The sequence below is a fragment of the Rhinolophus sinicus genome, chromosome 17, assembly GCF_057876585.1.
Source record: "Rhinolophus sinicus isolate RSI-liver-muscle chromosome 17, RSI-T2T, whole genome shotgun sequence".
Taxonomy (NCBI): Eukaryota; Metazoa; Chordata; class Mammalia; order Chiroptera; family Rhinolophidae; genus Rhinolophus; species Rhinolophus sinicus.
In genome coordinates, this window is record NC_142517.1 from 98,326,126 (window position 1) to 98,470,304 (window position 144,179).

General features: G+C 36.5%; 1 protein-coding gene across 4 annotated transcripts; it reads right to left on the reverse strand.

Moving 5' to 3' along the window:
* Positions 1 to 6,061: 6,061 nt before the first annotated feature.
* Positions 6,062 to 91,639, reverse strand: NRIP1 (nuclear receptor interacting protein 1). Of its 4 annotated transcripts, none has more exons than XM_019748908.3 (4): positions 91,430 to 91,639; positions 71,485 to 71,564; positions 51,783 to 51,906; positions 6,062 to 13,304 (listed from the first exon to the last, which is right to left on the reverse strand). In XM_019748908.3, exon 4 carries the CDS (start codon positions 12,950 to 12,952, stop codon positions 9,479 to 9,481), a length of 3,474 nt encoding a protein of 1,157 aa, XP_019604467.3. In that variant the 5' UTR covers positions 12,953 to 13,304; positions 51,783 to 51,906; positions 71,485 to 71,564; positions 91,430 to 91,639; the 3' UTR covers positions 6,062 to 9,478. The 4 variants fall into 4 exon arrangements, with proteins under 4 accessions (XP_019604467.3, XP_019604466.3, XP_074189627.2 ...); XM_019748907.3 differs by lacking the exon at positions 91,430 to 91,639 and adding an exon at positions 91,269 to 91,405; XM_074333526.2 differs by lacking the exon at positions 91,430 to 91,639 and adding an exon at positions 90,434 to 90,665.
* Positions 91,640 to 144,179: the final 52,540 nt, after the last annotated feature.

Below are 144,179 nucleotides of genomic sequence, written 5' to 3' on the forward strand. Positions count from 1 at the left end.
AATAGCAACGCTCCACAAACTGATGAACAAATTCAACACAATCCCAACTATCACTTTTGAAGAAACTAACAGTCTTATTCTAAAATTCATATATAAATTTACAAAACAATAGCAAAAATAACCTTGAAAAGAAAAAACAAACTTGGAGAGCTTACACTTCCTGATTTTAAAAACATGACTACAAAGGTGCAGTAATCAAGATTATATGGAACTGGCATGGAATAATCATATCAATCAATGGAATACAATTGAGAATCCAGAGGTAAATCCTCATATTTACAGTCCATTAACTTCACTCCCTAATTGTGCATGTGTGGCAATAACCAAACCAAATTTTGGTTGGTTGTCCATCCTGTTTTTGAAGAGCAACTACAACAAAATTCTTAGCACAGTTATTCATAATAGCTAAAAGTGAAAACAACCCAAATGTCCATCAACTGATAAATGAATAAGTAGAACATGGCATATACATACAATGGGAACCTGTTCAGCATTAAAAGGGAATGAAAATGCTACCACATGGATGAACCTTGAAAACATTCAGCTAAGTGAAAGAAGCTATTCACAAAAGATCACATATTATGCTTCCATTTATATGAAACATCCAGATATGTAAATCTACAGAGACAGAAACTAAATTAGTGGTTATCTAAGGCAATGGGGAAAAAATGGAGTTTCTTTTTGGGGTGAGGAAAATGTTCTTAATATTATTATAGTGACTTCATTAATATACTATAAATCATTTAATTTTGTACTTTAAACGGGTGAATTATACAGTCTGTCAATTATATCGCCATATATGAGAGAGAGAGAGAGAGACAGAGAGAGAGAGAGAGAGAGAGAGAAGAGGAGGAAGAGGAAGAGGAAGAGGAAGAAGGAGAAGAATGAGAAGGAGGAGAAGGAGAAGGAAGAGGAGGAGCAAGAGGAACAGGAGGAAGAGACGGAGGAGGAGGGAGGAAGTAATCTGATAAATGGGAGGCTCTAACCTGTTTCCTGCTTGAGTAAGATTTACTTGGTCATGATCAGAAGTGGCCTCTAAGTACCGTATGGCCCATTTATCTAGTAGCATAAGCATCACTATTATCTTAAAGTTGCACTCTGACTTCTCAAAGACCCTAGGCTTCCGGGACTGTTCCTCACTTACTATCAGTTACAATTTTGAGCCAAAGAGCCCTGGAGCGCAACTGCATTGTGATCACCTCACCCATAATACACCACACCCCAGTTCTACAAGTCGACAACCTTACCCAAGGAGGAAGCAATGATGGGGGAAATCTGATTTTAAGTGTCCAGACTCACGAGAAAGTCCTTCCCTTTGATGCAAGTATGAGTATGATTGTCCTGTATTAATATACTTAAGATTAGAAGTCTTCTTGATTTGCTCAAGCTAGAAAGGAGCTCATAGGAAGAGAAGAGCTTAGGGAGGGTCCCTTCTTCTATAGCAAAGCTGGAAACACTGTGCTTCAAACTTCCCCGTCCTCCCTCTAAGTTCATCTAACTGTCTCTAAATTTCCTCTGATTACATAAACACTCACATAAAACGCCCCCTTTGAGAAAGATACTCTTGAAGCCAGACGTTTCCATCTGTTTCTTCCCCACGGCCTTATATTGGGCAGAAATCACAATGAGTCATGTTTATGAGTCCTACTTGGCTAAGGAAAGGGAAGAATTCCATCCCCACTGCACATCAATCTCCTCATCCTGAGTATGCTTTGTATTTGGATTTTTCACTGCCACTTGGACATATAACAAGTGTGATTTCAACCAAGACCTTAATTCCTCTCTTGGGGATTGGGAACAGGAAATGTGATTTTTCTGGAAAAATAAAATGCAACAGTTAAAAAAATGTTTATTTCATTAATTTTGTATCAGAATAAAAAGAACTTGCACCTATCAGCCCAGTTCCATACATTTGAAAGAAATGAATGTCTGCTTTCACATCAATTTAACACACCTTTATTCAGGATCTACTGATGGTGTTCATTTAGTGGAACAAATGTGTTACTTTTCTAATACTCTTAGTTGCCACCATCAAAGCCCTCTAATGAATGTTCATGCTAGTGGACTAGTTTATATGTAGCACTGGTTTCTTGCATTTCCACTCCACAGGGACCCAGATGTCCTTGAGGATCTGCAATAGCTTAATGCTATAATAATTTCAGCCCTTACCCTGGTGAGGGTCTTATCTAGGAGTAAGTTGTATGTTCTGCCTGGGTAGTTCTCGGTAGTTCAGGAGAATGTAGCCCTCTGGAATATGAACATATGAGGTGTGATCAAACAATAGTGAATGTTTAAATAAAAAATTTTATTACAGTAAAAGACACATTAATCCCCCTCAAAATACTCCCCTTTGCTTTGAACACACTTATCCCATCATTCTTGCCACTTTCTGAAGCAGTTCTAGAAGTCCTCTTTTATGAGTATCTTTTAGCTGTGTCGTTGTGGCTGCCTCAATGTCCTGAATTGATTCAAAACGTTTACGTTCCATGGTCTTTTGACTTTGGGGAACAGACAGAAGTCACACGGTGCCAGGTCTGGTGCATAAGGTGGATGAGGACACACTGTAATGTTTTTATTTGACAGAAATTGTTATACCAGAAACAATGTGTGACAGGAGCCTTTCTGTTGTGATCAGAAAATATGGTGAATGCTGCTGCCACGTGCCACCCACAGGAAGAGGCAGGGATCTTCAATACGGGAAGCAGCCTGATGAATCTTAGTAACAGTGTGTTGACAAGTTTCAACTTGTTTGGGGCAGTCAGTTGGGTTTGAGCTTCGGTTGAGAGAAGGTGTGTTTTAAAGTGTGCCGTAAATCATCCTCCATCATTACAACACTCTGTGTCATACATCGCTTCTGGTACAGCAATTTCTGTCAAATAAAAATGTTATGGTGTGTCTTCATCCACCTTATTCACTGGATGTGGCATCATGTGACTTCTGGCTCTTCCTCAAAGTCAAAATGATTCTGGCCACCGAGACAGCCATGACAGTGCAATTAAAGACACTCACAAAAGAGGTCTTCCAGAACTGCTTCAGAAAGTGGCAACAATTATGGGATAAGTGTGTTTGAAGTGAGGGGGAGTGTTTTGAAGGGGATTAACGGCAATGTGTCTTTTACAGTAATACATTTTTTATTTAAACATTACCATATTGTTTGATCACACCTCGCATATTCATGACTCTCAGAGAGGCCACACTTTCCTGTCTCATGCCTATCTGAGCACAGTAATGTTTCGAAGAGTTGATAGCTAGCTTCCCTGCTAAAGGCAAAGCTTCTAAGATGCTCACTGCTATTTGTAGAAAGTTATGGTACAACAGATAACTAGTCCTTTATTGACAAAACCCTGAAGTTCCCCTTTTCTGTTGAAGAACGTGCTCCTCTTATCCAGCAGATAACATTTATGCAGATCAGAGAAGGCAGAGGAAGAATGTCTGGGTCGGCTCACAGAGATCGTGAACCTAGGACCAGAGGCGGCTGGGAGGCTAGGCATTGCTTCAGGGAAATAGATGTGTCCCTATCTTACACAGTACTTTGCTGGCTTGAGAGACCAGGGAGGGGGAGGCAGCCTTTCAATTTTGTGCATGTGAAGGGATCATTCTCTGATTGGGCATTTATTTATTACAGTGCTATGTATCAGGATTTGGACTTGGTACTGAACTATAAGGAAATTAAGACACACTACTTGCCTTTAGAAGAAAAACAAGGTATGTTGTAACTACTGTAATGAGAGCAATAAGGGAGGTCTACACAAAGCATTATGGGATTGCAGAGGGCTGAACACCATGCTTTCTTTGCCTAGAGGAATCACAGAGGGAGGGCTACTTTGAGGAGGTAATCTTTTAAAATAATTAAGGGAAAAGAGAAGTTTACAAGGAAGAGAGAACAAAGGAAGGAGGTATTTTAGGCAGAGAATGTTACACGACTGAAGGCACTGATACCAAGAAGGTTGGTATGTTCAGGAAACAGTGAAGGGGAGCTTTAAACACTGGAATGACTGTCAGTAAGGCGTTAGGTTGTGGGAGAACAACTCAAAATGTGAAAATGCAGGCAAGGCCAGAAGTCAAAGGGAACACTACAAAATGTAGCAAGACTAACTAGCACACCCAACAGGGTGCTAAAAGTCTTACAAGAATCTGCAGCTGGTTTATGAAAAGAGTAGCTACAATGGCTGTCAGATTCAACCCTCCCTTCCAATCTTTGGAGGAAACTATAGTTTTCTAATTATAAGAAAATCATCTCATTGCGGTATCCTTAAATTATCATTCCATATTCATTAGCAATCTCAGAAAAATGTACCTACAATGTAGTGCTGTTGGTGTGGCTTTCAAAAAATACAGGCTGACACCTATACAATGTTGGGTCATTTCCTCATCCAGATCTGATCTCGGAGGCGAATGTTTATCAGCAAAAATTAGCAAAACAGATAGTCCAAAAGGACTGTAAACTTTTCTCAAAATTTAGAGCACCTACTCATGAGGTCTGGTAACAGCAAAGACTGGAAAATAGAAGGCTGTCTAGGTCTGTGTGTAAACAAAAGGGCTGTAAAGAGACTGGAGTGGTTCAAAAATCCTCTTCCTCTCACTACAGAATTATACTACTTAAAACTTGGGTTATTGTTGGAAATGTTTACTTTTAGACACTTAAAAAAGGGTATAAGTGCTGTAGCACTTCCTTGGGACTAGTATTTATGGGATTTAAATTACATTTCCAATTGTTCTGCTACCAACTGAAGAGTATGTCAATTCTGGTTTTTCAGAGCAAGGGTCTTTAACTTACTTAAGAAGATGGCATCTTTAAAATGTAAATAGTACTGTACCAACCATTTAGAGAAACAAAATAGTAAATTAATGCTAAATGATGCCAATAGAATCCTCCATCAACCCTTACAAGGTGCTAGTGTTAGGTTTTATGGAATAAACAAAAAATGGTATGTTTAATAACAAATATTTAAAACCTATTTTCTGTTTAAACAGGTCATAGTTTAGTGGTATCAGTGGTTGAACAAAATTTTCAAAATTATTTCTTTGTTGAGATTTCCACATTAACAAGCATGAAGTAGAACTTCGCATAGCATGGGTGGTCATAATTTGATTTGATCATTAAAGACCGTCCTTATTACTAACTGGTGGTTCTCTTAAACTCCCTCTTACACAGTTTATTTACTTGACACATTTGGTATGCTTTTCTGCTACATAAATCAGTAAGTATAACACGGCTGTGCATCTGCTTCTGATGACAGACAGTGTCTACACACACAGCGAGGTGTAACTTTTCAGTATTTTAATAGTGTAGGAAAGCTGGACATATTTCTATTACTTGGGTATTTTTGAGACATTGTTTATAAATCCGTTAGGAGAGAAGGCACAAGATTTTCACTGTTGAATTACAATAGGCCTATTTTAGTGCCGTAAAATAGAAACTCATCTTTGGGAAAACGCCTTTCTTCTAAATTATCAATAATATATTTGTAAAAATAAAAATTCCCAGGCCATCAGTGCATGAACAGTTTTGCTTTTTAAAAATAAATTGGCCTCTATTACTTATTACATGTGTTCGCTTACCTTTCTCAGCTTATAATCAATGCACATATAGCATATACATACATACTCATATGTATGTGTACATGTGCATTCATTTTTGAAAAATGACTGAAGACCTTATTTCATTTAAAATAAACTAAACACCCACTGAAACTTGTATAAAAACCTTCTAATAAAATATTATCTTAGAACAAGTATGTATCAAATCACTTTATTTTTGAACACTGGACAGACTCTTTCCCACTTGAAAAATCTGAAGTGGTCATTCCAGTTACACACCGAGTACAGACTCCAGGACAGGTAGCACGGGCCACAGCCATCTTTGTGAGCTAGGCTTCAAGTGCCCCGTCTCTAGATACAGTGACTCACTGGCACCTTCTTCTTTTGTTCTTTTATGTTTCTGAGTAGGGCAAAGCATCCCGGAAAACTTACTATTTTCATGAGCAGAGACTTTTATGTCTATGAAAAACCTAAAAACCAGAGAAAAATCCACACAATAACAGTCATTTCAAACCAGAGATAATGCATTTTTTTCTCATTTATTCAAATTCACTGCAGGAAGTAAACACTAAAAGATTAAAAAACAAAAAAATTCACACTGCAATATGTACAGTTTCATGACATCACATGAAGAAATTAAGTTTCTAATAAAAATGACAAATGATATTACTGAGTAGATCACATCAAAATTGGTTGTGTAAACCCCAGAATTCATACCATGAATGGTAATGTGCCTGTATTCCAGTACACTGGAATACTCCTGGTATAATAGTACGTTTCCAATGGGATTAAAAAATTCATGAAAGTAGTTGTGTGGACTCTTTATGTTGAAAAGTGGTTGACTTGATTTAAAAAATTTTAAGACCCTTGGATTCAAAGCACATTCTTTCACAAAGCTTAAACCACAGAAGTCATGTCCAGAAATGGAATACTGTCATGTTGGGATGAACATCTGATTTGACTTAAGACATTTTGCCAAATGCACAGATGCACAGGGTCCCCCATGCACTTTTCATGCAGCAGGTAATCACAACTTAAATAAAAGGTTTATTCTATACATTTGTCCAGACTTGCAACTGTATACATACATGCACAATTTTTAAACCTGTCTGATTATATTTACACTTATACATGGAATATACAGAAACCAAAGAGATTAAAAGGCTTTTCTATTGCATTGGAACAATACAAAATATGTATTTTTCATTAAGGAAATCATTATTTACATCACCTTTAAAAACCGATTTTAACATCCTCATGTAACAAGTCTATATATATATATATATATATACACACATATTATATATATATATATAAAATATATACTCTCACCAGTTTACTCTTCCGTAAGATGCAGCAGAGAATAAACAAGTAATGCTACCTTACCGATGTCAATGAGAGCTGTAGTACCCTTTCACAAATGACTTCATTAGGAAGAACTTATCTAGATATCTAAAATAGTCCTTGAAAGTGTGTATATGTGTATCCTTTATCTACATATGCATAAACAAAGTGAATTTATGGATGTATGCCCTTTCTGTTCTTTAAAATCGTCCAAACTCAAATTGGGGACATTCTCTAGTAAATCAGAATAGCATTCTGTGCAGTTATGTTTATTTAGGTATTATATATCCTAATTCCTTTAACTCTTAACAACAACAAAAACCAACCACCCAACCAACCAAACAAAAAAATAGCAATGCTGGCCCTTGATATTCTTTTCCCTGACCTAAATTTCACTTCCCTGTAAAAGCCCATTTTTTTCTGGTATACCTCTAAGGCTCCAGATCTTTCACAACAGCAGAAAATAAATGACTTGTTTAAAAGTTTATTATATAGTGTAGACAATAAGATTGCCACACACTAAATATGGGATGGAGTAGGTTATATTCACTGGCCAGTGGACTTTTCATTTCCGAATAAACATACGCCTTCATGCCTCCATGATGTAGCACTCGGGACTATTATTTTATAATATATCCAGTAGCTATTTACAAATCATTTTGAGAAAAAAAAATAATCATTTAGGGTTTTAGATCATATTAGGAAATAACACTCATTAATATAAAAATCTTAGAAATAACTTCAAGTAGAACAACTTCAAATAGATTTCCTTCTAATTAATAGTTGACTATATAACATGTTTTTTTCTTTTTTGATAGGTCAGTTGCTAACCTGGTTCAAAATTAAGAACAAAAGTATCTGGTGAATGAACTGTGGATTGTAAAAACTGAACTTAAAAACACAGACTTGTTTCATGATTGAAACCCCACGTGGCTCAATTAAGTTCTTCCAAGACAACATCAATGTTTACTTTTAACCACTATTTTAAAATAATAGATCAATGGAGTGACTTTGTACAATTCTCTTCTGTCAAGTATATGTGCCCTTTGTACTTTTCTGTTTAGTCCATCTGAGTTTAGTGCCTTTCTTGGGTTTGAAATAAACGTTTTCATCTTTGTCAGCATTGTTCTTAGGACAATGATTTTAATAGAAGTTAAGGATGTATTCAGGAGAAGTTTTCAAACCATCCTGGAATCACCTGAGTTTGGTTAGTGGCCCTGTTTTCCATCCCTAAGGCTAATTAAGTAGATGTTACTCATTAGAACACATAAATAATCACAGATTTTCCTGAGATGTTGAGCCAGATACGAAAGTTGTCCCCTCCACCCAGTATTTTTGTCATAAAAAGTATTCTGAACCCGATATCCAAAGACATAACGGTAATATAGGAACTAGAATATTGCAAATATTTAGTTGACGTGTGACTGTACTGGGGAAAAAACAGGCATCAAATAGTTTTTTTTACAGTCCTGTGTTCTGAGAAAAGTTATAAGCAATGGTTCTTCAACTTCAGTGTGTAGAAGGAACACCTAGGGAGTTTCTTCTTAAATGCAGATGGAAGGTTCCCAGACCCACTTAGCAGAGATGCTTGTTCTGCAGATCTGAGATGCTGCCCGGCAATCTGCCATTTTAAAACAAGTGCCCCCGATGAGTCTCATGCAGGTGGTCTGAGTCCAGCTTTAAGAAACCCCAGCCCTAAGACTCACAGGTACCACAGTAATGGTGACAAGTAACTCTTACAAGAGATGGTGAAAACTATCCAAAGAAAAGCCATTTTGCTTCTGTTAAAAACAACTTCTTAAATATTCAACTATTCAGGAAACCATCTGAAGGTAAATGTTAACTTTCCTAATTCTGTAAAAGGAGGAATATTAATTTAATAAAGTAGTTAAAATACAAAAATGGAAATCTGCCTTTTTTTAAGCATCTATCAAACTTCCATCAATTGTAATCAATTTTTACTAAGTAGTACAAGGTTTAAAGAAATACATATTGAAAAGACTGGGGTGGGGGCAGACACATAGGGAGCCACAAAACCCCTTCCAGGAGTTAAAAATAAATATGTTTTTTAGCAAAAGTGAAAAATGTAAGCATATATTTTCTAATTTATTTTTGAATTGGATAATGAAAAGTGAATCGGCACTAATTATTTATTCAATAATTATCCTTTAAAGAATTATTAACAATTTGGACTTTAAAAAAATGTGTTATGTAAGCTGACTTCTGAAAAGCAAAATAAAGTATCCTACTAAAGGCAGCAAAATGCATTAATCCACTATGGATGGAAATTTATATTTTAATTTATGCCTATTATGTGTGATTATAAAGAATTTAATTCATAGGTTACTCACAGTTGTCTGATGCATACAGAAGTGTTAAACAACCAATTGCTAGTTCAGTAGTTTCCTCATGACAACTAACATAAAGCAAAAAGTAGTATGCATATTTAAACATCACCAGTAACCAATACTTTTCGAAATGAAAAAAGTTTCAATTATACCATGCTTTTCTCAAATCATGCTCTTATTTATACAGATCTCAAGTTCATACCAATTAGTTTTAAAAAGATCCAAAGCTGAATGGCAGGTACATTTTATTCTGATTCTTTTTTTATTGTTAGCACGTTTCCCAGAAGTCCATAAACTTCTCCATTTGTGCTATGTGGGCAAGAGGCATTATTTCCCATATGGCTATTACAAGGGCTTCTTAAATTAAAGAAAGAAGCTTTCGTTTCTGCAGCAGGAAGTAACTCTTCTTTGACTGTAACCTGTGAGACACTTTCAGCAGATGAAGGCTCCCTCCAAATGTTCTTGTCCTGTGTTTCTCGGCTGGTAACAGAACTGCCTCCTTTCTGGAGCATGTAATACAGTATCGGGTTAGTTTTGGTCAGTCTCGGAGAGTCTTTTTCATACTCATTCTTATCCCCATCTGTTATGACCCACTTAATGGGTCCCTTCTCACTGGGCATGGAACACCCATTCAAAAGCCCACATTCTGCTCTAGACCCCACAATGCCCAAGTGCTGCTCAGAAGGAAAAGGAGGACTGATGGGAGTTTTTACCACTGCTGGGTACGGAAATGTCCTGCTCTCCATGCAGCTGTTGGGCTGAGCGGAACTGTACATCACGCCACTCAAAGAAGAAATGCTGAATTCAGGTTTGCTATTGGTCACATTATTTTTGTGTCCTTTCTTTTTACTCTCAACGACAGAGTTACTCCTGGGCTGGGATAAATCTCTCACACAGCTTTCTGAGAGAAGCAGCTGTTTCAGAACATTGAAGCTTTTGCTCTCTCTGGCCCAGCTTCTATGCTCACCTTCACTGGCTGAACCATGACTGGCTGGATATTTAAATTCAAGATCATTTCTGCTCAGTTTCAGCTCTTGCTGGTTAACCAAGGACCCATACAGCACCTCTGGAGCACTGGGACTGCTTGCAGCATCGACTATGTTATTTTTCATCTTTTTAAGTGGATTTTCTAGTGGCTCAGCATAAAGCTTCCTTTTCTTGGGGACCATACAAAGATTCTTTGATTCTAAGAGTGTCAGTTCACTATTCCTGTGACTGTTGTCCAGATCCTCTGCCAGGTAACTCTCTTGATTTTGCCTTAGCAATCGACTTAACAGACCATTCTTTGAGAAAGAAAAATCCTGAGGTGAAACGGGCTCCGACTTAAAGTCCTCGGGAGCTGGTAAGGCAGCTGCGCTTCTCTGCACGGGAGGAGCCACACCTAAGAAAGGGGCGCCCCTCGCATCATGGCTCAAGTGCACGTCTGTATTATGGGTGTGTAAGTCATCACAAGGCTCAGATTTTATTTTTACCATCAATATTTGTTCACTTAAAGCTCTATCTGTATGTTCCTGAGTACTTTCATCTCTTAAAGGAATTTTCTCTTTCTTCTCACTCTTCCCTTTATTGGGATTTCCCAGAAGCAACTGGAGGACAGTGCGCCTTTCCAGCAGATTCTCTATTTCGGAACCAGAAAGTCTTGGTTCAGAAGCTGTCGCTTGACTACTGAATGCTTTATTTTCTTCAACTGCATTTGTTTTATTTGAGAGCAGGGGGCTACTTAATCTATCGATCATACCTATGGGTTTATCTGTATTTACACTCAGCAGCTGTTTACTGGGTCTCTGCTCTTCCCCTGAAGCGGAAGACTGCATTCCACACTGTGCTAAATTTTGTAACAGTTTACTGGCACTGAAGGTTGCAGAGTTTTGTGCACCTTCATTTTGGACCGGTTTCTCTCCTTGCAATTCTTTGCTTTTTGTAAGGTCCACCAAGTGGTTAGAGACGGTATTCGTTGGCTTGTCAGGCTGAGTGCCACAGGTGTATGGAGAGGAATTCCATTTGATGACCAGAGAGTGCTGGGAGAGGTTGATGGGAGAGTCCGCTTGGGTGGAGGCAAGCAGCGGTGGAGTGCTCACTGGGGTAGCCCTGTGTGTGCTGGGGCTCTCTATGACAGAAGTCCTCGCGTAAGCCTGGGTGCTGAACTTTGTCACATCACTCTGTACGTCCTGAGGGCTGCTGTTTCTTTCTACAGTTTCATCGTTCTTATGGCCAAGTAGCAGTTGAAGAAGTGTTACTTTCTGGTGTGAATTGAGCTTAGAATTCTTTGAAGTATCTTGATCGTCTTTGATATCCACGTCAGGGACTTTGGGATCCCAAGTGTTGAGCAAGGACTGAGTTAAGTTATCCAGAGAAACAGGTTGGCTGGGTTCTGGTTTTTCAGTTCTGTGTTTGCAAGACAAGTCTATGGGAACACAGTTGGAGTAAGAACTTTCATCACCACTGCTATCATCAGTAAAACTAGGATTGTTATCTGAGTATTCATCAATAGTTGTAGGTGTACTACTATCCTCAAAAATGCTTCCTCTTTCACTGTGACTGTGTCCATTCATTGGCTTAGGTATGGTCTGGCTTTTAAGAAGATGTAAAAGCAAACTATTATTAGCAGCTTGTTTTATATTGTTTCTTTCCTGTGAGTTCTTATAGCCTGTATTTTTGGGGGAAGGAGGAACGATACCCATTGGATTTTGAAATGTACTTTTGCTGGCCATTAATTTGCTTGATGGGGTTCTGGCTTGACCATTAAGATGGCTTGATATTCCTTTTGAGAGCTGGAAATTGCCGACATCCTTCTGGCCATTTTCTTGTAATCTGGCCATAGCAGCAAGTCTTTCACTTGCTGCTTGGTTTGCATTTTGTGTTTTTAAAGCATGTTCCCGAGAATACTGCTGTAAATGGGCTTCGCTGGAAAGGAGTAATGCTAGTTGACTACAAGCGACACTGGGTTTGGGTGAAGTGGCAGGACTAGCCCTTTTTTCCACCATGCTTGCAACAGCCTGTAATCTTGCAGCACACGACAAGGGTTCACTCATGACCTTTGTCCCACTCTGTCCAACATGATGAGGTGACTCTACAAACCTATCTCTGATGAGGTTCTTAGTCACGTCAGGGAGATTGGTATCAGGCTTTTGATCTTTAGCTTTACTTTTCTTCAACAAAGTTTTTAAGTGACTTGATGCAACACCGTAGCACCTTAAATCTTTCTCCACTTTTAAAGAATCGTGGCTGAGGGCGTATCCTTGCTCCTTGAGGCTCTGCCTAATTTGTTGTGACAGAGCAACAGTCTGCAGCCTCGAGCTGAACGACTGAAGCAGAGAGGCCAGCAATGTGCTGTCCTGCTTGCCTTTGGGCACACTGTCCACCATACCAGCAAGCAATGCTTCCTTCTTGACGTTTAGATTTACGATGGAGTCAGACAGCCTCTTCCGCTTCGCTGCGTTCCAGTCCTCAGAAGACTGCAACAGTCTGGCTTTTTTGAGATGCAGCATGCCAGATCCCTGATACGCATGAGTGTTGAGAACTGGACCATTACTTGGACAGGTGGGAAAGGCATTACCAGAAATGTTACAGTTCTGATCTTCTTCATTACGCCCAGCAGACTTCTTGTCGACGGCAGTACCTGACCCCTCTGCTGCCTGATGCATTAGTAATCCTTCTAGGTAAGTTAAAACAATAGAATCCTGGTGCACATCAGAGCCAAGCTCGTCTCCATGAGTCATGTTCAATAGAAGTGTTCACAGGGGCTTGGTTTCTATTCACTTTAAAGAATGGTTTTCTGTGGGTGAGTGAGATGGAACTTTAATAAGTGAGTGTCAGTTTACCGCCTTCCATAGTAATTAGACAGTGATGTACTGTTACATTCCGACCAGGATTTCTTCTGGCAACTACAAGATAAAAGGCAGGGTCCCTCCTATGCAGTCTGATCACAGAGCTGATCGACTCCTAAGCAAGAAGCAGCAGCAGAATTCCTTAACCTGTAGGTCTGCAGCAGCAAGCAGCTAGAATCCTTAGTGAATATCCTGCGTCTCCTTCTTCATTTTTTGTTCCTCATTATATGCAAATACCAGTGTTCTAAAAAAATAAGAATAAAAAATAGTTAAGGAAGTGCAGAACTAGAATTGTGCTATGATACATAAGAATATAGTACTTAAGTTTATATGTGTATATATAACATTACATATATACACACACACATATATATAATACACACACACACACACATATAAGCATTATAGTTACTTCTTGAGTAATTATTGCCATTCCTATTAGATTGGAACTCTCCTAGAAATCCTATGAATGAATCCCTATTGTAAAAATGATCAAATCAATTAGAGAAAATACTTTAATGTTATATAACTATCTTCCAAAGCTCATCAAGCTTTTGAATTTTCATGAGTACTTTTCTGCAAAGTAATGTGAAAGCTAAGTGTCCTTTATAACAATACAGCTCTATAAAGGAGCTGGAATTAGCTTCCTGACATTACCAGGAACTTAGGAAACACAAAAGCGGAAGTGCAGAAGAAGGAAAAGAGATGTACACGACATGGACCCATCCGATTGAGTCTGATGTGGGGCTCAGGCCTCCAGAACAAACATCCTCCAAATATCAGACATCCATAAGTGATTTTCAGAATTTCTGTTTTGACAGAAATTAAAGCACTAACAAGTATAAGATTCTTTTGTAGGCCTGTGGAAAATAGGACAGTCTTAGTCATATTCATAAACATTTAAATATATTCACAAACTTATTTACTCCTAATTTTTACCATGATGGTAAAAACAGCAGAGTGATCTATCAAAGGTTTAATGTGTCTGTTTTCCATTTTTACTTATGTGCTCTATATAGAAATCTTAATGTTGAGGTCCATCGCTACCAGATGCAGTAGACAGGTTACATGTAAACCTGTAACCCAAAGTTTCTAGGATGTTCCTAATATAAAATACTCTTCTCCCCTCCCATGCTATTTCTTTTTGTGTGACTCTGTATATCAATAAGTAAAAATAAATTAAAATATTATCTGTGATTTGAAAAATGTTCTAAAAAGATTTTAAAATGAAAATCATAATTAAAACAAATGTTAGGGTTCTCGCACCAATTTTTAGTTTAGACAACATAGTTACTATTAGGGTTTCCACGCAGGAATTCCCTCCCACCCGTTCTCAGGAATTTTTTTCGCTTTCCTGTCCCTGAATCCTGAGAAAAGTTGGTGTGCGGACAGAACCAGGAGTGCAGGTTCCAGGCTCTCGGCCTCATGTGGAAAGGTGTTGGTTCGGGGAGTAAACGGCCATCAACTGTGAAAGGATGGCCATCAGCTGTGGCTAGTTGGCCGTCAGCTGTAACCAGTGAGCCATTGGCCACTAATATAACTGCCGTGGCTACGCTAGCAGCGGACGGTGGCTGAGCTAGCTAGAGCAGATTGCAGTTAGCACAGTGGATTGCAGTTAGCAAGTGAGGTTGGTTGACAGAGACGTGGACGGCAGGTTGTGGATTGTGTGGCTCCTGCTTCCTGTGTCTCCAAGAACCAGACTATAGTGGTGTGACTCCCCTATCTATGGCTCCGTGGGTGTTCCTTTTTGGCCTCACTATATCCTGTGTTCTTATGTGGGGAGAGGGAGCTGAGACCCTGAATAACATCCTGCATGACAGTTGGTCAGGAAATTGGGAAAATTGTCTCCTTGAACCCAGTAATACCCACAATGGGAAATAAACGTACTACTCACAATGTATCTCTTAGACATTTTTCCTATTTATCACTAGGGTTTTCGGGAGAAAATCCCCCCCCCCCACCCCCCCATTCTCGGGCATTTTTTTCGTTTTTCCGTTCTGGAATCCCAAGAAAAGGTGGTTGGGAAATTGAGTAAATCGGCTCCTTGAACCCAGGTGGTTGGTAGTATCGACCGTCACTTTGTGGAAACGATTCATTGTGGAGAACAGAAAACAGTTTATATCTCGGGATTCAGGAATGGGAAAACAAAAACAATTCCTGAGAATGAGCGGGAATTCCCTCCTGGAAACCTTCGTTACTATAATACATATAAATACAACTATGAGCGTACACTAAGCTATTACATCGTCCTGTAGAAAAGTAGGCAAGAAACGTATTTAGAATAGATTTGAAGGAAGATGAATAACTGTTTCCAGAAATTTTTGTCTAAGTCAAGGTAGTTATTTCTCATTCATTTTTTTGAAAAGAAATTCTATAAGCAGCACCAATTACACGTAGCAGTGAGAGGAAAAAGGGCTTCACATAGAACCGTTTTTTAATAAGATGGATCAGTAAATAAAACATTGTGTTTACTTAGAGACTGCTGCAGGTGCCACTTGTGACAACAGCTACCACCATTGCAGCAGAAAATGAAATGCCTAAGACAGTAGGAATTCTGAGACTACTCAAGGCCTCAATTCACTCAGACCATACAATTAAAAATTCTTCAGGGAACTAAGTGAGCCAAATTTCTTAAGATAACTTCATTTTATATCCCTTAAACAACTAATGTGGGAGAAATCAATAGCAATCCTTCCTACACCTGTTCTAAGTCTTGCCTTTTCATTTCTATAGTACTGATTTTAACTGAGAAATTTAGGAAAAAAAGAAAAGGAGGCGTGAGACTTGGGTATAATACAGTTCATTGGGACCTACAGATATTAGGGGTAATATAAATGTAAAATATTACCACTATCTAATAAATATACTTCTTAAGGTTAAAATTGGTTAATTTTAAGTTAGTATTAGTGTGACTCATTTTCTTTTAGTAAAAAGACAACCATGTTATTTTTTTTTTCTGGTTTAGCTGATGTTTCTCTTGCATTCTTTACAGTTCATATTTTTTCAAAATTTATTTTTTAAATTTATTGGGGTGACAATTGTTAGTAAAATTACATAGACCTCAGGTGTACAATTCTGTATTACATCATCTATAAATCCCATTGTGTGTTCACCACCCAGAGTCAGTTCTCCTTCCATCACCATATATTTGATCCTCCTTACCGTCATCTCCCACCCCCCACACCCCTTACCCTCTGGTAACCACTAAACTATTGTCTGTGACTATGAGTTTTTGTTTCTTCATTTGTTTGTCTTGTTCTTTTGTTGGTTTTGGTTTATATACCACATATCAGTGAAATCACATGGTTCTCTGCTTTTTCTGTCTGACTTATTTCGCTCAGCATTACACTCTCAAGACCCATCCATGTTGTCACAAATGTTCATATATCATCTTTTCTTACCGCCGAATAGTATTTCCATTGTGTATATATATCACAACTTCTTTATCCATTCATCGACAAAATAAAGAGGCAACCAACTGAATGGGAGAGGGTTTTTGCAAACATTGTCTCCGATAAGGGGCTAATATGCAAAATATACAAGGAACTCATGCAACTCAACAACAAAAAAACAAACAACCCAATTGAAAAATGGGCAGAGGACTTGGAGAGACATTTCTCCAAAGAGGACATACAAATGGCAAATAGACATATGAAAAAATGCTCAACATCACTAATCATCAGAGAAATGCAAACAAAAACCACAATGAGATATCACCTCACCCCAGTCAGAATGGCTATCATCAACAAGACAAATAGTAACAAGTGTTGGAGAGGCTGTGGAGAAAAAGGAACCCTCACACACTGTTGGTGGGAATGCAGACTGGTGCAGCTGCTATGGATGGCAGTGTGGAGGGTCCTCAAAAAATTACGAATAGAATAACCATGTTATTTTTAATCACCAACATATATTTCGCTTGCTTCACTTTATATTTATATGCATATATATATATATATATATATATATATATATATATATATAACTTAAGAATATTGCCAGGTGTCTAATACTACTTGAGAATATTCAGTTAAAAACATCAATGTCAACACACATTTAAGAATTTGGCTTCTTCTATGTGCAATCTATATGCACACCCACGTTAATAGCAGTATTTCACTCTGAAGTAGTTAAACTACTTCTATTGCAATGTATTTGACACGTACTATTTAGAAATGATTTATTCAGCAAAGGAAAAGTTTGCTGAATTTTAAAACACTTTTTAAAATGGTAAAATCCAAGTAGTAAGATTTTACTTGAATAAATGAAGGATGCATCTAATAGGATTCTTATATTTAAGACTACTTTGGGTTGAGAATAGATAAATAATAAGAAAAGAAAGGTCTTTCTCCCGTTGTTTTAAAGGAAAAGATTCAGTATCTTATTTGCAATTAAATTCTCTATCGAAAACACATTTTGGTGATTAAACATCATGAAGTCACCCCATATGCTACTTAAATTATGTCTAATAACTACCTCATGTCTTCCAATTGTTTTCATAAACTCTCCTCCAATTTCTTCTGCATTATCAAGTAGTACCTGTTTGAATATTGAATTTAAAGGTATTTCTACAGTGTTGATTTAATGAGCATTTGAATTCTTGGCTCTGGTTCCTAAAAATGCAGAAATAATTGAAAGGCTACTTAATTGTGGCATTAAATAACTCCTATTGGAAAATATTATCTAAATTCCACTGTAGATTTTTGGGGACGCTTTTTATACAAAAAGATAAGAAAACATTAAGATGTTTTATTAAGGAGAAGAAACATATCATTATTATTGATTACTTTTAAACTTAATTATTGATCCTTTTATTTAAGCAATACAAATACCAGGTAAATAATTGAGACAACTCTGGGTATTCTCTAAGGTGAGACTTTTGAAAGAAAGTTTAAAAAGTTAAACAGAGGTCAGGCCCGGTGGCTCAGGCGGTTGGAGCTCTGTGCTCCCAAATCCAAAGGCTGCCGGTTCGAGTCCCACATGGGCCAGTGGGCTCTCAACCACAAGGTTGCTGGTTCAATTCCTCGAGTCCCGCAAGGGATGGTGGGCTCCGCCCCCTGCAACTAACATTGAGCACAGCAGCTTGAGCTGAGCTGCCTCCCGGATGGCTCAGTTGGCTGGAGTGCGGGCTCTCAACCACAAGGTTGCCAGTTCGACTCCTGCAAGGGATGGTGGGCAGCACCCCCTGCAACCAGCAACGGCAACTGGACCTGGAGCTGAGCTGCGCCCTCCACAACTAAGACTGAAAGGACAACAACTTGACTTGTAAAAAACAGTCCTGTAAGTACACACTGTTCCCCAATAAAGTCCTGTTCCCCTTCCCCAATAAAATCTTAAAAAAAAGCCTGGCGCTTCACTGAAAAGTGAAGACTACAGAGAATCCTCTTTATAAATTAAAAGTTAGTTTTTGAAAATAATTAAGAAAGAGGATAAAAGAAACATTCAATTATTACCGCTTCACAGCAGGGAATAATAAAGACATAGTAGGGAAGTAGGCCTGAAATTTCATTTATCAGATAATATTTCTAAATCTAAGGGAAAAAAAGTATCAAAATTAGTGTATGTCCTTTGATATAATTTGAATTCCAAGATAGTAACTTTCTTTGTAGTATTATCTTTATCAAAAGATGGATGTATAGTTGTACAATTTGATGGCTGAAACACTTTTTAGCAGTTAAGTCTCTGTATTTGGAAAGAAGTGGCCCAAAATATTGAGGAACATACAGTAAACTTCTCATTCAGCTGGTATAAAGGTTTGGAGGTGTGGGGGTGGCAAGAAAACAAATTTACCTAAAAATATTAAATTCAACTGAGGGCCTCTACGTTTGAAATTAGACCACAAGATCTTCTTGCCCTCTCCTAGAGGTTCTCATTTTAGATGTAAATAGTCTTCAGAGATTGGTAGCAGAAGCCACTGACACTGCAGTGAGTGACACAGATGCCCAGCCTGCTCTTCACAGCAACCTGAGGAATTACATATTTTTGCCCAAGGCCAAATTTGCTCCTAACTTCCAGGTCCATCAATTGTAACTTGCTGTCAGCTTCTTCCAAAGGAGTAAAATAGTGTCACTCACATTTCCTATTAAAAGAGATTCACTAGGACACACTACTTCTTGACTGACTCAAGTGTTCAACACATAAGGCTATGTATCCGAGGACCTTTTCAACTCTAAAATTTTACTGCTAATATTCCAATTAATTTGTCAAACTGCAGTGGATAAAAATGATACACATTTTAACCAGAAAGGTGATATGCTGTCAAAACGTGGAAATAGCTGAGATCAATACACTTTATAGACTTTTTAGTGAATTCCAGGGGAACAAAATGATTTTGAAATAGCCATACCCTTTACCCATTCAAATCATCAAAGATATTTATCTTCACTGCTTTCTCCAATAGGGCTACCGAATTTCAAACAGATGTTTATTTATAAGCTAAATATGAGCTCATGTTCACACTGGAGCTTCTGGTTCTCTCACAATGGCTACATACTGAATAAAGTAAAGATTTAGGATCGCTAATGACACAGATAAATTCATGAGAGAGGTAAAATAATTGTCCTGGCGACAGATACAAATATCCCCTATAACTGATATAGTGAATTGGTAAGATCGTCTTTGTTTTGAATTATCCTCAGAAGCCTTATGTATATGAATCAGATTCAATAAAATCCACCATTCATTTTACTCTGCCTCTATAATTTATTTAAAAAATCAAAATTAAGATGAAAAAGTTGGAGATTTTAAGTTAAAAAGGCTCACAGAATCAAATGAGCTAGAAGAAGAGCTTAAATGCCAAAAAATTTCTATTCTAAAAATGCAATACCTTGCTGGATATTGTGTTGCATTATCTTAAAAACACAGAAATCTAGAAATTGTTAAATAAAATTAATTCTAACTATAATTTTAGAAAATCCAGGAAAAGAATTGTATGATAAAGAATACATACAATATTTATTTAGCACTAATATTAATGTGTTCACTGTCTTCAAGAAGTTTTTCTGAAGAAACAAAATAATCAACAACTTTTGGCAGCGCATAAGTATGAAAAAAAGGTTTAAACATAAAATGAATAGAGCGTATAGCTTATCCTAACCTTTTCCAATAGCTCTTCAAAGTAACTAGTGCTATCAGTTTTCGAAAGCATATTATTTTCCAATCTCTTATCAAAATATGAAGTATAATGGAAAATGGTACGCACACACCCTTTGAGATTGGGGCATAAATCCTATTAAAGTCAACTATGGCCTCCCCATCCTTAAAACAGATCTGACATACAGACACAAGCACAAGGTCAAGGTCACAGATCAGTAAGAAAGATTACCAACAGAACTGACATAACAGCTGGCATTTGATCAAAGCTCCTGGGGTTTCTGGTACACTTACTGAACACTTGGCGTTTACTCACAAGATACATACACTCTGTTTTAAAAATGTTCCCCATCTTTGATGACAAGATCTTCATGTACTTTTTGTTACAAAGCATATTCTGCTCAAAATGTTGCATGGATTAGGAAATAAGAAACTCGTGTGTGTGTGTGTGTGTGTGTGTGTGTGTGTGTGTGTTTCAGAACAACAAGTTTTACATGTGTATGTATGCCTGTATAATTATTTATGTTTGATTGTTGTAACTGATCACTGCCATGTGACAATTTTGAAATTAACTTGCTGGTCCCTGAAACGACCAAGCTCCCCCACACCTTCAAACCTTTGTACCAGCTGAAATGAAAATTGCGTATTTCTTGATATCTTAGGCCACTTCTTCCCAAATACACAGATTTAACTGCTAAAAATTGGTTCAACCAGCAAGGTTTTATGATGTATTCATAGTCTTCCACAATACTTTTCAAAGTATACATATAGGAAGAAACTTTGGTTATCAACAACAGCAATAAAAGTGATTCTTAATGTAATATATTATTAACAGTACAATTATCTATCAAAACCATGCCTTTTGTTTCAGCTGTTCAAACAAGATATTAAATTTATCTTAAATTACATTTATGAAGCTAAGTTACATGATGAATGTTCTTACTGAAGCAGTCCGATCAAGAAATCATTTTTAAGGATGCATAATGCTGTTGAGGTAAGTTTATAATATAAAAGCTTTCCTTTTTAAATCAAGTATCATTGACTGTAACTTTATATAATTTGCAAATTATGATACATGTACATGTAAATGTTCTAAATTACCAGTTTTTCATTTTGCAAAATTATTTTTTGTGTGAATTACATAGGTTTGAATAAAAATACCAAAATTGTACTGCCCTAGAAACACTGCTGGTTTCTCAGTAACAAAGGAAAAAGAAGTATACCGGGCGGGAGCAGGGGTGCCAAAAAAATGTATACACATTTTAAGAGATGTTATCTATGCTCAAGCAGTAGTTCACTGTAATCAGAAGTGTCTGGACGCCGACCGTAACCACTTTGAGCAGCTCTTATAATTGCAGAAGTCAAACGTGACTTGTATTCATCTTTTGTTATCGGTGTATTGAGCATTATAATTTTAATACAGTTTTTCCCTTTCTTAAAATGTGTATACATTTTTTGGCATCCTCTCTATATACAAATATATGTATATTTTATATATAAATAAAACATTATCAAATTAAATACCACTAAAAATGGAATTGCCTTTACCAGGCAGAAATAGTGTGGGTGTATCAAAATTACTAGTAATGGACACTAACTCGTTTGTCAAGCTTTGACCACAAAAATCTACTGACATTTTCTTTTAAAATGAATAGAATTCTCTATAAAACACTATTAAGGTCTATTGAGAGGAATCACTTATGAATTAATAGTTTTCTTTATGTGGTACCTGGGTGAAAGTGCTGCCTTATTGTGAGTGAACCACGAACTCTGATTTGATTTTCCAGAAATGGTAAACATTATGACATCACTCTTGCTCACAATGGTCCAAAACACAAAGCTTTCTAGATTGAAGGTTTGAGCCAGTCTGTGGCAGAGAAGTATCACTACAGACACAATCTGTCACTAAGAAATCAATAAATCTGACGGGATTAATGAACAAAAAAGAAAAAAGCAAAGAAAAAAAAACAAAAAACAACAACAACAAAAACAAGAATATGCCCAATGTACTGAGGGAATTTCTGTTTTTAAATATTTACAGGTAACATTAAAATAAGTTCTTCAACTAGGAAGATGAAGCTACTGGCACACCATCAGTTGGCTATTTACTTTAAATGGTTTTGTTTTTATTGCAGAAATTGCCACCCATGCTTTTCCTTGACTTCTATTTTGCCCATGTCTCTACATCAGCAAATGTGTGCAGTGGTGATCGCAGTAGCTGTAGCCGGTAACTGCAGATCTTAGAGCCAGCTTTCCTGCTGCCCAGGTCTCAGGCCTGTTCAGGCCACACTGCTGCCCCTGGCCCTGAATAGCGCGTCTGCCAGACACAGACACAGACTGAAGGAGGGGAGGGGATCAGGGGGCTTAGGAGACGCTCCTGTGAGCTGGAGCAGAAACCAGAAGAACAGAAGTCCAGGTAACAAGGTCACGGCCTTTCTGACTTATTAGACAAAAGAATATTTCAGAAGAATTTTTACTTCAGCAATTAAGATCATTAAAGACAACTACTACTATCTGCTATTAGCATTATTTAACAAAGTTCAAACATTTTAACACCAAAGAATTACATACTTCAGTTTTATGAGCATCTCAATCTATTATGTACATCATTTTTCTGTTTTTTTGAGAGAGAATGATGATAATGTGGAATGGCACATGTATACTATACTTATCCCTTCTCTGTTCAGTAGTTTGTTCAACATTGGTATCAATTACTTAAATTTTTACATCAATATTTCCTATTGTTTATATATTGCTTTGTTGTTTGGGTCCTTATTGTGCTTTCAATTATAGCATTTCTGTAAAATAAATGATTTGTTCCATATTCCTGTCATTACATGTGAGGATGAAAGTAGGACATAACAGTGGGAGAAACAATGTGACACAGAACAAAAAGAACCTTCTGCTTGGTGTACCTCCCCCATTCACCCACACAATCCCCTACCATAAGCATCATTTGACGAAACGTAGCAGACTTAAAAATACATCATATAATAAACCCCCTTTGCCTTCAATTAAGCTAAAAGAGTAAGACATCTTGCTTATTCTGTAAGTCTCAGCTGAGCACTCAGCCCTACTTGGGCAGCCGTCCCTCACCTCCACAGGTTGACGATAGTTTTGCATCTCTGGGACCTCACAGCACTCAGTATATCTTTCTAGAGCCTCATTACAAAATTGTATTTTGGTTTATTTATGCCTGGCCCTCACCCAGAGGGTAAACTCCTTATGGGCAAGGATGACATCTCTGTGGTCCTTACATCCCAGCACCCGGCAGAGAGCATTTCCCATAGCACCTGCAACTAGTCAACCTCTGAAGGCTTAGTCCGTAAAGTGAGAGGTGGACTATCATAATTCCAAGGTACCGTAACATTTAAAATATGATAATGTTATTTATAATGTCTGGTTTCAAATTCAAGATTTCGTTTCCCCCCAAATATAAACTAACAAAAAAATCACAAAATTAAAGAGTAACAAAGTATTTTATCATACACAGGAAGGTCTGTGGGTTTGTAGATCACATGTGACTAGTATTCTGTTCAAACATGCAAGATTTAAATATTTGGGAAATATTTATATTTCTAGAAGATTTCAAAGTTTTTATACTAGGGTCTTTATTTTAACTTTTTATTAACAAAAACACACACACAAAAAAAACAAAAAAAACCTGATTATTCATTTAGTTTCCTTTAATCAGTGTCACCCCAGTCAAGGTCTGTAAGATCTACTATACCAAGGATGAGCAAATGTTTCAAAATACATTTTTCCCTCTCAAAATACTCACTCTATTGAAAGTTCAATAAAATCTGCGTAACATTAAAATATTACTTTGTTAAATTTTCTTATGATGGAGGTGCATTAAGAAATGATGTATTATCACATCGAAAGATTTATTCCCTAAAACCAAACAAATCAAACTCAACCTGAAAGATAGTTATACTACAATGGGGAAAGAAAGCCTTTATGAATTAACTGTGTCCTGTATCAACCACAACGGAGAAACTGTTTCTCTATGCCCATTTTAAAAATCAATCACTGAAGTAAATAATAATCCCATATTGAAGAACCCAAACCCTTTAAATTGTGTGATAGATTAAATCAAATTGGTGAAAGCTATTCTTAGGGTGATCTTTTTCATTTGAACCTCTATTTGTGGAAGAATTTCAGGTATGAAATTTCACTGTGTCTGGCCAAATAAAAACAATATCCTACCATGAATTTATTCAATTAGAATATGTAAAAGCAGTAAAATGACTTTGAACCTGAAAAACTGAAAAAAGAAAAAAATCAACAAAAACAAACATTACTCAAGCAATTCTTGAATATTCATGCAAGAAGAGTCGACACGTCATTGCCATGCCTTTTCTACTTCTTACCACATCTGCATATTGCTGTTAGTAGCAATACAAAATCAAGGAAATTCATTCCTTTGACCTATACTGAAGGGGTAAGCTTAGGCCCTCTTTTTGCTTCATGGCATGACATTAAATGTAAATAATATTCCTCAGGTCTGAGGAGGCTAAGAAGTCATGCAGGTACAGAAAATATATAACTTTGATATAGATGGGTAAGATTTTGAAAACCTAGTTTTCTAAAATGTACAGTAAGACACTCTAATATGTATTAAAAACAAAACAAAACAAATCTTACTATATATGAAAAGGGATTTATTTAGGCATTTGTTTAAAGATTTTGCACTATCAAATCAAATTTCCTTGTCTATCATAAAAAAAAACTTTATTTTTTTTGTGTGGCAGATACCTTATTCACTTGGACTACTGACTTCTTTTTAAAGCTGAACTGACAAACACTCTAGCCTCCATAATACTGGGAATACAAATTAATATGAAAATTGCAGAGCAGCTAATTTTTATGAAGAGAAACCTATTTTCCTATCATGATTCCACAGTACATCTTGCCAATTGATTCTACAGACACAACAGATCATAGAATTTAACCAACCTGCCTGAGCAACCATCCCATCCAGTACTCAAACACCTTTATAACCTATTTGCTAACTCTAGTGGTCTAGCTAACCTCTGGAAAGCTCCAGGGACCCTGGACTATTTTCCAAGGTTGTATCTTTTTCAATCAGACAGCTCTGGGTTCAATTTCTGGCTCTTCCACTTACCAATTGTTTAACCTTGGACAAGTTAACTACTCTCAAAAGTTTTATTTATAAATGTGCAAAAACCAATACCTATTTCACAGGCGACTGGGAGGAATAAATATGACAACGTTCAGTTCACACAGCACAATGCCTGTGCTCCAAGAGCGCTCAGTAAGGGTTGTCACTATTCAGAGAGCGCCTTCCATACTGCACGGCTCCAACAGTCTACAGAATGGGCTATAATCTGTCTCCCGTTGGTGTGATCACTGGTCCTTCTGGGGACACAGAAAACAAAGCTAATCCTCAGTCATCCTTCAAACACTAGAAAAGAGCTGCTATATTCCACTGACTTAGTCTATCACCTGGTTAAGGTCTAGATAAGATAGTTAAATTCTCCTGTTGACAAGAGAAAGACAAATGCTGCTGGGCACCAGTCTGCAGTGGGTGCTGCAAAGACACCATTCTTTACAAATTCTTAACTGGCTAAAGTAGTGCAGAAAAGCTCCTGGGAGCTGACACACACATTGACTCCTATGGAGTACACTGTACATTGAAACAGTCCTGCTTTTTCCCAAGTGTTTAAGCCATACTTCCTCCTCTAATGAAATACCAAGATGCGTGTTCTTTGTTTCTCTTCATGGGGTTGGTTAATATTATATTACCCTCATTTACATTTTAACAAACAAGAATACTAAAGCTGAGAGCAACTGAGTGATTGGTTAAATTGGCCAATAGTGGCTCATCCAAAACCACATCAGGGTCTTCTGAATCTTAGCCTTTCCTATGGTATTAAATGGCAGTTATATATTTTCTGTTACCTGCATGTAACAAAAGTGAATTTGGTAACACAGATGCTTTTGCAGCACTTTGAGAACTTTGGGGTAACTATTCTTACTCTGAGACCTTGTCTCTGTTGTTGTCTCTTGTTTTTATTAGAAAGACCACGAAGCACAGTGGTTAAGACAACAGTCTTAAGAACTCAATTAATGTTAACTGTTCTACTACTCACAGACATAGCACCAGCCCGCAGGGCTTTCTTAAGAAACATTGTCTTCACTTGCCAGTCACCCAACATAAAGCTCCCTGGGAGTTGGGAATGTCTTTTGTGTTTGTATCCCCATGCCTAACAGTTTAGAGGCACTCAAAATTATCTGTTGATATGCTTTAACATATTCCCTATAGTTCCTGAAAAAACTAAAACTATACTTTGGATTTGCAAACTAATTGAATAATTTAGCTAATTAATGTTTTTAATTTCAAAATTTTGTAACACATGTTTACTTACACCAAAGAGTAGTTTCATGTACAAAAGAAGCCTATAGTTTTCTTTCTTCCCTACACCTTTTTCTTAAAGAACCTGTTTCTGATCTACCAGTCACAGGGGAATGGACCAACTTTGGGAATCTGACTAAACTGGACCAATTCATTTCCTCTCTTGAGATCTGGAATTCAAAGAGACTGAAAACCTTCATTTTGGTGTTGCTTTAATGAGGCCCCATTTCATAGATTAGTATACAGAGGAGTTAATACTGAAAGACTGAAGTAGACGCAAATGGAGAAGCAGAGGTGAGGAAGGCAAAAGGGAGGGAGAGATAGCCAGGAGGTGCTGAGGGCTTTCCAGTTCCAAAGAGGTGCAATGCATTGTATCACTGGTTCCTAAAGAGCCTACTGCATGTCTCTAATAAATCCCCCTGTGCTTGAGCTCTGTTGAGCGGGCTTCTGTCCTATGCAATCACAAACAACCCTAAGATACTGTAGAAATACTATGTAGACAAAGTGCATCTTTTAATCCATGGTCCTAGAGACCTCTACAAACATCAACACTGTTTTTCCTGACTTTTCATACAGTATCTCCAGCTCACGTTGGTCTAAGAGCAACGCATATCTTTAATTATCAAATGGGGAAAGCTAATGACGCAAAGAGGTAAATAAGATGTCCAAGGTCATATTCAGAGTTTGTAGCGGCAGAGCTGGTAATAGAATTTCAGATTTTTTAATCCCAGGAGCCTGAACTAACCAATAAACCAGCTGCCTCCCTTGATGGAACTAAAGTATGCCAATTATCCAAACTGTGTAGAAAACATTGACCAAAACAGGGGTTAATTGGACATTGGTTGTTTTAATCCCATAATCAGCTCTTTCCCTGAGCTACCCTGGGAGTGAATAACGTATCTTTTGCAGGAATGGGAAGGGGGCCAGCACAGGCCATCTGGCTGAGCATGTCCTTTCGTCAAGTTATCCGCGCAGCTGTCTGAAACTTACCGATGGTGAAGAATTTCACAGTTTAATTTGTCTTATCATTTCCCTCTATTAAATTTAAAAGTAGATAAATCTTTATTTTCATATTAGCCAAGCAGTTTAACTGATTTCTGAATTTACTGCACAAACATGTATATTCTCTATGAGTGTGCGGGCAGAAGAAACTGAAATTTTCTGAGGTGAAAAACGATTTCTCATATTCAAAAAAAGAGCAATTCATTTAGACCATGGCCACTAGAAAAGAAATAAAGACTCTTTATTATTTTCAAAGAAAAGTAAAACAAAATATTAGTCGTCTTCTCAATGAAGGAAAGAAGGAACCATGGAAGAACACAGGCAGCCTATTTCCTTGTCCATTCCTGATTTCTTTCACATTGTAATTTTGCCAAGATGACAAGAAATCTGGAATATTAAATTCAAGATCCCAGTCTCATCCACATCCAATGAATGAGTGGGTTAATATCCCACAGTTAGTGCCACTAACGTAAGGCAATGCACTGCCAAGAGCTGCTCTAGTCTTTTAGCACAAGCACTCACTCTCTCCCCTTTCTTCTCTCTTCCTGCCTCTCTTCTGCCCTCCCCTCCTCTCATATGATTTGCTCTTTTCTTCTTTTTTCCACCTGTCGTGCGGGGTATCAGGCGGGGTCTCTGGACCCACTCCCCACACAAGAAGGCAGGATATGGTGAGGCCAAAAAGGAACACCCACGGAGCCATAGGTAGGGGAGTCATACCACTATATTCTCGCTGGCAGCACTATAGTCTCACTGGAGGCTGGATCCACACTGTCCGCAACCCGCCATCCTAACTGCAGTCCACGCTTGCCAGCCCAGCCACCATCTTCTTGCTAGCCCCCATTTTTTCTGCTAGCGTAGCCACAGCAGTTATATTAGTGGCCAATGGCTCACTGGTTACAGCTGACGGCCAACTAGCCACAGCTAATGGCCATCCAATCACAGTTGATGGCCATTTACTACCTGAGCCAGCAGCTTTCTATGTGAGGCCGAGAGCCTGGAAACTGCTTTCTGGGGCTCTGTCCCCACACCACCTTTTAATTCTCAAGTCTTAAATTCTATTTGTCTTACTCATGAATGCTGCTGGTATTCAGAATTACAAAGCCCCATGACACTGACATGAAGACCACATTTCCTATGTTGGGAATTGTCTACAGGGGTGGGTTATTAAGAGTTCATAATGCAAGTATTAACACCCCCGTGTGGGTTGAAGTAAGGTTGTTCAAGGCTCTGAGAGTGAATGAAGAAAGCCAAGCTTAGAAGGAATGCCTTTACCCGATACACAATCTTGGAACTATGCCTATTAATTTGAAGAGGCTAAGGGTCCATGAAAGGTGCTATAGCAGGAATCAGACAAGACGTGATGAAATCTTACAAGAGACACTGGTATTCAAGCTATCTGTGTGAGCAGATCTGGAAAATAAATTTCTAAAGTGGAACCTAGCACAAAGGGCGGGTGGCTGGGTTATGCTGAAGTTGGCAAGCAAGTAAAGACCAGATGGTTCTTGCTCAGAGGGCTAGATAGCAACATATTAGATACGGGCATCCTGATTCAGCTGACTTCCACCATCTCTAGCAAAATCTGCCCCCATTTCTAATGGGAAATGGGCACAGCATCCAACATGAGCAGCATCACACTGGGCCTGCAGTCGAAGCTCATAGTGAAGTTGGGTGGGAAACAGGGTTACCCTGGGTCAGGTAAGGCCAGACGCTACCGAAGGGCTCCAGGTGCTTCTCTTGTTTCGTTTGCTGCTGTAAACTATTGGGTTTCCACCTGTCTCCAATTCTGAAACAAACTTTGGTGGCTCCTGATCCTAGATTACAGCCTTGGCCCCAAATGTTTTGACAATAATTGCCCAAAGGAAAGAGTCAGAAATAACAATTATTCCATAGGGGAACAAACAAGAAAAAAAAAGCAACAGGTTGTTTGCACTGCTACCCTTCTCCTCTCACTCAGTTCCTTCCTACATATCATGTAAAGTGCACCTTCCAATTAACAGGACCTGGGTGGGATCAACACAGGTGAGACGATGCATCTAGCCAGATGGACCAACCCGTGGCACTCTGGGGCTAGCTATGAGAGATGCTGAAGAAAGAAAACAGTGACCATGTGTTGTATCTCTTTGTGCCTCACTTTACTTATTTAATAGCTAGAGGTTCAACAAGATCCTCCTTAAGATTACATTGCATCTCCCCAGGCTCTATAGTTATTTTAGCTCCTGATTTTAAAGTCCTTCTAGAGAATGTTTTTAGTACAGCTAAGCCTAATCACTCTTTCTTTCTCTTCTCCGTCTTTTAGGACTGATGGTCCTTTCAAGGAGTATGCCCGCTCTAGAAGGAATAAAATGCCTTCTTTCATCTTCCTTCTTACCTGCAAAATGGAGACTTTTATAAATGTCACTCCAATTTTTGGACTTAAGCTTCAGAGATAATTATCATGGATATCAAAAGGACATAAAAATACAGTTGACCCTTGAACATGGGTTTGAAATGCATGCACTTTCTGGAGGAGTTTTTCAATAAATATACAGTCCGCCCTCTGCATCAGTCTGTTCCGCATCTGTGGGTTCAACCAAAGGTGGATGCAAAACAGTGTTTTCAATCACTGGCTAGGAATCTACAGATGTGGAGAGCCCATTATGCATTGTTCTATTCCATGTTATGTAAGAGATTTGAGTATCCAGGGATTTTGGTATCTGCGGGGGTCCTGAAACGAATCACCCGCAGGCACCAAAGGACTATAGTTAAGTTTCGGGAGAGTCCAAAGTTATACTCAGATTTTCCATTGCATGAGGGTTCAAGGGTCAACTGTCTCTGCATGAACGATACCAAAATTTCAAAAAGTGAGTAGAATAAAGAAATTAATATACTCTTCAATGAGAAAGAAGAAATCTGAGGAAACATGGTGCTCACTGTTCCATTTATTTTCCTCCCACCATTTTTACAGCCCAGGCATGTGACAAATTTTGCCAAGCTACTCCCAGTATTAAAGTGGAAAATGACTAAAAATACTGTCCATTTATATCCGAGATGGTAAAAAAATCCTCACCCGGGATTAAAAAGAGGCTTTTCCTTTAAGATTTTTTTTTCTTTTCCCCCTTCTCTAACCAATGTTTTCTCATGTACTCGGAATATCTTACAATACTTAAAACAACTCAGCCTATTTTTGAAATAAATTACAGAGGCAAGAATATCACTTAAACAATTTAACCTATTGCTTGAGTGAGTTTTGTGGTTTATGATATATTTATTGGTAGAAATGGTTGATAAATTTCTGTATTCCATTTACATACGAAAATACCATTCAAACTTTCAAAAACAAAAATTTAGTATTTTCCCCCCAAATCGAACTGTAAACATCGGTTTGCTACAAAATAATTACCAAAGTTGATTTTACCAAGCAAGGTGTCTCCCTCATCCTCCAAAATGTTGTACACTACAGAATATTCTAAGAGTGACATAAAGAGGAAAGAAAAACAAAACAAAACAAAACAAAACTCCTTTAATATACTAAAAAAAAAAAAAAAAAAAAAATCTACTGTACTACGAAAAGTCCCCAAATCAGGTAATATTTTTGTTCAAAATATATTACTCATTATGAAGTAGATCTGGTTGGAACACACTGTCAGAATTAAACGGTTAGGTAAAATTCTGTATTACAAGCAAAATGAAAGAACAAAATTATACATTAAAACCTGCATATTGGAACAAAGATAAATAAGGATGTGCCTTGCATCTCTAGTTTTAACTATATTCTCAAGAAAAATGGTCATCAGATAGTTGATACTAGTCAAATCTTATTAGCAAAATTATGACTGAGAAGGGATACAAATGACTAAACCTTCTTAAAATCTGTCCAATAACCAGTTTTCGGTTATTTAAAAAAATGCCAATGGAAAAAGACTTGTACAATTGCACAGTAATCTTTGTATTACATAGTGTTAAGTATTTATACCCTTGTGTTATCAGTGATGAGCCTGTGTTATCAGTTATCAGCCAAAAGATGATTGATGGAGGTAACCAACTAAAATTGCGACCAGTAACAACAACAAAAAATCAGAACTGAGAAACCTGACTTCATACACAATTTTACTGTATTGGCTACTCACAGGACTAGACAGCACTCCAATCTACAAGCTATGAATCTCAACAATTTAAAAATGAAGAAAACATAAGAGTCGGGTTTTCCATAGTTCACTTCTGAAAGAGCTTCTTTAACACATTCCAACAAACAGTATAATCAAAAATTCACTCCAGTTTTCATTTCTAAAAGATACCATGAGCTTTAAAAACAGTAACACTGGGGCTCATCTACTAGCTTTGTAACTCTGGGTAAATCTGCCTAAACCTCAGTTTAATATCTATACCAACTTACGATGGGACAGTTGTGAAGATTAAAGAACACATATAGAATAACCAACACAGCAAGTCCTCAAGAAATGTTAATTTACTTTTACCCTCTTTGTGCTACTAGTATATCTAGTAGGAACTGATGATAATTTACATAAATGTTTTAATATAACTTTATATTAATTAGGCAAAATCTATCATTTCCAAAATCAAACAGTACAATGAAAACTAAAGTAAGTAGTACTATCATGTTTTGGATACTCAGGTATTTGAAAAAAAATATGTTATATAATAATACCACATACCAAGTATCTGGCATTTTTAATTCCTAACTAATAGAATCTGAAATCTAGAGTAGAACCACATATTACATATTTTACTATGGCTTGATATGTTAAGTTATATGACACTGTTTTAAGTTACATGACACCACTTGCTCAAAATATAGTCCTACTGATTCCACTATTACACTATCCCACCATTTATGGGATCCATTAAAAGCAAATTACCAGATTTTTATGTTGCATCGCAAAAGCTTCCTTGAGTACTATCTGATTTTTTCTTTAATTTCATTTAACTACAAGAAACAAAACTATTAGGTTATTGAAAATTATCAGCTTTGTCAGCGATAAGACAGGAATCAACTTTAATTTCACTAAAGAAATGTGATTTTTTTTTTTGAACTTGAAAATTCAAATTTTGAAAACATTGAATTTCAAAGCATCTTTGCTTTTTTACAGTGAAAAATATTGTGACAGTCTGAATGCGCTATAACAAGGATACCGTGAAGATAATTTCAAAGATACCTAAAATGTAGATAAGAAACTAAAGCTAAGAGTTTCAGCTTTGAATTTTAGTTCAGATATTAACTTTTCTGAGATTCTGAGGATAACATTAACTATTTAATAGGGCTGTAAAAGAGATTTAATGAAATGAAACACACAAAGTACATAGCATTATGGCTGGAATCCCCTGAAGTATTCATAAGCGGAAGCAGATTCTAAAGCAAATAAATTGTATTTTTCCCTAAAGCAAAAAAAGTAACAGTTTAAAAAAAATGAAACTAGAGTAAGTACTCACTTAACCCTGTCAATGGGTTGTTGGAAACTGCAACTTTAAGTGAAATGACATATAACAAAACCAATTTCACAACAGGCTAATTGATATAACAGAGTTAAGTTCCTATGGCATATTTCTGGTCACAAAAACACCACCAAATTCTAAATAAAGATCCAAAACATTTCTAATATTAAACACTGAAATAAACATTAGCTATGTATATATTTAACAAATATGAATAAAAACAAGCAAAGGAATTATTTTCTAACTTGCTCATTCCAGTTCAGGGTGGTGGGTGGTGGAAGTCTCTCCCAACAGCTCAGTGAGCCAGGTGGGAACCCACCCTTAATGCCTCAGGGCCACTTACACCCACACCACACTCACTCAGACTGGCCACTCACTCCCACACCGCACTCACTCAGACGGGGCCACTCACACCCACACCACACTCACTCAGACGGGGCCACTCACACCCACACCGCACTCACTCAGACGGGGACAATGAGGATACACCCATACATCTCATGTGCACATCTTTGGGAGGTGGGAGAAAATCAGACCACCCAGAGGAAACCCATGCAGACATGGGGAGAACGTGCGAGCTCCACACAGACAGTGGCCCCAGCTGTTAATCAATTTCTTCCCCTTCATCAACGTTATAATGAAACAACGTTGAATAAAATGACATTATTTGAGGACCTGCCATATACTGACATGTATTTTTCAGTACTATGAAAAATAATCCAAAACCTGTGCCATCACAGACTAATATAAGTAACGGTAAAAAGCCAAGGATTAAGAATTACCCCAATTTTATACAGATTAAACGGTGGTACTACAAATATAGCTTCTGAGCCAAATAAAACAAATGTCAAGTCTAATTCACATTCATGCAAACAAATACACACACATACCCCATAACAGGAACAATTAGGTAAGAAGGAATCTCTCTCTCTCTCTCACACACACACACCCCTGAATGATTTGAATTTTAACCAAGGTTCTGTCGCTTACTACCTATAACCTTAGCAGCTTGCTTAACTACTCTAAGCCTCAAGTTTCTTCACTTACAAGAGGGAAGAGAAGCTCTACCATAGAGAATAGCTGAGAGGTTTAAAGGCTGTACAGCATGAGGAGATTTCTTAAATTTGGGATCCAAGGCCCCCTGAATGGAGGTGGCATGATCCGTAATGTCAATAGTTTCCATAGAATCATTAAATAATTAGTTGAACCCCAAAATATTAAGGAATGTTGCAGGTTTGTCAAAACTCTTGGAAACATTCAAAGCTGTAAATGATTTTAAAGTATTACTAATTCCAAAAATTACAGTGTTCTGGGAGGCTGGTAGAGATTTAATTTTGCAAGAATTTTAATATTCCATGAACATGAAGGAAAGGGAATTCCTATACATGTAAACAGTGCCTGCAAATATGTTAAGAAATTCCACAAAATAAGACTTAGAAACTCATTGATGATTAGAGACACAATTTTTTATGTAACATTATCTGACAACTGTTGTGATAACTGGTTTAGCTGTGCGTGTGTTTGTGTGAGTGTGTATGTGTGCATGCGTACTGCACTAGTTTTTCCTAACTGGCCCCCCTCCATTACATTCTCCATACTGTAGCCAATGTTCTTCGCAAAAGGTAAATTCCCTTGGCTAAAAACCCTTAATAGTTTCCTATTTCACTTCAGATAAAGTCTGAATTTCTCTCTATGATCTACAAGGCCGTGCTTAATCTGGCTCCAGTGAATCTAACCAATCTTATCACAAGTCATTCAGTCCCATGCTCATTATATTCTACTCAGATGCTGTCCAACAGAAATGTAATGAGAACCACGAGTGTTCATTAAAATCCTTTTAGTGGCCATATTTTTAAAAAGCAAACAAAAAAGTAAAATTAATTTGAATATATTTTATTTAATTCAATATACCCAAAATATTATGGTATCAATATGAAATCAATATAAAATTCTTGATAGGTTACATTCTTTTTGCCATACTAAGTCTTATAAATTGGTGTGTATTTTATAGTTCGAGCATATCTCAATCTCGATAAACCACATGTGGCTTATGGCTGCTATATTAGACAGCTTAACTTTAGCTAAACACACTTCCTTCGATCCCAGAACAAACAGTTCTTTCCAGCCCTCCAGCCTCCACATGTATGGTTCCCTCTTCCTGGAAGGCTCTTCCTTTGGCTGCTCCTGTGTGTTTCTTTCCCCAACTCAGCTTAAATATTACCTACTAAAACAAGCCTTTTCCAAAGATGTTAGGTAAACGGGTCTCCCCATTTATTCCTTAGCAGAGTGCCTAGGAGATTGCAGTTGTTTTAGACCTGTTCTCATCTGCTTCTTTTATTTTTTTTTTTTTACTTGCTTTTCCTGGTTCCTTGCTTTTTAAATACTAGTTTATCGACTGTCTTCCACCACTACACTGTAATTATTGTACACTGCTACATGAGGACAAGAATTAGTTTTATCCTGTTTGCCACAGGTACGTTTGAGACCCAAGTTTTTGCTAAGTGGATGTCTATAGATATTCTTAGGTTCTCTCTGATCACTTAATTGTATCCACAACACTGAAAAGGAACTGAGAGCATAGAAAATATATATATATATATAGACACACAATTATTAAAATTTATCCTGTAAGCCAAGTAAAGATGCTTACATGGTATAACTAAGAAATCCTTCTGATTTTCAAGTAATACGTTTTTATAAAGTTCAAAAGAAATAATTACTTCACCTGAAATTATAAGTATTATCTAAATGAAAAAGTAAAACTTTATTTAAACTCAGATCAAATCATAGGGCATTTCTAATATTCCCTTTTTTCTGTGCCTTCCAGAGAAAAGTGTTAATTACTGTTTATTTGGCACTCACATTTGTAAACTCAGATCATCCTGGTTTACTAAAGATCTGCAAGAGTCTATAATTGCTAAGTAATTTCTACAGTTAAAGGGAGAAAAGAAAAGTCTGGAAACTCTGAGTGGTACTTAAAGAAAGCTACATTTTTTCAGTAAGATTTAAGCAAATTAAACTTTAACTTATCTGCTCTAATTTCTCATTTTCCAAATTACTTACTATAATTCTAAAGTGAGATCCATGATTCACTAGGCATTTTACAGTTAGGTGGAAAGCTTGTCAATGAAAATTATGCAAGGTTCTTGATACATATTTTAATGAAGTCATTACAAATAAAAATCACATACCCGATCAAGACAGAGTATGTATTTTTAAGAGGGAATCATATTATTAAAGTTACAAAGCATTTTTTTTTTCAGGTTGAAATTGGAGACTAAATTGGCAGGTATAATTAAGAGTTATACACAGCTTCACCATGCTGTATATAAAAGAGGGAAAGGCTGTATCATTCATTTTGAAATACCCAAACAGCTGTATTATATAACATATTATGGTTACCTAGTCAAGTCCTCTATTATCAACAGTGGTGTAAAGAATACACCCGCCCCAGGGAACGGCTGTCATATTCAGACACACACACCCTTGAACAAATAGTTATCAGATAATATTAATGATCCAAGCAATATACATATTGCTTTCTCATTTAATCTTCATAATGACCTAAAGAGCAAAATGTATAATAATCTCATTTTTGAAGCTAGGCAAACTGAGGATTAGACAGGTGAAATAGTTTGCCTGCAAACTTTGTTCTACCCAACTGTAGAACCAAAGAAGTAGGTGTGGAGATTTCTCCCCCACTATTTGGAGGGAAAGGCTGAGAAACAGTTTACTACCATTCCCTATGACCCATAAACTTCATATAAACTTAATTTTGAGCATGAGACATCAAGTTTCCAAACCACACTTCTATTGCCCACCTGTTTCTCTACTGCCTCCATCCATGTTTGGTCAGTTTGGTTTTCTAATGATGTCTCTAGTTCCTTGTTCCATTTCTCCACTGAAAATAAAACCTAGTCATGAATCTCAGGCCAGCTGGATGAAGGCAAGTCTATTCCTGTCAGGCAATGATTTTTGTATGGACTTTCTCAGTCTTCAACATGGATACTCATTGCCATATACTGCTGAGACATATCTGCAACCCCCAACTCCACCCCCTGGAGTCTAATCTTTCCATGAACAATCTGAATTAGACTATTACTTGAATTTGGCAATTCGGCCATGCCTGGCTAGTATCACCCATTGAAGGTCCCTACCCAGCAGGAGTCTTAGTTGGCTGTCCCCTTTCTCTGCTCAGCCATGACTATACTGTTAAAGAAAACATTGCCACAAAATATTAAATATCAATAGTCTATAGATTATTTGTGATTGTACTATTCACAAATTTATTCTAATATATACACTATAATTTTATATAGTTTTTTTCTTTGTTTTTATTATCTTTCTTAGTGATATCCAATATTCTGTCACTCTTCCTGGTATAAAAATACACTAGATCCACATTCATAGGGAGTAATCCGAGAGAGAGAAAGAGAGAGAGAGAGAGAGAGAGAGAGAGAGAGAGAGAGAGAGAGAGAGAGAGAGAGAAATGATGATGTAGCATCAGTTTGCTTTAATTTACATCCTATTTGGGTATGAATTAAATTTTACTATGGCTGTAGGTGTAAGATTTGGCTAGTATCAACATAACAACTATTATTTTAGAAGATTAAAATGGGGTAGAAGAGTTGATATCATGTGAAAAACTGATCACTTTTTATAAAGCTAGGCAGTTTGTGTTTTACCCCGGCTCAGCTACTGAAGAGTTTTACAATAGAGGACAAGCAGCAATCTGTCTAAAGCCCAATTTTCTCACGTTTTAAATGTACTCTTTATATTAACTGAGTTCTAATGCTCCTACTGCTCAAAAACTCTGGTCCAAGCCTAGCTAATGTTGGACACCAAATAATAAAAATATTTTCTTATTAATTGAGCTTACAGAAGTATCACCCACATATTTAAAGTTGTCCTCATGGATAACTTTCATTTAATGGCTTAGTAATAATGACATGCCAAACATTTGTTTTCTCCATAGATTTAATGTACCTAGATTTCTTTGACTAAAGTTAACATGCAGTTTTCTTGGATGTTCAAAATAATTTGTTGATACTGGTTAATACAATGTAGCTAGATTCACATAATGAATCTACTAAGAAGTAAATTTCACAGCTTTAAAAAATTCAACATCACAGTAGGTCAGCATACGAGGAAAAAAGATGGAAGCAATTTGAGGTGAAGAATTCTAAGCATGTTTGTCTACACTATATACTTGTTTGGAGAAAGAACAATTTAAGGTCGAGACACTTAAACTACTGTGAAGATAAAATAATTCTATAGACATGGTTCCTAGGCTGATTCTAAACCACTGAATTCCTATTCCTTCAACACATAGAAGACTTTCAGAAGAGAAGCTGATGCTAAAATCTCACCACCATGAGCACAGCACAAATTGAAATGGTAAAGAGACAAGAGGAAAGGTGTGTGTATATGTTTGGGGGGTGGGAGGGTTGGTTGAGTATTCTTTATTCATTTGACCAATAAAAATTTATTAAGCAGCTATTACATGCCAGATACAGTGTTAAGCATTGTAGATTGGTTAAAAAAACACAAAAAACACACACACACACACACAAAAAAAAAACACAACAACTTACCACTCCACCAAGAAAGAAGAAGGAAAAGAACAACAAGAAAACAGAAACATTAACTTCCTTTATTTGGTATTCCCTCCTTTATCTTCCCATTCTGAGTTGGCTAAATATTAAATATATGCATGCCATGCATTTCTTTTGAAAGGGTGAAAGGTGACAAATTTCCAAAATTTGTAAGGTAATAACAAAATTAAAAACTGAAAACCAGAAAAAGTTTAGAACATGTTTTAGTTTGCAAAATTAAATATTCTGATTCTTATTTCTATAGTTTTGCCTCTACATTTTCTCAATTTACATTTTTTAATAAGAAAAAACCTACGAAACTAAATGTATAAGAATACAGTACTAATCATTTTGATGCCTTATATTCAACTGAAAACATATTTAATAGTCTTAATTTTGCCACTGAGTTCAAAAGTCCTTTGAAAATATTCCCTTTCCTTTATAGATATCATGACCTTAAGTAGTTAATTTTAACGAATGTTTTAAGTCAAGATTTGGTATATTTGTATTTGTTATTTAACAAACGTTTAAACATGTGTCTCTATTCACCCATTTTCTATAACTGTATCTGGGAGCAAGTCTGGACCGATGTCCGTGGCCTTGATTATACTGATCTTCTGTATCAGGGTGTTTTTATTATCTATAATTAGTATGTACAGAAGAACATTCCCACAGTTTCAATGGAAATGAAATGTAATCTAAAAAATCTGAAGCTACATACTAATTTCAAGCATATAAAAGTAATTACAGAACAACCTGAATTTCATCAGTAAGCTGTTTTGCTTCCTTTTTCTCCTAAATCAAGTGCTCCGATTATAATCGAAGGATCAGGATGGGGACAGAGGAGGCAAAGGGCACTTGCAGTTCACATGTGGCAAGAGGCTTGGACAAGAGGCATTTCTCCCCTCCCCTCACAGCACAGATTTATATGTAACTGCAAAAGTGCAGCTACGACAGTATTTCATGAGTGCCTGAAAATGGCAACGGGTCAAATCCCAATCACAGATATTTCAATCATTTTGTGAATTATGAAAACATTTATTCAATTCATACTATGCAATCCTACATTTTATACTACAAGTCTCTATCTTTAAAAAAACATCCACTGAATTAAAAAGAAAAACAAAAACTAGAAGAAATGTTTCAATTTCCTTTCCCACAACAGAATCAAACAGTATAATGTTTACACAAATGAAACTAGTAAAACATACATTTTTTAATTTCATTAATACATTAAGGTGGTATAGTGGCACCTTTTTTTTTTTTTAATGAAAATCTCTTTCTTATTCTCTGCACCAAGTTATGTAGCACCTTTAAACAATATAATGTACTGAAAAATTATTATCAATCATTCCCTAAACTAATTAGGTCCATAACCAGCTCTATGACTTCTCCCATTCATCTTGTGCTTAAAATGTTACAATATAGCTTGAATTTCATCTCTGCCTGACACGTTTCAAGCAGTGAAGCAGATTAGTGCCTCAGAACACTTTATAGGGTTTCATTATCAATCAGGTTATGTTCCCAGTGATGCTTTCAGCAAAATTATCTCATTCGAATGAACTCTCATGGACTGAAGTAAACAAAGCTGTAGCCCACTGCTCTTGCATACTTTCCATTCATTTATATCCTTTTTCTTTACTTAGACTTACAGCACATGCCATAGAAAGAGCGCATGCTAAATATTCCTGGAGTGTCACAATATGTAATACAATAAAACAGATTACAACCCTACCTTTCTTTCACAGCAGTGGTGCCAAGCACAGGTACACCGGAGCAATCAATTTGTTCTGCAGACAGTAAGGCTTTCATAGAATACTAATGTAAAATCTCTTTCTTTCTGCCTTGCCTTGACTCCCCAATTCCCGGGTCCCGACCAATACGAGGAGGAGGGCAGTATGTCTTCTGCTGAGATAACCACAACTACTAATCAAGTCTACGTGGACAAGGGCACCGGATTAAACCTCCACCAAGCTTGAGTCAGGGTTTGAGAGCAGCTAACGTACACAGCAGCACGGTCAAAATTAAACACACACACACACACACACACACACACACACACACACGTGCGCGTGCACCATGCACGTGCCATGAAAATACAGATGTGCCTACTTCAGTGAACTAATGCATCACACTTTACCACTGATAGTTTGTTTGTTTGTTTGTTTGTTTTTTATCTCAGGAGCATAAAATTACCTCCTGTTGAAATGAGGGCTTAGATCCAACAGTACACAGCGACAATTAGGTTTTTCCAGAAAAAAAAATCATGATCAGTATACTGTGCATTAAACTCTTCACTGGTTAAAACATAGCATTTTCCTAAATTAAACTATCTAGTACAGTTTACAAGGAATTATACTTTCAAGTATTAATATAGGGTTAATAGACTCAGCAAGGATTCTTAAGATTGTGCACTTAAAAAGGTACTGTAATTGTAATAGCTCAAGTCCACTTCTTTAAGTAAAGCATGCACACTACCAATAAAAAAAAGGTCCTAAAGATTTTCATTTATCTTAAAGATTTTACATTAAGCATAACCCCAACCTATTTTAAAAAACATTTTCAGGTTTTAAAAATTATTTTAAAAACATCTATAACACTTTATAATTATGGTAGCATGGTGGTATATTTGATTTCATAAATCCAGTTTTGAGGTTCCTTCTTTTAATAAAGCATTTTCACTTGGCTTATTTTTCTTTTATTTGAAATATGAAAAGGTATGCCAATCATTGAGAAGGGTGATGACAGAAGTTGTTAAATATTTTATAACAGCATACATTACCTCATTTTAATTTGCCTGCCTTAATTTTCAAATAACTCTTGATAGTCAAGGGGCTGCAAACTAAGCAATAATTAGGAACAAAATACTCTAGATAACTGGAGAAACTTATGAGGAGGCTTCCTAACCCAGCTCGATTTTCATGTATGCAATTGCTTTAACACTGCTAAAATACATGGGTCTTATTTTGTACTTCCTTTAAAAAAAAAAACAACAAAAAAACTGAGCAGAAATAATTAAGAAATACTAGGGCCTTCAATGAAGTACTGCAATACTGTTTAATCGATACTGATCCTTTTGTCCTTGACACAGTGACCATGTCATCAGGCTACTGTCATGTGATATCATGTCATTTCCCCACCTGGCTCATGACCTTGTCCTCTAAATGACCTAAAGCTTCCCTGAAGTAGCAGGAGGCCCCTCCCCGCTGTCTCAGCAAGGTCGAATGGGTCAGCGTGTCCTCATCTATAATCCACCACCATTTGTCAGCAGGGAGGCTGGAGGAGGCAGGCTTGCTACAAGGGGAGAATGCCCAATTAGGCAGCTGTCACACAAAGCATAGGCTGCAAAATTATCCCCTGTCAAAAGAAAGAGCAGCTGCGGGTGCCAATTACAGCAACCTTTCAACCCTTTAGGTACTGGAAACTACACAGAAGTAAATGAAGAACAATTAGTGATAACAAATCGATGAATTAGGACAGTAAATTAGAAATTACTAGCAGGTGAGCTTGGGTCATACATGACATAAGGGCATACCAGACTCCAGGCAAGGGCAGGGATGCACAGAATCATACTAACCATTTCCTTGCATATAGATTTCCCCTTCAGCATTTTCTTTTTGCAAAGCTAAAATCCTTTAAAACACCCATAATCTAAAAGTGTATATACCTTTTCACTTTTCATGGAAGACCCAAATAAATTGTTTCTGGGCAAGAGGAAAATCCTTCAGACTAGTAAGTCTATTTAATTCTAAATTGTTGTTATGCAATCCATCATGCTATCCCACCAGATTTTAAGTGTGGCTACCAAAACCCAAATTTAAGTGCGGCTCCCAAAACCCAAATTTAAGTGTGGCTCCCAAAACCCAAATCAGTTCAAATACTCATACTCAAAATATTATCCATCTTCATAAAGTACTCGCCCTGATTCTACTTGACTCACGCTTACGGAAACATCTCTTTAAGAAAGCAACTGGGTATGAATTCTGAGAAAACTCTTACGCTAATTCTATAATGTTGAAGTTCATTTTTTTTCTACACGATGTAATTTTATGTATAAAGAATAACTGCAATGTGTGTTTCTATATTGAGATATATATAAAGAATATCAACTATAAAATTATTCTCTCAGATTATTCTGCTCTAAAGCTGGAGGTGATATGCATTAAGTCTCAAGCATAGGAAGCCAATTCACTTGGACTCCATCCAGCCAATGTCTTTGACAGTTAGCACCACAGGCAACAAAGGAAGAACAAAATGGGGAAACAAGCCCCACAAAGGAGAGAGAATCCAATATGGCCATTAAGTGTTTATGGACATAGTTTCCTTGTGCCTGAACAAAGTTACATGTGTTCAGAAACAACGTTCTGAAAGTCCATTTCAAACTAAATTTACAATGTTTCCCTTAGAAAAAAAGCATGTGTCCGCCTATATCGCTTCTTTAAAAGTTGAGAACTTGAATGGTATGTAGCATAATTTCTAAAGAAGCAGGGGTAAATTGCTCCTCTAGAATTCTACATCACAAATGGGTGAAAGTGAGGAAGAGAAGGTGAGACAATAAAGAAGCACTTTACTTATCCTCCTCTAACATATTATAAATAAACCAGTTACCAGTGGGAAAAGTTTATAATTCCTAGTTCCTAGTCCAGCCAATTGATAAAATTTCTGGGAGATAAAAATCACGGCGAGAAAACTCCATTAAAAGTTTATCTGAAAATAGATTTATGTTTCACTCTTTTATAAAAAAAATGAGCGTTCATAAATTTTCTTAAGTTTAGAATGCAACCTTCTAAACTCAGACATAAAGAATTCAAAGGAAGAAATGGCAAGTAGACAGAAGTGAAGGAGTTAATGCCTTGAGAACTCAGCTTCCATCATACGTGGGTGACTATCTCTTTAAATAATTTAAATCCTCTCCATCTACTACAAAGCTGTTTTGAAGCCATTTAGCTTTGTTCTTTACATGTGTTCTAATTAAGAAATGACCTTGTCATCACACACACCAGAAATCCGGGATTATTTCCTACAGCAAAAATTCAGAGAGCCCCCCCCCCCCCCAACGCCCCCCGAAAAAAAAAGAAAAAGAAAAAGGGGAAAAAGACTTCTTCCTCAGTTCCTCACTGAAGGAAGTTGTTGGTTGGCTGAATGCTGAAGCAGTCTCACCGCATAATTTTTTGTTGTTGTTGAATGTCACAGGGCGGGTTAGTGTGACCTTGAGCTACATCAGCAGCGCAGCAAGGGTCGAGATGCCTGCAGGCGCCCTTGTACTGGATTTGCAAGACAAAAACCTTCAAACTGGCTGAAGGACATCTTAAATCTCTTCAAAGGTTTTCTGAACTAATCTGGGCTGCTCTTAGCAGGATCTGTGCCAGTGTGAGAAGCAAAATTAAAAACAAGGTCTTTGACAGGATGTTGTCTCCTCTTAACCCTTCCCAAGCAGAAGAGAACAAATCACAAGCATTCTGGAGAGATGGTTTACCTAGAAGCACTCTTTCATAACAAATTATGTAAGCAAGCAATCAAAAAGGAGGGGGCCGCGATTAGTCCTCAAAACGCAGCTCTCCCATCGCGCTTATTAAAGAATTCAGGTGCAATTTTTTTTCTTGACCATATTTTAGTGTAGCGAATGTAAAACTTAAAGCTCTATTTGTTATCTTTCAGATTTGCAGCACAGTGATAGGTGAAGATAAGGAAATGTTTCCATCAACATTAAGCTCTAGAATTTTTTTTTAAATAAAGTTTTAGCTGGTTAAGTCACAAACTTCACACATATTACATATAGCTCACTAAAATTACAACAGGTAAAGAAAATTACATCATATGTTTACTAAATTCCTTATTCCTAATATGATGCACCGTTAAGGGGAAAAGAATCAGAATAGTGAAAGTAACCATAAGTAATACAAGCTAAAGCAATTTCAGTCTTGTTATGAGACAGCAGCATTTGTTATTATATGTAGTATTTCCAATGCAGGGGCCAAAAGAGAACGTATTCATGCCAGCAGAGGGTGTGAGTCTTCCCTGTTCAAAGTTTAATTTAGTAGCTATAGCTCTCAAGAACAGTCTAAGGGAACAAACAGCTTTAACAGCATAAAAGCATAAAAGGCAATATCATAAAATCAGTGAATCTCCATCTATGACATGTTAGTTTGTCATCATCATATATAAGGTATGTCATGATTAGTGCCATAAAGAGTATTTAGTGTAACGTATGGAATTTATTAAAGTCCAATGGGTAGCAAATGATGTCCCTTTTAAAAAACAAACTAAGTAAATTTAAGATTATGCTGAGTAACAACCACAATTCCATTCACTTGAACTTAGAGATACTTTCCCAAATGGGACAAGAAAAGTGTAAAGTAATACCTACTAAGTAGATGATAACACATGAGTGAACAGTACATGTGAATTTCTTCTTTAGTCACCATGGAAAAGGAGACAAGAGTACATCCTGTGCTAAATGCTACGGCTGAAGTTTGTAAAAAGTGTTCTAGGAACGCAGAGAGGGCAGTAACTAGGTTTTCGGTTCATAAGTGTATGTGCCCTAGTGGTCGTCAGTGATGGTTAAAAAAATGAGGACGAGCAGCAGAGAAAGGCAGCCATTCCAAGTGACAGAAATAGCACTCAGGCAGGGAAGGGCTGAGTGTGTGATACAGGAAGGGGGTGGCCAATGTTGACTAGAGATTAGGCTGGAAACTCACTTGGGAGCAAGGACTTCGATTCAAGGCCATGACGAAGAGCTGGCCTTTGTCTGGTGGACAGGGGAAGGTTTACAGGCAGTGATATGATTAAATGCATGTTACAAAAACAAAAAACAAAAACAGAAGCTGTAGAGTTGTTGATGGCTTGGAGGGGAGAAGAAACTGAGGCCAATTAGTGCAGAGAAGAAAACAGTCAAAATAAGCAAGGGAAGGAGAGTTGAAGAAAAAGATAACTCTGAAAAACAGTAAAGGCTGATTGGAATATTTACATAGCAATTTGTGTAACAAAAATAGTGTTAAAAATAGGATACATTTAATAGCAACTCATTAAATAAAAAATGATGAAAATAAATACTGTATCTTAAGCCTATGTTTGTAAAACAGTATGTTGACATGATGTACAAAGTTTCAAGAAAACTAAGAACTCCTGTAGAGGTAGGTATTTAACAAAGAGTTAGAATCGGATTCTGATGGATATTTGAATAGTTGACATTTCAAATAATAACCTTCCTTAAGTATCAGGTAAGGATTGTGCTTATTACGGTGGCAATGTGCACCTTTTCTGAATGATGTGGTGGCATATCTTCCTTGGCTACAAGAAAGGTCTGGCTTAAACCAAAATGTGATTGCTGGAGCTAAGAGTTTCATCAACAAACACTAATCAGAACAAGATAACTCAGCCATTTACTGAGTGCCTACTATGTTAGGACACACAAAAAATAAAAAGTCCCTAACATTTTATCAGCTTTGGGATTCTAGTTTATCACTCATAATGCTAAATCCCTAAATTACAACTCACACACCAGCTGTGTGACACAACTGTGACACCAGCACACAATAAAAAGACCATGAATAAAAATAATATTGAGCTGTCAGTGAAAGGGTCTGCACTAGGAGCCATCTTGGTATTCCCATGTAGCTGACAGGTACACAGCGCCTTCCCAGAACTCTCTGGGAAGACCCAGTACCCATGTAATTTGAAGAGAGTTTTCAAATACTCTAGGGACTGACTGTCCTGCTAAGACCTCAGAAAAAATTTAACAGAGTATCAGCCAAGGTAAGAGGGTGGGAGTGAAAAGAACAGGAGTCACTAGGGCCAAATAACTATCTGCCAGAGAGCAGACTGTACTCTAAGCAAAGGAGAGCCAGCATCAGGGATCAGGTTGAAGCAAGTGGAGGGGAAGGTCAAGCAAAGGAGAGAAGCAGCAAAGATTTCCAAGGGAAGACTTCTCACTGCCCTGAAAGAAGAAGTAAATTTTACTCTAAAATCATTAAGCAAATGACCAAACCTCCAAACCCCCTGGAGTAAAAAGAATCATCACAGGAGAAGTGTTTGGAGGTTCACAAGTCATTAAAAGGGCTAGCACTTGAAAGCCAGGGTACTGTCAGGGCACAACTAGGAATGACCTTACCAAGTATCCACAAATAAAATGACTTCTCCTTGAGTAAGCATCTCTGTCTTCTAGCAGCCAAGCCAACACTAGTAATAGCTTCCAGCACATTCTATGTCTAGACACTAATAGAAGGGTGGGTAATATGATAAGCCTCACAGATATTTTAAAAACCCAACAATTTACTAATATACAAACACAAAAGCTAGATTACAACATTACTGACATAAAAACACAGAATATTCTGCTGGCAAGTAACAGGTAAACTCTTGTACAGCAGCAATTCTCAAAGTGTGGTCCAGGGATTCCAAGGGTCCCCATGATCCATTCAGGAGGCACATGAGGTCAAGACTACTTTCGTAACACTAAACCGTTACCTGCTTTTTTGTCTCTTTCTCTCCTAACTGTACAGTCGAGTTGTCCAGAGACTACACGATATGTCATTGTGTTGATGGCTAATGGAATACATCCTTGTGTATTCTTGTATTGTAAAGTTTTTCTCAGTATAAATTTCTAATATGGTAAATACTGGTTGATATGATTATCATAAACAAAAGCTCTCTTGGGTCCTCAATAATTTAAGAGTAGAAAGGGGTCCCAAGACCCAAAAGTTTGAGAACTGCTGCTAATCTACTGAAGTAAAGCATTAAGAAGTGCAACCTTGGTTTTAATCTTCAAACAAAATCTCTAGTTTCTAATTCTCAAAAATCTCTGCTACAACTATGCCAGATAAACACTGTGCAGAAATCTCTCCAAGACCCAAGTGGGAAAAGGAAAGAATGATCTTTTTAAAAGACTAGTAGACTACAGGGGATCTGAAATAGCTCCCATCCTTACACAGTCACTACTATTTTGAATTTACCATACAAAAGGTAACAAACCCACAAATATTTATGAAGAAGCTGCCTTGTGTTAAAAGCTGAAGACAGAAGAATAACTAAGTGATAAACCAGTCCTTCGGGGGCTCACAATCCTGTCAGGAAAAATATAATCAGCACCACAGTGAGAAACTACTAAGAGGAAAGGCATGAACAAAGTGCAAAAGGCCTGGAAGGGCACATTCTGGGGCAGAAAATGGTTAAAAAGGAAGGTAACACTTTTCTTAGTGAAAGTACTCTGCAGAGGTAGCATGTAAATTGCCTCTAGCAACAATCAAGGTTTTGACAATTGGAAAAGAAGCTCAAAAGTATCCTTTCTGTAGGGAAGAGCATCGCCCAGCAGGACGCAGTACATTTTAGAAAGTTTTAGTAATTCACTCAAAAAACGAATTGTGAGTAATTAGAAACTTTTGCAGAAGTTGACAAAGTAATTAGACGCCTGTTGAATTTAATGAGGAAAGATTGGAAATTAAGCAAAAAGATACACAACTACAAGTCCCAATCTGTCGTAGGTAGAAGCAGCTTTTAAAAAACATACCATAAAAGTAATTTATTTAAAAAATAAAATAAAAACAAACAATCTTGAGAAGCTTAGAGAACAAGCAGCAAGATGGTGGGAGGAGTAGTTGCAACAGCGGGATTTAAAGGCTTCCAGCTAGAAGCTTGCACAGCGTGTATTATCAATAATCTACCTATACGTAGATGCAAAAAAGAAAATAAACGGAGTTTGAAAATTACTAGTACATCTCTAATCCAGAATGGGGAAATTCTAGTTATCTAAATAAAATGTGTAATAAGCTCTACTGTTGGAATCACACTAATCTCAGTTGTGCAAACCGCAGACTGCATGGTTGAAGGGCAAATATCAGGCTCACCACAGTTAATTTAAGACTAGGGTCTGTGCAAGAACAGAAAGTGAACTAACACTTTGGTCAACATGTTTTAAAATTATTTTAATTATTTCATTTGAAACCTTTTATGGGAAGACATGGAGGTTTGGTACAGTGGGGATATTCCACACACCCCTTCGCCCTACACACACAAATGCTGTTAGTTATATCAGTAGAGGTATTAAGTAAAAGACTTAAGGAAAATCAATTATTTGAAGACACCAAATTCAGAAAAATGTTAATTATAATAATGTTCCCCATTGTAATAGTAAATGAGGATTGATTAAAGAAGGCCTGTTACTTTTCTAGGTCATTATGCTATTGGGATTGCTGAATTATTGTGATTAGAGAAGTAACACAAGCAAACGAGTTTTAAGAAGATCTGCTGGCTCTGAGACTGGGGCAAGGACACAAGCGCTCCAGGTTAGAAATGAACCTGAACCAAGACGCTGGCCGTGGGAAAGACACAGAGTGGCTGGAAGCCGTGTTGGAAACTAACAATGAATTACTTGAGCCGGGCGTGCAAATTTTCTTGTCCAGGTTGTTCATGAAACCAGGGAAACATTAGTGAAATAGAAAAGTTAATTTATGGCAATTAATTCCAACTAAAATGACTGACCAAGATTCTGGATAGATCTAGACTGATTGTTTCACTAGTACCATGTTCTCACTAAAAACTTTGTGTAGGAGTCTCAACACTTTTTAAAAAGTGTTATTTCTTACACTAAAAACATTTCTTTGAGGAGTGTTTTATAAAGTTTGACAATTAGCCTCACTTTACCAACCTGTTAACTCAATCTGTTAGAACCAGCTGAATCACTGGCCATTTTTGTCTGCTTACACAGTTACTTCTATATCTGACATAAAAGTTTTGACACTTAAACCATCTGTTGAAATAGTCATCAACAATTTAATTGAACTAGGGAAAAAAACGTACAATAAAGAACTCTTCCCAGTGAAAAATCATGAGATAAAACAATAAAAACTCCACTTAGTAAGAAACTGAGTATATTCAAGTATTTAAACTAAATTGATTTAGTCAATTATCTAATTCAACCCAAATTATTCCATTTTTTGTATTATCAATATTTATAAAAATTAGCTAATAAATGTTACACTCAGAGTATAGAAAGTATATGGATTCCTATAAAATACAATAAAGGGTGGTTTTATTTTTCAGTTATATGGGATGACTATTTCTTCTAAAAGGGGGGAGCTAACAAGCGAGCAAGGGAAATCTGGCCTAAGAAACTTCATAAAAACTTCATGCGTTATATGTTTTGCAATACCCATTTTATCAAATTCTTGTCCTTTTTTCTTAGTCATCCTCTTTAGCCTCTCCTTCAGATGTACATTACTATACTTAAATATATAATGAGGCTGTTTTCAGAGTTTAGCTGTATGACAGATAAACTATAGTAAAACCTCATGAAAAATATTAGTTCAGAGTCTTCAACTGTATTCTACTGAATACTAGCATCCTGAGATAGATATAGATATATCTACACACACACACACACACACACACATACACACACACACACACGATCCTCCTTTTGGAGACTGCCAGTCCACTGGCTAATGGAAGGCCTACTGAAAGGATTATGATTCAACATCTCCAAACTTGTGTGACCATGGGCTCCTCATTCAAAGGGAAGAACTGTTTAACAAAACACATTTTAGAAAACACACACTTAACATATTCACTTTTAAAATCCTGAAATACTTTAAAATATATATAAGTGACATATCACTAATAATTCATTTCTATATGCTTTCAAAGTTGTTCACTGTACATTCTAAGTAAACTGTCCCCTTTTCTATCTGGCAGAAATATCTAAATTTGATCATTTTTCAAGGACCACTTATTGGCTATGTATATTTACCAGCTGGCTATCTACAATTTATTTATCCAACTGTCATATGTTGTCATTGGTTACTTGGTAAAAAAAGGGTATTGACAAATTAAGAACAACAACAAACTGTATCTTCAGAGTAACAAGAATGTGTATGGCTATAATTTTCATTTTAACGAAATCAGAAGTTGAGAACTGGGATTCAATATCACGTGTTTCATCAAATATAAAAGCACATTTTGGACTATCAGTCATAAACACATAATTATACCTGAAAGAATGCTTAATATTTACAAATAAAAGTCTGGTTGGTTTAAAATATCAATTTAGAGAAAGAATTGATATATGAATATCTGAAGAATGACTAGCAACCAAATAATTACTAATAATTTTATAGCCTATTTAACAAATATAATATTTTAAAGATTTTCTTGCTGAAATTACAAGAAAGGACAAGCAGAGTGATGAAAATGTAAAAGGAGAATGGTTACAATAACAACTTTATCACTGTTTTTTTAATAATCAGAATAGTGAAGAAAAGGGAATAGTACCACTGTGCCGACCACACGAGGCTACAACAAAGAAGAAATTTGGCTCAAAACTGCCATTCCCCTTTGGAACATCATGGCCCACTGAAACACTGTGAAGTGTAGGGTATTCTACTTGCTATCTCTCTTCTGACCAGTTTTCAGCTAGGTATCTGAAGTAAACTCTTCACAACTAATGATAAGCACAATAATCAATCACTGTGTCTTTTCCCCGGTTACTTGGAGCGCTTCTGCCCAGGCCTACAGTCCAAGAGCTTAAGACATGACAAATTCATTATAGGCTGTACCTATACTAGAAAACAAGAGTGTTAATCCAAGTAGAATTAACCACTCAGTCATCTCTTTCTGTTGCATTACCCACCTACTGTGTTAATCAGATTACTTTATCATTTCTCAGAAATGCTAGCATACTACTTGTAGTGTAAGAGGTAACTATTTTATATAATTCAAAAAGTAATCACTGACTTAGACTATAATAAACCCACAATAACCAAACATGCTTCTATTTTTCCTCAAAACAATAATTAACTTTTTATCTGAAATCAGATTATTTCAGGTTTGGCATTAACATTAACTATACATTTTTTTCTGTTTTTTGGTAAAAACTAAGCATCATCAACATGAGTACTATTTCTTTTTTCAAGATTCCCAACCACTCTCTACAAGTAATCTACACCTTTGAATTTTCAAGAATATTTTTTGTGATTTTTTTATGGCATTTAACTGCTTTCTATTATTTGATTAAATTTATTTATTTATATTTATCCCTGTATATTCCTTGACTACAGAATTGTTATCTTACTCACTTTTTTAAAAAACCACATTGCCTAATGAAATAATTTCACAGATAAAACACAATCTACAAACCTGGTGCTTACAAGTTAATTTATAACTAAGAAAGGATTGTCTGAAATATATTAAAATCACAACTGATTAAGCCTTAAAAACTCAGGAAAAATATTCTCACCGTCTGTCTCCAAGGTTTGGGTCTCTGCTTTCTGAGAAAGGAAACTGAGAAGGCCGCTGAAAAGTAGCTCTGATGTCATCTGGAGTCTTCAGATTCCCCACTCCTCCTTCAGTGTAGGGTGCATCTTAAGAAGAGAAAAAAGATAGTTTGGCATCTATTTCAAACCAGATTCTGGAATATGCTTTGTGAATTTCTGTCAGGTTTCTCCAGTATCTTTTTCTTATTCAAGTTCAATGTAGAAGTCTTTATTTGACAGAAATAGGAACTGTTTATGAAATATAAATTGTTCACTAAAGCAAAGCAACAGATCTTTGCTTTCTAAACATACATTAACTTGATAAACGCAGATGCTTCAAGAAAACAAACTAAAAAGGTTTAGGGTTGCTATGATGATACACTTATTAACCTTTGTTAATTTCAAATTTCCATCAAATTAATTTAATTAAATAACATCTGGAAAAAGAAGAAAAAAGCTATCGTCTCTTTCATATTAAACTGTTTGTTTCAAAATGCTATCTATGTAACCTTTTCAGCACAAAATTTATACTATCAAATGTGTTATGTCCATAGAAAGCCTTGTACACCAATGTCCAAAGCAGCTTTTTTTTAATAGCCAAAAATTGGAATCAACTCAAATGCCTATCAATAGGTGAATGAATTATGGTATGTCCATACAATGGAACGCTCACTACTCTGTGACAAAAGAGGAAACACTACTGATATAAACAACATGGATAAATTACAAAATGAATTATGCTGAGTGCAAAACGCCACACAAAAAGGAACACATAGTGTGTGATTCTATTTCCATAAAATTGTAGAAAATGCAAATTAATCAACAGGGAGAGAAAACAGATCAGTGGTTGCCTGGGGATGGAGAGATAAGAAGGTGCAGGAGGGAGGGATTACAAAAGAGCATTATCTTAATTGTAGGATGAGAAAGGGTATAAACATGTCACAACTTATCAAATTGTAACTTTAAATATGTGTTTATTATATGTCAATTACACCTCAATAAAGCTGTAAAAAATCAAATTTCTAAAATGCTATACGCTCCTTTATGTAGCAATTCCAAGTCTAGGATTTATCCTAATGAAAAAACATGAGAGTATGTACAAATATTTAGCCATAAGAATGTTATTAGATGCATTATTTCTAATAGTGAAAAAATTTCAAATAGCCATTATGTGTCAAAATAAAAGAGTTTGGAACTAATTAAATAAATTATGGGAGTCATTAAAATATGTAAGAAAACTATAGTATATCATTCCACATAACATTACATATTAAATGACAAAAATAGGAAACAACATTATGTTCCGTATAATTGAATTTTTGTTTCAAAAATATACAAGAATAAATGTAGCAATTATTTCTGCATTAGGAGGTAATTTTTATTTTTCCTTTTTGCTAGTTTGTATTTTCTAGTTTCTTTACAGTAAACATGTATTACTTTTGTAATAAAAAAGGAAAAATTACACAATGAAAATAGCAACAGTCTACAACTGTCCACTCCCTAGTACATGCATAAAACAAGCACGCCTAAAGAGGTAGCACACATTACAGAATTCTGGGCTATCACGTCACCCCCCCACAAACAAGCTATCAAACAGTGTGAGAAAAGGGCAGATCTGACAGGATGAACTGGAATAATAATTAGTAAGCTACATGCGTTACCAGTTACAAAGCACTTTCATGGATATGACCCAATTTCATCTCCATAACTCAGTGAAACGAGCAGAAAACACATTATCCCATTTTCTAGAGGGGAAACAGACAACATGCAGGGCTGGTTAAGTGTCATGCCCCAAAATTATATATTCTGTACTCAAATTGGGCCTTGACTATGTATTCTGACAGGAATTCGAAGAGAAGTAGGGAACAATCATTGATGATTTATAACTAGAAGGCAGTAATTTACACATGAATTTAAAAACAACTGTATTTGCAAATCATATTAGTGTTCCTATTAAAACGCACCAGGGACCTTGGGAATTTTCTAAATCCCCAGCAACCAACCTCAGAAGCTATACCCAAGGCAAACCCTAGCCCTTGTCTACCTTACCTACTAAACCACTGAAATTCAACTAGATTTAATTGTTTAGCTTTCAGTTAATTTTCCTTCTTGACAAATAAAAAATATTATATTTTAAAGTTGAAAAAAGAAAATAATCATAACTACATTTATGAATGTTGCAAAGAGTGACCTACAAGTTGATATCAAGAGATATAACTTACTGGTACTTTGAAATACTAACTTTTGGGTCCAATTTTTTTTTTTCTTCTTGTATGTGTGCAGATAAGAAAGAGTCTCCAAACAAGGCATATTCAGTGAAGAAAATGACTCTTGACGAGAGTAAAAGAAAACATCTTCAGAAGAATATTATTAACGAGTTGGTTATCTGCTGATAAGGCCTTGCAGCATTTGGAACCCTCACAGCTACCACTCACTCTTCACAGTCTCAGGACTATCTGTGAGACTGAATGATAGCTCTCATTAACTGGGCAGTTACTATGTGTCAGACGTTGTGCTAAGTCCTTTACACACATGATCTTTGAAACAACCCTATGCCATAACTATTATTAATATCACACCCTCATTTTATAGATGAGTAAAATGAGTTTAAGTTACTCCAAATCACAAAACTATTAAGAATTTAAAGTAGAATTCAAACTCTGGCATATTTTCCTTGAAACAAAGAAGAGCCTTGGCAGTTCTCAGGAATATAAATCCTGACTTTTCCCTAGACTATCCACCTACAATGGTCTCTCAATTCAGGTAGTGCAAAACACTTGGCAATGGTACACGAAGTTCAAGAGTCTACATTTTCCATGTAAAGAGTTAAAAATCTCCAGAGTCCACAATTTATGTCTGATATTTTGTCACATTCTAGAATTGTTTTAATGGTTGGTTTCTAATATTAAAGCACTGTTTTAACCCTTTTGAACTAAACATATGATCACATGAAATATAAATAAAACAACATTTAAATAAAATTAGCAAAATATAAAATATTCTCTCAGATTAATGTTTTAAAACTGCCTTATATTATTAAGTGGGTAAATTAGCCTTAAATCCAAGTCAATGAAACTGAATGTATTAGATGTGTTTTGAATCATGAAGGAAGCATGTCTGTGAATACGAAAACATTTAAATAACTTTGTTATAATTACATTGTAGAATATTATACAATCATTAAGATACATGTTTTCAAAAAATATTTAACTACAGACATGGTAAAATGACCAGACTAGGATGTGAAGAAAGCAAGACACAAAACTTCATTTGTTAAACAAATTGTAGGGACTAGGCACCTGTGCTAGGTGTTGGAATTACAAAGTGAACAAAACACAGGCAATCCCAAGTGCTGACTACTAGGCTCTCAGGTTGTTTAAGTACCAGCTTAAATGTCATTTCCTCAGAGAAGCTTTTTCTCATCACTTTATGTAAAGTAGCTTCCTCTCTACCTCTTACTTTGTTTAAACTCTTTATTTCATTTCTTTGATTTTTTTTATCTGCATCTATTGAGATACTCATGTTGTTCTTGTTTGTTAGTGTATGAATAAAGTATATAACATGAATTGATTGTTTTAATGTGACAAGAACACTTCCTTTCTGGGAGGAATGCCAAAACCAACACCAAACTTAATGGAGAAAGACTGAATGCTCCATCCTCCCATAGTGGGAAATACGCAAGGATGTCTGCTCTAGTCTAGTTACCACTACTGAGCACTGTGCCAGAGCCTACTCACTGCAACCAGGCAAGAAATATAAACACACATAGATTGAAAAAGAAGTGATAACTGTCTTTATTTGCAGGCAACATTATTTTGTATGTAGCTAGTCCTAAGGAATCTACAAAAAAGCTACTAACATTAATGAGAAAGTTTAGAAAAGTTGCAGGATACAAGTTCCATATACAAAAATTAACTGCGTTTCTATATACTAGAAATAATCCAAAATTAAAATTTTAAAAATTCTACTCACGATAGTGGCAAAAAGAATAAGAGACTTAAGAGTAAATTTAACAAAGGAAGTGTAAAACCTCTACACTGAAAACTACAAAATATTGTTAAAAGAAATTAAAGAAGATCTAAATAAAAATACATTCCATGTTTATGGACTGGAAAACTCAATATTGTAAAGATGACAATTCCCCCCCAATTGATATATCAAAATCTCATTGTGCTTTTTTCTTTTTTCTTTTTGTAGAAATTGGTCCTAAGATATACATAAAAGTATACAGGCCTTAGAATATCCTTAAAAAACAATTTTGAAAAAGATTAACATTACAGGACTTAAACTACCTAATTTAAAAATGTATTATAAAGCTGTAATACCCAACACAGCATGATACTGGCATACAGATTGACATAAACAGGACAACCCAAAATAAACTCTCACATTCATAGCCATTTGATTTTTGACAAATGTACCATGTCAATTCAATGGGGAAAGAACAGTGTTTTTAATAAATGGTTTTTAAATGGTTGGATATTCACATAATTAATTAATTAATTAACTAATTCATTAAATAATACCTTTCTCTCACAACATATAAAAATAGTAACTTAAATGGATCATAGTTTGAAGAAAGAACCAAAACTCCAAAACTTCCAGAAGGCATAGGAATAAAATCTTGTGACCTTAGGTTAGGAAAAGATTTCTTAAATATGAAAAACAAAACTGCAATCTCTTAAAAAAAAAAAAAATTGGATTTCAACTTCTTCAAAAGACACAATTTAGATAAAAGAGAAGCCCCAGAATAGGAGAAAATATTTGCAAATCATAAACATGATAAAGAAATGGTATCCAGCATATTAAGACCCTTGGACCTCCAGAATAAAAAGAACAATTTTAAAAAATGGCCTAAACATTCAAAGACATTTCACCAACGATGCATGAATGCTTAGCAAGCACACAAAAAGATGGTCATCATCACTATCTATTACAGACATGCACATAAAACCGAAATGGTATTCTACTACACACCCAGTAGGACAGCTGTAATTGTTTTTTAAAGGCTAAAAATATTCAAAGGTTGGGGAGGAGAGGGAGAAACAGAAACACTCATCCACTGTTGATGAGAATGTAGCCACTTTTGAAAAAAGTATGGCAGTTTCTTAAAATGTTAAACATATACACTTAACCACATGACCCAGCTATTTCACTCCTGGGTATCTAAACCAAGAGAAATGAAAACAAATGATCACAGCAGCATCAATCATAATAGCCCAAAATTGTAAACAACCCAAATATCCATCAACTGGTGAAAGGATAAGCATAAAATGGTCACAGCAACAAAAAGAAATGAACTAATAATGCATGCAACAGAGATGAACCTCAGAAACCATGCTTAGTGAAAGAAGCTAGATACAAAAGACTATTCGTATGATTCCATTTATATATGAAATGTCTAGAAAAGCCAAACTTATAGGGAAGGAAAGCAGATCATCTCCTGGGATAGGAGAAGGGAGGCGAAATTGACTGCAACGAGCATAAAGGAACTCTCTTCAGTGATGAAAATGTTCTAACACCAGACTGTGGTGATGGTTGCACGTCTGCATAAATTGACTTATCATCATGCTGATCACTTAAAATGGTTGAATTGTACGGTATGTAAATTATACCTCAATAAAGCTATAAAGAATTAAAATATGTTCAGTACAGAATCATAAGTTGCTTTAAAATGAATATGATGTAAAATAAGTTGTCATTTCTCTCATTATTTAAAATAATCATAACTTAAGATAAACCTAATGTATAACAATTACTCTGGAGAATGCAAAAAGTAGATGTAAGATCACTAGTCACCTCTCTGATACACTACTGGTGGAAATATAAAATGGTACAACCGCTCAGAAGAACAATTTGGCAGTTCCTTAAAATGTTAAAGATAGAATTATCATATAACACCAAAATTCTTACTCCTAGGTATAAACAGAAGGGGAATCAAAACTTGTATCTACACAACAATCTGTATACACATACTCATAACAGCATCATTCATAACAGCCCAAACTGGAAACAACCTAAGTGATGAATAAACAAAATGTGGTATATCCAACACAATGGAATACTATTCAACTATAAAAAGGAATGAAGTACTGATACATGCTACAACACAGATGAACCTTAATAATTATTAAGCTGAGAGAAGGAAGTCAAACACACACATACACATACACACACACACATACCACACACTGTATGATTCCATTTTTGTGAAACGTCCAGAACAGGCAAGTTCAGAGATAGAAAGTAGATTAGCAGTTGCCTAGAGCTGGGATTGGAGAAAGAGGGGAATGAGGGGTGAGTAACAATGGGTATGAGGGTCCTTTTCAGGGTCATGTTCAAAAATTAGATGGTGGTGTTCATTGCACACCTGTGTGACTATAAAGAACACTTTAAATGGGTAAATTTTATTGCATGTGAATTATATCTCAATAAAGTTGTCAAAAAGATGACTTTTCACATAGCATTTATTAAAACATCAAAAGTAATTTCAGGGTGAAAACTTGGGACTTCTAATCTTATTCATTTGCTTGTGAGCAAGTCTCACATTTATTTGAACAGGTTTGTTAGTGTTTAATTCATTGTGGCTAAATATAAAGAAAGCGCTATTTAAAAATCAACTGTGTTTTTACATACCAGTAACAAACAGAAAATAACATTTTAAAAATAACCAACAATAAAACACAGCCAAAGATTAAAAGTAACTTGCAAATATTGTCATACTATATGAAGAAAATATATTGGAAGACATTAAATACAACCTAAATAAGTGGGATGACATACTTTGTTCATGATAATCAGTATCATAAAATGACAATTCTATCCAATGTGAACCAGTACATGTAATGTGATGTTAACTGAAATCCAAAAGGTTTATAAGTTGACTCTAAACTTTATAATGGGGCAGCAAAAAAAGTCCGTAACAGAAAAGCCCTGCAACCAGAAAAAGAATACAGCAGGAACCTTGCCCTGCTATACGGAGACTTGTTATAAAGCTGTACCAATTAGTGAGCTCAGGGAAAAGAGACAAATTGACTGCTAGAGAAGAAACAGACCTTCAAACATATGAAAAATGATATTTGACAAAAATTGATTGCAGGTCACTGAAGAAAGGCACTCATTCAATAGTGCTGAAACAACTGGTTATTCATTTGGGGGGGAAAGAAATTGGATCCTTATAGTTTAACATATATAAAATATGTTTTAGAGAGATTAAAGTTTGAAGTAGAGAAGGCAATTCTTTAATATTTTCTAAATAAAATACACGAAAATATCTTTATGAACTCAGAATAGGGAAAATTTTCTTAAGACATAGAAAGGGCTAACTATAAAGCATACGATGAATAAATTCAACTACATTATAAAAACTTCCATTCATCAACAAATACAACAAAGAAAAACTGAAAAGATTAACTACAACACCACACAGCACATTGCCAGAAAAGATCTTGGTATACGGAATGTGTGTGTGTGTGTGTGTGTGTGTGTGTGTGTGTGTGTGTTCTGTAACATTTACATAAAAATGGGCAAAAGCAAAGAGGTTATCCCTAACAAGGGGTGTAAGAGCCCATGCAGAAAGAGGCAGTGTCTGTGGTGGCCTGGAGGGAACAGTGAGGTGGGGAGTCCGAGCCCAGGCTGTGGAAGGGAGGTTTGTTGAGCAGGACCTTGTACGGCAGTGGTCCCACCATGGGTGTCAATGCCCGAGCAGGGGGAGGGGGTACCCACAAAACGATGCACCAAGCTATACAATGTAGGACTCCAAGTAGGATGAGGAGGGCTTCCACATGAAAGGTCTTCAAAGCTCAAATAGAATTTGTTGGTGGGGAAGGGTGCAACAGATGTCGCAGTGTGATTACGTACAGTGAAACTGATCAAATAAGTAAATAAATTTAGGTCAATCGTAGGCAAGTCTCTCATGGTTAGGGGGACAATGTGATTTAACTTCATAGTGTAAGAATAAAATTGGAGGTAGTAGCATGATTGATGAATGACAGGTAAGAAGAACATAGAAGCCCGGGGTGATCACTTTGTAATATAAATGTCTAATCACTATGTTGTACACTTAAAACTACTAGAACGTCGTATGTCAACTGGAAGTGAAATTAAAACAAACAAACAAACCAGAAGCCAACTTGAAAGAGATCTCACTGGCTAAATCAGGGCAAGATGAGCAACAAAACAGGTAACAATAGTGATTGATTACAGCTCACTGAATAAAATACAGACTCATGAACTCATGAACTCATACTGATACAAATAATTAATGAAATGAAAGGGTGACCAGGTAGGGGATAATTACAGTTTCAGCGTTCCTCAGCACAACATAATTATCAAACAGGGAAAATGAGTAATTTCACAGCAGAGAAACATGGCAGACACCATCTTAATCAAGTAATCCAAGTGAACATCACCAGTAATGGGTCAAAATGAAAATTGCGTGCCACCTAATAGGCTACAAAGAGAAGACATAATGTAATGTCTGTGATATTCCTGCCAAATGAATATTCATAACTTGCATAGAATCATTAGGAAACAGCAGACAATCCTAACGAAAAAGACATTCTACAAAATAACTGGCTTATATCGTCTTAAAAAGTTCCAAGGTCTTCAAAGTCAAACAAAGGCTGAAGACCTGTTCCGTATTGAAGGCGAATGAAAAGATGTGATAAGAAAAAGGCAAGGTGTGATTCTACTGGATCCTTTTGCTGTAAAGGACATTATTGGGACGACTTGTGAAAATTGAATGAGATCTGAAGATTAGATGGTAGCAATGCATCAATGTTAATTTCCTGATTTTGATGGTTTTATTGTGGTTTATGGGATAATGTCCTTGTTTGTAGGAAATATACACTCATTTATTCAAGGATGATGGGGCATCAAATCAAACCTTCAAGGGAAAGAACTGCCTCTTTATTGTACTTGCAACATTTCTGTGTTACTATTTAAAAATTTTAAAATATAAAAAATAAATTCATTTAATGCACAGTTTTAGGTACCTACTGGGCGAAAGACATAGACAAGCAATTTGTTTATGAAAGAAAAATACCAATGGTAAGTAATGACATGAAAAGATGTTCAACCTCATTAACAATTACAGGAAAGCAAATTAAGACCACAATAAAATGCCATTTTTGCAGCTACTACGTTGGGAAACCTTAAAAAGCCTGACATTTCCAAGTTTTGGCCATGGTAATGGCTCAGTGGGAGTTTGGTATCTTACTAGTGGAAAGTAAACTGGTACAATGACTTTGGAAAATAATTTGGCATCATCTCATCTAACTGAACAGTCTCTACACTTAGGTATATACCCTCGAGTCTTGCACATGTGCACGGAACACAAACAGAAGAACACTGACAGTAGCAATGCTTGATATAGCTACATATAAAATAGCCGTACATACACACAGCTGTCTGTATCGATTTACATATATACATTGTAGCAGTCCTCTTGGCATGGGTAGCTATCAAATGATATACTTGAGCATTAATTATAGGCTGCACAATAGTGAGGAAGTCGGGGTGGGGGAAGATAACGAAGTTAAGTACAAAAGTCCTTTAGAAAGACCCTGCATCATGTCACGGAGGAAACAGACATAAACTAAGTTCATACCACCAATCCTTGTGGAGTATTTCTTTTTTTATGTATATTTTTAAAAAGGTTTGGGGCTTCAAAAATGAGGCACTAACTAAATGCTCAGTGTATAAATGCTTCTTTGAATACTCTATTTTAAAATTATTTCCAGTGTTTCTCTGTATTTGTTCAATGGAACATAAAATATCCTCCCCATATACCACTTTATTTCTCCATTTCCTATTTTCTCTTTATTATTGTTTCTTGAATTTATATTCTTTGAAAAGCCATTTCCTATTATTAATGGCAAATCTCATTTTAAAAAATATATATTGATCCGTCCTCAAGAAATATATATATATATATATATATATGTGTGTGTGTGTATATATATATATATATATACCCAATTGTTTATTCGACATCTCAGATTGAACACATCAGTAACTGACATGTTAAATTCAGTCCCTGTTCTTCCTAATCTCAGACAGTGTCAACTGCCTTCTTCTCATTGTTTCGACCAGAAACCTAGCTGCTGTCCGAGAAGCCCCCCTTCGCTCACAGCCCACATCCAATTCATCAGCAAAGGCTGTGGGCTTCGCCTTGGGCCCTCATCTCTCTTGGATTATTACAATAGTCTTGCTTCCGTTTTTAATGCCCTTTGGTCTATTTAACACAATTGCCAAAGTGATGCTGTGATAATGTTATATTGGGTCACCCCCCTGCTCAGAGCTGTCTAGTAGCTCCCTCTGACCTCACGTCCTGCAATCCTCCCTCATTCACCCCACTCCACCCACAGGGCCCTGACTAGAACTGTTCTCCCCAGATACACGTATCACTAATTCCTGCACCAACTGAGCCTCTCCTCAAGTCATCTTCCTAGTGAGACCTTCCCTGGACATAACTGAAAACTGCATGCAGCCCCACCTCCCTTCTCTGCTTCCAATTTTATTTAGCACTTGTCATAGTAAGATACCTAAGGTACCATAATAAGATAAAACTGAATTGCTTTATCTTGTTTGTGGCTCTCACTAACAAAATGTAAGCTCCAAGGGGGCAGCACTTCTTTCCCTTTTGTTCACGCTCTAACCTCAGTAAGAGCAGTGGTCCAGAAAACACTCAAAACACACACATTGAATGAATCATGGCATCACTGCCTCTATTTTGGGATCTTGTAAGAAAAGTGGCAGAAATGAACAGAACTGTGACCTCCCTTAGCTGTGAACCTGGTAGCCCTCTCAGACACACCTGCCTCTGCCTTACTTGCTGGCAGCAATGACCGCCCTCTTCCCCTCAGGAGGTGAATCCTGATTAGGTCCAGCCACTACCGCTAGCAACGTGTGCTCTGCCAATCAAGGCTTAGGCACAGGCATGTGACGCAATTATGGCAAACGGAGTTGACTAGGAAACGTTTTCCACACTTTAAAAAATTTGCATGGAAAAATGGACACGTTGCAACCATGAAGAATGACACGGCCAAAACAATCAAGATAGCAGAGCAGGAAAATGGAAAATACCCATGTGGGTTCTTGATAATATCACTATGACAATTAATGACCCGTACTCCCAACATCCTGTTGGGTAAGATGATATACCACTCATTTTTAAGGTATGTTAGCAAGGTTTTCTATAACTCATATTTTAATTAAAACAGAAAACAAATTTCAAATATGTGCACAGTGTCCTAGAATGTGTTAAGTCAAACTGAAATGAAAATGGATGTCAGGTGTCTTTCCCCTGCTTTCTACCTACTGCACGCCTAGAAAACATGCCATATGACAATAAAACAAGATCTCTCAATGTGAGTTATATGTTCTCATAGGAATAATTTTACAAATGGTGTGTTTGTTCTTATTAAGAATTGAAAATAAATATATGACCAAAGCAAAGACAGTTCAAATACAGAGCTTTAAAATAATTTAAATAATAAAATGATGTGCTAAACCACTATATGTCTGACCAGGTTCTGCAGAACGATTAGTGCTCATCCAAATGAAGGAAGAATGGGAAGGAGGGAGAGACAAAGTCAGGTGGTAAGGAGGGAGGAGGGAGGTTCCAAGACCAAACAAAATCAGGACATGATGAATTGAAGAGAAATAATTATGCCTCTTTTGTATGTGCGTCCACACACCAGGAGGCTGTTGGGGAATACCGTCACTGGCCTGAGATGTTCTCCTTGATCCCTGAGGTAACCCTAGATTGGAAGGGAAGGGGACTTCTGGGTCACTGATGGTTTGAGTCAAAAAGCTAATAACCATCAAGTTTTGATTTTTAACTCAAAGCCAAAGCATTAGTTAGTAACAAAGCCAAAACTAATAACCATCCAAAATTATACCTATTCAAGTTCTCAGTATAACAAGCTACCAAACCACACTGCCTCCTCATAAATCTTATAAACTTTGAAAATTCCTATAAGTGTAAAATTCTTATGCCATTAAATAATTTACTCTAGACATATGGGCCCAAAATAGAGAATAAAAACAATTAACTTTATATAGGATAAACTTAACTCTATACTTAATATAATGCCTTTAATATATAACGTTTGTTACCAATCATTTATTACCTGTCATTTTGAAAAGTTACTGGATAAACTATGGCTCTGAAAAAAAGTACTTAAAGCTGCTGAAAAAGTAGAGATTTCCTTTAAAATTTTCGCACCATATTCTACCATAGTGAACAAAAGCAATAACATTCATTCTGTTAGTAAAACTTCAAAAAGTAGTCATGAATAAACTTAACTAAGGATTTTAGTCCTGAGAGTGTGTCTACCTGATCATGGCAATGCTGACTGACTGTCTTCTGACTTCAGGTATGATCCTTACCTCCTCCTGCTCTACCCTGCTTTTTCTTTGGGTCACTCTACACACAGAAAAGGAAGCAAGAGGGAAAGCAGATGCATGAACAAAGAGATTAGATTAAAAGTACAGAGCCATGGAATGACCTAAATAAATAAATAAGTAAAGCTGTCTTAGTCCACGCAAGCTGTTATAACACAATACTAGGAACGGGGTGGCTTACAAACAACAGAAATTTATTTCTCACAGTTCTGGAGGCTGGGAAGTCCCAGATCAAGTGCAGGCAGATATGTCTGGTGAGTATCGGGCTATACCTCACATGGGAGAAGGGGAAGGGGCTCTCTCTCAGGCCTTTTAAATGAGGGCACTAATCCCATTCCTGAAGGGGAAGCCCACCTGCTCATACTACTATCGCCTCAGGAGTTAGAATTTTAACATGAAAATTTTGAGGGGACACCAACATTCAGTCCACAACAGATTTAACGCAAAAATCTGTTTTTACAAAACATAAATTAAGTACTGTTTTGATAACAGATTCCGAATATTTTAGTATTTTATCTTAATGTAAGTAAACTAGATAAGCATTATACAAATGAAAAAGTATTTAATCCCCAAATTCCAAATTAATCATTACATTGACAAAACCTGAATATTTCCCTCATGTACTGAGGGCCATAAAAAGAATAAAACTTACTGTGCAGTACGTACCAGGAACTGCGTTAAGTGCTTTCTATGATTTCATTCTTTTAATCTCAAAACAACCCTCCAAAGTTATCCCGACTTTACAGGTGAGGACCCTGAGCCTCAGAAGGTAAGATGATTAGCCCAAAGCGCAGTTACTAAGGAAGTGGCAGAGGTAGGTTCACAATTGTTCAAAACCGCAGTGTCTCACTCCTTGTCCAAATCCATCAAGTGACCTGTAAACACTGCCTTGACTTCTAAGGTGGTTTCCTAAAGATGTTTAATAAACTTCAAATATATTTCTATACTTTAATGACTCTCAACATGGAATGCAAGTGTTTAAAACTATTTGGAAGGTTCGATTCCAGCTATTATGATTAACTTGTATTAACTGGATGGCAAGCAAATGCCAGTTATTGACAATAGTGCTAAATCATGTATTATCTCACTTAATCATTATCTATGAAATAGATATTATACAACTTTACAGATGAAGAAACTGAAGCTCAGAGTGGTAGACTGACTTGCCCCAAGTCATACAACAGGTAAAGGGGTGGACCCCGGGATTCAAATTCGGGTCAGTGTGCTTCTATAACGCGTTTCACAAACCACTATCTAATAAAGCCTCCACAGGGTCAGATCAATTGACTTGGGCAACTGTCTCCTGAGCATTTTACGAAAGACTAACAGTCTGTTTTCAAATCACTGGTTAAATTTTCTGCACCTAGAACTATGCTGAAGACAGGAATATAATTACTAGTCCTTGAGGCCTCCACTAACTTCTTTAAATAAAAATACATCTCTAGGATAGTCCAGCTTCAGGTAATTTCTATTAACAAATTCACCAACTACATTGCTTTTGTTACTACCAACATAAGAATCCCGAATTCTCCTTACTGGAATAAAGCCCGTTAAACCTTTCTGGAGGAAAATCTCTAGGAAGTTGGTAAGTATCAAAAAGCTGAGGAAATGTTGATACATTAAAAATGAATCTTGACCCAGTAAGAACTGGCACAGGCCTTTTATTTTCTTGCAGTCAGCAAAACTACAAACCTATAAAAATTCAAACAGTAGTTAAGGGCATACATTTTGAAGTAATTGTGTATGTGGTGAGTCACTTCAAAAAGTTATTTTATACTGAAAACATTTTTAACCTGGATATATAGGCAGAACTCACTTTAAAAACTTGTAACCACTATACAATGAACGAAACAGCAAGTCCATCTGGAGTTTTATTGTTTTCTCTGAAAACTGTTTCCCCTGGGGGAAAAGAAGAATATTACTACTGGTCCCTATGCACCTCACTTTATATTTATAGTTCAAACGCATTCATAAGCTGCTATTTCGAACAGCGTATTACTCTAGATCTTCAGAAAAATCAAATGAAGGCCAGTTTAATCACCCAACAAAAACAAGCAAGTGTGTAAGGAGAGAGGAGAGTTGGAGGAAGTGGAGAGAACTAGGTCAGTAGGTGGCAGATGTTAACTGATTCAAACTTGAAAGAAGTTCAAAAGCATGGACAAGGGTTTGTGAAAATTCTTAAAGTGGAGTAGAATGCAAAGAAAGAAAACTGCAAAATGTGTGGAAGGAAAGGTCTTAGTTTAGACGGGTGTGCTATTGAGTAAAACAGTGGCCATCCAAAAATCTATTTGATTTCTTTTGAAAAATACCAAATTAACATTATTGTCAATAACACATTATCTTTCTAGAACATTATAATGGTGACAACCAGCTTTATTTCCTCATTTACTTTACATAATATTCCTGTGATGTACGCTGTATACTCATTTTACAAATCAGGAAACTGAGGCTCCAGTTAAATAATTTATTAATAGTCTGTGTGGCAAACTACAGCTCAAATATAAACCTCATAATTCTAAGACCAGCATTTTATACAACACTGTATTAAACTGTGGTCATGACGGTCGCTACTCTTAGTATCTAGACAAGAGGTAAAAGAGAAATATATCAAATGGGTCTTATACACACATATATATGTATGTATGTGTGAGTATATATATATGTATGTGTGTGTGTGTGTGTGTGTGTGTGTGTGTGTGTATAAATAGAGAGAGAGAGAGAGGGAGAGAGAGAGAGAGAGAGACTGTAATGTAAAATAAAAGCAAAGGATGGATTTTTAAACTACTATTACAAAAAGACTAAATCTTTTCTAAACTTTACGACCTAGGTAATAAAATAGGGGCTTTGGATACTGACTGCCTAAATAGATCTGGGTGGCCTATATAAAGGTAACTTCCCACACATATTTAGTTGTCAAAAGAATATCATCCAAATTGCACATCACATTTTGTTGTGAGTAGGGAAGACTTAAAAACCACCATCATTGCCTCCTCCTTACAGATTCAGTCTCCGTTACCACTTTGTGTCACCAATATCTGAGCACTGAAACCCAGACCTGACGGCCGGCCTGGACTTCATACTCTGTGTGACGACAGCATGCACGGCTTCAGATGCTGGTTCTGTGAAACTCGTTTCCTCTCTCAGTCTCAACCTATCCCTTTCTTTGAACTCATTTATAGCCACCACCCAGATACACATGATACCCAGATTTTGTTTTCGAGGGGGAAACAAATCTGAATGTCAGATACTTATTCCATTCTTAGATACTGATTTTAGTACTAGAACTATATTCCAATCAAATAAAATATTTTCTTCATCCCATAATTCAGTCCCATTTAGAACTTCCACTAACTAGCCAGGTAAGCTATTTAAGTTTTAAATACTCCTAGGAAATAGAATTGATGGGGATGGGGTCACCTTTAAGAAATTTATGGAAATCATGCCATTTAAAAAATGTATTTTACACTAATGTAATTCAATATAAATAATTAAGGATCAATTTTGGAAAATTAACAGAGCTTCTAAATTCATTGTTTTAAAATGTTGCATCCCAGATAGGTAATTTATTACTTTCACCAAAGGCATCTGTATTTTCTTTCTTGTTTCAGATGAATAATAGAGAAACTTATCGTAAACATTCAGCTAACATATTAAATCAATCTTGCCATTATTCAGGTAAGAAATATTAAAACATTCTATATGTTTCACATTAAGTTAAGCCAAATAAATTTACATATTCAACAAATACAGTTTGAGTACTACAACAAATACTTGTATCACACTTCGGAACCTGCAAATTTCTAACACACAGGCTATCATTTCATTTTCACACAAACCACATGCAAAAACTGCTGCACTGTAAGTTTAAATAACTTGGTTGTATAATACAGGATGAATTTTTATCCTTTTTGTTGTATTGCTTTTAAAGCTCCAGGATATACTCTGGAGTTGTTTCATCAACATTTTATCACCCTGTATACATCAGGCATCAAGCTGGTGCTTTGTAAACCACAAATTTATAAAAGGCATCGTCCTTTCCCTTTAGAGTTTACAATCTTGATGAAAGATGAATAAAATAAATGCAGTGTGAATGGTACTAATCAACTACTAATACTAAGGCAAGCAGAAGACGCACATGTTCCTTTCTTTGGGGTGATTATGCAAATCACAGGCTGGTTAGTATTCTGGGAGAAGAAAACTAGTGGAGCTCACAAGACATCTCAGCTCACAAGACACCTGAGATAAAGATGGCCGGAACAGAATGGCAGTGCAAGCAACGTGCAATTAACATGTGTAAGGATGAGGCACATGGAATATGATGCTGGGATAAGCAGGAGCCAGACAGAAACGGGACCAAGCCTTTATCTTGTGGACAATGGTCTTTGTTTAGAGTAATGATACTTCCTTCAGAAGGTTTTATTGTGCCATATAGCGTGCAGAATGTGTCAGCTAATAAAAACTAAAGGCAAAAGATCAGTTAGAAAGCTACCGCAGTAACTAACAATCATAAAGAGTTACATCATATGGTTTATCACATTCAAATTAAAAAAAGGAAAAAAAGAAACAGTAAAATTCTATTCAGCATATAACCAAGAGTAAGATGGAAGATGTGAATCTGTTAATACAGATTTGGTTTTATAGTTTAAAGATGTGGTTTTTCCCATGTAACAAGCCCTCTAAACACGAATTGCTTTATCTGGTATTCAACCAAAGAAAATGTTATTTATTCCAACACTGAAGGAAAACAGGCTGATTAAGACCTACTAAAATATGTTATATTACCATCTGACATGGTATCTTTCTATTGGATTTTTAAAGATAATTTTAACTTGATAATAAATTTGACTAAAGAATAAGATGTAACTCTATAGCTGTGCTGTCCAGTATGGTAACCACTAGACACATCTAATATAGAGTATTAAAAGTGATTAATTTGAATTGAAATGTACTTGTAAGTGAAAATATTGAATTTCAAAAATTTAATATGAAAAATGAATGTAAAATATCACATAATTTCTTATTAATTATGCAATTAAATGATATTTTGCAGATAATGGGTTAAATAAAATATTTGATTAATTTTACCAGTTTCTTTTTCCTTTTTTAATGGGCCTACTAGAAAATTTGAAATTATATTTGCAGCTCCATTTATACTTCTAATGAACAGCACTGCTCTACAGTAAAGACTGAGAAAAAGATTAATATAAAATTTCTCAACTACTTATGTTCTAGAATGAATAATTTCTCCTTAAATTACCAGCTTAACACAAACACAGAGAAAGGGAGGAAGAAACATTTATCAGAAATGCTGAAGTAGGTTTTTTTTTTTAACTCAAGAATATCTATTAATTTAGATATTCAAAGAGGTAACCAAAAATTCAACAATAAACTAAAAACATTATATTAATTGTCTAATTTGTTTTAAAATCCATTTACAGTATTTCCAGTTGTAAATATGTATAGGAGGTTCTGTGTCGTATTTTCCTCCACTAGGGTTAGGATTGACCTAAGTTTCGTAAATCAAGTATGTCCTAAGGGAACCAGAAAACAGGCAACTTATATTTACAAATACGAAAAATTCACTACTCCTAAAAACGTTTAAAGTTTACATAAATTTTGAGAAAAATAAGTCCATATGATCTATCATAGTAAAAGATACATTGACTGACGTTTCCTGAATATCCTTAAAAGCATTCCAAGTCTCTATTATACTAAACTATAGGCATAATCCACAATTCATCAGTTCCATTCCTGTGCATAAATACCTATCAGAAATGAATAATTATTTCTACTAAAAGATACAAATAAGTTCAGAGCAGCTTCATCTATAGTCCCAAATCTGAAAGATATTCAATGTCCATTCACAGTAGAAGGGATACATGGTAGTATAATCATACAATGGAATTAAGATGATTTGGGGGTTGGGAGGGAATGACACAAATAGTGTACACATGGATGACTCTCACAGATGTAATGTTGATCAAAAAATTAGGACACAAAAGAGTTCACATGATTATAATTGTATAAAATTTCAAAAACAGGCAAAACTCATCTATGGTAAAAATGTCAAAGACTGGTTTCAGTTGGGTGGAAGCAGTACTGACCAGGAAAGACAGCCTTCTGGGGTAGAGTGTTAATTATACAGGGTGTGCTTATGTACAAAATCATTGAACTAGCAAGTGAGAGTGTCCATTTAACTATATGAAGTTATACTTCAGTAAATTGTTTTTAAAAAAAGTAAAAAATAAAAGGTCCTAACATATCGTAAGTTATTTTCAAAGGAATTGCTTAAAACCAATTCCTACTCTGAAGTTACATGAGACTTTGTCTACTTAAACTTGCATCTAAACCTAATTTCTTTGCAGTTTCTTTTCAATAAAAAATAGTAACCAGTTCAATGTTATTCGAACCCATTCTTAATTTTGAGATTATGTTAAGTTTCCTAATTGGATAATTCCTAATGACTTTGAAAGTATAACTAATAGATATAAACTAATAGACATAAATGATTTGAATGTTTATATCTTCAAATACTTAATTGTAATAGTAAATTCTTATCTTCACTTTAAAAAGATAACTTTAAATTCCACAAGTTTCTGATCATATCATTTCTTTCACTGATAAAGTACACATAGTAAAAATTAAATTTAATATTTGGGGATTCATTTACAAGTTCTTTTACAACGTGCTTATTTAAATTTATTATTTGCTTTTACTCCCTCTCCCCCTGTAACTCAGAGGACGAGGGAGAAAATGCTCCTTAGCCAACAGTGAGTAATCATGAACGTAGCGAGTTTCTACTTTGCAAGTTCAATATAATACGCTATGGAAACATAAAAGACTATAGTCATCCAATTCTAGAAATTCATACTGCTTAGCAAGTGATTAAAAACTGTAAAGCTGATTTTTGAGTTCTTTCATGTGAATATAAATCATGAATATCTAGTTAATAAATATATGTTGAAAGAAGTTGACCTATTCACTACAAATTTAACTTTTGTAAAATGTAAATACTTCTGATGTTTATAATAGGCAAAACTGGTTCCATCGAAACCAAGTTTCTTTTACTCACACCAAATTCAGTATTTACCAACACTGAAATGTACCCCTCTCCTCTGTTACAAATGTCAAATAAATAGTTTATCAATATCTGAAACTTAAAGGAAAAATAAATAACAAAATAGGGCACAATATTCTTTCTTTCCTATAATTACAAAGGCTTAACTATATATATATATATTTTTTTAAATGGAGCAATGAGACAAAATACAATACCTTCTGGATGTAGTTCTCCCAAATGTTAAAATAATGGGTCCTGAGAACAGCTCTTAAATAGCTCACAATCCAAACACTCCCTGAAAATGAAGAGAAATAAGTGTTATTTCAAGTGCATCTTAACCTAAAAAATTTCAATAGCATGTTTTACAACAAAATCTTAACAGTAGTTAAAACAAACTAAACTAAATAAACTATCTCAAAAACTATCTCAAAAAAACAACAAAAAAGATATGCTGCAAAATAAAAAATAATCTTAATCATACATGCTTTCCTTGGGCACGGCTATTGACCACATCTGATGAAAAATATAAAATTATTTACCAAAATACACTACCTGTCTGTCGTTATACCACATAAACAGTATCATTTACTCTCAGGGATATGAGAGGAATGTCAAAGATGGAGAGGAATTTTTATCCAGAATTCTGGGAGAAAAAGTATTAAAATTATTTGGTAGTCAACAGAGAGTTTGAAACACCTCATTTTTTTTTTTTCTAAACCACTAGAAACAAAAGAAAATGTGTTCAAGTTAGAATTAGAACCAGCCTAAATAAGTAATAACAACTTGTGGGGAAAGTTTGTACTTTCAGGAACAAAAGCGTGGACAACAAAGGTTGGGGTCAGCAAGAGACATAGCCTACACCTGAGCACTGCGGTGGCTGAGGAATCTTCTCGCGGTGCCGTGAAGCCGTGATACGGGAGGCTTAATGCAGACTCCCTGATTCCCCTACAGCAGCATTCCGAGTGTATTAGTGACTGCACATGTCTGGTGTACATTTCTTGAATCCTCAATTCCTATCGTATAGCCTATAATCTGTTCTCATGGATGATAGCTTACCCCAAAATTAATTCATAAACCTGAACTTTAATTTCCCCAAATAAAGTAACTATTTTTCATTATTACTTCATTCGACCAGCGCCCTTCAGTCTCCGTAAAACCATACACAGGTGGTAAGTGTCTTTGAGTGATGCTCCCTTGACATCCCAGCAAAGCAGGCCCTTCAGCCAGCGCCCCTCCAGGCCATTGTCTCTGCATCTTGCTCAGTGTTAGTCTCTCTGTGACTGTAAGCCCTTCATTCATCTTTGACTCCCCAATACCTCGCATGGTGCAAGGTATAGAGATGATGCTCAGTAAATGTCTGTTCAATGAATCAATGCATCTTAGACACTTTATCAATTAACATATCATGCTGAAATAAAAATATCATAAAAGAGTTATGTGGTCCAACTATAATGTAGAACACTTGCCTTTCTTTTACTTACTTCATTCTCATTTTCTCTCTCCCCTGCCATACACGCAGGGCATCAGGAAGACTCTGCCAGTACACATGTCAGAGCTCCCCCAACCCCAACAGATAATGAGCCATGCCGAGTGGCAGGGCTCCTTTCAGGATTGCCTTGGGATTCCAGTCCTGCTGTCCCAGGTCCTGCACCAACTGGTATGACAACTGGACATTAACACAAATCCCCTAAACATACACATCAGCAGCTCCTAAGCTACCCTCCAGCAGAAGTAGGGAATGTCTCCTATATGTGTAAGTCAAAGATACCTAGAATCATAGCTAAGGGCAGAATGTTCCCAAAATTTTAGAAGTAGACAGAAGGCATCACCTTAAAATAGAATTATAATGTTTACACAGAAAAATACAAACAAAAACCCTGAAGAGCCCTTCTAACAATTTAAAAAAAAAAGGCATTATCATTTCCTATTAAGACACTAATTTTTCAGCAGCTAATAAAAAACATTACCAAATCATTTTATGTAATAAAATTTAACCTTATTCTGACCTTCCTCATAAAGCAAACAAACCTCTCTACCCAATAAGGTTCCATCTGAACGATGTAAGATGATAAGCAATACCTTAATTGCATTCATTTACATGACTTTGAAATTATTGTGGGCTGAAGTTACTGACTGCAAGGTCACAGAATACAAAAAAGTAAAAAGTATGCAATTTACCGGGGAGGAATGATCTACTTAAGACAGTATGGCAGCACCTTCTCCTTCCCTCATTAGGAGATATCAAATGCTTAATGCAATCAACAGGTCCAGACATCTCTATTTGAAATGTATCACGTATATATGCACTGATTTGATAAATATGAATACATATAAAATATACTAAGAATATGTACTTGAGTAAGCTTATCACATAGTAGTGGCTTCCTTCTTAAAATCAACCTGGCAGAGTAGGGCAAAGGACAATTCTGTGCCCTAACAGCATTTAAAATCAAAACATGAAATAGGGCTATTCTATTTTCCAGTGTCTCATAAAAATTTCTAACAACTAAAATTCAGGTTACAAAGCCATAAAAAGTTTTAGGGTAAGAACTGCAAACACAGGACCCTAAGTACAGATGATCCTCAACTTCCAACGGTTCAACTTACGACTTTCTGACTTTATAATGGTGCAAAAGCACTATGCATTCAGTAGACACCGTACTTTGAATTTTGATTCTTCCAGGTCTAGTAATATGCTGTATTCTCTCGTGACGCTGGGCAGGGCTGCGGATTACAGGTCCTACCCAGTCAGCCACGTGATCACTAGAATAAACAACCAATAAGCCAGAGTTTTTAGCATATTGTACTTTGTGTTTTCACATCCCATCATGCCTACAAAATACATATCTGTGTCTCCTTCTTCTGGTGAGAAGAAGAAGGCGATTAGATTACTTCTGAGATGAAACTCCAGGTAATTGCCCCAATGTAAGTGTTCTGAGCACACTTAAGGTAGGCTGGGATAAGCCATGATGTTCAGTAGGTTAGGTTTACTCAATGTACTTTCACTTACGACATTTTCAACTTACAACGGGCTTACCAGGATGTAACTCCATCATAAATTGAGGAATCGGTATATTAACAATTTCTGCTTTCATTTTTTTGCCCTAAACAAGCATATGTTCAACTAATTTCCTTAGAGGAGCAGACTTTACATGTCTCAAAGCCAATACTACCACATTAGTAAAAGTAAGGAAACACAACAGACTGACAAAAATTGACTACCATAGATTACAAGGGACAAAGCATATTCTTCAAAAACCTCAGAATATATCAAAACACAGAAACAAGTTAACTCTACAACATATTTCCCTTTAGTTTAGTAAAATTCTATCACAAAGTAGGTATTATTGGAAGTCGAGTTTACTGGAGAAATGAGAAGAAAAAGGATGGAATCTAGGGGACATTAAAAATGTTTACAAAATTAATACAAATGTAGAACATCAAATATTTGTTTTAGGTTTACTGTAACATCAGCAAGAAATTCATTTAAGAAGTATCTGTCCATTAAATTAGATAAATCTGCCACATTTAATTTACTACCCAAGTACTTTTAATACTACTCAAGCCAACCTTTGCAATTTAAAAATGATTTAATGAAAGAGAAGCAGTGATATTATAAAATTTATGCTCCTTCACCTTTTCTCCCTTCACAGAAGGCAAGGTTTTTTTTCATGTAAACTTGTATTAGATCCAAATTATTTCAATTGATGCTACTTCACGAAGAATACAAAGATGAATACATATTTAAGTACTAATTCCTAAATAAACTCCAATACCATGATGTCACTTTGTCCCTTCTAAATGAGAAATAAAATACCTCAATTTCTCTCTATGAGTTAAGCCAATTCACTGTGGAATAGCTTAACAGTATAATAAATGCACACACAGAGTTTTAAAAGTATTAGTTACTACTATGATCCATATGTAACATTCAGTGACTGTATCTTCTTTAGATGTTTTAATTTTCTTTCTATAAGAAGCAATTCAGGGCCTAACACAATATACGAGCTGACCTACGAACAACATGGGTTTGACCTGAGCAAGTCCACCGGTATGTGGATTTTTTCCCCAATAAATACCTGTGCTGTTTTTGACCCATGGTTGGAAATCCATGGATGCATAGGGCCAACTGGATGTGCTGCTCTACCTCATTTTAAATAAGGGACTTCAGCATCTATGGATTTTGGTATCTATCGGAGTCCTGGAACCAATCCCTCAAGGAAACTGGGGGACAACGTAAGTTTTGGGGGAGTCAAAAGTTATACACATTATTTTCAACTGTGCAGGAGTTGGTAACCCTAAGCCCCACGTTGTTCAAAGGTCAAAACTATGCAATAGGCAACCCATGGTTCACATACTTTGAAAAGGATAAAAGCATGGGGGCAAATCAGAAACTTCTGATGCTGTTTCCAGTCTTTTGGGTTGCATTTTTATTTGAATTCAAATCTCATGTTGATAATAATGTTATGATCAAGATGGTAAATTTTTTGTTATTTCTCAAGCACTTCCTTCCCTCTGTCCACCCAAAAGACTAAATACATTATGTTCCTAAAGCTCATTGATTATGATCACAATATCTAAAGTTCTATTTCATCCACATAAAATCAGAATTGTCCTTTCCATGAATATATTAAAGCCAATTTTCATAACCACAATCTAGCCTGTATGTCTTTAAATGGGCTACAACATGGAACTGAAAATTATATCAACGGCATCACTTTTTTTTTTTTTTTAATTTATTGGGGTGACAATTGTTAGTAAAGTTACATAGATTTCAGGTGTACAATTCTGTATCACATCATCTATAAATCCCATTGTGTGTTCACCACCCAGAGTCAGTTCTCCTTCCATCAACATATATTTGATCCCCTTACCCTCATCTCCAACCCCCACCCCCCTCTTACAGCTCTCAAAGTTAAAGCAAGAAGTCCAAGTCTAGGTTCAGACACACTTCATTTTTACACACTGCATCAATCTCAGGTGAGCATAGTTAATCCTACCCACAAAGCGAGTGTGAGAGTGAGAGAGAGTGAGAGAGAGAGAGAGAGACTTTCTATTTTCTCTTTTGTTTTCCCTTTCCTCTTCCCCAGGAGGTCAATGAACAATATATTACACTTTTAAAATATATATGACAATATGGAGTTAAACTACCCATCGGTCTGAAAAAGAGGTAACTAAACAAAGAAACCTACCAATTCTATATGTACAATTAAATCCTGGACTGGACAGGGTTGCTTAGACAACACTCAGAAAAGAACAACGTGACTCCAACTGTGAGGAACAAGACGAAAGCATTCTATAAAATCAAGTGCATCTAGAGCAGGTTATATCTCCATTTGAAACAACTGCTATAGAATATGTTGATTCACAACTCCATCTATGAAATATTTTTATTCCTCTCTCACCTGTTCCCCCACCCATCTTGCATTCGACTCCATAAACAGCAATTATCCCCCATTATAAAATAGCTGGCAGTTAAAACAATGAGCCAACGAAGAAAGTACAATATTCTATAACTGACATTTACTGCATTGGCCTTGGACTTCTAATCTTTACCAGACAGGCACACAAATCAATCCATCAGCTCATAAAGGTGTGCTTTTTTAACCTCTAAAACAGATGGGATTGGCCAAAAGTGCCTGGCATGTCAAACTGCTAATCACTGATGCCCTTTGCACAAAATAACCCACTTAAGTTGAGGCATGGTTGCACTGTAACCGACATTAGTCTGTGGGAAACCCATTTAACTGTCACACACTCCTGCCACTCCTGTTCTCCCTTAATTAAGCCTAATGCCTTATGCTTTGACCTTTTGTTCTAGCCTATTAACCCTATCTAGTACAAGTTCAATTATGCTAAACTAAAAACTTTACTATAAAATATTAAATGCCAACCTCAAAAAATCATAAGGGACATCCTCCTAGCCCTTAGCTCTATGCACCCTGTTACTCAATGCACGAGGCAGGAAAACCTCACTTTTGGAGTGAAACTGATTCTTATGGAGTCTGGAGTGGAGGACCAAGTTAGCATTCTCTTCCACCCCCCTTATTTTACAAACTGAGCCAGAAAACATTAAATGACTTGCTCATTTCATAGCGTCAGAGGAGTGACATTGAGACCTATCTAATTTCTAGCTCAAATCTTTTATTCTCTATGGTATACTTGATTAATAGTTAAACTACCCAGCAGTGTGTTAAAGATACTAATATCTTCACCACAAATTATTACCTTTCACCACCCTCTAGACTACTCGACACAAATAGATCTAAAGCAAAATAAATGGGCACCTCAACAAAGTTTAGAAGTAATTGTTTCCTTTCCTCCCCACACCAAAACTTTCTAGCCCCTTACTACTTAGTTTTTTTCTTTTTAAAAGTAACAGTGGTCATTGAGAACTGCTAGATTTTTGCAACACTCGCAGGGCAATATAAACAACTACATTTTTTTTCTTTGCTTCATTTAAGTATTCAATAGAGCAAATGACTTAAGTTCCAGAAAGCAATTACAACTTGCTACTTAACCCCAATGGAAAAATTCACAGCTGGATATCTTCAAAAATATCTCTTTTTTATACCTATATGGATTGGTATTCACACGTACCGGAATTTTAAAAAACACAAACAAAAAAAATTGAAATTCACTGTAAAATCAAATCAAATGTAGTCCAAACTAACAAGCTATCATCACAGGGGTGTTTTAGTTTCAGTGCATAGTGATGTGTGCTACTCCTCTCCTCCCCTTTACTTCACACAACTAGAAAGCATTTTACTACTCTCGCTTGATATATGAAAAACTTATAGATCTATAAGATAAAATTTGGATTTCTATGATTCATATAAGGGAATGCATAATTTTAGATTTTCAAAAGATTTGAAGTTTATCTTTTTTGTTGCCCTCCCCAAAGGACCATTTTCACCTATTTTCAATATTAACCAATATTGTCATTTTTGCCTTTAACAACCTGGAACCTTACAAGTTAAGGTAATATGTCATTAAATGGAACATAGAATAATTTTCAAATGAAAGATCATTCAGAGTTGTGCTAAAATGATAAATACTTCCAATAATTCCAATGACGGAATTTACCACTTTTTAAGACGTAAAAAGGGAAGGTGTTACAAGAGTTTAAACTGCAAAGTAAATGTTTTCATGTTATTAGAATGATACTTTCAAAGGAAATTACCTCCTGGCATTATTAGGAAGAATATACATACACAAGGATGTATAAAATGTAAAATACATGGATGAGTAATCACAGCTAAAACAGGGACAACTACCAGGAAACTACTCATTTAGATTCTCATTCTCCTTTTTTACTGCACTGGCTAATAATGTTAATTTCAATGAGCCACCGTGCTTTAATTACACAAGCAACAGTTCACGAAAATAGAAATTGAGTTTGGGTCTCTGCTGAGGAATCCAACAGTGGGAATTCATATTAACGTGCAGAACCGACTGACGTATTCTATAACATATTGACTGAAAAATAACAATGAAAGGAAAAAGCAGTTCAGCTACTCAGGATAAGCAATGATGAAAGCACAACGTAGAATATACCACATAAATTGTAAATGTATTAATTTTTCCATCCTTTTACTTTGGACAACAGTCCATTAGCTGCATATCTTCTTTTGCTATGATTTATAAGCATGTGAATACAGAGAAAAATATGTGAACCATGAGAAGAGATGATTTTTCTGTTAACAAAAGACATCAATTTCCACACATGCATAAAGTTTAGTAAAAAACTTGATCTTCACAAAGCAAGAAACTGGGTTAGTTACTTTAAGAGTATTTGTTAAATCTCAATGCTGTAGATTTATATCCCAGATAATCTATACCTTCTCTTCAGTATTTGAAAATTGCTAGTCTAGAAATTTCTGAGTTCCATTTTAAAATAATTCTTTTCTGCCTTAGCACTATTAATCTAGTTGAATATGATAACGTTCTAACAGCGAGAAAATTCACCTCTAGTAAAGATCAAATCCTTTGTTATAAAAAATAACAAAAGGGCTTCATATACTACTTAAGTCCTATAACTTACTAGTTTAAATCAAGTCATTCTTGATTCCTTTGAACTGTTAAGATTACTGAATGCCAAAATAACTCTAAACATGAGATTCTGAGAGGCCTCCATCTTCCCGACCAGTCAAATCCAATGCAATTAAATGTGTCAAGCTGGTGAATCCTATGACTCCTGGAAGTGACAAAGGAACCTGTCAATAAGGCTCTTGAAATATTTTGTTTCATTTCCTTAAAATTTTTTAAATGTTGGCCCCAAAGATTTTGCTGCACATGTTTTCGAATATGTTGTAATTTGTGCATTTTTTGAAAAAAAAAAAAAAAAAAAGAAACAAAAAACGAAAAAAACAGCATCACAAAATAATTTCAAGCACCAAGTAATTATAATGTCACCAACAGTTAATTTCACTTTTTCCTTCATAATTAATATGCCTGGGAAGAGGATGATAAATTTTAAGGAAGAAGTATCATTCCTTTTAGAACTCCTAATTTAAATAGACTGAAGAAGAAAATATAGAACAACAGCTATTATGGACATGTTATATACATAATAATTAGCAGCTCTTATATATAAACACATAAAGGCTCCATTCCTGACCCCACAAAAGCCCAATTTCCCCAACAGTTGGAATTGGTATAGTTTAATTCAACCCAAGTTTGTAACAGCCTCCTATGCGCCAGGCACCTCCAGCACTGATGTATACGCTCCCTGTTAGGGCGCTTGCTCTCTGCTGAGGAAGACAGACAGTAAGCAAGTGTGACTTCCTGCCAGTCAAGCGTGTGGACAAATCTGAGCTGGGTAGGGGTGTGGAGACTGCAGCGGGCACCTGCACTCTGGCCCACTGTCCCCTACGTGAGACTACTCCTTGCCAATTTGCTTCCCCCAGGGCAGGAACACCAGCAGGCTGTGGCCCACATGAACTGCTGCCCTGAGGTTTCTTCTCTCTTGCTCTTTCTACGGGGGTGGACCCAGGTGCCCTTGGTTCAGGGCACATTATCACCACTGGCCCACACAACGCCCTCTCATCCTGTTACCTGTTCACAGAAGAATAAGGAAATGGGGTCCATATGCTTGGCATTATGTTCCAGTTTAGGGTTTCCAGGCGGGAATTCCTGCCCATTCTCAGGAATTTTTTCCGCTTCGCCATTCCCAAATCCCGAGATATAAACTGTTTTCTGTTCTCCATGACGAATCATTTCCACAAAGTGATGGCCAATACTACCAACCACCTGGGTTCAAGGAGCCAATTTTCCTGATTTCCCGACCAACTTTTCTTGGGATTCGGGAACGGGAAAGCAAAAAAATTCCTGAGAACAGACGGGAATTCCCGCATGGAAACTCTATTCCAATATAACCAACAGATCCAACCACCTCCACTAATGGTTTTAGGAAATGACTCTTCAGTAATGAGTAGAGCTGGCCTGTAAGCATTCTCATCACACTAGACTATAAAGGTAGCTAATTCTGTTAATCTACAAATAAAAGTTCCCCTACTGATTTTTAAATATAACCAAATACATAACATGTAGAAACAAAGCTGCTGCCTGAACAAACGCACACCTGTACTGTAAAATTTCTTTTTAAATTCTCAGCCCAAAAAATACATTCTAAGTACTAGAATATCAAATGAATCATAAGACTGTTCTGAAGACCATATTTAGTAGGACGAGAGGAAAACAGGCTACATAAACAAGGGTAATACAGTTGGCCTTTTCCCACTCCACTTCTGGTTATCACAGATCCTTCCTTGGGGTTAGCTTGGATTTTCCTGCTGGATCCATTACCAAAGGTTATTAACTACTCCTTAACACCTGGTACACAATGACTGATATAGCAAACAAACAAACAAAAAGGTGTGAAATAAATCAAGACTTGGTTTCTCATCCTAGGTTTACCCAACTGCTAGTTATGTGAATTTTAAAATTTATTTAAATTCTTAGGGGCCCAATTTCTTCCTGTGTAAAATGCAGACAATGCTTTAGAAATTTTAAATTAACAACAACAAAAATGTTGCAAGATAAATAAGCATTTGCCCAATTGTATCACATGGATACCCCTGATAAATTAAAAAAAAAAAAAAAAAAAAAAAAAAAGAACAAATGTGAAATTGAGTAAAGAAAAACAGGGAAACAAAACCAAAATAAAGGAGGACCAGGAGGGGGTAAAAAAAGGTGTATACTCGTAAGTGCTAAACGGTAGTAGCATTTATCACCATGTGATTTACAGTCCACACCACCACCTATCCCTATGTGCTTTTCCATTAAGCAAGATGCCTCTATAAACTGATTTGTTTGAAAATGGGGCAGCAGGGCAAGGTACCTCTAGGACAAGTATGCTTAAACCCAGAGTATCCATAGCTGTATCAAATTCCCTTCCAACCTGAAAATCTAATGAGTCTATGAAATTACTTCAATTTGTGAAAGGCCAACCAAAAAAAGAAATCAAAGTAAGAAAAAAATAACAAAACACACAGAAGAAAACGTGCTAGTGACTCAGGTTAGTCATGGATGACCAAGATAGGTAAGAGTAGCAGTTTGCTAACAAAGTGAACAATGCATTTATTGCTTTGAGTTTTGCCTCAATAACACCAAACATCTGGATATGGGGAAAGAACCAGATGGTGAATAAAAAACTTCCATCTTTAATCCTTAGCCTCACACAAATTCAGTCTATTTTAATTCAGCTCTTATACAAGCCCCTCTGTTTATCCAACATTTACTTGGCAATTCTAAATCCAAAGCTCCCTAGAAAAATTATGTACCGAAGTCTAATTACTCACCCTTATGTCTCCAACATAGTTTCAATTTGGACTCTACCTGTAGAGGGAACCACTCAGCTTGATTCTTTGGGGTTCAAAATTCCCTAAATTTTAAATGAGGCAAGTAAAAAGAAGTGGAGAGAGAACTCCATTTCTCATGGCCTCAACAATAGAAGAACATGACTAACACGTACTTAAAAACATACTATTACACTATCTCAAAAAACATTTTTCTTGACCATGGTCTACTCCCAAAATGAAGCCAAATACTCCTCATCTTTCTGTTTCTGCTTCCCTCTGATAAAATTCACAATGCACTGTCAATTTCCTCTTTGTTTTACAGAACCTAGTTTATTAGCACAACATCATCTTTAAAATAAAATGATGGTGGGTGATGATAGGGCAATTAAAAAAGCATGTTAAGAGCTATAACAGTCAAAGAGGTTTAACTTTTCAACCAGGAAGAGCTATGGCTCTGAACTGCTCCTTGAAGTGGACAAACATAATTAGCCTTGGGAATACCTGGATTAAGACCATGACAAGCTATTTTAATGAATTATATCAAGAAACATAGTTGCTTTCTCTGCCTTGCAGAACACTACGGTAATTCTGTGGTATGCTTCACAAGGGTGAGCATTTGGGAGAGAAAAGAGCCTGCACCGTTAACCTTTGTGATTACATTTCTACCATCAGTGCTGGGAGGTGGACATCAGCTCTCTGAGAACTGACATCAACTGCTGCAGAATCGTCTATTGGAAGTAATGTGCCTTCCCAGTAAGAAAGGTCTTTGAGAATCCAGGCTGGGTGGACGACACGTGCTGCATGAGTTCTGTGGCTATCAGGTTGGGAACAGGGTTTCTGGACGACTTTCTAAAAATTGAATAGAGATTGTTTTTCTCTTCAAAAAGTGGCATATTCTCATGAAAAAGCAAATTATTATCAATGAGGTTATTAGCTGTGTTACCTCAGGCAAGTTACACAGGCATCGCTCAGACTAGGTTTCTTTATTTGTAAAACGGAGAAAATGATACCTATATGTCACCTGGGAACTGTCAAGTGGACAGCACAACGCAGAGCACAAAGCAGCTGCCCTCAATCCTCTTTCTTTCCCTCTCCTCCTCCCAACAGATAGGGCAAAGGCAATAGCTAAACAACAACTTTTTATATTTCAAGTTTTTACCCAATCATCTCTGCTCCTTTTACAACCATAAGCTTGAAAGCTTTACTGTCCACTGTCAAAAACAGCAGATACTGATGTACAGAGTCAGAGTTTCAGACTTTAGAGATCTCCCTGTTCAACAGATTCTACAGATGTTGCCCAGAGATATAAAAGGACCTCCCTCCCTTTTACTTGTATCATACACTGTTTTAGTAGCAGAAGCTAAATCAGAAATGTGCGCAATAACAAAACAAAAAATACTTTTTTAAAATGTTTTTCAAAAATCAAACTTGAGCCTACATGACCCATTGTGCAAATATTCCCTTGAGGGGGGAAACATTCAACTGTGATTAATTCATTTTGAGGACATTTCTTATACCCCATTTGGGAGTGTTTCACATGTTTCCAATACTTTGTCTTGATGTTCTCCATCTTCTTCTATCCTTCTTTCCCTTAATTTGTTCTTTTCCAATGTATAAATCTACCACTGTCTTGTAGAATATCATAAATCCTTAAGTTCAGGAATCAAAAAATAAATAAATAAATCTAGAAGACTGTGCTTTTCAAAAATCAGTTATAATCCCATAAACACTTATCTCTCTCGAGTTCCACATAGATTCTTTAAGAGAGAAGTCCCTTTTTTAATTTTAAACTTCTAATTCTCAAACTTTCATTGTGTCCTGTTACATGTCAGGCTCGCTCATTATGTCATTAAATCTACATTATGTCATTAAATCACCAAAACGATTATCATACTATTCTCATTTTAAGATTGCATATAAATGCAATTTCCTATTTTACTATTGCAATGCTAAATTATCATCTGACTTTTTAAATGCAGTAACATACTGAACATACTCACCTGGTATGTACAGTATAAGCAAATTCAACAATTGAAAGCACACAACTAAGAGAAGCTAGCTTATTCACTATGTGGCTTAACCTTTTCTCTCAGCTATCTAAAGATAATGACCTGACTTTTACCTACTACCCTCACAGAACTAGTAAAGAAGGTAAAAGTAAAATAATCAAAGCACTGCTAATAACAACAGAAGCTCCTAATTCCTTAGTTCCTCAATCCATTAGCAAATTATAGATTTGAAAACAAGGAGTAGCCCTGACTATCATTTAACAGGTGACTGAAAAATGACTTTCTTAATTAGAAGTCCAAGGGTGAAAGACTCCTTTCCACCGAAGCTCTGAATGAACCCGGACATCAGGTCGATGAGTTGTCCTAGTCCCAGGGATATCTTAAGCAGCTGACTCAAATTCCCAGTAGACTTCTAGTTTAAGATTTCTTAAGACACTAGGCTTAGTCACACAGTGACTTGGAATGTAAGGCAAATAAGGGTCTCTTCCTTCTATCCTTAAAGATGTTTGCTAAACAACACAAAGCTAAAGAGGCAAGATGGATTTTAAGTTAGAGCTTTATTCCCTGAGGTGTACCAAGTTAAATTTTTTTCTGTGGAGAGTGAAGCATGCTAGTTTTGAATTTCAAAAAAAAATATTAATGCTGCCAGAGAGGCAATTCTATTTCTAAGTTTCTTAACAATTAAAAAAAAAAAGAAAAGAAACCTTAGCCCTATTTATTCAAACAAAGAGGAAGGAAGGGAAGGAGGGAGGGAAGGAGGGGAGGGAGGATGGATGGATGGATGGATGGATGGATGGATGGATGGATGGATGGATGTCATAAGAACCTTCCTTACCAAAGTTTCAACATATTCGGGAGTTCTTCTTGAATTTATTTTGCACAAAAAACAAATCAGATGAATTACAATTTCTTTAACCAAGTGATTATCTATAACATTACCTTCAAAAATAATCTCTCTTAAAATCTGATACAGCCTTAAAAAATATCTTAATACTACGAAGTAAATATATTGGATTCCTTTTTTTTTGTAACTCCAAAGAGTGACATTTTCCTATATTTTTGAGTTGCCAATCTTCTAACTTCTTCAAATCTGCTTCTCATTATATTACTTCTACAGTTCTACGCTAAATGTTACCCCTAGTATGTTTCAAGGTATTAATTTCAACAAAATCCTAATACAATGGTAAAATATATCACATTTATTTTTTCCTCATTCTTCTTCTCAATGTTTTATGAACTTAAGAAAAATTATATTATGTTCCCAAAATACCACAAATTTTGTAATGCTTTATATGTAGTATTTACAAACTAGTGTAGGCAATTTGAATTTCAAAGTTCATAATGCAGAGTATGTACTACCACAGTGACAACAATTAGTATAACATCCCAGTTATCGCAATAACTATATTTATTATGAAAAATTAATACCACCCCTCATACCTTTAGCAAAATGAAAGTTTGGTTCTAAATGAACTCTGATTTTTAGAATCCTAAATACTCAATATCCATTAAATGTGAACATTAAATTTCAAGGGGTAAAAAAACAAACAATAGATGGGCATCTATACCCTGATAAGACTTCAGAGGTCTCTTCAGTCCCAATTTCCCTCCACTCTTTAATCAAATAATAATGTGCTTAAAGAAAACATTCTTTCTGTAGTTATTTACATCCACTTATTTTTTTAATTAGTCTCAGGTGCATAAAATAATGTAATAGCTAGACATTTACACCCCTCACAAAGTGATAATCCTGTCCTCCAATCTTCTACCCCCTGACATCGTATATACTAGCTATTACAGTTCCATTGACTTTTCCCTATGCTGTACTCCACATCCCATGACTACGTATATATTATACTTGACATTCAATATTATTCATCTTCAGCTTCAGGTGTACCATCCAGTTATTTTTATCAGATATCCTATGAAGGAGTTCTCCAGTTAACCACCCAAACCTCAGCATTCTATTTTCCACGTTCAATAAGATCCTTGGAAAACACCAGCTCTTAAAATAATTTTTTTTAAAGGTAATTTAATATTAATTCCTTTTCTTCCAAGCAAACTATAACTCCTGATTCTATTCTGGCAACCAACTTTGATCTTCTTATGCTAATATTTAGGAGACATTCAAATAGAAAGTGTGCACATACACAAATGGGGACTTTGTCATTTCTCCCCCTCAAACAACCAATTATACTACTGCTGTCCTCATAAAAGGGAATCCATTACTATCATCAATTTATGTCCCTGCTTCAGCATCAGATGCAAACAGGATACGGAAACAAGATATCTCTCCTCCATTTATTTTTTTTTCATTCCAACCTCTGGACATAATCCTCAGTCCCATTCCAATGGCCTGCTCCATCACCTGACACTCCTGATTCTTACCTTCTCAAGTCTTAGTGACTGCCCTGGACTTACCTATCTGATTGTCGTTGTTGTCTGAATACTACAGAATGAGTTTGCTCATTCCCCCCCTCCCCTAGACAGACCCCTCAAAAAACTTCTACTTAAGGAAATATATCTTGAACAATTTAATTCATAAATTCAAACTCATTATCCTGAAAGCTCCCTCCCCATTCTGTTGACAATGTTTGACTTTTCAATAGTAATCAAAAGTTGCTTTTCCTAAAAATATCTCTCCAGTTGGAAGACATATACAAAGGGCTTTGTTAGAACAGCAAGTGCTGTTTTCCCCAGTCTTCATCCACGTAATAGGAAGTCACTATTAAAACAAAACAAAAAACAAAACAAAACCCACCCTGATTGTGTATTAGCCACATGAAAAAGCACAAGAGTAAAGAACCTTCACCCACCACAGCCAAGAAGGGAAGTAACAAATGAAGACAATTTTCATGACAGAAAACATCCAAAGATGTAGAAGCTATTTTAGAAAAGGGGAGAAGAGAGCAAGAGAGAAGTAAAAAGAGAGCGAGGTTTAGGATAGACAGATTAGCAAGAACTCCTTCTTCTTTATTAACATACACTTTAAAAAAACTAATTGTAAAGTTTGAAAAGCAAAACTGAACCTATCAAAATTAAAAGGGAACAATTTTTCTTGATAAAAATGAGATGTTTTTAACTTATTTGGGGCAGAATTATCTTTTAACCTGATACACAAAACGATTATTGCTTTTAAATTTCTTACATTCTTAAAGTTTTAAAATTAAAAACCTAATCCCTTTAACGTTATATACCCTAAGCCACTCTGATTTAAAATTACTTTTGTGCCAGCATCTTCTAGTATTGGTTTGCAAAGAAATCTGTATAATTAATAATAACCTTCTTCCCTCTAATGTTTCTAGAGAGCCAAGGATGACATATCTCCTTATCTCCCTATTTGTTTCATCAGATTGACATATTTTGCCTCATCTGTCACCTTCCATAAAGCTCGGCTTTCAGATATGAGTTAATTCATTTTTAGTTGTCCTCAATGTTCTAAAATAGTGATGTTTGACAGAATTAATACGGTGCTCTAGTTCTCTCTGTTCAACTGGTATTTAATTAAAGATTGTGGAGGCCATCTTTTTCTTGAGTTATACCATTTAAGGAAGGAACATTACTTCCTCCATAGACAATATGAATAAGCCACCTGGTACAAAGCTGGCTTCCTAAAGTCTCCCATTTAACAGATTGCTTTACTATGTATAAACTACCAGCAGATTAGCACTTTATTTCACATTTTCTTTTCACATCTCTGAACCACAAGCTTACTATAGCCTACATTCTCTCTTCCCATTGAATTGCCAGAATTTTTGGAGTTTTTACACTCCCTTATATTTTTATTTTATCATTGCTTTTGTTTCACGTGGACCTCAAAAAGTCTTAATGTCATTTAATCTGTAAGATTTCTTGAATCTCTGGTAACAATGCAAAAAGTCTTTAAGCAGTCAGAGCTACCTTGGAGCACAAACTGAAAATTCCTGTTTTAAATTCTTCTGAATTTAATATCTTTTGGAGAAAAGCCCACTCAAATTGATATGTCATAACTTTCAATTGTAAAGGTAGCACAAATAATTTTAATTGGCACTTGCCATTTATTACACAAATAATTGTTTTCGTGGATGGCCTTTTGTAAGCTAGCACGTCTTAATCATTTTTAGCTATATCGGAACCACAAGAGACATGTCAATTCAAGCAAACTTCAGGAGCAATAAACTAACAAACAGACTCTAGGTGGTGGTATAGGTTATTTTTTATCATGATGTTTTGCTTTTAAAACTGCAAGAGCCTTCAGCTTCTTTTCAGACACTTATTTATTGGGAACTAACAACATTTTAGGGTGTTTAAATTAGTAAAATCCAAGTTCTGTAGAGTTTAGAGACACATGCAAGAAGTGGGTCTAAGTCAAGACTTCCCACAGGCGTTAAACTTGGTTTTCAAGTACCTCAAAAGCACTACAGAGAACTCATTTGAGTATAATCAACAATTACATATATATATATATATATATATATATATATATATATACACACACATATATACATATATATATATATACACACACATATATACATATATATATATACACATATATATATATATACACACACATACATACATAAAATTCTCACGAACCTAGGGCATTTTTAGAAGTATGGAAAAAGGTCTTTCCCACCCGAGGGTATGAAACTGACTATAGAGTAACAATCCTACAGCCTACAGTGGCTGTTCCATTGACTGACTCTTCTTTGTCTCCAGGAACTAATTGCAGGCAGAGAAAAGTTACCACTGGTCATGAATCCACTAGTCTCTGAACCAGTTAAACCCAATCCACATTACCAAGTGGCTGAGAAAAACCAGTACAACTTACTTCGAAGGAAAACTATTTCAACATACTCCAGGCAGCAACCCACACGTAGGTGCCAAGCAGTTGAAGCACCATTTGTTTAAAACGTCCACTTACTTCAGTGTCTCTTCAACAAAGGTAGCAAACTGGTGATTAAACATCGAATAATTACATCAGGAAGATGCCACCCACTTGCTAAACCTATGATTCACTAATAAGCAGGTTCAATGCAATTCATAACTTTAAAGAATGAATTACCAAAGCCCTTTACTTCAGAAATCCCTCCCCAAAAATGTAAAGAGAATTTATCACATATAAACTGACAATCATTTTTCCTTTGGACATCTATAGATAATCCTTCTTCCCTTAAAGACAATTTTTCCTGTACAATATCACATTTAATCATCTGCATTACTGGAAACAAACTCCAACTCAGTTCCACCAAGTGAGTGAAAAGTCCTTGGAGCTGGAAATGTCTTTTTTTTTTTTTTGCCTCCAAATAAAATGTCCTTTTAAAAAATATTTAAAAAACTCAAAAGTATGTATCATTCTGTTACTTTGCTATCCTCAAAACCCTATTAAGTCACTAATGGGACAGAAGGTAGAAACTCCCGTAATGCTTCAGAGATCAACATGTGTCACTGACTCCCAGCTTGTTCGCCTCTCAGGCACAGTTGATTCCTTTGTTCCTTCAGACTGAACACCAACCAACTCTTGATGAAAATTTGTCAACTATTTTGGAAAGAATGGGAGGGTTTGTGGAATATTTCCAGGGAAACCCTTCATAAAACAACAACAATCACTGGTAGTAAGGAGAACACAGATGAAGGGGGAGAGAAAAGAAGCCTCCCAAGATCTCCACGGCTCACCCTAAATGTGAGTCCGTTTTCTGGCTCAGGGGTAAAGATGATGGTTGAGGCCTCGGGTCCAGGGAGCTCGCCCTCGGGAGGGGGGAGGACAGTGCCGACGGGCCGCGCGTGGGGCTGGGGGTCTGGGAGCGCTGTCCCTTTTCCTACTCACTTTTCCTGGCCGGGAATCAGGCAAGCTCAGAGCAGGGAGGCACCGGGCGATAGGCGGGGAGCGGCGCCCGGCGCCGCCCAGGACGCCCCGGGCAGCAGGACCTACAGCTGCGCGGCGAGGAGCGCCCCAGACTCGGGGCCGAGGGGGCAGCCGAGCGGGGCGCGACCCCGGCCCGGTCACCCGCGTCTGGCCCGGCTCGCAGGGCACACGGCCGCCCTTCGACCCAGGACTGGCACAGCTCGGCCAGTGAGCCCCGGGCCAACTCCACAACTTGCTGGCCCCGCTGCCCGGGCCCCCCGAGGTCCCGGGGAGATTCGGAGCCGGCAGAAGAGGCGGGATTCCCCCGGAAACGATTCCTCCCCGCCGCCGAGCCCTCCCCGCTGTCTGCATTCGCTCTCGCCGCGGGTCGCGCTGGCCTCGCCGCCCCGACGCCCCCGCGGCCCTGCCCGCCACCGCCGCCGCCGCCGCGGGCCGCGCTCCCGGGCCGTTTCCGGCGGCGCCGCCGGCCGCTCCTCCGAGCCCCCCGGCTGCGGCCGCCACTCACCCGAGGCCGCCGCGGCTCCGAGCTTCGGGCTCCGTCAGGCTCACTCCACGAAGGCGCCCCGCCGCCCCGTCCTCCCTCGGCGCCCGGGCGAGCTCTTCCCTCCGATCCGCAGCGCTGCCAAGCGCAGCGGCGGACGCGAGGCCACGGGCGGGCGCGCGCGGGCGAGCGTGGGGCCGGGTCGTCCCTCCGCCTAGCCGCCGCCTCCTCCTCCGTCTCCGCTGCCGCCGCCGCCGCCGCCGCCGCCGCCTCCCGAGTTCGGGGCTCTGCTGCAATGTCTGCGAGGCTGACTTTGAGCGCCTCACTCGCCGCCCGCCCGCAGCCGCGCTCCTCCCTCCGCCGCCGAGTCCGCCGCGGCCCAGTCCCTCCCCTCGCCGCTCCACGCCATTCAGCTCCTCAGCCAAGTTTCTTAACCCTTTTTTCCCCCTCCCTCCCATTGTCACGGGGCCGGAGGAAGCCACGCGGGTCCCGGCAGCTCACGGGAGCTGAGGAGCCCCCTCTGTTGTGCTGTTTTCCTCCTTGCCCGCCCTCCGAACAGCCGGGCGGGGGCTGTAGGGCCCCGAGGCAGCGGGAGGACCGCGGTGACCGGGAGAGATGGGCGCTCCTCGCACCCGAGCCGTCACCCTGGGCTCCCGGCTCTGTGCAGCCGCCCCCGACTGCCGAAGGCGCCTGGACAGCTCCTCCCTGGGGCCCGGGGCGTCGTTCTCGTTACACAGGCCAAAGGCTCGCGTTTGGGGCACAGCCTGGGGGCCGGGACGCCTGGGGTCCCCGCCTGGGTGCTGGCGCCTCCTCCCATTTCACCCAACAGCACGCGTTCCCTTGGCTCCCTCTCACTCACCCCCAACTTCACCACCTTGTGATCTGTGTGTCCTGCTTTAATCTTAGGGGGACAGGGTGGACGGGCACTAACTCCAGGTCACTTTGACCCCACGCCAAGCACGTAGTAGGCACCCAGCAATAAATGCGGAGTGATTCCAAGAGGAAAACTGGGAAGGAGACCTGAGGAGTGTCCCGTTCAGCTCCTTGGACGGACGAAGGACCCAGGGGCAGGGTTTTATCTTCAGCTGCTTTGTCACTGCGAAGTCACCAGCGGAGTCTGTCAGCGAATATACTCATCCCCGGGAAGAGTCTGACCCTGCCAGACAAGGCAAAAGGAACGAGGCTGCCACTTCTTCGGCAGCTCTCCACGGTTCAGTCTCGGAATAAGAAATAACAATTACATCACGAGGCCCGGGCGGCAGCTCTGTGGAGCCTCTGGGTTTCCTGCAGCCTAATCTCGCTGAACCCGCCTCTAAATTGAGGGAATATGGATTGGTGAAGAAAGTGGAGGGAGGAGAGATCATAATTCCCCCCTTCTTGTATTTGCTGTTATAAAATCTTATCCTCAACGCTCCCCAAACATCTAACTATAACTATTAACACCCCCTCAACACCTCCCCAGATGTCAGGTTTCTTCTTGACTCTAGCATCTAGCATTTAGTAACTCGCCAGGAGGAAAAAAAAAAAAAAAAAAAAGACGAAGGGAAATGAGTGCTGTTACTGAAATTGTTTTTGCTTGATATAGAAACGCCAAAGTACGGCTTAAAGCCTCACCCTAAACTCCGAAATGGCATGCCTGTGTTATAACACTTATTACACAAAACAAATGAGGCACTCCATTTTTATATGTAGGTTTTCATATCCTTTAGAATCATACAGCTTTTGAAAATAGAGTTGCTAGTGTGCTTAAAAAGAACTATGCAAGTCATAAAACAGTATTCTATGCCTGTTATGTAATGGCTGTATTGTGCATTTAAAATTTCATTTATCCTTTAAAAATATGAATGAGAGTTTTGGAATATCTTCACAATCTTAAAAGTGAAAGCAATTTTTCAAATTAATGCTTAATAAATCCAGCACCTAGTAGTACAGTGTTAGGCACATAGTAGGAGTACTCCGCTTAATGGTGATGGTGAATTTTAGAACAATCTTTTACATCACCTAGTGATTCAACTGCAATCTGTTGTGATCCTATATAGTTTAAACCTCATGTGATATCTTATTATTTGCATATACCACAGTTTGAAAACTGCTCAAGGGAGCTTCGTGCTAACTCTGCTGTGTATAGTACATCCCTCATCCAGGAGTGATGCAAACTGTTCCAATTACGTGATGATCAGCATAATTAGAGCTTGGCCCTCTAAGGCGGCACTTTTTTTTTTTTTTTTAATTCTTTTTAACTTATACAAAGATTTTATAATGTGTATTATCAATGTTTCTCTTAAGCAATTTACTGGACTTCTTTTCTTTTTCTTGAAAATTCAGGGTTAATTTTATAAAAAGTATTTATTGTAGTAGGTTCTACTGCGTTCAACAAATACATCAAGTTCCCATTCAATGTGCGCTAAGGCTTCTTCCTAGGTGTTAGGGATGCTCCCAGGAGGTATGTGAGCTACCAATGGCTACAGGAAAGGACTCCAGGACACTGACCTAGTGATTACCTCTGCCTCTCTCTCCCCCTTCACTAACCAACAATCTGTTGTCCTTTCTGTGTTGCCAGCACACGTCTGTCTCTAATATTCTCTTCCTCTTCCGATTTGCAGAGCTTCTAGTCTGCTGCTAGACTGGGAAATCCAGATAGCCTCACTTGTCACAATTCAATCTAAAGTAAAACTAAATAGGTTCTGTGCAGCTCACCAAGGAGTAAGGCACGTGAACCTTAGTGCATAGACTTTGGGATAGATACTTGGACTGCTCAAATGTTGCTTTGAAAAACATTTTTTTTTTTCTTCCTAACTAGGTTTTGGATCATTGAGATTGGTAGATAAACAACCTCCTAATGAGTGAGGTTACACAATTAACCCAACAAGCCAAGCATTAGTCCTGCCCTTCAACACTCATGTAAAAAAGTCTACTGCCATTTGTCACATGACTTAACAGCACTATTCACCTCTTATTATCAATCTATCCTCTCAACTCCACAGAAATCCAATCACTGAAATCTTGATCTCTTTTTGATAGTGTATTAATGTTAAATAAATTGCACACCTTTTGTGGAATTCATTTTTACTTAATCATGCTAATTGGAGCCATTTTTGTTACTGTTCTTTGTTTTTTTAAAAAAATAATACCTGAATTTCCTGGCTAGGAGAGTCATTGCAAGGATACTGGGGCATATATGTAATATAAGAATGCCTGTTCAGTAATTTGTATTTTTATTTTTTATTTTTTTCAATTACAGTTGCCATTCAACATTCAATATCATGTTAGTTTCAGGTGTACAGCATAGTGGTTAGACATTTATATAGTTTACAAAGTGATCCCCCCCAATAAGTCTAGTACCCCCCTAACACCATACACAGTTATTATAATGTTATTGACCATATTCCCTATGCTGTACTTTACATCCCCATGACTATTTTATAACTGCCAATTTGTACTTCTTAATCCCTTCACTTGTTTGACCCAGGCTCCCAACCCCCTCCCAGTAATTTGTGTTTTAAAGACAATTCTCATTTTAACCAGTTGTGATGTGAAAAAGATGTCCTTCAGTTTATATACCTAAAAACATGAGTATTTTGTGAACCAAAGTTCCTAAGGGATCAAATACTTACAGTGCAGGCTCACTATGTTTATCCACAAAGAAGTAATCTGGGAGAGCTTTGTATATATGTGCTCCCTGATCTCTCCTGTAAGAGCATTTTCCACATCGTTTTGTGACCTGGTGTTTACATGTCTGTATCCCACTCTAAATGCAAACACTACAGGCGCAGGGTCCATATCGCTCTCATTCACATTTGGATACCTCGACCACCTATCACTGTGCTCAGCAAACAGTAGGCATTTCGTAGATATTGGGCAAGATACTGTCTTATCCCAGAGGACAGAGTATTTACTTCTACTTGGGGTACAGGTGTGGAACGAGGGAGTTCAGAGAAAATTTTACAGAGAAAATAATGCTTCAACTGACTATTAAAAGGTAAGAAGAATTTGCCAAATAGGCAAAGTGGGAAAGGGGTCCTCAGGAGAGGGCAAACACCGTTTAACAGTAGAACAGTGTGAAGAAAACAAAAATATATATTCAGAAGTACTGAACCCACATTATAAACTTTGAACTAGTGACTAATGAACTATGACAACTGACAAAAATATATACAAGTACAGGTCGAATTCCAGTGTAGTTACACTGATGTAGTCTCAGCCTCGAGAGAAGCACAGTTTAATAAAAATATAGACTGAGCCACAAATGTAAGCTACATATGTACTTTTAAATTTTCTAGTAGCTACATTTCAAAATACAAATAAAAAGGTAAAATTAATTTTAATAACATATTGTATTTAATCCAATATGTCAAAAGTATTATTTCAATGTGTACACAACATAAAAATTATTCATTAGCTATTTTGCATTCTTTTATTTACACTAAGTTTTCAAACTCCAGTGTGGCTTTTACACCTCTAGCACATCTCGATTTGGACTAGTCACATTGAAATGCTCAATGGCCACATGTAGCTAATTGCTGCTGTGTTGGACAGCACAGCTCTAGAGAATGAATGAAATCTTTAATAGTACCGTTAAAGGACATTTTTTAAAATGAAAATCTAAATCTTGTTAAACCTCAGGTTTTATTTGTTGGTTACTGGTGTTTAGCTACCCTATGTTATAAAGACTACTTTCTTGCATCTAGGCTTTTATGCCAATTAGAGAAGCAGCAATGTTTATATTTTATGTACTGTGTGCTCATTAACCATATTGTAGACACAACTACTGTTTCCAGTAACTCTGGTGGTGGACTGAAAATGTAAACTGGCTATATGATAGAAATAAAGCACTATACATTTGGGGTTGAATAAGCTTTTTAAAAAAATGGTCTTCCCTAGAACACAGAACTACCACTATGCTAATTCTTGTCAAGCATTTTCCTGGCTATAGAGGCCCAGGGTTTTGCTCTTCAAGTCTCCCTACCCAGTTACTTGAGGACTGTAAATTCCACCCCATCGTTTGTTTGAGGCAGTTACCTGCTGGAAGCTGCAGCAGTTAGGATGTGCTGCAGTGCCCTGAGTACTGAGAAAGGTCTAAGGAACTAAAATAAAGATGTTTAGACACCCTGTCTGCAGGTTACTATGCAGTTTTCCCTAATGAGATTGGAGCCTTTTACTTTCAGTGGGGCTTGAGTGCCAAGAACTGGCAAAACCAGGGCACTCAATTTCTACACTAAAATAAATCCTGAAAACTGGATCTTAAAACAAAGTCTGAAAATAGAGTGGTCTTTCTAACAGTATAGCTAAACACCACTAACCAACAGAAAGCAGCCGAAAGTGTGCGAGAAAAAGGCAGACACTGCAATGAAATACAAATGTGGACAATGTCTTGTTTTTCCCCAAATAAGAAAACATCTAGCATAGTTAGGGATCTAAAGGCAAGAAATCCTAGTGAGGGTAAGGAAAACCTGTCAGTTTTGATGATGAGTTAGTTTAACATGTCTGAATGATTGAAAGTAAACATTACGTGGAATCTTATCTTTTCATGTAGAAATGGGTTATGCAGGTTTCATTAAGCAATACTGTCATAAATGAATACAAAATTTCTTTCTGGGATTTTACAAACATACAGCTGTATATAAATCAGTTGGGTAAATCATGAACCTATTAATTTTTAGAGATTTTATTCAGATAACTTTCAACTAAAGCAAAGTACATATCTGTTTTCCCAAATAATTCAGGGTTCTGTAGGGAATAAAGCTATGAAAGAAAATGATGTATATTCGCAATTTGTGCAATTGCTTAACCCTCAAAAGAAATTGATATAGACTCTGACATATCTCTTTCAGATTTGTTTAGATTCAAAATTCTTATGTAGTTTACCTTTTCAAAAAACCAAACTAAAATCACCTTTACCCTCAAATACATGCACACTCCTAATAGTTCACACAATTCAATGGGGAAAAAATAGACTTTCAATTAATGGTGCTTGGAAAACTGGATATCCACCTGGAAGAGAATGATATTTGACCCTTCTTTTACACTATACACAAAAATTAACTCAAAAATAAATCATAGACCCAAATTTAAGAACTAAACTATAAAACTCTTAGAAGGAAATGTAGAAATAAATCTTCATGAACTTGGTTAGGCAAAGCCTTCTTATATATGACATCAAAAGCACAAGTGACAAAAAGAAAAATAGGTATATTGGGCTTAAATCTTTTGTACTTCAATGGACACTATCAAGAAAATGAAAAAAACTCACAAAATGGGAAAAAAATTGCCAATCATATATCTGTTAAGAGATTTGTATCTAGAATATATAAATAACTCTTAGAATTCAATAATAAAAAGACTAATACCCAATTTTTAAAATGAATAGAGGATCTGAATAAACATTTCTCCAAAAAAGATATACATTAAGCACAGGGGAAAATACGCCATATCACAAGCCACCAGGGAAATATACAACAAAGCCATAATGGGATACCATTTCACACTCACTAGGAATGGCTATAATAATAATAATAATAATAATAATAATAATAATAATAAAAGAAAGAAAGAAAGAAAGAAAGAAAGAAAGAAAGAAAGAAAGAAAGAAAGAAAGAAAGAAAGAAAAGAAAAAGATAAGAACAAGTGTTGACAAGGATGCAGAATAATTGGACCCCTGATACACTGCTGGTGAAAATTTTTAAATGTTGCAGCCACTTTGGGAGAAAGTGTCAGTTCCTCAAAAGGTTAAACATAGAGTTACCATATCACCCAGCAATTTCATTCTTAAGTATATATCCTGGAGAAACAAAACCTTTACCCCCACACAAAAACTTACACATTAATGTCTCATTAGTACTCTTCATAATATCAAAAAAATAAAATAAAATAAAAGGGTAACAACCCAAACCCAAATATCTGTCAACTGGTAAATGGATAAACAAAATGTGGTATAGCCTTACAATGAAATATTACTCAGCAATAAAAAGGGAATGAACTATTGGTACATAATACAATAGGACTGAACTTGAAAAGATTATGCTGAGTAAAAGAATCCAGTCAGAAGACCACATATTGTGTATGATTCCATTTATATGAAATGTCCATAACATGCACATCTATAGAGACAAAAAGTAGAGTAGTGATTATCTAGAGCTAAGGGGGAGTTTGGGAAGAGATGAGGAATGACTGGTCATGGGTAGAAGATTTCTTTTTGGAGTGATAAAACTGTTCTAAAATTGATAGTGGTGAAGTTTGTACAACCCTCTGGATATACTAAAAACCGCTGAATTGTACACTTTAAATGGGTGCGTTGTATGGCATGTGAATTATATGTAAATAAAGCTGTTACATGTTTTTTTAAAAAAATAGACACAAAATAACATTTCTATCTTCTCATTTCGGAAAAAAAAATACCCAAAACTTTGACGTATATCAGAAAATAAAGTCAGTAAATATTTTTAAAATGCTACAATTCAAAATTCTTTTTGCTTGAGATGCTTTGCCAAAAATTCAAAAAATGATATGTATCTATAAAACCAGAAAACCATATTGTAAATTAACTTGGGCTGCTTTGTGATTTTTAAATGACATAGTACAGTAGGGTAAAGGACAGTTTTATCAAGACAGCCCAAGTGTCAGTAATTTAGTGTGCACCATACAGAGAGTGTGTATGTGTGGTATTTCAGCAATGCCAATTATAATAGAAATTCCAAAGGTGACCTGGGAAAAGAATCCTGGATAAACAGCATATACCACTCATGTCTCACAAAGTTGGCTTATGTGAGAAACATAACTTAGTAATTTATAGGAGTAACTACTCCAACAAAGCTAAATGATTACTCCTATTCAGTGTTCCTAAAAGCCAGATATCCAAGAAATTGAATTCCAGATTCCATCAGCTAATAACTACATTTGGCTGCTAGTAACAGAGAGAAGAGTAAACAGTGACTTGAGCAAGATAGAAGGTTTTATTGTTTGTTTGTTTGTTTGTTTGTTTGTTTGTTTGTTTCAATGTAAAAAAAAAAGTCCACAAATGATTTTCTGGGGCTGGTTTGATGATGTCATCATCATTTCCAGATTGCTCTATTCTGTCATCGTTAGCACTTGGTTTTCCTCCTCAAGGTTACCTCATGATCTTATTTGGCTACTAGAGCTCCCGTCATCAGATCTGCATTCCAGGCAAGAAGAATGTAGGTGGTCTAACACCTTTTTGAGATTTCCTGAAAGGACCATCCAACAACTCCTGCTAACATCTCATTGGCTATATCCAGAGAGAATGTGGATATATCATATTTTAGCTAGGAACAATATGCAAATAAAATCAAGATTTTGTTTCTCAAGAAGAAGAGACATGCTATTGAGTAGGTGTATTCGTTATTTCACGCTGCATTCCAAATCATCACAAAATTAGTATCTTAAAATTAGAAACACTATTATTTCATAGTTTCTGGTAGGTAAAGAATTCAGAAACAGCTTAGCTGGATTGTTTTGACACAAGGTCTCTTATGTGGTTGCAATCGGGATATTGGCAGGGTCTTTAGTCATCTGAAGGCTTGCCTGGGGCTGGAGGATCCAATTTCAAGAAGGCTGTTTACAGGCGGCCTCACTTCTTCCCGCGGCCATTGGCAGGAGGCCTCGGGTCCTTGCCACAGGAGCCTCTCCATAGGCTGTTTGAGTGCCCTGACGATGTGGCCGCTAGCTCCCCCCAGAGTGCACTACCCTAGAAAAAGCAATGAGGAAGCAACAGTGTCCTGATGACCTAGTCTCCTAATTCACACACTTTTCCACTTTTCCTCTTAATTAGAAGTGACTCACTAAGTTAACTTCACTCTTAAAGGGAAAATGATCTTGAAGGGAAGTGTATCAAACAATCTGTGGACTTATTTTGACACCACTACAGTAGGCTATTAACATTTTCTGTCCTGCTCTGCCTCTGGTTTTCCAATCCTACATGCACATCTTTGTTTTCATACATAGAACATTCTCACTCCTTCTCCAAGGGGTCAAGACTTAAGTCTCTTTCTGTTACTGCATCAAATCCATTGCTTAAGATATCTGGGTGATAATGAAGCTCTCTCCAAAAAGCCCAAATTGGGCTCCTTGTAGGCTGGCAGCCAATAAACTCAAGACATGTTTTTAGCCATCAGCACATTTAAGTTTTCAGTGGTGGAGAAGGAAAAGATCATTGCAATAAACCTGTCCATTCGGAAATGGGAGAATGAGAAACACGCATTAGTCACCATCCCAGAATAATTATCAAAACTGACTAAGCAGGAACAGCCAGGACTTCCTGCCCTAGCACTGCAGGAAGTTCCCTGGTTGGCTAAACCGGCAGCTCCTGGTTCTTTCTCTCAGATGTTTTCCTCATGCCTTGTCCTTTGTTGCTCCTGGATCTGACCCTGGGAAGTTCACTGTTGTCAGTTTTCCTCAACTGGCAGAGAGGAGGATGCCCTTCTTAGAGACCTCATCAATTTTGGAATATTGGGGCACAGGGTTGTTTAAAGTTTTAACGATCACAGGCTATTGCAGACCAAGTTTGTGTTTTCTTTGGGAAGATTTCTTCACACATTTAGCAGACTTTATTTGTTTCCATTCTATTCCATGTACAAATGACCATAGCCAAAAGTCTTGCCCAGATATGGTTGTTGAGCCTGCAGATTCTAATCTTCTATCACTGGGCTGTGTGCTCTGTCCATCCCTCTGGCCATTAAATTAATGGTGGCTACCTTCAGAGCATGTGAAATAAACGGCGTAGGTGGGAAAGCAAAGCAATTCACCACCTCTTGCTAGCAATATCTATCACTGCTTCTTTATGACAAAGAAAGAGACTTATCTCCTGTCATGAGACTGTCATCTCATGGCCACAGCTTAAAGCGGGTTCAGGTACAGAAGTAGATGACTTTTTCAACACTACAAAGCCCAAATCATTGGCGCCTCCATCAGTGTCACTAGCAGGCACAGGCAGACGATGCCTCTTTTAGTAAATCTTTGCTTCTTTCCACCTCTGCTTCCACTAAGAGGTGAGTTCATTTAATTTATAAGATTTTGCTAAAAATACAAAAATGAACCACCACCTACCAACACTATAAATGTGTTTTACTATTTCTCTTAACAGAAAGAGCCCATATAGCCTCAGCAAATAGCCTGCATTTTAGGTAAGCAAGTGACAGTTTAACCAAATATTTGGCTACCACATTAAAACTAAACCTTCACCACTCACTACCCAACTGCTTCTACTAAATCAGTGTTACTTGTGCTTTGCAGCATCTCATTTCTGGTACCAATTACTACTTAGGCCATTGCTGTTTGTTTCAGAAAACAAAATTAACTCTTGCTAGTTTAAGCAGAAAAGGGTTTATTATACTGTGATAGATAATTTACAAAATTTTTGCTAGGACCCACAAACAAGCCTTAGATAATGCACAGGAGAAATATCCAGCTGCACAATTGGACAGACCAGTGGAAACTCCGTCCACCACCTGCCACTTAGAACTAAGGAAGATACCGACTAAGTACCAGAACCTCCCTTATGACTGTATAGAAGAACTAAATACATCCACGACCTTACTTGCCAAAACAGCCCTATCTAGCCACCTTCCCTATCTTATGTAGATGCATCTGGTTGGCAGAAACCAGGACACGTGTGAAACTCTAGCTTCACCTGAGGCTGAGAAATGCATGTAAAATTTAGCTTTCCGATCTCTAGTAACTAGAAATACATGCTAGAGAAAGATTGGAGTGGTGTTTAGTATGTCATCCAGCAGTGTGGCCACAGTGGTCAAGGGTTATTTCCTGTAGAGAGCAAGACCCAACACATGAAGCACATGAAGTATATTAGATTGTTAAATGAACAACACCGTGTTTTCCTGAAAATAAGACCTAGCCAGACCATCAGCTTTAATGTGACTTTTGGAGCAAAAATTAATATAAGACCCTGTCTTATTTTAATATAATATAAGACAGGGTATAACATAATATAGTATAATATAGTATAATACCGGGTCTTATATTAACTTTGCTCCAAAAGATGCATTATAGCTGATGGACTGGCTAGATCTTATTTTCAGAGAAACATGGTAATATATCCAAAGATCATTAAATTGGGGTAAATTTTGCATTAATCATATTTCATTGTAGCCTAACTCTTGGAAGTTTGTCAACCACTGGTAACCAGTACATTATATCTTGATCTTGTTGGGATACAAAAAAATACACTTATTCTTGGATAGGGCACCATTAATGTTAAGGAAGAGAAATCTATGCCAATTAATTTGAGAAAAAAGGAACTTCTAAGGTATAAAATGCATGAGATCTTAGAAAGTGCTGTCCCACTAGCTCTCAGGATACCACAGCCCTTTATCCTGGTGCTCCACCAATAATGTGCCTTCATTCTCCACTTGTTCAGCGTGTCTATAGTTCCAGTTCTCCAAAAAGAAAATTTGATTAATTGTTGACCAGACAATGGACTGTTTATTTTATGGGCAAGTATCTACCACTGGGCTAATCAGCCATAGTAGCCACAGGTTGAGGTGAGGGAAAGTTCAGTTAGTATAAAAATTGACTTTTCCAACCCTGTTAATAGGGCTGATAAAACTGGAAGGGTAAATGCATGTAGTAGATCAACAAACTAATGTTTCTAATACAGTCATTATCTTTTACACCACGTAAATTAAGACTTGTAATATTGTAACAGCATCGCTAATATTATTTACAAGCTGTCTGTCTACAAATTAATGCTTGTGATTCCTGTATACAAAATAGACTAAACATATTCATTCTTTCACTAATTATTTATTGATGATCTACTTAGTACCCTGCAGTACATTATATGAAGTTCTCTTGATACCAACTAAACAAACCATGATTACTTGCTTTGTGGTGCCCATAGGAGAAGACAACTAATATTTAGTTTGATACGTTCTTTAACAAAGATATGATTAAGATGGATGTTATAGAGGAAGAAAGTGTTGGTTCATATTTTGGAGGTTCAAGAAAAGGTGTCCTCCTGTGAAGAAGTGATTATTGAAGTAGATCATGAGTGATGAATTTACCAACATGTTTTATTCCTACTGATTAACTTTTATAAAGCTACTTATTATAACATCCTATCATCAAATCATATTTTGCAAGTGTTATTACCCTTCCAGGATGCTTCATTGATTATCAATGTGTCAGTGTTTAAGGCTAGAATGGTATTCAATTGGTAGAAGATTCAGATTCTTCCCATGGGGTAAAATTTAATTTTCTAATAGCCAGATTACTTGCAGGCACATCAGAACTTTTCAAGTCGATTTGTAGTATTGATTGTTATCATTTCAATGATCTCTTCTGCGGTATCAAGGCCAGCCTTAAACAAAGTTGTGAAATGTACTAACCTTACTTTTGGTACCAGTACATACCCTTTTTCTAACTCACTGTTAGTGAAACTTCATAATAACTTTGTAGATTTATGTGCCAATTTTCTTTCCAATACACCATTAATTGTCTCATAACTACTAAGACGAGTGCAATCAAATAATGACACGATACTTTCTTATCATATATAATTTTAACCTTGTATTTATTGGAAGAATCCGTTTACATTTACTTACATATAGATTTTTAAAATTGTTTTCCATTTTATGTATAAATAAAAGGACAATATAATTGAAATACATGCTTTAACATTCTTAAAATATTTTCACATTGAGTCTGTCTCCCAAGAATCACTTTTTGACTCAGTTATTGATGTCAATGTTTTGGTTTTTTTAAACACAATTTAATCTTTTTTGGCCATCAAGTAGTATTAGAAATGCAGCAGTTCTTAAAACTTTGTTCCACTACTATCTGGGATTATTTTTTCCAAGCTGCTGACTTCCACTGGGCATGGTTTGACATAAATGCACTGGCAAATGACACCCTCAGACAGTGATTGTAAGACACATTCTCATTCCAAAGATGGTAAAACATCAAATGATGAATCAATGATATATGACATAGAATCAAAGACTTGAAAACTTCCAAAATGTTATTACACACCTGTGTCTCTTGAGTGTCATCATAATAATATAAAATAAATCAGGTAAGCATTGATTCTCATTTTACAAGTAAAGTACTTGATGTCCCCCAAATTAAATAATTTGTCCCAATGACACAAAGCTAATAAGGAATAGAGATGGCCCTATGCTCAATAGAACTGTGGCATTTCATGCATAATCCAAGTCTCTTTCCAACAATTCGTTCTTCTTCTCATTATGCTTCTCGAATATTCATAGATCTACACTGTAATTCCCAATCTGCTACCTATCACTTATACTCAATCATCAAAAAATTTAATCCAACAGTTCACAAATTATGCTTTAGAAAAATACTAATGTTATAAGATTTTCTGTTTTTCAAAATCAAATAAAGATCTTCTCTTCCCAGTTTTCAGGGGAAAATATGAGGTATCAGGTAGCTTTTTAAACGAAAATTTTCTCATATTTTTACTTTAAACCTAGTTTCTGCGACCATTTGACCATACAAGAATCTTATTGCATATGGTATTGAATATATACAAAATGCACAGTCATTTTTAGTTTACTATAGTAACATTCCAGGATGTAATGAAAAGTTTTGCCTCAAGTGTTTCATTCTTTGAATGAATATGAAAAACTTTGATTTCATTCATTCTCCTAGAATCCTGATCTCTTGTGGACACAGATATAGGAATGTCTCAGATACACTAATCCCTATTAATAAGTTGGCTAGTTATTGTGTTAGACTCCTTAGAAGAGGTCTTAGAAAATTCACATGGAAGAATTGAAGAGTGGGAATTTGAGACACTCCACAGGCCAATAAAGGGGTTATTTATTTATTTATTTTCAAATTTCTTTAATCACTTAATGTGAACAACTCATTCTAATTTTAAGATAGCCCTACCTGTGATCAATATGTTTTTCTAGCCCATTTTGGGGGAGTCAGCTCAATCCTGCATCAGAGAACCAAATTTACAGGTTCTTTTACCCAGGAAGGAGCTGATACGCTTAATTAATCTTTCCAGGAAGCCAGGCTGACTCTCACTCCTTCAACACATTTTACGTTTAAAGCATGTATAATTTAATCCTGTTTGAATGATGTATGGAAGAGAATTGACATAAAATAGCAAAAAAGCTCTAAAGTGCACTGAGCTATATAATTTGAGTATAAGCATTCTTAATATCACCTTTAAAGGAACTTGAAATATATTTGATGGTGGGAGAAATTTTAGTATAGGTTTGAAAACTATCAAGCAGCATCTGTTGCCTTTTCCATTTTGATTAAAACAAGCTCACAGGGAAAATAGTGGTTTGTCTGTTAAGTCAAAGACTAATGAAATATTTGCTAAAATAATCTCTTTAATTTGGACAACATTTGGCAATAAAGTGCACTCATTGGATCATTTGCCTGTTTTTTGATCTTTCAGAGTTAACTGAGCAAGCCAGCTAAGTCTAACATGGTAATGGGCTCTTTGTTAAAACCTGGGCATATGCATTTCTCATGCTCTGTTGTGTTCTACTCTGGTGAAGAGAGATAAGAAATGTTATTGTGATGGCATTAAAGGTTTCTCATTGCCATATCTAAATACCAGGAGCCTGAACTGTCTCATTTAGTCATGTCCTGTCTCTATATGTTTTAGGGATCAAAGGCGCCATGACTATAAGGCTCAGGTAAGGAAATGAGGATTATTAATATTAATCAAGTCATCATGAAAAGAGTTGGTAATTAATGTACAAAACCTGTGTATATGCTTTTTGAATTAGCCTGTGGTCATTAAAATGAAAACACAGTACTTCTGGCACTGAAACAAAATAAATCCAGTAGCTAATAACGTACAAAATAGAAATAACTCATCACTATATATCGTTAGTTTAGAGAAATTAGACTAATTGTTTTAGAATTCAAAATGTTTCCTGTTTCTAAATTACTGTTTTAAATTTTATGTGTGTATAATATGTACACACACACACACACACACACACACACACACAGCATCCTTCCCCCAACCCCCACACATATTATAATGAACTTTGTGTCAGTAACTACCACCTGCAGTACATTAAGCAAGAAACTAGTGAACAAAAACGGGACAAAATAGCTATCCCTACAGCTTCTTCTGGTACCCTGCAAAACCAGAAGTGCCATTCACACTTACATACTGGGAAAACCTGACCTGAATATGCCCTTTCAGAAGATGTAAGTGGCTAGATCGTCATGTTGAAAACCTTCATTGGTTTGGGGTTTTTGTACTATTAAAAGAACAGTAAAATGATGACCTTTTTAGAAATTTATGACATTACTGTATCTTGAGATGGTCTTCCTTTTATTTTATTTTGTTTTTTTTGTCTATCAAAAGACAGAGTCAGCTCAAATACCGATCTCTACATAAAACTTTTCTTTATAATCTTTTTTATACTTTGTCAGTACTTACTTCATCCAGGGTTGATTGTGGTTGAATTTCCAAATGCCCTATCCTCTGTTAGACTGCGTTCTTGGAAGGCAAGGACTCTGTCAGACCTGGGATCAGACAGAGGCAGTGTCAGTGGAAGCAGGTCTGAGGTGATATACTAGAGATGACAAGACATATGGCAGGGGTGGCAGGGGCCACAGCAAAGGAGACATTGCCAGCAGGCATAACAGAGACAGGGGTTGAAGAAGCAGCAAAGATATAATAGATGTGAAGCCACAGGAGGAGTCAGTGAGATTGGCCTCAGGTCCATGGGTCTGGAGCATACATTATCATGCCTCCTCCTACATCATTCCTGCCACCCAGAATTCAGTTTTTAATTATAGCATATAATTTTAGAACACCTTTTTTTACTGTGAAAGTGTCACTTAACATTGTTCTCTGGATGAATCCTTTCTCATCTCTAACACTGGATGCCAGAAGGGGTTTCCCAAAGATCTCCTTAGTTAAGGGTCAGGAACTGGAGCATATGGGGATCAGACAACTAGAATGTGAGAGGTGATCCCTACAGACCAGTTAATTGTTAAGAGAGTGTTACTTTCTTCTAGGCCAAGTATTACTCGGGAGTTAGCACAGTGCCTGGCTCATATTTAGTCTTCAATAAATATTTAAGTGAGTGACTAATGATACATAAAATTTATTTGGGACTTATATATGTCAGACACGGTGCAAATTACTTTACAAACATTGTGTCATTTAATAGTAGTTACCGTTATTCCTATTTTATAGATGAGTAAACTAGAATCTGAGAGATTAAGTAATTTGTTAATTTACACAGACAATAAGTGGTAAAATTGGGATTGAACCAAACATCCAATATGTCACGCTACCTCCCTATACTGAAAGCTTATGAGAATGAATGATTGAACGTTCCACACGTGCATAAGAGAAAATCCTTCTCTAGGTTAATGGTGCTCCAAGAGTACAAAATTGCTTAATGAAAGTGTAAAGACTCAGGGCACCGCCCATTCTTATAAAGAGCTAGTTTATAAAACAGTAACTAATTTTTGCTTATTTTTTACTTGAAATTGGATGGCATGTTCTCTCACAATTTCCCAACTTTATTTTTAAACTTAACACATCTCAGTGATAAAGAGAAACTTAAGATGATAACTACTTCAGCAAAGAATGATAAGTGAAAGACCAGATGCTACATATTTCCAATTGCAAAAATATCACGGGAAGCCAGCTGTATCTTCTAAAATTTCATGATGTCATCATATGGCTTCAGGATCTATTTAGTTGGTTCATAATCTTATTAGCTTATCTCTGCTTCCAGTCATGCGCTGGGCTTTAATTGCATAGGTTTGTTTATAACACTGTTAGAATTAGAGTTCTGGTCTCATATTTCTTGCAGTAAGTGTCTTACTGGATAGTGCACAAAAGCTTGCCACCCTGACTAATACCTAGTGACCCACTGCAAACTGATGTCACTGTCCCATTTTTCTGAAGAGGTCATTGCTTCCTGGCATGGAGCTATCACAAAGTGACTCAGAGTTTTGGTCTTGTTCAACTTTTCCCAAAAGTTCAAATCTAGAATGATGATTTCAAACTGTGATGGAAGCAAAGTGTTTCAGTTCAGCAAGTTTCAATGTCACAGTGAAATTTACCATGTTTTCCAGGCATCAGTTACACTACCAAGTTCAGAGAGATTTCAATTATAGGAGGGATGGAAATAATTTTGCATTTCCCACACTTCTACTCTGAATTTCACTGTCCCATCTCTTTGCCCCCCAATTTTATTCACCTCTTTATTCAGTCTCAAATCCACATTATTTCACAGGTCAATATTTCCTATTACAAAATTTTAGATAAACTAGTGTCAGATATTTTCTAAGAGATCACACACTGGAGTCTGCCATTTTTTAAATTTTTGAAAGTGAAACCATGAGCATTCATTGCCCAGTAGAACAGCCTGCTTCTCATGGCCTCATCAGAGCTGGGTTAGGTCTTCCTAGGGAATGAATGGCTGGTTACTTTCCTTAGACAGGATGTCTACCTGTATCTACTGGTCAGTCAGACAAAAATGAGACCATCTCTCTTTCCCTCAGAGATTTGTATGAGTAAAACCTATTATTTAGGATTCTTTTCTGTACAATGAAAACTCAGTCTAAGCTATTGCAAGGTGGTGGTGGTGGTGGTGGGTGGTGGGGGGAGGGGGAGCTTACGTAACTGGGAAGTCCAGGAGAATGGATGGGTTCAGGTGGGGCTGGTTTAGGCAAGAATTCAAGCAATGTCTGGCAGGTCTTGATTTTTCTCAGTCCTGTTGTCAGGATGCGGCACTCCAGCCTCTGTGTGTTAGCTTCATGCTCTGCTTCATACACAGAAACAAGATGGTAGAAACATCTCTTGACCTTTAACTCCCCAAATTCTTAATCCTGTGGAAAAGAACAAATCTGATTCCTTAAAAGGGCAATGTAATTTCCCCAGATAAGTGTTAGTGGCTCTGATTGGCCTGATTTGGGCCATGACATCACTGGAAACCAATTACTGTTGCCTGGAAAATGTGATGTTTTGATTGGCCTCTCCTGGATCCTGTGCCACATCTGGAGCCAAGGTAGCATTTTTCTCATCAGGGACCATAAGAACTGAGACTGGAGGGAGAACAGATGCCCAAATAGCTCAACTGGAAACAGTGATCAGAATAAGATGAATGGATATTGGGCACCTACTAAACAATACGTGTCCACCATAGTGCCATTTCAGTTATCCATTTTTCCCTGCTCCTACTTCTTCCTATATCTGGATACTTTTCATTTTTCTTTCTTTTCCCAATTCTTTTAGCATGTATATTGAGCAGTCAGTCTCTGTTTTCTCTGGGATTGTTTGCTTCTGAGCTGTCATCTTACATCTGACCATTCTATATTCATTCTTGGGTCATGCCTACACCACTTTACTTTGTCCTTTTTATGTACTACTAAATTTTATTGTTGTTGTTGTTGTTTTGGTTACATCTCATTTCAACACCTACTATTGTATTTGTTTCTTTGGTTTAGATTTTTTTCGTTGCTTTATATCCCCCAGATTTGGGAATAAATTTTGGAATGTCGAATGGGCCAATAAGCATCTAAGTATCTTTTATGCTGATAACACACACACACACACACACACACACACACACACACACACACACACAGCAGAACAGAGAAAACAGTCTTTAGTAGTAAGAAGAGTGCATAAATGTGAATGAATTAAGAAAAGAAAAAATAAATTAAAATTATTGAAACATCTCATTTTAATCACTAAACTCAACCTTTTCTTCCTAAAGCCTTTTTATATGTTCAGTTAATAATGACAAACAAATTTATTTGGGTTTTGCCTCCCCTTTATGGCCATGCCCCCCTAGAGCTGTTAATAAGCAGGGAAAATCATCAAGAGGCAGGTGGCAGAGGAACTAAGGATGTGAATCAGAGTCTAGAAAATGTACAAGCTCAATAGTGAGTGCTAAATAATTGATATCTAGGTGTAGACAACACACAGAGGACACTGATATACGAGCAAAATACTATTGTTACTAACGATCTCAGTTTACCAGCTACCATACATGAAGCATGACTTCTTATATTCAATTCTTACAATGATGCAATCCACGTTTTTGAGACAGCATATTCTAAAATGAATTCTCCTGGAGATTTTTGGATGTATCTCTTTCATTTAGTAAAATAGCCATTAGATAGCAATCGAATGGGTACTAAAATCTGTCATATATTTACTTCAACAAAACCATCATATATACTTATTGACTTATTAGTAGAATGCAATTTTTAAAACTGATAATATCTGCATAAGGAACTAAATTCAAAAGATAGACAAAGTATAAAGGAAAAGTAAATCTCTCCCTATCCCAGTTTTCTAGTTCTCCTCTCCAGAAAAATCCACTATTACCAGAGTCTTGTGTATTTGACTACAGACAACCAAAACCGTTGCAAACATATATACAGCTGCAAACATAAACTTATTATTATGCATGCATTTATAAACACATTATTATGTACTTTACTCTTCCCTTATTAATATATGTTAAACATTTTTATTAGTTACATTACTAACAAAGATGTTAAAAACCAATTTCTAATATAATTCTACCATTTGGAAAAATAGCATTGTAACTGCTATGAAAGCAGGCATAAAACAATTAAACCAAAACACCCCCTTGAGCAATGAACACATGAAAAGAAATGCAAATTAAAAATCAAATGGGAAAATCATTTTTTACCTATTGAACAAGCAAATAATAATAACAACAATAAAACAGGAATAATAAAATCTATAATGCCTACAGTCAATTGCTAAAGCCAGAACCTTGGAAATATTTTCTGGTTTCTTTCCCTGTTTTATCCACATGTAATCTTTCAGTAAGGCCTACTTTGTCATCTTCTAAAATATACATGTTAAATCTCTCCAGAGGATATAGCTAAATTGAAATCAGATTCCTGACCCATAGAAACTATAAGATAATAAATGTTTATTGTTTGAAACCACTATGGTTTGGGGTATTTTGTTACACACCAATATATAACCTATACAACTCTAATAGCACCTTGGTTTTTATAGTCATGGTACTTTTTAAACTTTGTAATTGATCATTGTAATAATTGTACTGATCATTCTGATATTTATTTAATGTTTATTCTTTCCCCTTTAGACTGAACACCCAGCAGATCAAGGTCCTTGTGTGTTTGGCCATAATTTATCATAATTCATGAAATTCATTTGTTGAATTAAAAAATGAACAATGAATTGACATTCCAGATGTGCTGCTGATGGGAGACTGTAAACTGGCATAAGCTTGTCTTCTGTAGCCAAGTGATAAACTTTTGTTATATCAAAGGTCTTAACTATGTGAACTCTTTGATCCAGCAATTCCATTATTAGAAATTTATCCTAGAATATAAAAAGTTAACTAGAATAATGTTTATTATAGCTGTGTTTATAATAACAAAATAGTGTAAACAATTTGTATGTAACAATAGAGGACTAAATTATGGTGCATCCTTTGTATCTATTAAAAATCCCAGTGTAGAAAGTATTTGTCAAATGGAGCCTATTCACTATGTGCTGCTGAGTGATGTAAGCAGGTTACAAATCAGAAATAGAACAATAGCTCAGGTTTACTGAGTGTTTAGTGTTTACGAGTCACTGTGATGCACCCCTTTCATGTGTTATTTCATATGTGCATATATACGCAGAATCATCTGCGTGTGTGTGTGTGTGTGTGTGTGTGTGTGTGTGTGCGCATATTAATAGACCTAGAAAACATCTGGAAGGCTATACTACTAAAATGGTTACAATGATTACCCCTGAAAGGAAAGGTAGGATTCTTATTTTTGCTTTTTGTTTCTTTCCCTCATTTTTATATAGTGGGGAGGAAGCTAAAACCCCCAAATGCCAAAAGGACAGTTGCCAAATGATAAGGATCATGGATACCAAACTAGAAAATGGAGCCAGAGAGACAAAATGCAGAGCAAGAGATCAGGGGTTAGGTAAGGATCCAGGACATGCTTCCAATAAGGAGATATTGTTAATGGTTCTGCTGAGATATGCTGCCACTTTTCTGAAAAGGGAGCCTGTAAAGTCTAGGAAAGACTTTGGGTAGTACCTTGGTTAGACTTCGAAATGATCCAGCATTCATATGCTGTCCAAACTGAACTGTCTTGGTTACAGTGACAGTCTGGATGGGCAGAATGTCCCCAGATCATAAGAACTTTCAGTGAGGTGACTGTTCTACTAAGCCTTCCTATTTTGTGTGACCTGTCCTCTGCTTGGTGCCAACTGCCCAAGATTTAGACAGTGTGCAGGTAGAAGCATTTAAAGAACATAGCCATTTCACCTATCAACTCTGGTTGCCTCAGCTTTTCTAGACTTCCGTATTTAAATGCCTTGTTGTCCCTTGCCCGGAGCCCTCACTCAAACTTGGCATTGACTGCCGGTATTTTCTGTTCCATAAGCAGTGTTGATTGCAGGCAGGACCAAGTTTCTAGAGATGTAGGCATTGAGATTTCTCCTGCCAGGATGCTCCTTTAGCAACAGCTACAGTTGTGGTGGGAGATTAGGTAGTGTCAGGATAGGGTCAGAGCTTTCAACTGACTATGGAAAGCTCATCCATGGGCCAGATCACCCATTTCAGTTCCTGAAGAGGTCTTCATTGAGATAATCAGAGTGAAAAGGTAAGGCACAAACTACTCTTTGTATCTAGAAAAATCACAGGAATTGTTGGACACCCTTGATTGTTCTTCCCCTCTATGATTAGCGACACTGGTGTCATTCAAATAATTCCACTTCAAAACTTGTCCATACATTATTGGTGTTAGTGCAGAGATGGTATATTCACATTATGTTTAGAAAATTCCTAATTGGGAACTGGTGGAAAGAATCTCAAGGATATATATCAAGATGTCAACATTTATCATTTGGTTTGGTGTAGAATCTTTAGAATTAAACGTTGGGACATGTAATGAGAATTGCGGTGCATTCAGAAGCCTGGAGAACTGGCTTCCATTTGTCATCCTTTCAGATCAAGGGTTCAGCTTGCCAACTCAGGAGTGAGATGGAGTCAGATGACCCTAGATTTCGTAGAGCTGGTTCAAGTACGGGGAAGGATACTAAAAGGGCATCTCATTAAAGCTATGGTAGATGTGTGTGTGTGTGTGTGGGGGGGGGGTGAGGGGATGGGGATGGCGGAAGGGAAACCCCAGACTTTTCTGTTTTCTTCCAAATGGAGTGCCATGGGGTTGAATGAGCTTTAAATATATGTCTCTATCTATGTAACTTGGAATATTTACAAAGTGAATATACTTGCTGAGCAGAAATCTGTGTGATGGGCAGAAGCAGTTGCACAGAATAGTTTCCCAAACCTAGTTTGTGTTATCGGATTTCCCAACTTGGAACCCCCATGACACTACCTAGTCACATGGGAATAGAATTGTTTTAGGATAATTGTTGGGTCCACTGGATCAGTGTGTAGATAAAGCATCTATCTGATGCCTCTGAGTCTACCAAGGATAAGAATTGGATGTGGCTCCCTTTTAGCTTTAATTCCATAAGATGCAGAACATTTGTATTTCCTCTCCACCTGGGGTGTGATGAGAGTTTGAAAGAAGCCTGGCCTGCTTCCTTCTTCCATGGGCTGGTGGCTCTTAGATTGGGCACCTGTGTACAAACTAGCCCATTCTCACAGTTTTGCAACTTCTAGCCTAGACAGTGAGTGCAGTGTCTCTCTTTAATCCTGCACACACTCTTAAATCTTTAAGTTTTGTCCTCTAGTGCCACAATCCATAGGTACCAGACATGTAGTTTGGCTACAACTTCAAGTAAATTGTTTAGAGAATGGGAAGGAAAGGGAAAGGGTAGGTCAGCAAGCTTCCCTGGGCTGCTAATAGAGTGGGTAATGATACTCGCACAGGATTGGCAGAGATGTTTAACCAAATTGTCAATGTAAGTATTGTTTCCATCAACAAGGGGTTGCTACTTAAGCTATTCAATACAAGTCTTTCAGCCCATTAGGAGAAAATACTATTCAGTGTAAACTGTATGGACTAAAGAGCAGGCGAACAGACCCCCTGAATTATTTATTTTAATAATTGATCAAAAACTGGAAGCAAAGAACCATATATAAATAGAAGTCATTTTTTTTTTAGTAAACATGCATTTTTTTTCAGAAACACAGTTGGTAGCTAAAAACTAACAGTTTATTTGTGAAGCAATGAAAAATTAAATGCTTGTTCCATAGAAAATTAGGGTATCAGAATTAGACCTGAAGTTAAATCCCCAAATATATTATAGAGTCTTCTATCTGGCTAGATTATTGACCACCATATAGCTTAAATTTGTCTTATTGATCTAAGTGAGATGAAAAGAGATGAGATTTCCTGGAAAAAAAAAGGATGGCTATTTCTTTAGTATCAATATTTTTTTGACATCTGTCAGGTCAAACCCACACTTGTTTTTAGTCATTTCAAGTTACTGAAAACTATTGCTTTACGCTATCATTTTGGAATGCAAAACCATCGATCTTTCTGGAAAAATTACAATAAAGCATGTTTGATCATCCTTTCTCATGACCCAGCTCTATCCATCTCACGGGGAAAAATTCCTATAAAAAAGATTGAGGTCATTATCAAGAAAAATGGTTCTTCAAAGCTCTATTGATTGCCAAAAAAACTATTACTGTGAAAAGAGAAATCTTCAACTACTCCTAAAATAATTGACTGGACATATGTTATGTGTGACCCAATGGTACTAAAATTTTAATTTAATCAACAAAATAGATCTTTCACGTAAAAATTGGCCTCCTATAATGACAGACAATAATCACCAATTTTGTAGTGGACTCCAATCCTAAAGAAGCCTGTCTGAAAGCAATTGGTTTTTAAGTGGGGCGTTTTTTTCTTTCACGTCAGCAGATCCACCTGCTCTCCAAACTACATTGTCTTGGTTAGTTTTAGTATGGTCTGGATGGGCAGAAGGTCCCCAAGTCAAAGGAGCTTTCAGAAAGGCGTCTAATCCACTGAGTCCTGCTGGTTTACATGACATGGCATCTTCTTGGTGCTCCCCGCCCAGGATTAAGACAGTGTGCAACATGAACACAAAGGATGAACACAAAGGATGACCACATCCAGCTTTTTTTTTTTAAGGAGTAGGTTGAGATTTAGGAACTTCTGGCTACAATCTGAGCAGGCCGCTTTTTATTTGGCCTTGGTTTTCTTATCTAAAAAATGAGAAGGGATTTGAATTAAATAATGTTTAGTTTCCTTTTCACCCTTAAGATGCTCTGCTTTTATTAATGCACACCAATGTCTGTTAATATGTTAGTGGATGACAACGTGTTGAGACATTTTCATTTCAACCTAACATGAGACCTCTTGTATTATGACTTTCAACGTAAGTTTCATTTTAGGAATAATTCCACTCAGTTTTAGCTGGTCTAGTCTTTCACTTAAAGTTACCAGAAATTAAAATTTTGTGAGCAAAAATTATTTCAAGAACAATAAAAGCAAAAAATGTAGGACAATAGTTTCTCCCCTGTTCACAGAAAATTCTTTGAGAACATGGCATGCCTGACCCAGCTGAGATCTTTGGTGGTTTGGGTAATGAAGGAGGAAAGAAAAAAGGGATGCTGTGTGCTCTGATATGATTGGCAGTCTGCGATCACTCAAAAATGAAGAAATGAAATTAAAACCACAAAAGCTGTCAAAATGAGAACTATCAAAACATATGCCCCGAGCATTATAAATGAATAATCAGTTTAATATGGAGTCATTTCTGTATTGAAAATCTAGATTAATAAAAAAAAAGAAAAAAATCTAGATTATCCATTATTGTTCTCAAGCATATTTGAAGAAGTTTTATAAAACAAGTGTTTACCTTTATTTTCTCATTATCTTCACTCTAAAATTCATCTGTGTCTACACGTGGCTATTTAGATCAATTTTTTTAGGTGAATCGCCTTTTTTCTTTTCTATCTTGATAATTCAGTTACATTCAGTTGATAACACCAGTAACTTATTCAACCTGATGCAGTGAAAAAAAACATTGAAATCACAAAATGAACTTTATTTACAAATAGGTCTTCCTCCATATAAACTCAGGATAAAGTTCCACTTTGCATCCATTCAAGTTTATCAAAATTTTTTCTGGTTTTCGTGAATTGCTAACCATGGAGTACAGCTCTCAGGTAAGCTTGTTTCTTTACAGATTGACAAAGGAATGCAAAATTGCCTTTACTATTGAATTAAGTTCAACCTATCTCTAACTTAACTGCTTTCTTACACACATACACACACACACCACATTATATAAAGAAATAACTGTACAACTCCATAGAAAATTTGGGAAAATTACAGAAAAACAAAATTTACTTGTAATCCTATCACTCAACTGTTAATATTTTAGTTTGCTTTTTATCCAAGCCTTTTTCCTAAGACATGAACAATAAACACGCGCACACACACACAAATATAAACAAATGGCTCTTATCTATCTAATATCTGTCTATTTGCATAAATAGATATGTATGTACATATATATGGATCATATTATATGTGCAGTTTGTTTCTCCGTTTTAGTTATTTTTAGAAATTTCAACATTGTGTCATGGGCATGTCCCTGTATTTATTAAGTAGCCTTTAAAAATATGATTTTATAGCTGCCTGCCTTCATCAAAATAGTGACCATATTTTGTTCACATGCTTCTTTATTATTGAACATTTAAGGTTTCATTCAGAATTATTGCATTTTTGAAGACTGTTCCAGATTTGCATTTCTGACAAGTCTACTGCCCCGACCAACTATTGATGTCCTGATCTTCATACTTATTATGTTTAATGGCTCTATTGTCTTTTTGACCATAGCCATCTGGTCAGGACCAGAGTGAAGGGGCTTCATACTGTCATTTTATTTTGATGATGCCATACGTCAGTAAGGAAACAACTTTTTTCTTCTAAGTAAACAGCTCTTTTCTCTTTAATGCCCAAATCAGTGTCTTTTTTTTTTTTTTTTTTTTTTTTATTAAATTTATTGAGGTGACAGTTGTTAGTAAAATTACATAGATTTCAGGTGTACAATTCTGTATTACATCATCTATAAATCCCGTTGTGTGTTCATCACCCAGAGTCAGTTCTCCTTCCATCACCATATATTAGATCCCCCTTACCCACATCTCCCACCCCCCACCCCCCACCCCCCACCCCCCTTACCCTCTGGCAACCACCAAACCATTGTCTGTGTCTATGAGTTTCTGTTTCTCATTTGTTTGTCTTGTTCTTTTGTTGTTTTGGTTTATATACCACATATCAGTGAAATCACATGGTTCTCTGCTTTTTCTGTCTGACTTATTTCGCTCAGCATTACACTCTCAAGATCCATCCATGTTGTCACAAATGTTCCTATATCATCTTTTCTTACTGCCGAATAGTATTCCATTGTGTATATATACCACAACTTCTTCATCCATTCATCTATCGAAGGACATTTTGGTTGTTTCCATGTCTTGGCCACTGTAAACAAAGCTGCAATGAACATTGGAGCACACGTGTCTTTATCTCTAAATGTTTTCAGATTTTTTGGGTAGATACCCAGGAGAGGGATTGCTGGGTCATATGGCAATTCTATTCGTAATTTTTTGAGGAACCTCCACACCGCCTTCCATAACGGCTGCACCAGTCTGCATTCCCACCAACAGTGTATGAGGGTTCCTTTTTCTCCACAGCCTCTCCAACATTTGTTACTATTTGTCTTGTTGATGATGGCCATTCTGACTGGGGTGAGGTGATATCCAAATCAGTGTCTTCAAGTATATCAGTGAAAAGAAATCTGATTGACCCAGAAAAGGGAACAAGAATGATCCGTTTCCTTTCACAGTTACCTGATTTACAGAAGAATCTGCAATACCTAAGAATCGTGGTTATGTCTGAGGAGGCAGGAAGGGAAGGGCATAGAATGAAAAGTGCTTTAAAGGGGCTTCAGTAGTATTGCTAACATTCTATTTCTTGAAAAGAAAACAGTAAAGTAAGCGCATTTGTAAAATATTAGTATTTGTTATATCTTGGTGGTGGGTAAAAGAATATTTATTATATTAATCTCAGTACTTTTCTGCATGCTTGAAATGTTTTGTAATTTCAAAACTCCTTAAATATGTATTTAAAACTTCTGCTGTAAAAACATCATGGAGACTAAAGTGTTTGCTTTACTGTGGGGAGGTGGGGACAGAGAAGATTTGGTGGATGGTGGGGGATGGAGGGTAAGCCTGACTGATGGTCACAGGAAATGCCCCTGAAGAGAGGGGACAATGGCACAGGAGGACTGATGGGGTGGAGAGCTACAGGATGCTGGGAGGGCACTGAGAGTGTGTCAGGTCTGGCCGCACTAGTGCTCTCTTGAACTTCCTGCTCCCTGTCTTTGCCCATGTGACAAGTGCTCCTCTTCTTAGGATGGAGAGGACTTCTGTTCTGACACTTTACTTGACATACACCTTGCTTGGTCCCTGATGGACATCTCCCACGATGGCCCGATATGGCTGGAAATAGAACGGCTCTGCTCATTGCATTGCAATGCATTGGCATTGGAAACTACAGAAATTTCCTATTCTACATCCCCTCTCCTCCTCCCCCACAAAGTTAACAAAAAATCAAACACAAAATCGATTTGTTGGCAAAAAGAAGTTGCTTATCTTATGCACACTGTTGGCAATGGTGGTAAAACGGGCATTTTGTTCACTGCTAGTGGGATTGCAAATTCAACAAGTGTCATGAGCCTTAAAAGCACCACACTTTCTGACCTCCTTCCTTATCTTAAAGAATCAGATACGTGAACAAGTTGTCCACAGCAGTAGTGTTCGTAATAAAAACTATTAGAAACAGCTAAAATGTCTAACAATAGTGAAATAGACAAATTAGTGCCATTATATCCATATAATGAAACATTCTACAACCATTAAAAATAATGAAATACTTTTTAGTCATTAAAAATTGTAGTATGGAAGCACATTTATTTGCAAGATAAAAATGTTCGCAATATATTTTATTCAAGGAAGAGAGAAAGATACAAAATAGTATATACATATTAGCTCCAATTTTATAAAATATGCATGCATATTCATACAGAGTGTGCCAAAATCATATATACACATTTTAAGAAAGGAAAAAAACATAAAAATTTTAATACTCAATATATACCAATAACAAAAGATGAATACAAGTCCCATTTGACTTCTGCAATTACAAGAGGTGCTCAAAGTGGTTACTATCAGCATCCAGACACTTCTGATTACAGCAAACTACTGCTTGAGCAACATTGACTAAAGTGTCCACTTGTCTAATTTTTTTGGCAACCCCAGTGTATACAAATGACAGGAACTATTTCAAAATGTTATTATCTCATGGTTTTTATTTATTCTTCATTCATTTCTATTTTTCAAATGCCCTACAATAAACATGTTTTAAATTCTTGAATGAAAAATAAACTTTAGGAAAAAAAAAGGACACTAAAATGGTAAACATTTTCAGTCTTCCATTCACTTTAATAACAGACATGTCACGTAGAAAAGAGAAATTGTCTAGGAGTCGAAAGTCTTGAACTTACGTTTCTTCTAACATTTGATTCATGTGTCTCTCTGGCATCCAGATTTGTCATCTGTAAAACGGGGTAATAATACACAGCCTAGCTATTGAGTTAGTATGTTTAGTCAGTGCTCAGCATACTGAAGTCCTTCAAGATCTGTGCCCTCTTTCTGCTTTTAGCTTTCTCTCCTTACTCCCCCATTGTAGCCTATTGGTCCTTCTACTGTCAACCTCATTCAGCTGCTCTTCTCCCTGCAAACCCTCCTTTCAGCCCACATAGAAAACACTGCCCCCTCAGCCATGCACTCACCACACGCTGCTGCAGTTGTTCCCATGCCCCTCTCCCAGAATGTGAGCCTCTTGAGGCAAATCAGAAGGTTGTATTTACCTTTATCCCATTCGTGCCTAGCACAATTCATGACACACTGTCAATCAATATTTGTCAAGTGAATGAATCAAAGAAAATATATATTGTGAGAGCAATTTGCAAATTGCAAAGCTATCAAGTAAGTATATCTTACTTTAGATGGCAAAGATCTTAATACTATGTGTACATAAGCAAAACAATGCAATTTTAGGAATTGAATAACAAACTCAAGGTATAATAATGACCATTTGTAATGTTGACTAAATGTTCTGGAGGTTTTAAAATGAATGAGAAATGTTCTTAGCCTAAACCACAAGGAGAAGTTAAAACATTTTTTGAGATACAATTAAAAAGAAACCCATGAAAATCCACTAGGAATTGCATATAGTGTGAAGCACAGCTGATGCCACGATCATAAACTCATGGTTGTTAACTACCCCCACAATACAGGAGTACACATTATAGTAAGCCACAGAGTGGGATCATGAGTGCCAGTCTGTTGTTACCAAAGCTAATATAACATGGGGGTACACTTGCATGCACTACTAAGCATAAAATGCTGTGGTGGCCAGCAAACCATCTAGAAGCTCAAACTAAGCCAGGCCCACAGAAGGTTTTGTCCCATTTGGGGCTCTATATTTTTTAAGTGATTGGGAAAGTTGGACATGTACCAGAGAAAAGCAACAAAAATAATTAGTGTTGGCAAATGGACCTAGGGGGAACAAAAGGGAAAAAAACTTGGAATTATTTGAGCTAAGGAAAAAATTGCCGCAGGGTGACCTCATAATCATTTTCAACTGATGAAAGGGTATTATAAGGATAATAAGTGTTGGAGATGGAGGATGCCAATTAATTATTTTCCTCCTCATTTCCGCTTTCTGAATTTCCAGAACCTAATTGAGAACAGACACAAGCAACCAGGTGAGAATTAAAGGATAGAATCAGTTTTACTACTCTAAACAGTCGTGGTTTCTTGGTTGGAGTGTGAAACTTGGGTCTGAGATCTGAGTGAGGTGCTCTGTTACTTTGCTTACTTTTCTTCCTCCATTCACCACTCTATTTCCAATACTCAGCTCCACAAATCTTAACTCAAGACCCAATCAAGAAGAGAGTTATGTCAACAATGCAAGACACTTACCCATGGGCGCATGGATGCTTACAGTGCGTGCTTACATACAGTTAAAGGAAAAGAGAGAACCCAGCAACCAGGCAAGACAAGAACAGTGATTTTGCCCCAATCTTACCAAGAAGAAAAGCACTAACAAAGATAAAGACTAGAAGAGTTCTCCTGGAGTGCTTCTCCTCAGGAAGGACAGCACAAGTGATCTTTCCTCTGTAGAAATATCAGGGAGTTGAGTAACAAGCCTTGCCCTTTCCTCTCAATAATAGGAACCAGAGATCCCCATTTTCTTAATATATAGATCAATTTACCAAAAGGAAGTTTTCTCTTGAAATCAAGAATAACAATGAATATTTCTGAGAGAAAGACGTAACTCTTTGAAGAACAGTTCAAATTTTCTCTGGAGATCTTCTGGCAATTGTAATCATTTGATCAACGTTATTCAAAATGTGTTTCTGTGTAACAGTGGTTCCATGGTATATTAACAGGGATCATACAAAAAAAAGGGGGGGGGGGGCTCTGTGATCAAAGCCATTTGAGAAACACTGGGTAAAACCAAGTTACATCACTTTCTATACTGAAGGTCATAATAAAGCTTTAAATATTATAATATTTGTTGTGAATCTCCACATTTTCCTGAATCTCTCTCTCTCTCTCTCTCTCTCTCTCTCTCTCTCTCTCTCTCTCTCTTTTTCTCTCTCTCTTTGTCAGCAGAGTGTAAACCTTGGCTTCTGTTTCATAAAATATGCTTTGGAAAATATAGCCTTAGATGGTTTCATTAACTTAACATGGAAACAGACAAAAAAGTTGGATCTCATCTACAAGCCTCTTCTAGCTCTACTATTTTATGACTAAGTTTGGTACAATGACTCATCTTATTACAAACTGTAATCATAACCTTTCATTAAGCTTAAACCGACAAGCAATTGTTAGAATTTTTTTAACAGAGTTGAGACTGGACCTGGCTGACTACCTCTCATTAGTAGACAGCACAGCTTTGTATCAACATTGTACACAGATAAAAGAATGGAAAAGCACACAATCCAAACTCGTTTACCAATGTTTTCTGTGTTTATCTGTTTCTAGCAGCAACATGGTAGTGGCTTAATCAGTTAGAATAGGGTGCTACTGAGCTTAAGTTCAACATTCGACCACGTTACTTTACTTCATTGCCATTTACAACTGTATTTATTATTCCTCGACTTAGAAGAGACTCAACAAAAATGCGTCTAAGGCAGGGGAAATTCATGGTTGCTTCTGCATAACAAATCACCGTGTAGCTTTCCCTATGGGAACATCACACCACACTAGAGAAGAAGAAAAATTTTCCCCTCACAAGGAAGGATATTTTAATCCAAAAGGCCTGTGATATCTTTTGTTTTGTTTTACATAAAAACCTTATGACAATTTTCAGATTCTGAAAATGCTCCCTTTAAAGTTCTCTGTTCTTATGGATAATGAAGTGGCATCTGAAACAACATACTCCATTCAGTTCAGAGCTTTGGCAGGAAGTGGCTGATAGAAATTGCTTCCATAGGCAGGCAAACCTGCTGAGGCAGCACAACAGTCATGGAAGGAAGACTCTCTCACCTGCTTCCAGGGTTTTATAACTTGGTTGGTTAGTCCAGAGGATGGTAATTAAAAGATCCCTTCAAGGGAAAGAATTGCTTCAAGAAAAGCAAGATTTATGAGTAAATTAGGAGAGTTTCACAATTCAGGTGCCACATGCTGCATATAGCTGGAAGTGAAGACTTTCTGTGACTCAGAGGCATACCTGAGCGCCTCTGAGAAAATCCAGAGTCTAATTTTATTTCTCATGCAGAGCTCCAAGTTTCTTAAAAGTTGCCCCGCTGTCAGCATATGTGTGTACCACCTTTTACAAGAGAGCACCGAGAATGAGAGAGCGTATTATATTTCCAGCTCTGACGTACTTGTTCTGGCTATATTGTTTGGAATTTGCCATTTAGACTGAATATTTATCAGCCACTTTGTCGTTCTATCAGGAAGAAACTGGGTCAGAGGCTTGTCTTGGATGAACTGATGAGAATGAGGCATCTGACAGATAAAGAAAAAGTCAAATATGATCACAGGTGTAGGTAAAGTCTGGCCACACGTTGCTAGGTGCCAAGATAGCCAGATCTGCACTCTGAAGTTTGCCAGAACAAACAGAGCTAAATATATACATATCTCTGTTGCCCACTAACCCGCAATCTTTCACCTACTTTGCTAAGAAACTTAATGCTTTCAAACATGGCTACAGACCCGAAGCATAACCTATGTCTACACAAATACTAAATCTTCTCCGCAAGTTGAATTCAGCTGGTTACCAATGGCCTGGGATAAATGAAAGGAATTGAGTATTGCGCGTCCTCTTTACAGCGTATTCACAAATAACCACCAACCACCTCCAGCCCCTGCTGGGAATGTATCCAGGAAGTAGTCACAGCTTACTTTAGGACAGTAGGGAAAGAATTTTTTTTTTTTTAATGTTGTACTATAAATAGATGCCCGGATAAATAGAAATAATTTTTTCTTAAAGCCAATAATTCTTTTCTTCCCCCAAAGACTTACAATCTATCCATGACAGCTGGTATATAGCAATATCCTCCAAAGCCAAGGGGAACATAAACCATTTTCACCCAAACAAGCTGTCCCAGTAGGAGGGTTTCTCAGGACTCTCAGAGAAAGAGTAAACATGGTTAATGAGACAGCCGTTGGTCAACTGTGCCATCTGTAAGGAGAGATGAGAACAGAGGGTCACATCAGTAAAAACAAACTTAAGGGATCACAGTATCCCTCAGGCTCTTCAAATAACCATCATTGTGATTTTGAATGGCTATGTAAAAAAAAGACAGCCTAAAGAAAAATGGGGAAAGACAATGAGTAGGCATTTTACAGATTAGAACACCTAAATGGCCAATAAATATAGGGAAAAATATATTTTGTCAACCTAACTAGTTACTAGATAAATGGAAAACAAAGTAACAATGAGATATCACTACTCACTCATCAAATTGTAAAGCAAATGGTTGGTGTCCAGTTGCTCATTAGATTGTAGGGGAAATTACATTTTTGTACATTGCTGTAGACGTGGGAACAGTGTAGGCTATCTTGGGAAGGATTTTGGCAGTATCTATTAACATCAGATATATGTCTCTGTATACATACCCATGCGCTCTTCCGAATTAACTGTTCTACTTTGAGACACTATTCTATAAAAGTAAAAGCGCCAACAAATAAAGATGTCTACTGCATCATTATTTGTGATAAAAACAACACTGGAGACAATCTGGATACACATACATAGGGAAATCATTGAATAAATTGTGGTATGTTCATACTAGGGTTTATTACACAACCACTTAAAAAATATGTTAATTTTATCCCTGCTTCCATTGAAGGATTTTACCAATATGTGGCTAGGTGGGAAAAGCAAGATGCAGAGAAGTATATAAAACATGAGTCCATTTTGAGGTAAAATAGTAAACTATAATATATTTGTATATGATTCATCAGGAAAAAGATGTGAGTGGAAGGAGGAAAGAAAAATGACGAGAGGTAAATCATGTACAAAACATAAAATTGTTCATGGAATTTTTTAAAAAATCACATTACTATGATCATATTTAAATAATATCATATAGGTAGGCATATAAAAAGAGAGAAAAGTGATGCTATTGGGTTTCTGAGAGGTGGAAACTCAGGTAAATTTTACTCTTTTTCATATACATTTCTGTGTTTTCTTAATAATGAGCACATATTTTTTTTATCAGAACAGTAAATGTATATTTTTGATTAGCTAAAAACATGAACATAAACCTCACTATTGTTTCTATAAAATGTTTCATACAGATTAGTACGAATTGTACAAATGACCAGTGATAGTGGAGGGAGAGAGTCTAGAGAGAGGAGCATTTGAGTCAAAATGCGTTCTTTTTATTTCCTGCACTCTGGATCTGTTTAGATCTCCTCTCCTGCTGAGGGATTCAGTGCAGAACTAAAATATGATGACTTACTTGGCAACAGCAAAAAAAAGGAGCACTTACTCAAATGCAATAAAGATAAGCAATAAGTTTCAGTGATGCATAGAGTATGTTCTCTGCTCGCCTGCTTGTTCTTTCTTCTCTCAGCAGTTCAACTGAAAATAAGCTCAAACAGCAATTCACCAAATTAGCTAGTCACCTCACTTGTGACCAAATCACATCCTACACAGAGATGCTGAACCCCAAGATTTTGCTTCTTGCAATTTATGTAATTTGGAGACACTTCACTTAGCAAGTGAATGGGTAGCCTGGCCAGTTCGAGTTATCTGGAAATGAGATGCATGAATAATATTTATGCATGATATCCATACGTAAATCCAAAGTCAGCTCTCTGCAAAATACCCAACTTCCAAAAAAATGGTAATGCGAAAAATCTACACTTCCTCTTTAGCCTGTCCTTTCCCAACCACAAAAGAAGATAAAACAATAATTACTTAGTGAAATCCTAGGATGCAATTTGTAGGAGGAAATAAAAAAAGAGAAAAGAACTTTGATAAAGCAGTGGCTGAAAGATCAAAAATTTGATGTACATAAAATCAACCTTTATCCACAGAGGCTAGATGTATTTATTGTTTGTTTTTGTTTCCTATCTCTCCCTGATTGGTCCGCTGGTTGATGACGCTTTAGTACTGTAATGCAGGGACTCAGCTCCCGCTCCTGGCAGGTGAATGCAGACTATGGTGAGGCCCAAAGGGAACCCCAATAGAGCCACAGGTAGGTGGTTCATACCACTATACTCTCGATGGCACCTGGTTGAGACACAAGAAGCAAATATCCGTCTGCACCCCAACAAGGGGTCTTCCTGCACCACAATCTTGCTGGCGACCGAGGGGTGACACAGGAAGTAGGATTCACACCACCTGCAACCTGTGCTTGCTAACTGCAATCCACACTTGCTAGCATAGCCACAGCACTTACATACAAAACAATAGTGGCTAATGGCCAACTGGTTACAGCTGATGGACAACTGGTTACAGCTGATGGCCATCTAATAAACGAGCCAGCACCTTTCCACTTGAGGCCGAGAGCCTAGAAACTGCTCTCTGAGCCTCCCGTCCCTACAAGTACTATGAACAATTCTGAACCAATCATTATAAACAGAAGCTACTGTGTGTAGTTTGGGGTCTTCTGATTGGGTAACATGAAGTATGGGTCATCCCTCTGGAGGAAGAGACTCTGTCATGTGAACTCAGCTATGAAGAAGACTGGACAGTTTCCCAAACGAAAATGGAAAAACGCTAGGAAACCAGAACGTGTTCACTGTTCACTGTGTTGAGATGCTCTTGGGCAGTATTGTCCCAGGTGCTGCTATCCTGGGACACTTTTTTCTACCCTGCTTTTAACATATTTGTCTAGTACGAACAACAGATACATGCAAAAGCACTGATTTTTCCCATGGGAATCTAGAGTGAAGATTTTAAAAGCCCCATGTGCTTATTTTGAAGAATTATTTTTAGAGGTAACCCCTATTTGTTTTTCTTGTTGGCCATCTACCTTCAGAAAGGTTGACATTTAATTCTTCATAGTAAATCATTTTTGTATGCCATTAGGAAAATCAAAACATTACCCTTTAGTACTTCTAATTATTGGTGAAAATTCTCCCACAAGATTTCTCTCCAAGCAAACAGGAAAATGTCCTTATTTGGAAATTCACGCTAAAAATTAGAACAGGTATCCTTTCTCGATGTCAAGACACTCCTCAGATTGCCTATACTCATTTTCTGTTGCTGTGTGACAAATTACCACAATTTTAACAGCTTCAAACAACACACGCTTATTATCTCGCAATTGTGAAGGTCAGTAGACCACGTAGACACAGCTGGGGTCTCTGGTCAGAGTCTCCCAAGGCTGAAATGAAGACTTTGGCCTGGTTAAGCTATATTGTGGAGGCCCTGGGAAATAATCCATTTCCCAGCTGATTCAAGTTGTTGGTGAATCTAGTTTCTGTGGTTGTAGGACTGAGGTCGCCATTTCTTTGTCAGCGGTTGCCCTGTGTTCCTCCTCAGGTTGCCCCCCTCCATCTCAGAGCCAGCAAGGGGGCACTGAGCCCTTCTCATGCTTTGAATCTCTCTGGTCTCCTCTTCTGCTACAAATATGAGAAAGCTCTCTGTTTTTAGGGGCTCATGTGATTCGATCAGGCACCACCATCCCCTCCCCCCATGGATAATCTCCTTTTCTTAAGGTGGACTATGCCATATAATATAATCATGGGAGTGAGATCTCATCAAATTCATTGTTTCTGGAGATTAAGGATTAGGACAGAATATCTCCAGGGACCATTTTAGAAATCCTGCTTACCACCTTGCCACCACCGACTCCTCCTCCTTCTCCTCTTCGTCAGGATTTTACTTAGTGCTTGTTTTATGGTTTATCGTATTTAATATTTACAATATCTCTATGAGGTGGGTACTACTGTCAACTTCATTTTGGGATAAGAAAACAGACTCAAGTTTACAAGCCAGCAAGTGGTGGGGCCCAAATATGAACCCAAGCCTGATTCTTGGAATTTCGTGCTTAAGTGACCCCTTAGTTTGTCTATACCATTACTCTCTCAACAGTAACATTTTAAAATAACAAAGTATAAACTTACCTAAAAATACCAAAGTTTCCAAATTACATTTAGTTAACATTTAATATGCTACTTTTATTAGCTATATTATTTCATGTGGACAATATATAAAAGACTCTTAAGTATGTTGTAAAACTAAACAAAATATTTTAATTTTCAATAATAAGTAAGATTTACCATTTTCAATGCAAAAGAGGAGCTACTGTTATTTTCATGGCATGCCTTTTGTTATGTTTCCAGTAGAAATGGTTATTTGGCCCTAATCAAGGTCACAATAGGCACAATATCTGCATGTTCATTATTAAAGTCACCATTTCTGACGTGTGGGCAGACCATTCTGAGAAAGAGCGCCCTTCTGGGTGGATGCATTAGAAAAACGCACCCTGTCTTCTAAGCTGACACTTGGGTAATGCAATGAAGACTGGCTTTCACTATCTCCCATATCGTCGGGCTTCCCCACACACACGCAAGCCAGACAACCATAGGCTGAGGCCCGCTCTGAGCCAGGCACATTCTCCAAGCCCCACCTTGCAAACGGCAGGGCTCATTTACAAAACTGCATGTATTATGCAATCTCTTGCTGTGGGCCTAAGTTGCTGGCCTGTGCAGGATCAAATATCTGTCCAGCACCTTTCATTAAATCAAATACTGAGGAGACTGGCCCAAGATACCAATGGAAAAGTTTTGCAAATGACACTGTAGCTAATAAATTGAATTTTATGGGTATCAATTTAGAGGGACTGTTGCACTGTACTTTTGATTAGACTTTTCACATCAATCTTTTCCACTTTATGATTGAACTATGGAAACATGGGGAGGAGTGAGAAAAATAATCTTTGGCTATACCTAAATTGTCTACTTTCCTTTTTATAATCAAGCCTAAGAATTAAAACCCAAAAGACAAAAATAAAGGATTTACTGTATATGAGTCAACAATGATAAACACTGTCATTCAAAAGTTGGGTTGTTTTTTCACATTTAATGAAGAATTTATAAATTCCCATAAACCATTCATGTTTCACTTAGAACTCATTTGAGTCTTTTGAGTATTAAAACTTGTGTTTGAATGCAGCACATTAGTGTAAAGATTTCCAAAGTAAGAGGCTAAATTACTCATTGTCTTGAAAGGAAATAATATTTGTTTTTACTTTTATGGCATAAGAAGTAATGGCAAAACAAACAAACAAACAAAACAAACAAAAAAAACTTAAAGCTGTTGCTTCAGAAAGGACATCTCTTTTCTTCAACAGCCACAATTTGTGATGTTCACTTACAGTCTTTTGCTTCTAATCTCAAACTTTATTATAACAGTCAAACATTTGGAATATGAGTCCCGAGGGGCCTGGGTCAAAGTCCAGGCCAACAGATTAGTGTTGCTACTCACAGGGTAGCAATATAAACTCAGTGACTTGTAATAACACCCAGTACTTAAACATATTTAAAAGTCTGATATATTGGTTTGAGTTCAATCTTTTCCCAAATTAAATTCTTAGTGACAAAATATTTTCTAATATAATTTTTAAACTATATTTGTTTTGTAATTCCTCTTTAAATGCAAGTGGTTCATTATTTCTCTTTTGATTAAATAAAAAATATACCACAGTGCTCACCATAGATGACACTGTTCGCCAAAGCTATTTCACTACTTAATCATGAAACAGATCCAATATTGAAACAATACCAAAGAGTCATTCACCAAAACAGAAGACACAAAGCATATCATTCTAGAGTGATAAAGCGCAAAGTTGATTAGTCAGAAACCTTGGGAGGAATTTGTGTCCTACACTTGACAAATAAAACAAACTGTAATCATGGATTTCTTTTTTTAAACTTCTCCACAGAAGACGTATAAGTCATATACTGTGAGCCATCCATAGTTAAATTAATTTTCTGCACCTTCTTCATTTGCTGTGGTGTACGTTCAATAAATATTGATGCTCTGAATACTGGTGCAAAAGTGCTGCCAGCTAAGCACCATCAAAGGAAGGCTCAGGGATCCAAGAGTGCAGAGAGTAAGTGAGTTGAGTAGATCATTATGTTAGCATTCCACTTGGTTAAGGGGTCTAATTCATTGATTGTTTTGCTTTAGACTAGGTAAGTAAAGAGTGTGCAGATTCCCTGATGATAAACATCCTGATCCACAGCCACTGTACTCACCTAGATTATGTATCTGCACTGATTTATTTTATCAACTAAATGTCAAATATCCCTATTGTACTACGAGTGGTTTTAGGCTTTGTCTTAGGGTTTAATGTCATTCATGTCATTCTTTGGCCTCTAAGAGCTAGAAGGAAGTGGAAAGATGGCACTACACAATTTTCCATTTCCTCTCCTTTGTATGGCTTTTCCTTTCCTGTTTTTTTTTTTTTTTTTTTTATCATAGAAGGTGTTTTTGTAAACTTTCTCCAGTGTATACATTGCATTTTCTAAAGCTAAAGATAAAGGCTGTGTTCTATTTTTTGATAGTTGTTGGTTTTTGGACTACATTGGCAAAAAGAGAAATGGGAGATATGAGCGTACAATCCAAGTGGGAGACCCCTTTAGTATCTGGATAACTAAAGACTGAGGAATTATTCAATCTCTTACGTATTTTAGTTCTGTGTACTTGGGTTCACACTACGCAAGGTTATCATTGCTGTTATGAATATGTTTTTTGTTTATTGTTGCCTTTAGGTATTGTTTAAAAAATCTACAAGCTGATTTATTTCATGACCTAAAAAAATATATACTCTGAAAAGAAAATCAGTAAATTGGCATGAAACTCTCAAGGAAAGAGAAGTGTGATATGAGATTGAGTTGTAACTTGAAAAAGGGTCAGGAACATGCATTGAAGCTAATGAATGCACCAACAAATAAACCAAGTTCTAAAATGACTGATGAATGCTTTTTAAATAGCAAAAATGTTGAATAGAAAATTGTTTGGGCTTGAGTAGATAGCTATTATATTTATATATATATATATATATATATATATATATATATATATATATATATATATATATATATAAAAAGAGAGAGAGAGAGAGAGAGAGAGAGAGAGAGAGAGAGAGAGAGAGAGAAGATAGAACACCAAAATAAACTGAATTAAACCACCACTGAATTAAACCATACTATGGGCAGCAAGAGGGTTATGGACACTACCAGAAATTTCATTAAAAAGTTAACTTACTTAGTAGGTGGTGATTTAGATCACATAAAGGAATTAATTACAAAAAAAGAAATATAGTTTTCATGGTTTCTTGTTTTTGAAGCCAAATCATTTATTTTCAAGAGAGATCTCACTAAACTATTATTCTATTTTGTCACGTAGCAGGTAAAGTGATCAGAGAATAAAAATTTTTTTAAAAGGCATTAAAAGTATGTGGTGTAATATGCAGGTTTGAATTTTGTATTGCCGGTCTACAGTTCCAAAGCTAACCAGTTCTCTCAGTGTTAGCTGAGAATGGGCATATAACTGGTAAGGACAAAACTTCAAGTCATCATGCCACGCTATCAGCTTTGATAATACAAGTAGCGTCAATATTAAAAATACCTCTAAAAAGAAAATTTTCCAATGTCAATTATCAATCCTGGTGGCTAGGAATTATTAATTCTATTTCGTGTTTAGAAAAATGCTGAGAAATCTAAAAAGAGGATTAAATAAATTAAAATATGAGAAACACTTAGCAAAATGCCTGGCACACAGTAAGTGCTATATGTGTTACCTGTTATTGTTATTATTATTATTACTAATATTACTACAGAATTTGAGAAAGCCACTAGATTTCACTTTGAACTATTGATAATAGAATAATTTTTTATACCAGATCCGTATAATACAGTGAGAACAACATTAATTATGGGTGAATTCTAACAAAGCTAAAAACAGCAAACCAATGCAAATATAGGTTCTCCCTAATTTAGGAATTCCTTCTTCACGTGGTGGTGACATCAGTGATACCTCACTCATTTATTCACTCAACATATATTTGCTGACTACCTAATAATGTATGAGAGGCAATAGTCTAGACGTGGGAGATTTAATAATGAACAAATATTACCTGAAAGAATGGACCTTTCTGACAGGTGATAGGTACATTTTTACCATGGACCACATGCTTCATGGGGACAAATTTGTCTAGATTTTTATAATGTGGGTCATTGGGAAAAATAAATGTGCAAGTGCCTAGAAATCAAAAATTAAAGGAACCAAAAGGTTGGAAGGGATATCACAAGGCAGGTAGGAGGGGTACCAAGGTGAACTCTGTTTTTTCAAAAATGTACTCAGGCCTGTACCACAGAGGTGAATAAACTTTTACTCTTCCATTCTCTCTTCTTTCTCCTTCCTTATTCATCCCGGTACCCTTGTGTGACTCTAATTCCCAAGGTTCTGGACTAAGTAGATATTCACAGAATGCCTGAGGATCCTAGCTATGATGTAGAACATTATTTCTAGTATAAGTGTTAATGCTCTGAAGAACCTACTTGGAAATAAAATATTTTTGGAGCACAATCTATTTGCCTGTCAGAGTCTGTATTTTTGCTGTTATTGTGATCATTTTTTGGTTCTGATAATGAGTGTCATGAATGTAGGAGAATAAATGTTGATGTTTTTGTTATATTTTTGTGTCCTACAATCATTTTTTCCTGTATAGTTATCACATAGGTTAAGGGTATTAACTTTATTTTCAATAGTGAGTTGCAAGCTGACCTAAGGGAGAACAAAAGGGACAGATGGGTGGTTTATACTTGAAAAGAAATTAATTTACATGGTTTCAAATTGGAGTGAAGAAATTTGCACGTAAATGAAACCAGAGGATAAAAAAGAGGAATATGGTCTATTTTGTTCTCCATAATTTGTTACCACTATGGGTCAGTGCATGGCAATACTTTCAAGTGTAATCTTTGTCTCCTTCAAAAGAGAAATGCCAAATGAGAAAAGAAACGCAAAAGGCAATTTGTTATTCTGGGAGCAAAAGTTTTCTGAAAAATTCTAATGAGCAAATTTGTTTTAAAATTTTTCTTTTCTATAGTAACAGTGTTATTAATCCACAGTTAGCCTTTACTTAGTTCTCCCATCGACCATGCTTACTATTTCTACTATCAGTGTCTGAAATGATGATTCAGGTAATTGGTGATAAAAATATGGTGTGATTTCCATAAGTAAACCAATAAACATCAAAAATGCTCAATTTATGGTGTTAAAATAATGTCTGAGAAAGCAAGTAGTGCATAATCATCCTTGCCATCTCGCTCCTCTGAATTAAACCACCACTGAAATAAAACCAAATTTTCTTACATAAGGACTTATTTTAGAAATATTTCTTTGCCGTGCTTGACTTTCTATAGAATTTTCCTGGTGTTGTTTGACATTTGGCTTCTCCCACTAGCCTTATTCTCACTATGTATCACTCTCTGAACTAATTTTGTGAAAGAGATTGAGATGTCATATGTGGTTTTTTGTATATTTGCTTCAGGAACACACACATTAGCATTGCAAAATTTTGTACGTCCAGATGTCTCATATTTTTCGTTTGATTTGTAGCTTAAAGGTTGGCAAAGTTTCAGAAAGGAGCTTTCATGCTCCTATCCAGATCCCTGTTGTTCTGGCATTTGACGGGGGAATGGGTGACAATGAGCTGGATTAGATAACCACTGCCTCTGTCCAAACATATCTTCTCTCCCCTGTTTTATTAGAGATATATGCCATTCATTACTTTAATCAATGTAGTCAGAGTCTTTACTCCTATGGGCTGATCTGCACAATGAGGAATGGAGATTTGTGGGGGAGATGTGGGAAAAGGAAGGAGGGACAATTGTGTGTGTGTGTGTGTGTGTGTGTGCGCGCGCACGTGCACCATAATGGAAGATAGAAGGCAGCATGAAGAAACAAAATAATCTGAGTTGAGAGAAAGTAGGTTCCTGAAGATAGGAGATGGGTTGTGAAAAGGAGGTGTCAGAATGTCAATGATGCATTATTTCCTTGATGTTTTATCTAGGCCCTGGGGGCAGTAACAGCTTTGAAAGCCACTGAAAAGCAGGAATGTCCTCATTATCAGAATTTGTTCTAACGTGTTTTGTTGGGGAAAACCCCAGAGGACAGAAAATACAGATGGAGACTATATTTTACCAATGCCAAATAAAATAATCAAAATATTCTTGACAAGGTAGAAATAATCAAATAACCACATTTGATTGATGCCAAATGAACTGAGTGTTTTTCATGGTATGCATTAACGTTTATACTATTGATGGTACCAGATAGCTGTATAAAACATGGGGGACCACTTATCAGCTATGTACTGACTTTCCCCAGGATCTCATCTCATAGTCTGACTGAAATTCCCCAGCTGTGACTTACAGAAATGCTTGCTTATGTGCTGTGTCACTCTCATTCCTTATTTCAACAAATATTGACTAAGGACCTACAGCATTTTAAGGAATATATCAGGTACTAAAGACATAGGAGTGAACATGGTGCCTTTTAAAAATGTATAGCCTCAAGAAGGCAGGTATTAAATCCTGTTACACTAATGGAATTATTTAATGGCCATGTGCTAAGTCCAGAGAAGAAATATGAAGTGTCATGAGAACATATAACAGCAGGAAGCAAAGCTAATCTGGGGAACCAAGGAAGACTTTCCTGGCAGTGGTCAAGGAATCAAAGGGTCGAAGGCAAGGCACAGATGGCCCCAGCAGAGAGAAAACATGGGTGAAGACCCTGATGCACTTTTTTAAACTTTTAATTTTAAAATAATTATAAGTTTACAGGAAGTTGCAAAAAAGTATACATGGAGTATAGTGATTTTTTTTTTTTTTTTTTTTTTTTTTACCATTGGAGAGGGAGAGCCCAATGGTAGCATCTTATACGACTGGAGTATAATATCAAAACCAAAAAAAAAAAAAAAAAAAAAGAAATTGGTATAATACTAGAGTTCTTATTCTGTTTTCACCCGTTCTTACATGCGCGTGTGTGTGTGTGTGTGTGTGTGTGTGTGTGTGTGTGTGTGTTCTGTGCAATTTGACCTATGTAAAGATCTGTGCAACCATTACCATCAGGGTACAGAACTGCAAGCTCACCTCAAAGTCTCTTTCTGGTGCTTTCCTTTTAGAGCCTCACTCCTGTTTCTATTCCCTGGGAACCACTAATTCATCCTCTATCTCTATAGTTTCCTCATTTCGAGAATGTTCTATAAATGGGCTCATACAGTATGCAACCTCTGAGATTGGCTTTTTTCATTTTGGCTTTTTTCATTAATCGTGATGCCCTTGAGACCCATTCAAGTTGTTACATGTATCAAGAGTTTGTTCCTTTTTTATTGTTAAGTTGTATTCAATTGTGTAGATGTATCAGGGACATTTGTGTTACTTTCAGTTTGGGGCTATTCCAAAAAAAGCTTATACGAACTTTGTATGTATTGTAATGCATTTTGAAGAGTGAGAGAAGGTGATTGTGGCTCTAGCACAAAATGAGTCTTGTTGGGAGTGCAATCATGCAAAACCACAAATTCTTTCTGGACATAGACTATGAAAGTACAAAAATGAATGAATAAGTAAGAGGAAACTGAATGTAAACGGAATGTTTTAAGGACTCCGACTTTTGGTGTTATATCAGATATCCAGATGGTTGCCTTTTATTTTCCGTTTTTTAATCTGTTTGCACATGAGGTGGTCAGATTTGAATACTAGTTTACAGATGGATTGGGGGACTCTATACTTGAGACAGCTAATTAAGACATACTCTCTAAAAACAGGCTTATGAAAATTTTTCTCCCCTCTGTTCACTGACAAAAAAAACAAAAAACTTTTGTTTAGCAAAATAATTTTATTGGAAGCACCAAATTGAAAACTGTTAGCTCATATTCTGCAACCTAAGGAAGATTCTGCCTAGTGATGTGTTGATTAAGAATGCAGGGAAAAAAAATTAAGAAAGCATGAGTGTCCTGGGTTTTCTGCAAATCAGCAGGCATGGCATCACGGTGAGGAGAATTCTTTTGAAGACTAAGGTCTGTGGAGAGCAGGTGGTCTCCTACCAGAGGAAATGTGGTTTTGGAAATTTAAAATGTTACCTACTTTATTCACATTCACTTTCCTAGTAATATTAATTCAATAATTTTGAGAAAGGAGATGGAGAAGGCCACTCAAAGGTATGAGTTTTACTTTAAGTGAGATGAGAGGATAAAATCACCAAGGAGATTTTATACTCAAACTAGCTCTATTTGATTTAATTCAGTTTATCAAAACAATTGTTCCTAAAGGATGTTTTCTCATTAGAACCTCTGGGTCTCTGCCTGTGCTTTTCCAGTGCCTCCTCCTCTTTGGTAACTTGAATTCTCTCAATCCTTCAAGGGATAGTCTAGGGGCAGCCAGATGGCTCAGTTGGTTACAGCACGAGCTCTTAACAACAAGGTTGCTGGTTCAATTCCCGCATGGGATGGTGGGCTGTGCCCCCTGCAACTAAGATTGAAAACGGTCACTGGACTTGGAGATGAGCTGCGCCCTCCACATCTAGATTGAAAGACAATGACTTAGAGCTGATGGGCCCTGGAGAAACACAGTGTTCTCCAATATTCCACAATTAAAAAAAAAAAAAAGGATAATCTAAGCTCATCCTTCTATGAAGCCTCCCATGAAACTGATACCTTCCCTCACCAATTTCCTGTTATAGTTCCAGGATTGTGCAGCTTTATACGTAATGGCTGTCAATTTGTTTCATGTCATAGCCATACATAAACAACCAAACTTAATCCACTTAAATATAAATTAAAATAACAAAATATAAAGTTTGGAAAATGGGGGAGGAGGGCGGAGTGGGAAGATCCTTAATATCATTACCTGTAAGTTCCCTTTCACAAATCTTTCAACGGAATGATGATGCTCAACGTTTGGAGGACTGAAGTGAAATAAACATGCTAATACTCTCTGCATAGGGATTTTAATTGGGACAAGTCTTTCAGGAAAGCCATTTGTACTCTTGAAATTTTTCATATCCATGGATCCAATAAACCCACTCCTACAGGCTTTTTCTAGGATAATCATTAGTGATACAGACAAAAAGTTAAAAATAAGATTAATCTTTGCAGCATTATTCATGATATGAAAACATGGAAATACCCTAAAAGTTAATTTAATAAATTAATAAATTTCTTTGCAGGCATTAAAATTCAGGATTCAAAGACTATTTAATGACATGAGAAAATGCTCATATTGTAATAAAAAATGGAAATACAGAGGACACACAGCTGTGTGGACCCTATTCAAATCAGACTTAATCTTGGCTCTGTTCTGTTTCTCGTCTCCTCCTTTTCCAGTATTTTATAATAAACGCTTTGTATCTGGGTAAGTTGGGGGTTGCTTTGGAAATTCAATTCCTGGTTTCCAAATCTAACACACATCTATGATTAATTTCAAATAGTTGGAACAAAATACATTGAACACTAAACACACGTAAATCTAAAAACTAGAGAGAACAGAAGTGAATCTTTTTCAGTTATTCATTATAAATATCAATTCTTGCTATGCTAGTTAGAAGAGATTTCCACTGATAAAATGAGAAATCAACCAGTTGTATTGTACCATGGTTTACGTTATATTGTATGTGCAGCTACATTATACTTGTATGTAATGTTGGAAATAATATTGTACCTGCAGTCCAGTCTTATTATAGCTCGTGTTCTGTCTGGACATAGTTGTGTGGCATTGGAAAGTCCTTTTTTTCTGGATCTCAGTCTCCTAATCTGTGAAATGAGCAAAAGTGTTTTGTCAGTGTATACTTTGTCTCCTGTTATATTGCTTATCTTTTCGTAGCCCGTGGCGTGTTTTCTACTGAATTCCAACGCTTGTAGATAAAACGAAGTCCTATCATGTTGACAAAGGTTTAAAAATTTGAGAATACCCAGTGTTGTAAAGGATATGAGGAAACAGGCATTGTCCAATACTGTTGGTGGGAATGTAGATTGATTTTGGAGGGCAATTAGGCTGTAGTGTACCCAATTAAAATGCATATACCCTATACTTAGCCATCCCACTGCTAAGAATATTCTACAATTATACTTGTAAATGTGGAAAGATTTATTTGCAAAGATGCTCTTAGCAACATTCCTTATTATAGAGAAAAACACATGAAACTCAAAATGAGTACTGGATACATAAAGTATGGTGCAGCCATGCGATGGAAAACTATTGAGCCATTTGAAAGAATGAGGGGTCTGTATGCACTGAAATGGAAAGCTGTTTAAGATATTCAGTAAGTGAAAACAGCAAATTGAAGAACAATTTGTATGGTGTAAACTTGTATAAAAAGAAATATGTGTTCTCATACGTTTGAATAAAAAATTTTTTAGGAAGGCCACATAGGAGATTGTTAGGAGCAGTTGCCTCTAGGGAATGGAACTGGAAGGTGTGTTTTGTTCTTATGTACGGCTTGAATTGTTTACCATGAAGATGTATTGTTCTTATAATAATAAAAGAATAATTTTCACTTATAAGATTAGAAGTAATCAAGAAATTAACAAAGCTGCAGTGATTATTTTTGTGCTAGATATACTTCCGTCTTTCGCACTCTTTTATTTGGGAACATTCCCAGAAATGTAATGTTAAGTCATTGGATATAAAAAGTTATAATTCAGATTGTTTTCCAAAGAGTTGTGCTTGTTTAAGATACCACCAGCACTGTATGAGAATAACAGAATTAGAGTTTTACTAGTATTGTTTCTAAGATGATTGTATTTGTTAATTTAAAATGCAAATATAAATTTTAATTACTGTCTTTATTTATTAACATTTGTACTACTACTCTCTTTCCCTTTTGTTTCACTGTTGGCAATTTACACTAAGGAAATAATCCTAAGTGCAAGCAACAACAACAACAAACAAACAAAAAGCCTTTATGACAAAGAGTTTTATTCTAGGAATATCTACAGTAGTGAAAAATTAGTAACAACTTAAAATTCATGAGAAATAGTTAATTATTCACTCCACAGCAAGCGACATTATTCAGTTATTAATTGTATATGCCAATAATATAATAATGCAGAAGTAGCTTATACTTAAAATGTTGAGTAAATGAAAAAGTTACTATATATAATAACTAAATTATTGGAAATTATAAGAATCATGTATTCATTCATAGAATAAACAATGGAATAGAAACCTATAAAATGGTAAACTAGAAGAACTTTCATTAAAATGGTAACAGCGAAAGACATTTTCTCCTCTATATAATACTTGCTACCTTTTTTGTTTGATTATTTTATATTATACATTTTTAAAAACTCAGGAAATTACCTGACAGTTATTTTTGAAATTAAATTAAATAAAGACTATGTGTCTGTTGGCACAGAGTCAACTTCAGGGTACAAAGAATGTTAGTGTCCCTTTCACACCTACTACAAAGTAGAGAATTATGCATCCCACGTGCTGCTTCTTTTATACATTAGGAAAACCCAAATTTCCTGTCATAAATGTAAAGACACACTCCTTTATCTCCCTATTTTTTCTCAGCCATGCCTGATAAGACTGTGGATCCCCAGATAGTAATTCTATACACAACTATAACGAGAAACAAAACAAAACAAAGCAAAAAACAAAAGCTTCTCCAAAGAATTCAGAAAAATGTAGTGTCTGTGTTCCTCCAGAAAACTGTCAATGTGCGGAAAACTTCTGTTGAGAGTCCCACCATATTTGAGGAGGAAAGCAGTGATACGAATGCCTACTATTCTGATCGATGACCGGAAACACAATTTCTCTGTCCTGTATAAAAAGCCATGACTGGTGATGTTTGAGTGAATGTCTTATACTGACTCATAGAATTGAGAATTCTACTAAAAATTGTTAAGAACAAAATAGCTTCAATTTTTTTATTTATCAAATTGGCAATAAGAGACTTATAAATGTTGAATCTAGTTTTATGATTATTTTTACCTCAAAACTTTGCAGTTAGTTTTCCTAAAATAAGTGAGACTGTGAAAAGAAATAAAAAAAATTATATTTGGGGATAGGATTGTGGAATGGGAAGACTGGAGGTGGTGTTTCAATAGGGAAAGCCTTTCTAAAATATGCAGAGGGTGCCAAAAAAGTGTATACACATTTTAAGAAAGGAAAAAAACTGCATTAAAATTGTAATACTCAATGTATACCGATAACAAAAGATGAATACAAGTTATGTGTATACATATTTTTTGGGGGGCACCCTTGGTATACGATAGTCAAAGAAATAGCTGAACCATGAGACAAAGAATCAATCCTAAAGTTTGAAGTTGATCATCTACAACATGGTTAACTTGTGTTGAAAAAAATCAAGGCATATAGTTTATCTGAATACAGGCATATTCCATGTGTTAAAAAGTTGATATAAAAAAATCTAAAATGTCCTGTGATAGTTTAAGGGGTAATTGACCTCCAAAAAGACTCACCACAGCGTCAACTACACACTCCACATATTTTCTATAATTCATTCGCAGTAAACATAATTTGTGGCATAATCGCTTCTTCCTGCATTCCAAATGCCCACACTGCTTTCTTTACTTTGTTTCCTATCATTTTGTATATAATATGCAAATATGCTAAAATTGAAATATATCGTAGCAATTTATAACACTGTAGAACCATAAAATATAAAATATGAACACTAACTATTTTGGTTTAATGGGCTTGGTGCTCTACTACGTATTTATTTTAACTCACTCTTAAGATGTCAAATGAAACTCAAAAATCTGTTTTAGTTCCAAATGTAGAACTATTAATTTTATGGACTAATATCTGATTAAATTTAACTATGCTTCTAAGAGTGTATAGATTCCAAACCCTAGATGGGCTGTTTAATTCCATCATTGTAAGTGGAATTGAACCCCATCTTGCCAAATATGATAATATCCTGGGGGAGGGATGGAGGGAGGAATGAAACAACAGAAGATGTTTGAAGGATCTGTAAATTTATGTCCTCTTCTTGGGAGGCTAACCAAAACATTTAATACCTATAGTATCCACATTCTGGGTAAAAGTGAAAAAAGGAAGGGTTTTCAATGATTTTTCTCAAATTAATAAACTTAATTATAAAAGTGTCAATAGACTTACAGAGTTAAAACAGAATGCCTGTATACCCAGGAATCAGCTGTGGAGTGGGCTTTAGGGCTCTATAACTTTTAGTTAAGAGTTCTAAGATTATTTCCCAATGACTAGCTTTCGTGGTAATAGCATTCCTAGTCTGAGGGGAAAAAAAAAAAAGGCACAGACAAGTTTATACTATGGCTCTAGAGAACCCTGATGACTGGTTCATTAAACAGAACTGAAACTGACTCTTAAGATTAAAGTTCTTGAGGGCTTTCCAGACAGGAGGAAGGGTGCTGAGTGACACATACAAATACAAGGGAGAAAGAAGGGGTAGTTTGAATGGCAGTGACCTTTTCATAAAAGGCTTGTGGAAGAGGTACTAGTTATAAGAACTTAGACGGCATTCTGGAGCATTTGTTCACCACTCACCAAACGGTGAGATTTTCCTCCCCAAAGGTGGTGGTGATGGTGATGCGGGGTCGGGGGTGGAACGGTGTTGGATTTGAAATATCATTTACACATATATGGGAAAACTTTTGAAAATTGGATGATCTTAGAAATGGATCATTATACTGGACTACTGCATATGTCCTTTTTCTTAGTTTGACAACTGGCTTCTTGTGAGACTTTGGGTAAATTTTTTAAGGATTCTGTTTAATGGGAATAACCACCTTTATTATATTATCTCTGCATATTCTGTGAGTATCCATTGTCTCATTGTTGATTAATATTATGCATATAAAGAAATACATCGAGTTCTTTAGAAGAAATCCATAATGCAAATGGCATTCAAATTTAGCTATTTTAAAACTAATTGGATAACTTCTAAGAAGTGATTACCATTTTCAAAGTACTTTTTTAAGAATAAATGTATCTCAAAATCTACATGAAGATAATTTATCTCAATTGTCCTATTTTTGCATCAACTAAATAATAAAAAAGAAACATTTTAATTAGAAATTTCAAGAGATAAAATTATTATAACAAGCCCTAGGTCCTCTGCTGCATTATTTTTAGGTTTTAAAAAATCAACGAAAGTTGTTAACATTTTAAATGTTTCAATCTTAGGAATGGATTTTCTGGAAAAAAAATGAAGTTGTTTATTAACAGTCAACTTCCTGTGGACATTATAGGAACACCCATAGTATTTAATCATTAGTGGAATGGTAGTGTATCTTATTTTTATTCAATAAAATTTATTCCTCATAGCTGTCACCAGTGTCTGCGAGCATTTTAGCTCTTCACTAAAAATTAATGTTTTATAAGCATTACACTTTTATAATTATAATAATTTTACTATCTTACTATTATGTTAAGTATATATCATGTACAAAATCATGTCTTTAAAAGTTATCCTAATTTCTAAAAAGATAATTTAAAATGATTTCTAATTGCTTCCACAAATTCAAATGTTTTCAGTGAAAATTCTAATTAAAATATATTAATAAAGTCTTTATTTTTTTGTAATTTAAAGAAAAAACAACAGTTATATTGTATGTTTCTATCCCGTTTGACAATGGTTCTCCCAAACTTTTTTATTTTTCTCTCTGGTAAAATAGCTGGCTTAATAAATTGAATTTTAAATGATTCTAACGGAGCATTTATATAACATCTTTAAGATGACTATAAAAGAGCCAAAAAGTCATTAAAGCTTCATAAATGCTTAGTGACATAATCCAATCAGCTATTTACATTTGGGTAGTTCAAAGTTAGAGAATCTGAGAAAGCCTTGATTCATATGAGAAGAGCAGCTAGAACGATAATAGAAAAAAGAGAAAACAGTTTTAAGGAATTAAATTAATGTTAATAGATACGTATAGAGAATAGCTTTAAGAATAACTTTCCCCTCAAGACAGAAAGATATGAGAAATATGATGTTTACAAAATATTTATAACAGGAGCAATTTTCTTCTAATGATAACAACAAAAACCTTGAAAAATAATGACAGCTATCACCATATCAAAACTTCAGCAATTCATTTAATATATACGTGAGCAGATGTTTTCTCAAGTTTGATACAAAATTAATGTATAAAATACTTTTTGAAAAGGATAATTTAGAAAAAGTTGCAAACAATAGAAAGTTTTTATTTTCTTTAATAACTATTTTTTGAAAGAGAGACTAAGGAGGGAAGTGGAAAAAAAAGAAGGGAGGGAGGGAGGAAGGGAGGGAAGAAAGAAAGGGAGAGGACCAGGGTAACTAAATAAGAGGGAGTAAGTGCAGTATGTTTCATTTTTTACTAAATCAAGTACTATTGAATACGAAGTCTCTTTAGGTGTATACACACTCTTCTAATGGGCATTTCTTCTTTAAAGTTAACACATTCTAAATCTAGTTCATCACCCCTCCCCCTCCCCCTTTGCCCCCGTATAGAGTACATTCCCTCTTACAAGTACCATTTTCCAGGTCTATCAAGCTAAATACATTGATGACCTTACTGACACCTACTTTTGCTTCAAATGCTACATTTCATTACTTCAGTGTCAGACTGCTTCTTGTACTATCTATCCTTCAATCTCAAATTTTATAGTCTTTGTTCATTCCCATACTTGTAAATTATCTATCTAACAGTGATTTGGTCATACCACTCTCTTACCGAAAACCCTACTATCAGCAAAGATTAGCTGGGCCTCTACTGCCCCCACCCCTGCACTCGACTTCTAAATAAAATTCGCAAAATCTCTTCCTCTTCCCTAATGCCATGACCTGTTGACCAAAACCCTCTCCAAGAGACATGCTTGTGAGAGTTAAATTCTCAAGTCACCTCAGCTTCTGAGGTCCTGCCTCCTTTATGTGACATATATCACTAATCAGCCCACCTCTTGATTTTCACAAATATTAAAATATCTACTTACATAAATACAAGTTTAATAGAAATTTGGAGATTTGGGAGAAAGGTTGAAGAGTGGATTAAACATTAGCAATACAAATAATTTCAAAAGGAGCAGAGAAAAAGTTATTCTTAAAATATCTTCATTGTCCCTTACCCGGTAGATATTTACTAACATGTTTATGAGCCTGTGTGTGTGTAAGTGTGCGTGTGCTTTTCTTATCTTGTTGGATCCTCCCTTCCCCTCATTTCCCTATTCCTGATCTCCTTATCTAAGAACTCGAAATTCTTCTCCTTCCATTTTTCAGCGTAACTCAGTTAACGCCCTCCCAGCCTCATGCCAAGGCACCGTCAAAATGGCCCTCCATTTGACTTGCTCCTTTCTCTTTAGAAAGCAGTTGTAGTCATAAAAAAAAAAAAAAGTATTTTTGAGAAAAAAGTACTATAAAAACAGACATTATCAAGAATTCCTATTCCCTATCAGATAAAATCCAAATTATTTATTTTATCCTAGAAGAACCTGCTTTCTACCATCTTCAGATTTTATTTTGATGGTACTCCCAACCTTTTAATTCTCTAGGTTCCAGGAACTTCTCGTCTTTTTTCAAACACAAGAGAATTTCTGTGCAAATCTATTTCTTTTCCCTGGCTGGCCCATGACACCTTTCATTTCTTAATGGACTCATACTCATGCTTCAAAATCCTTCTCAGGTGATCCCCCTACCCCCTATGCAAAGTTTGTCTCAATCTCATGCAGCACATGCATTTTAATTGTTTGGAAACATGCCTGCCTCCTTCAGTAGAATGGGTGCTGCTTCATTAGTCAAGGGCTATGTTCTGGAAAACTAGAACACTCTTGATATTCTACTGATCTACTGCCTTTGAGTGAAAGTGGTCAATGTGATAATGTTTCTTACACATGTCCTTCTCAAAGTTCCGTAATCCAATCCTCAAAAACCTGCATTATGTTTTACGTGGCATATTCTAGGTTTAATTTTCAGAATTTCTGTCTCTTGAAAAAAATACTAATCCTTTTTCTTTCCGATGATTCACTTTAGGTGGAAGAATTTATACCCTTGAAGATATCTTGGAGATTAATTGTTCCAGGATTTCCCAACCTCTCTATCTCCCTGAGTCCTGAGGGCTACCACTTTTGTGCCACACAACCCCTCTGGCTGCGGCAGCTCATGAGAGAAGATATAGGCTGGGGGTTTGGCCTTGCTGTACCTGGTGCCAGAACTGGAACTCCATACTCTGACCTAGACATGCCAGATGGAACTGACAATTGCTGCTCTGGTCCAATTCTCTAAT

Excerpts from the sequence above, each read along its gene's own strand:
- NRIP1 (XM_019748908.3), bottom strand. The coding sequence starts at position 12,952 with ATGACTCATGGAGACGAGCTTGGCTCTGATGTGCACCAGGATTCTATT.